A 126,632-nucleotide genomic window follows, 5' to 3' on the forward strand; every position below is an offset into this window, starting at 1 on the left:
CATATATACACACACACACACTTTTTTTTCTGGTTATCAAATACAAATTAAAATGAAACTTTCTGGGGCACCTGGGTGGCTCAGTTGGTTGAGCAGCTGCCTTCGGCTTAGGTCATGATCCCGGACTTCGAGGATCGAGTCCCGCGTTGGGCTCCCAGCCCCTTGGGGAGTCTGCTTTTCCCTCTGACCTTCTCCTCTCTCATGCTCTCTCTCACTCATTCTCCCTCAAGTAAATAAATAAAATCTTTAAAAAAAAATGAAACTTTCTGTATAGGTCTTTCTCTGCATCTCTGTCTGACATATACTTACTTTCTGTTTCTAAAACTATAGGTCTTTGTCTCTCACAACTCATCTCCTCGTACTTAACACAATACTGGGCAGGGAGTCACTTGATAAATGTCTGTTTAATGGATGGATATGTGCATGTATCCTTTCTGCTTCAGAATATCTTTGTTTCTATTTCTCATTTTCACATCCTGGTGGATGGTGGTTTTATTCCAAGAGATAGGGAACACAGGAAGGGGGAGGCTGAGCAACTGGAGTGTGGCACTGGGACAAATAATGGGTTCAATTTCATTTTTTTAAAAGATTTTATTTATTTGAGAGAAGTGTGTGTGACACAGAGAGCGCAAGCACAAGGTGGGGGGCAGAGGCAGAGGCAGAGGAAGAAGCAGACTCTCCACCTCCCCACTGAGGAGGGAGCCCAATATGGAGCTCAATCCCAGGACCCTGGGATCATACCTGAGCTGAAGGCAGATGCTTAACCAACTGAGTCACCCAGGCACACCCGGGTTCAATTTTAGATATGTTGAGTCTGAGATGCTGTGGAATACCCAAAGGGAAATATTTAATAGGCAATTGGCTAACAGTTCATAAGAAATATCTGGGAAGGAGTTGTGTTTTTTTAAAAATTAATTAATTAATTTATTTGACAGACAGATCACAAGTAGGCAGAGAGGAAGGCAGAGAGAGAAGAAGGCAGAGAGAGAGAGGAAGGCAGAGAGAGAGAGGAAGGGAAGCAGGCTCCCTGCTGAGCAGAGAACCCGATGTGGGGCTTGATCCCAGGACCCGGGATCATGACCTGAGCCGAAGACAGAGGCTTTAACCCACTGAGCCACCCAGGTGCCCCAGGAGTTGTGGTTTTTCACACAGAGTTGATGATTATAGCCATAGAAGTGGGTGGTGAGAGTACACTCATTGTGGGTAGAATGAGGTGAAAAGAAGGCCAAAGAGGGAAACCTTGAGGAACATTGATAATTAATCAATTAGCATAGGTATGGGAACATAAGAAAGGGACTAAAAAGAAATGGCTAAGGCTATAGAAGGAAAACTTGGAGAATATGGTATCACAAAGCCAAGTGTTGGGGTTTAAGAGAGGATGAGGTCAGGGAACCTGTGTGGCTGAGTCAGTTAAGGGTCTTTGGTTTTGGCTCAGGTGGTGATCTCAGGGTCATGATTTCATGATTGTGAGATTGAGCCCCTTGTCAGGCCCCGTGCTTAGGATGCAGTCTCCTTGAAATACTCTGTCTCTGCCCCTCTCCCCTGCTTATGCATGTGTGTACCCTCTTATTCTTTTTCTCAGATAAATAAATAAAAATCTTTAAAAAGGCAATGAGGTCAATAGTAACAATGTCATTGATTGATGAAATAAGGACTGATAAATAGCCATAGGATTTAGCAACAAAGTCGTTAGTGAATTCACCAAGAGTGATTCCTGTAGAAGGCAGAAGCCAGACAGCAGTGGATTGAGGAGTGGGTGTGATAGGAAGAAGTGAAAATAGGGAGTGTGGTCAGCTCTTCTAAGAGGCATGTGCCTGTGACAAAGAGACTCTCCTTTGTAATTAAAGGAAAGAAAGAATGGTAGGTTTAATTGCAGAAAACAGTGCGTTTGGTGCCAGGAACCAAGGAAGTTCTTACTTAACTGCTTGTATTTTCTCTATGAAAATAAGGGGTCAGGTCATCTGCTGTGAGTGAAGTGACAGGGTCAGAGATTTGAAGAGAAAGGAGAAACTCTGGATAGCCATTGTGAAGAATGGAAGAGAGAACTGACAGAAGAGGCATGGGAGGGTTTCTAGACAGTATCCTTAGTCCAGGAGGCTGACTCTCTGCCTACTTATGATCTCTGTCTGTCAGATAAATAAATAAAATCTTAAAAAAAAACAAACAAACCTAGTTTTGTTGTCCAAAGGAATTTAGACCATTTGTTAACCCTTTTGTAATAGTAAAAGTTTGTTTTTTTTAAAGATTTCATTTATTCATTTGTCACAGAGAGATATCACAAGCAGGCAGAGAGGCAGGCAGAGAGAGAGGGGAAGCAGGCTCCCTGCCGAGCAGAGAGTCCAATGTGGGGCTCGATCCCAGGACCCTGAGATCATGACCTGAGCTGAAGGCAGAGGCTTAACCCACTGAGCCACCCAGGTGCCCCTGTAATAATAAAAGTTTTTAAGTACTACAGGATTTGTAATTCTCTGTCTTCTTTATGGCTTTTAATTTTTGAAACTTAGTGTCTGTCTTTGAAATGATGTAAGCTCTAAGTTTTGCATGATGAATAGTCCCTAATCAATCATCTTGCCATTATATAACATCAATCTGCTTAAAAACTTATGTATTTCTTACCAGTATTTTGTTATAGTTAGTAGGGTCATTTAGTTGTTTTATCTCCTGAGAGATGGAAGATTGATTTACCCTTCTCATTCTCAGAATATCTGTTTGACTCTATTTTTACCTGCTTATTGTAAATCTGGTGCTGAATAATTGACAGACTCCCCTTCTATCTAGCTGTGATAATTCTGCAAAATTACTAGTGTTGATGGCTTCTTCCTCCTACCTTTTGGTTCCTTTTTATCCCCTTGCTAATATATGAAACATAAATACAGACAAACTATATGTGGATATATTTATTTATTTTTGAAAGATTTTATTTATTTGCCAGAGAGACAGAGAAAGAGAGAGAGAGAGAGAGAGCACGTGAGCGTGCACAAGCAGGGGGAGTGGCAGGAAGAGGGAGAAGCAGGCTCCCCTGTGAGCAGGGAGCCTGATGTGGGACTTGATCCCAGGACCCTGGATCATGACCTGAGCCGAAGGCAGATGCTTAACCAACTGAACCACCCAGGCATCCCTATATGTGGCTATACTTAAATCAACACACCCTACACCCTTTATAGAAGAAAAAAAAATAAATGTGCATCCATACCTGTACACTTAAAGACATACATATAACTCATTATTAAATATATACTGTATTCATCCTTCTATTGTATTAAATATTTTTTTTATTTAAAGCTATATTTTTTTGTTTACTTCTCTCATTTGAGTCTTAGTATGAATGCATAGGCTTTGTAGATTTGACTTATTCAAATTCACTCTATGACATTTTAAAATTAAATTATTACAACTTCACCAGTGGGTACATCTCTAGGCTTTGTCCTCTTAACTCTGCCCCTGACGTCCTCGAAACATCCCTTCTTTCTTGTCATAACAGAATGTGCTAAAGTCATACTAATTTTTTTCTCCTGTCCCATATAATCAGCTACTCTGCAATGAATTCCAGATAATTTTGGTGGATAAAACCACTAAAAATAAAATTTAGATGTTAGGGATATACATGAGAGTAAATGTGGAGCCAAAATATTAGAGCTGCTATTAGACCTCTTTTAGTAGTGACAAACTTGGAAAAGAAATTCAAGGTCATGACCTTGCAGTGCTATTTTCCATTTGAACATGTTATGTTACTGAATCATACTTTTTTTTAGACTATATGGTTCCATTGAGCACTAATGTTGTCCCATGCATTGACATTTATTTTCTTGTTCTACGAATTATTTTGTTCTCAATAGAAATCTTTGAACATCTATATATTTTTTTAGTTCTTGCATCTGAATTATAAACTATTAAAGTTGGAAAAGCCTTTAGAGACCTTATTGTGTAATCCATGCTGATTACAGATATACCAGACATTTGTCAGTTTTGGCTGTCTAGCACCCAACTCTCCCCTTGTTTATAAGCATCCTGATCTCCCTTTTAGGGTAATTCTCCACTGCGAGGACAATTTCTCTGTTTGTTTCCCCTCACAGTAGAAATAGAGAGGGATAGATTCTTCCCATACTTTCTTCCTGAAAAGGAAGTAGCCAGTAGCAAAGCATGTAACCAAAACTTGGCCAATCAGAGATCATTCTTAGAACTCTGAATCCTGTTCAAGTGATGATGTGACAGAGACTGTCAAATGTTCATCAAACCCCATTTTCTTATCCTCCTGGGCATACAGATATACTATATTTTCCTTGAAGTTAGGTGCAGCTCTGTAACTCGAGTTCTGGACAATGGAACATAGATAGAAACAATGCTCAACATGTAGGCCTGACCTATGTAAACATCCCAAATGTGATATTTGTCCTCTCTTTCCCCAACCATTGGCTGAATGGAGAAGACTCCACAGAGACAGAAGAGAACAGGAACACAAAATGGAAGAATGATGGGTCCCTGAGACAATCCCTGGAGGAGAGCTGCCCAGAAAAGCCTCTAGACTTGGAGCACCCATGTTGGACTACTGTGTGAAACAGAAACAAACTTTCACAGTGTAGAACCTCTATAATTTGGGAGGTTATCTTAGTATTTAGCTTACCCAGACTTGAAGACGGAATGTTTGGCATAAAGTTTACTTTAGCAATATCTGTGACATGGATCAAGCTATTCTTGCTGACAGATCTTGGGCGGTCCTTCATTTTGTCTATTGTCTATACCTTTTCTTAGAGCTTCTCAACATTTTGTAAGCCACCATATCTTCCCTTTTTAGCTTAAAACAACCAGAGCTTGGGTGTCTGCTTGGCTTAGTCATTAGAGCATGTGACTTTCGATCTTGGGGTCATAAATCAAGCCCCATGTTGGGTGTGGAGCCACCTCAAAAGAAGAGGAGGAAGAAAGAAGAAAAAGGAGGAAGAGGAGGAGGAGGAGGGGAAGGGAGGGGGGAGAGGGAGGGGGAGGAGGGGAAGGAGCAGAGAGGGAGGGAGGGGAGAGCGGAAGGAGAAGAAGAAGAAGAGTACACTTACCTTGACGAGTACTGAGTAATATAAGGAACTGCTGAATCACTATATTGTACACCTGAAAATAACATAGCGCCGTATATTAACTATACTGGAATTAAAATTAAAAAAAAATAAAACAATCAGATCCAGTTTCTGTTGCTTATAATCAAGAATGTAGACTCCTTCATCAGGTAAGAAACTGAGGTCTTAAGTGGTGAGTGATTTGCCCTAGGGCACAACTCCTAAGTGGCAGACCTAGGATTACTAACTTGACTTTGTATCTCCTGATTCAGTGTTCTTTCCATTGTATTAATGGGAGTTTGAAGGGATCCAATAATTAGAATTCCTCTTCCCCACTAACTTTTAAACCAATTGAGAAATGAGATTCAGGAAATGGCAAATAAAGGTGGATAGCACCTTCATTAATGGAAAAGGCTAGCTTGGAAGATAGAGACTCCTCACATGGCAGGCCTGCCCCTGTGCGACTTAAGGCAGGAAAGAGCCAAGGAAACTAGTTCCCTGTTGACAACCAGCTTCCATGTAGAAAGAATAGCAGAAGAGACTGGACTGCACAAAATTTCTCCTTGCAAACTCTTCATTTAGAGAAGTCACTGCCTCAGCAGGGGAAGAATGAGAGGGTGAGCAGAAGTCAGTATTTTAATGTTAATGATTGACACCTTACATAAAAAAAAATGGGACATAGGATATATATCTTAATGATCAGATATTCTGGCTGCTAGAAAAATTTTATTTCTGATAATACATTATTGTATAAAACATTGAGACAAAGTCCTCTAATATTCTACCCATCGCAGATAAGTGTTAACTGTTTGATGTGTATCCTCTCTTATGACCATGCTAAAACGGAGATTTTGTGGTATCAAAGTATGAATCTGTGTGAAGCATCCTGTGTCATGCCTGGTACAGAAGGAAGTCATTTGCTTCCTTCCTTTCTTCTTCCTTAGTGCACCAGAGCCTTCTCTAGTCTGAGAATCTATGACAAGTGTTGAGCTGGGCTATGCAACCATAGAGTCCAAGGAGTAACCATAGAGTCCATAGTCTCCAGGGTGCTAACACACTTACACCTGCCAGAACTGCCAAAGAGCTGTAGTCAGGAGTCCTAAGCCCATAGCAGGGGCCCTTGGAGCAAGAGCTGGTCAGCCAGGCCAGGCCCACGGTCTTTCTTATTCTCTGATCTAGGGGTCTAGACCTTCACCAGGGCCAGGGCATAGGGCTGCCTCTTGGGTTAGCACGCCATCCTGTAAAGTTCTCTTTCTGAGCTAGGGGCCTGTCCCCTCCTTCTGAGCCTCTCCCAGAGGGGAATCAGACACAGGGCTGGGCCCCACCCAGCAGTTAGAGGACTGCTGCGTTCACATGGTGGCCCCTCCCACCCTTAGCACCTCCTGGAACTGTGTGAGGCTGACTCGGGCCTCAGGGATGTCTAAGCCAGTTTTCTCCTCTCTGGGTTTCTGGGGTTAGCAGGAGATGAGAGTGGGGAGCTAGGGATGCAGCTGGAGAGTGTGAAGGTAGAAGAGACAGTACTGACGGTAGGCTTCGAGGCCTGACTCCGCCCCCAACTCAGCTCAGGTGTCTTCCCTCCTGCAGGGAGTCTCTCCTGAAAGTCACCTCTCTTCCTCCCCCACCTAGTTACTCATGCCTTCTAATTCTTGTTGATAGTCTTTCCATGTCTGCTGCCCCTCTAGCACATGAACTTTAAAAGCTAAGGTTTAGGGGCGCCTGGGTGGCTCAGTGGGTTAAGGCCTCTACCTTCAGCTCAGGTCATGATTTCAGGGTCCTGGGATCGAGCCCCGCATCGGGCTCTCTGCTCGGCAGGGAGCCTGCTTCCTCCTTTCTCTCCCTGCCTCTCTGCCTACTTGTGATCTCTGTCTGTCAAATAAATAAATAAATTCTTAAACAAAATAAAATAAAATAAAAGCTAAGGTTTAACTCATTCATCTATATGTCTCTAGTGCTTAGTACCTAATCCCTGGTAACTTTAGGCACCGTGATTGAGAAAAGGAAGGGTGGTACCCCACAGCTGAATTATGTAAGTGGGGGTGAGGACAGAAGAAGGAGAAGGGACTCCCTTCCTAGGGCCCAGCCAGGATTTATGATCACAAGCTTTCTGGACGCAGAGTTGTCCACTGTCAAAGGAGCTGCTAGGGAGGAGTTAACTCTGTTCTTGAAAGATGTGCAGAGACTGAAGATTTCCTCTGCAGTGCTGTAACCGGGATTCAAGAACAGTGCAAGCCTTAGGCTATATTACCACTAAAGGGCCTTCCACCTCTGAAATATGAGATTGTGGGAGGATACAGGGCTGGTACCAGAGAGCTACAGCGCTCAGAAACCTGCCTATCTAGACTTGGTCAAGGTCATCCGGAGGCCACTTGGAATAATGGCACGGCCTAATCAACCCCCAACTCCTATCCCTTTCTTGTACATGCACACCCATATTTACAGTAATTTAAATCACATAAAACTTACATAAATTCCTGCCTGTATATGCACATTGCTATAAATGTTTATCTTCATATATTTTTCACAGATAAGCATGTTAAAACCTAACCTCATCACTAGATAAACACTCACTGGCCCAAATTTATACACACTTCCTCCACTGCCCGCAGGCCCAAGGAAGCTATGGGCTTCCTCTTCTTGGGATTGGCCAGGCAATTCTGAGAAGGGGAGAGGCGCAGAAAGCTTGGCCTGCCTATGATGGATAGAATTAATCACAAAAGAAGAAAAGACTGAGGTGCCTGGGTGGTTCAGTTGGTTAAACGTCCACTTTTGGCTCATGTCCTAACCTCGGGGCCCTGGGATCAAGTCCCAAGTTGGGCTCCCTGCTTCCCCTCTTCTCCCTTGTGCTCTCTCTCACTGTCTCTGTCTGTCTCTCTCAAATCAATAAAATCTCTAAATTAAAAAAAAAAAAGATTTAAATTCACTAGAAAGTTAGCAACCTACATCATACCTTGCACAGTCTTTCCAGGAATGTCATTAGTTGGCCCTGACAGTCTTGGCCATGTGTAACATTCTTGGTTTTTTGTTTCTGTCATAGTATTGCAGATGAGAAGGCCAAAGCTAGTTTGATTCTCTTTCCTTTGTAAGTAAATCTTCATTTTCATGTTTCAGTTAGGATTTTCTGCACTTACTACTCACCTACCTGCACTGTGCTCTTGAGCTGGAGAGCTGCCTATCACTTCCCAGCAACTCTGGCTTTGACTTGGCAGCACCTCATAACCAAATACGTCACTTTTACTGTGGGATTATAATTAGATGGAACACAACACTATTCTCTCCTCACCACACCCTCCCCTCGCCTCAGTGCTGTTACACATGGTTGTGTGGACAAGAGCCTCTAATAGTATGGACTCAGAGTTTTACGTGGCATTTTTGAGCCCGGCAATGTAAGACTTATGTGTGCTTCCTCCATACTCCCAGGAAGATGGGCCTGCGACTGGGTTTCAGTGATGGAGGAACAAGATGGGAGAATCCCCTGTTCATAAATGGTGATGTAGAAGCACAACCGCTAATGACCTAGAGCACGTGTCTTGAATGGTGATATGGATGAAGAACTTGAGCTTGGTTTTTTTTTTATTTTTTAAAGATTTTATTTATTTATTTGAGTGAGAGTGCATAAGTGAGGGGGGGAAGGGTAGAGGGAGAAAGGGCTCCCTGCTGAGGAGGGAACCTGATGTGGGGCTCAATCATAGAACCCTGGGCTCATGACCTGAGCCAATGACAGATGCTTTACTGACTGAGCCACCCAGGTGCCCCTAAACTTTAGTTTATTTGAGGTAGAGTTTTGGGGTTTCTTTGTTATAAAAATAGTCTTCAACACACAGGGATTTAAAAAATACATCATCTATAACTTTATCTGAGGAAAATAATTAAAATACTCTAATTAGTTTTCAAGGTAGAAGAAAGGGAGAGGAAAAGAAAGAATGATCATAAATCTGTACTGTAAACATGTCATAATATTGCAACTGGGAATTTAAAATAGAAGAATACAATTTAAGAAAAAAAAAAGAAGGATACAATAAGGATTCTTGAAACAAAACATAGGAGAACCCAGAGGGAATTCCTAATAACATCAAACATTAGTGTGTCAGTTTTCTATTGTATTGTAGCAAACCACTCCAAAGCATTGTGGCTTAAAGCAACAATTTGTGATTTCTCATGATTCTGTGATTGGTTGAGCCCAGCTGGGGAGTTCTTCTGCCCCACAGTATGTTGACTTTTTCAGCTAGGAATCTGGCTGGCATACTTAAGATAACTTCACCCACATCCCTGGGACCTTGGCAGGGAAGCCCAGGGACATCTCTCCTTCTCTCTACGTGGTCTTTCTAATACGATGGCCACAACTGTTTACATGATGGTGGCTCCAAGAGAGCAAAGGCAGAAGCTGCCAGTTCTCTTAGAGCTTACGCCTATGACTGTCACACTGTCATTCCCCTGCAATTTGTTGGTCAAAGTAAGTTGACAGGGCAGCCCAGATTCAAGTGGCAGGGAAACTGACTCCACTTCTTGCTAGTAGAAACCTCATACACATACAGAGATAGGAGGAATTGTTGGTGGCCATCTTTGGAAACCATCTCTTACAGTTTGCTTTCTGGACATAACAACTGATGTCCTTTCCCAATCAAAATAAACTCACTTTCTCAACCGAAAGTCTCAAATCATTATGGTATTGGATCAAAGTCCAAGATCTCACCATCTAAATCAGGCCTATGAAGAAGAAACTATTCCTCTAGTATATAGTTCATTGACTGCCTTTGCTCAGGTGCAACTTTTTCAATCCAAAGGCCTGTTAACTAAAAAAACAAGTTATCTGTTCCCCTTGCACACACCAAAAACACCTGATGATAGAGAGACATTGTGACTCCAATGAATGCTTCTGTTCAAGAAGAACAGAAAGCATATAACAGTCATTGATCCAAAGTAATTCACTACCTGGGCACCTGTTGTCAGATTCTCCTACTCCAAGGACAAGGACATTCTTTGATTGTTTTGTTCCCTGGGAATGGCCTCATAATCAATTTTCTCCAGAGGATTTTGGTTCTTCCCTCTGGGCTCATGGCTTTCTTCTCTGAGAAACTTATTTTCCATAAGAAATGGTCCATATTTGCAGCTGAGTAGCTTTCTCAGCTTCTATAGATATCTTTTTTCATTTCAAACTGTCCATAATCCTTAAAGTCTAAGGTTTTGGTTTTGCCCAAATGCTTTCCTTAAAAACTTTGTGGATCTTATGGGGATTCACTCTGTGCCCCCCAAACCACCTCCATTCTTCTTTCTGAGACAGAACTCTACTCTGAGTGTGTCAGATTGCTATGGGACAATGCCCTTGTGTTTCTTAGAAGTCCTTCTGTCTAGATGAAAAGGTCTATGAGGTACCGTTTAACTACTTTCAAGGTCTTACAGCTGCACTCTTGAGTTGATCTTGACCTTGAGGCCACATTTTACCTGTAACGTCCTATATGTGATATTTTTTCTGAGATTTGTTTATTTCAATGATATTTTGCTAGCTGGGGAGACTGTCTTGGACCCTTTATATTTTGCCTAATTTCTGCTTGAAAACAAAAGTTCCTTCTTTAACTTGTTTATCTTTTGCAAAGCTTTATCATAGATGACTAAAATAAATCAACACTTTTTTTTAGGATTTTTTATTTATTCGACAGAGAGAGATCACAAGTAGGCAGAGCGCTAGGCAGAGAGAGAGAGAGGGGAAGCAGGCTCCCTGCCGAGCAGAGAGCCTGACTCGGGGCTTGATCCCAGAACCCCGAGATCATGACCCAAGCTGAAGGCAGAGGCCCAACCCACTGAGCCACCCAGGTGCCCCTAAATCAACACTTTTATATATTCTGCCCAGAAATCTCCTAAGCCAGATCTACAAGTTCACAATTTACATTTTCTATCTTCCATGTTATTACAGGTGGCAGTGCTACAAAAGATTTTGCTGCTGCCTTGCACTGGTTAGACTTCCTCCAGCCTTCAGTAACAATTTCCTCACTGCTGTTCTGGCCTCCACTAACAGACTCCTTGTCCTTTTAGACTCTGCTGGCTGCCTGGTCCCAAAGTCAATGTCACATGTTTTAGATTTCAGTTATGGCAGTATTCCATTTCTAGATATCAGTCCTGTAACAGTTATCTACTGCTAAATAACAAAGCACCCCAAACTTACTAGCTTATGATAAGAACTGTTTATTCATTCATGACTCTATCATTTGGGCTTAGCTGGGTAGTTCTTCTGCTTATCTTGCCTGGGCTCACTCACAAGGCTGCAGTCATCTATCAACCTGGAGGATCTAAAATGGTTCCACTCATATGTATGGGGCTTTGGTGCTGGCTATAGGGGTACTCTCTTCATATGATTTTTTTCATCATTCAGTAGTTTAACCCATCTAATCTTAACATGGTATTGAGAGTGTTCCAAGAAAGTCAAAGCAGAAGCTGCAAAGACTATTGAGCCTACATTTGGGAATTTACAGGATATCCCTTCTGCCACATTCTATCCGTCAAAATAAGTCACAAAGCCAACCAAGAAACAAGGGATAAGGAAACAAACTCCCTCTCTTGATGAAAGAAGTTGCAAAGAATTTTCCATATTTAATCCAAAAATTCTAAAGCAAATTTAATATTTATGATTTTATATTGAAAACAACATAGCAGGAAGAAGATACAGATGCCCAATATCACCATTTCCATTAAGGCAAGAAAACGGGATAAAAATTATATGCTTAGAAAGGAAGAGAGAAATTTGTCATTATTCTCTATGTAGTTGAAAACTTAGAAAATATTTACAAATATGGATAAACTATTAGAATTAATAAATGAATTTAGCAAGGGTGCTGGCTTTAAAACCAACATAGAAAAGCCTATTATATTTCTAATTTATACTGGAAATAAACAATTAGAAAATGAAATTTTACCCTTTAAAATACCATAAAAGGGGTACCTGGATGACTCAGTCAGTTGGATGTCTGACTCTTGGTTTCAGCTCAGGTCTCATGGGTGTGGGATCAAGCCCTGCATTGGGGTCCACACTCAGCAGGGAGTCTGCCTGGAGATTCTCTCCTTCTGCCCCTGCGCCACTGTCTCTTCATATAAATGGGTAAATCTTAAAAAAAAAACAAACCCATAAATTATCAAAGATCTAGAATAAATCTAAAAATGATGTGCAATCTCTATACTTAAAAACTGTAAAACACTATCAAGAAAAATTACAGAAATAAATGGAGAGATACTATTTTCATGGACTGGAAGATTCAACCATATTAGTTTCCTGCTCTAAGAAAGTGCTACAAACAGAAATTTATTGTCTTACAGTTCTGGAGGCTTGAAGTCTAAAATCAAGATATCAGCGGAGCCTTCTTCTCTCTGAAATCTGAATGGGAGAGTCCTTCCTTGCCTCTTCTAGCTTCTGGTATTTACCATTAATCCTTGGCATTCCTTGGCTTGCAGCTGCAGTACTTCAATTTCTGCCTCCAATGTCACCTGGTGTCCTTTCCACAAGTGTCTAACTCTATGTCTCCTATCTTTGTAAGGACATTAGTTATTAAGGGTCAACCCTACTCCAATATGAGCTCATCTTAACTAATTATGTTTCCTGAGGTCACCATATCTCAAATACCAATTCTCCAAGACAGGTCTATAGCTTCAGTGCAATACTAAACAAAATTCTGGCTCAGTCTAAAACATATGAGGAAAATTTGGTCACATTTGGCGAGCAGAACCTAAAATTTATTTGGGGGTACCTGGCTAGCTCAGTCAGTGAAGCAGATGACTTTTGATCTCAGGGTTCTGAGCTCGAACCCCACATTGGGTGTAGAGATTATTTAAAAATAAAATCTTAAAAAAATAAAATTTATATGGGGCACCTGGGTGGCTCAGTGGGTTAAGCCTCTGCCTTCGGCTCAGGTCATGATCTCCAGTCCTGGGATCGAGCCCCGCATCGGGCTCTCTGCTCAGTGGGGAGCCTGCTTCCCCCCTCTCTCTCTCTGCCTGGCTCTTTGCCTACTTGTGATCTCTGTCGGTAAAATAAATAAATAAAATATTTAAAAATAAAAAATTTATATGACTATGCAAAGGACCAAGAAGAGCCAGGACAATCTTGAAGAACATAATGGGAAAGAAGACTTATTTCTACCAGATACCAAGATTTACTATAATGCTTACAGAAATTAAGACAGTGTGATGTTTCCACAAAGAGAGATAAAATAAATAGTTTATACAGTCCTGAAGTAAATCCACACATTTATAGACAACTTATTTATGCACAGGTGACAATATGGAATAATAGGGGAAAGGACAAACTTTCAAAAGTAATACTTAATCAATTTAACATTCACATGTGAAAAATGAAACCTGACTTACCTCACACCATACACAAATCCCCACTTCAAGTGGATTGCAGAGCTAAATGAGAAAGACAAAGTAATTACAATCCCAGAAATTAATTAGGATCTTTGGTAGGAAAACATTTCTTAACAGGACACAAGAAGTACTAAGCATAAAGGTCTTTTATGTTTTTTAAAGACACCAATAATAAAGTGGAAATGCTGGCCACTGAGTGGGAGAAGATATTTACAATACATATATTCAACAAAGGACTCATACCTAGAATATATGTCCATAATAAAATGGCAGACAACCCATAAAAAGATGGGTAAGAGACTTGAACAGGCACTTCATAAAAGCATATCCAGGTATCCAAACATAAAAACGGGCTCAATCTCATCAGAAATTTGGGAAATGCAAATTAAAACCACAATGAGGGGGCATGTGGCTGGCTTAGTTGGTGTAAAGAGAGACTCTTGATCTCTGGGTGGTGAGTTTGGGCCCCATTTTGGTTGTATAGATTACTTTAAAATAAAATCTTAGGGGCACCTGGGTGGCTCAGTTGGTTGGGCAACTGCCTTCAGCTCGGGTCATGATCCTGGAGTCCCGGGATTGAGTCCCACATCCAGCTGCCAGCTCCACTGGGAGTCTGCTTCTCCCTCTGACCTTCTCCCCTCTCATGTTCTCTCTCACTGTCTTTCTCTCAAATAAATAAATAAAATCTTAAAAAAAGTAAAACAAAATCTTAAAAAGCCAAAAACAAACAAAAAACCCATAATGAGATACCACTATATGCCCACCAGAATGGTTAAAATTAAAAAGAGGTACAGTGGTAGTTATTGGCAAGGATATGGGGCAATTGGATCTCTCATAGATGGCTGGTAGGGTGGGAGTGCCACTGAAAAACCACTTTCTAAAATTTCTTGACATTATCCACTTAAGTTTTAGATATGCATAGGAAGCACGTTCATTGCTGCGTATAAACCTAGCATATGTGCAGCAAAAGACAGGAAAGTTCACAGCTGCATTATACCTAATAGCCCAAACCTGGAAATATCGCAAAGGTACATCAATAATAGATAATTGTAGCATATTCATAAAATGGAATATTATACAGCAGTCAGAAATCAAAAAAACAATTCTGAATGAAAAATACTGAATCTTGGCTTTGAGCAAGTTAATTAATCTATTCATTTACATCTCTGAGATGAAAACTGTACCTCTTGGGGTTGTGCTGAGGATTTAGTGGAATGATGCATGCCAAGTGTTTAGCAAGCCCCTGGCTTAATAAATGTCAGCCATTACTTATTCCCATGTTCCTTAGTAGGCTATCTTTCTGGAAATGGGAATTAAAGAATAATGCAGACTATTTATAGTGCTAATACCCCCAACTTTCTGCCCCAAATCCTCTTTTTCTTTTCTTTCTTTCTTTCTTTTTTTTTTTTTTTTAACCTTTTCACCCTTGGGCCTTGGTCTCTTTAAGAAGTCAACCATAACTTGAGGAAAACGGAATCCTGGGAAGATCCACTCAGCTCAGGTCCAGAGCACGACGGGAAAAGAAGGGGCGGAGACCAGGGCTGCGCACGCGCGGTTGGCCGAGTGTTGCGTTGCGATGGTTCAGGCGGAAGAATTCCAATAAGAGAAAATAAACCTCGTCCCGGCGCGGAGAGCCTTGGGTCCTAGTCCTTTTTACCCACCCGGCGCTCCCCGGGAGCAGGGAGGCGACCGGCAGGTGAGAGTGGCCGGTGGCGGCTGCAGGGGCTGCACGGGGCGGGGCGGGGCGGCGGGCGCGCCACGTGACGAGGCGGGCACCGGGCGGGGGCGGCGCCGGGAGGGCTGCGCGGCTACGCGGTGCGGATTTCGCCGCAGGGACGTGGTGATAGGGATTTGCGGGTCGCGTTCTCTCCATCGGATACAACGTTGCCCCGTTCGTACTCGGTGACGGGCGCTGGGATTATTGGTGGGGACGAGACGTTCGCAGCGATACCATACACGAAGGAGGGATGAGCACCCGTAGATTGTTGTAACTGTGGCAAGTGGTCAGAAGTTCTCATCTCTTCTTCCCCACAGGCTTTTCCACCAGTTGCCCATTTCCATGCCTGGCTTGACTATTTGGATAAGGACAACTTTGGGGGAGCTTCCTTTTTGCCTCAGGTTTAGTACGTTTACTCTTAGGGGAAGGGAAATCTGCTGGATAGCTAATAGAGTTTCTTGTTTACAGGGAAGCGATTGAGAAGCAGAGCTCAGAGGGGCTTATTCGTGGGCATGGCCCCCCAGGGAGACCCTGGAAGGTGCAGGTGGTCCACTTTAAACATGGGCGTAGCTTTTGTTCACTGATGGTGGCATCTAGAGCTCTCATCTATCGTTAGGCCGAGAAATGGGGCCCTTATGGAGGCTTCCAGTAAAGGCTGAGTTAGAGGTGGGGGTGGGGAGCTTGGTGTGCCCCACTTTGAGAAATTAAAGCTGAGGTGGGCTTCCAAGTACTAATTCTCCCGGAGTCAGGAATTGTACTTCCGAGTTCTTTCCCCTTAGTGCTTGGTAACTTCTTCCCACATCTTGGCCAGCTGGTCTGATTCCCCCTGTAAGTTTCCACCTTTGAGAAGCCAAAGTGTTTGTCTTTAAAGTTATTAGGGAGAGGGGATCTTTTTCCAGAAGACTTTTCTTATTTATTTATTTCTAGAGAGGGAGGGGGAGGGGCAGAGGAAAAGAGGGAGAGACTCTTGGGTAGGCTCCACACGCAGCTCTGAGCCCTTGGAGTCGGAGTGGGGCTCTATCCCAGGACCCTGAGATCATGACCTGAGCGAAATCAAGAGTCGGGTGCTTAACTGATCTTCCTGGGTGCCCCAGAAGACTTTTCTTACGTGAGGATAACTATTAAAAGAGCAGAAGGCAGTAAGAGGGGAGAGTAGTCATGGTCCCAGAAGAGTTGATTTTCAAAGGCCTAACTCTGAAGTCTGTGCTCAATACAGAGCTTTTAATATAGATAAACATGAAGGAGAAAAGAAAAGGAATAAACCTGAGTACCAATCCTTTATGTTGTATTTTAGGAGTCCAGCTATCCTTTATCAAGAAGAAATCTGTTAGTTTTAGACTGGCGAATTCCTTTACATAAAAAATTAGAATGAAAGAACCTTTGGATGGTGAATGTGGCAAAGCAGTGGCACCACAGCAGGGGCTTCTGGACAAAATTAAAGAAGAACCTGACAATGCTCAAGTAAGCATTTCATTTTATTTAAAATTTTTTTTTATTCTTTTCTAACTGGTGAACAGATTTTTAGTTAGGCAGTTTCTGGCTTGTATGTTAAAACAACCCCAATTTTTTCCCCATTAGATGAGTAAATCAGTTTTTCTCCTCCTTAAATGAGAAAAGATCTTGGTAACCGTATATTCCTTCTTATAAAAAGAAAGTAAAATGTATTATCGTTTTTCTATGCTTGGTAACTTTTTTTCTTTTTTTTAATTTTCTTGGATCTGACAGTAGTTTTCTTTTACTCTGTAAGTATTTGTGTTCTATTCTATGCCAGGGGATTGAGGAGTCAGTTTAGTCCCTCCCCTCACTGAGCTTATAGGTTAGTAGGGAAGATAGATATTACACAAGTAATTGATCAAATAATATATATAATTACAAACTATGACAAGTGCTGTGCAAGAAAAGCCTAAAATGGGGAATCTGATCTAGTTTCAGTTGGGGGCAGAGGCTGGGTGGGAAGACTTCCCTGAGGGAAGGATCTTTAAGCTGAATTATGAAGAATGAATTGACTGGGCAAAGCCATGGAGAGCATTCCAGACAGAGGTATCTGCGTATAGGAAAGTCCTGAGTTGGAAAGGTGGGTGGTTCTTTTGAAGAACTGCAAGACCAGTGAGCCTGGAACAGAAAAGGTATGAAAATAGTGATGATGGTAATGTTGATCATAACAACAACACTAATAGATAGTATTTATGTATAAACATGGATATATTATATCATAATAATTTGCTACATTATAAATATTAACTTATTGATATTTATATGTGCTTAGATTATTCCAGGCACCATTCTCACAACCATATTATTATCCCCATTTGACAGAGGAGGAAACCAAAGTACAAAGAAGTCAAGCAGTTTACCAGGGACCATAGGCCATAAATGGCAGACTAGATTCAAATCCAGCCTGTTATCCTGGTTCTAGGATGAGGCTCTGTAGGTATTTTGAGGCCAGATTATGCAGGACTTTGGGACCATGTTATGAATTTTGGTCTTTACGGGAAGACTCGGTGGGAAGAGAGCAATGGGAAGAGATTGCAGGATTTTAAGTGGGAGAGTAGATAAACGTGTTCAGAAAGATCGTCTAGGTACCCTTAGGGACCCAGATTAGAAATCTGTGGCGATCACTATAGAGACATGGTTGGTTGTTTGGGCAAAGAATGATTTTTTTTTTTCTTGCACAGTTCTTTTTTTTTTTTTTTTAATTAACATATAATGTATTATTTGCTTCAGGGGTACAGGTCTGTGAATCATCAGTCTTTCACAATTCACAGCACTCACCATAGCACATACCCTTCCCAATGTCTATAACCCAGCCACCCTCTATCCCTCCCCTTTCACACTCCAGCAACCCTCAGTTTGTTTCCTGTGGTTTATCTCCCTCCTGGGTCCCATCTTGTTTCATTTTTCCCTCCCTACCCCCTATGACCCCCTGCCCTGCATCTCAAATTCCTCATATCTGAGAGATCATATGATAGTTGTCTTTCTCTGATTGACTTATTTTCACTTAGCATAATACCCTCTAGTTCCATCCAGGTCGTTCTTGCACAATTCTTTTGCTTGATACTCTTGAGTTACTGCATAAGCAAACTAATAATACTAAAAATATAAATAATAGAAAAACAAAATAATAAATAATAATGGTAATATTTTATTTCTCATACCATCTCAAAGGCAGTATTATTCCAGGACAGGGATGCCAAATAGGTTTTGTCTCGTTCATCAGCTCTATGTCTTTCTAGAGTGCTGTGCTAAGAAGCATCTGAGATAGTGTCTACAGGATGTGGGGTGGGGGCTGGTGGCATCCATGACATTTATTTTGCCCCCAGATGGTAAATACTTCTTCTTCTTCCAGAAGTAACCATTTGTTTGCCAAGCTTTGTGGATTCTACCTCTGAAATATTTACTGTCTTGCCTTTTCATCCCTATTTCATTTTTTCTCATTTGAATTTTTATAACAATTTCCTACTCATCCTTTTTCCTTCAGTCACAGTCCCCAGCAAAACACAGTGTAATGATGCTACTGTAGCTGTACAGATCTGATGACATCTCTCCCTTTAAAGACCTGTTCTCCTCATATGTGATAAAGCATGCACTTTTTAGTGTAACATCCAAACTATCCATGTTTTGGTGTTTTTGTCTTCAGTATCATTGGTCATCCTTCCCACCTTTTCGAATCTATTTACCTGCAAACTATCTGCAATTTACTTGAAGTCATATTTTGTTGAGTTTTGTTTTCTTACCTTTGCACATGCCATTTCTTCTGTCTGTGGTGTTCTAAACTAGGTAACTTGGCAAAAATTTTTCTCCTCTTTAAGATACAGTGTAACAGTTGGTCACTCAGGTAGAATTAATCATTCTCTTTTTTTCTGTTGTATATTGCTTTCACTTTTGCTGTGCCATCTGCAGGTCAGTGAATTTTGTTTTCATACAGAGTCTGGAATCCTCAATTTTTGGTGCAATGACTGGCTGAAGGTACATGCTCAATAATGGAAATAAAAGAACCTGTGTTTCACAGATGAGGAAATGGCCTGAAGGGACAAGGGACTTCACCAGAGTCCCATGGCAAAGTTGAGATACAAAACCAGTTTTTAAAAATTCTAGATCCAAGTTTTTTTTCATGATGTCTTGTCTCTAATATATAAATTTAACAAATACTATGTTATGAGTTGAATGTTCTTTCTGAATATCAAAATAGTGATAATGAAAATCCCTCTACAGCTTACATTTTATTTCTTTTAAGATTTAATTACTTTATTTATTTGAGAGAGAGAGTGTGAGTGAGCTGCGTTGGGGGGAAGAGCTGAGGGAGAGGGACAAGCGGACTCCTTGCTGAGTGCAGAGCCCAAGACCCTGAGATCATGACCTGAGCTGAAATCAAGAGTTGGACGCTTAACCGACTGAGCCACCCGAGTGCCCCAACAACTTATATTTTATTTATTTTATTATTGTTATTATTTTTTTAGATTTTATCTATTTATTTGTCAGAGAGAGCACACACAAGTGGGGGAACAGCAGGCAGAGGGAGAAGCAGGCTTCCCACTAAGCAAGGAGCCCAGCACAGGACTTGATCCCAGGACCCTGGGATCATGACCAGAGCCGAAGGCAGACACTTAACCAACTGAGCCACCTAGGCATCCCAACGGCTCACATTTTAAATTTAAATAGATAGGGCTAACTCCGTTCTCTTTGGTTTGTATTAATGCTACTCAAGGTGAATAGGCTATAATTTTTTTCACAATTGAGAGGGCAGGCTATGATAGAAAAGCCAATTAAACAAATGGTGTATGATGTTTTCCATGTTGTATTTGAATATTGGAAAATGGGAAGCAAGAAATAAAAAATGTTTAATGAAATGGTGTAAAATGAAGAAGTGATTACCACTAATTTATATGGAAAATTTTTTGAGCATTTCTAGATTAAGCCTTTGTGATAACTTAGTGATACTTTTGTGATACCTTTGTGATACTAACAGATGCACAAAGTAAACAAGATAAAGCACTGATGCTCACATAGTTCAGAGCTGTAGCAGCTGAGATGGTAGACGCTGAGGGCTGAGTGTGCTTCCTGGGAAAGGAGCTTGGTGGTGCTGCTCTCGCTTCTTGCTTCTTGGGATGCACACTGCCTCTGTAACTGCTTGCTGCAAAACAAAGCTGAAGGCTGTTTTTGCTTTTTGCCCTTTCTCATAAAAGCAGAAATCTTCAGATTTCTTTTGGTTAGCAAAAGCAGGTACTGATGTCTTTTGTGAAAGTGAAGTGGCACTACGTGAACTTTTGACAAGTGGGGAATACCTCTACTAAGAGTCTGTTCTGGATACTCAAGTTACAGTTGAGCTGTCATTCGTTCCTTGAGTTTTTAATTCCTGCTTACCGTAAATTTCATAGCACTTGTTCAACATTGTTGTAAGTAGTTTACCTATATTAACCCATTTGATGTGCACGGCCTTAGGAGTTAGATACTATTACTCTTCCTGCTTTACCCACGAAGATGCTGAGACAGAGAGAGTAACTTGTTAAAGGTCACACAACTAGTACATGGTTGAACCCAAGCAGTCTGGTTCAAGATCCCAAAACCTTCCCCAGGATACTGCAGGCTAAGTTGTGTTAGTTATTTTGTCTACAGAAGAGCTACAAAGATGAAAGGACAGGACTTCTACTGTCAAGGGAATTGATACTGTTAAGGGGGAGATGTGGTAATAAGAGGTAATTATTTATTGAGTGCACCTCACCAAAAGCTATGCTAGTCATGTCTTGTGCATTCTCATTTGAATTGTACAACCATAGGAGGGATGTATCCTTATCCCATTTTACAAATGAGGGAACTGGAAAAAATGAGAGAACTGAGGAAAAGAAAGGTTGGTAACTTACCAAATTCAAAGGCAGCAACAGAATTGGAATAGGAACTGGCTTCAAACTTGTATTCTTTCTGTTACTTTGTGCCGCCTCTGTACAGATACAAAGTCACAGTATTATGTAATTATTGTAACAGCAAATTGTGTAAGGTATATTGGGATCTTACGGGAAGGAGCCCTTGAGTCTGTCTGAATCTGAGGACAGGAAGGCTTCAAGGCAGCACTTGAATTGTGACAGTTAATGTTTTCAGGCAGAGAAGATAGTATGTGCCAAGTCACGGAGAGGTGAGAGAATGTGGTATGTTTAGTGGTTGAGTATTTCAACAACAAAGAAGAAAAGAGAATAGATTTAAGATATTTAGGTAGAGTTGATCAAACTTTAAAGATAGCATATGAGGTATGTGGGTCAAGGAGGAGTCCCTAGAATACTTAGAAGTTTCTGTCCTCGGTAAGTTGAATTTTTGGCGATACTGTTTACTGAGGGGCAAGGAACGGGATTTGGGGGGAAATAATAAGTGAAGTTTGGGATCTGTTGTATTTAAGAGGCTAGTGGGACATTCAACTGGTAACTTGCAGTGGGAGGCTTTGGCATAGATGGATATGGTATTTAGAGATTTGAAAGTTATTTACCTGTAGGTGTAGTGTTAGATAAAATACAGAATGCCTAGGTAAATTTGACTATCAAGTTACCGTGATTTTTTTTTTAAGATTTATTTATTTATTTGAGAGAGAAAGAGAAAAAATGTGAGCTTGGGGGAGGGGCAGAGGGAGAGAGAGTCCCAAGCGGATTCCGCACTGAGCGCAGAGTCCAACATGGGGCTTGATCTCACAACCCCAAGATCACAACCTGAGCAGAAACCAAGACTCAGGAAGGCTTAACCAACTGCACCACCCAGGCACCCCAACAGTGATTTTTTTTTTTTAAGATTTTATTTATTTGACAGAGATCACAAGTAGGCAGAGAGGCAGACAGAGAGAGAGAGGGAAGCAGGCTCCCCACTGATCAGAGAGCCTGATGTGGGACTTGATCCCAGGACCCCGAGATCATGACCTGAGCCGAAGGCAGCGGCTTAACCCACTGAGCCACCCAGGCGCCCCTGATTATTTTTTATTTTTTATTTTTATTTTTTTGTAACCTGATTATTTTTTAATATAAGTATGTTATATGCAATACTTGGGACATACGTTACTAAAAAAGTATTTGTTGTTTATCTAAAATTCAAATTTGACCAGGCTTTTATATTTTTATTTGCTAAATCTGGTAGTCCTATATAGGTGATAGTTGAAGTTACGAATGTGGATGAGATCTTTCAGGGAACAAAAGTTGAGGAGAGAAGAGCTCCAGATAGAAAATTAGAAAATGGATTAATTTAGGGCTTCAGAGGGGCTTCATAGTAGTCCCCCCAATCATCAGCCTCAGCATTACCTGGAAACTTGTGAAAAATTTATATTTTTGGACCCTGCTGCAGACCTCCTGAGTTAGAAACTCTGGAGTGGAAGCCCAACAATCTGTGTCTTTTTTAATTTAATTTTATTTTATTTATCTGAGAGAGAGAGAGAGCAGAGAGTGAGCGCTTGAGAGAGAGCGAGATCACAAGCAGGAGGGAGGGGTAGAGATAGAAGCAGACTCCCTGGTGAGCAAGGAGCCATGTGGGCCCAGGACTCCAGGATCATGACCTGAGCTGAAGGCAGATGCTTAACTGACTGAGCCACCCAGGCGCCCAAGAATCTGTGTCTTAACAAGACTTTTAGGGGCTTTTGATGCCACTGAATTTGGGAACCATTGACTTTAGGGCTGAATATAGGATCAATGAAGGATAATAAGACATAGTAATGAATTGAAGTAACAGAACCAGAAGACAATGAAACGGAATCATTGGCAGTATCAGATATATCTGAGAAGCCGTGTAAAATAAAACCTAAAAAAAATGTTTATTGGGTTAAGCAACTGCAAGGTGATTGCTTAATCTTAAAACAGTTTCTGTTGGGGCTGCCTGGCTGGCTCAGTTGGAAGAGCATGCCACTCTTGGTCTTAGGGTCGTGAGTTTGAGCCCCATGTTGGGAGTGGAGATTACTTAAATATATAAATAAAAAACAAAACAAAACAAAACACCAGTTTCGGTTGAAACAGTAGCCTGACAGCATTGGGTTCAGGAGGGAATCAAAGTAAGAAAGTAGGGAAATAATTTTTTAAATTTTTCTTTTCTTTTTCTCTGGCTGGTTGGAAGGGCAGAGAAGAGGGCAGTAGTTCCTTAGGAAATAGATTTCTCATAAACTGAGAGAAAAAAATCAACATGGAGGTGGTGAGGGGCTGAAGATACATGTCAGTGATATGGAGTGCTGAAAGAGGGGAGAGGCAGAGGGATCCCAAATGCAAGTACTGTTTTTAGTCATGGTTAAGAAGATTGCTTTTTCCTGTAACATAGGAGGAGAGTTTGTAGATCAATTTATAGCCATGGTGGAGGGGGGAATCAGGGTGTTAAGGGAGTTCTTAGTTGTTTCTTTTTTTCCTTGGTACAGTTGAAATATCAGGGAGCAGGAAATTTAAAGGGTTGATTTATTAGTGGTGAAGGTTTGGAACAGTTACTTTGTAAATCAAAAGGGACATTTAACAGGCATATTAGAAAAATATTAGAGATTGAGTTGATGATAAGGCAAAGTAGTTTTATATTGATTCTTTCTGGTAAATTAAAGGAGGGTGTATGTAGATTACTTTTAACTTCTTTTTGCAAGTGCCAATAAATATTGTTATTTAAGTATAATGTTTAAGAACATCCACTTGGATTCATTCATTCAATGAATATTTATTTAATGCCATAATTATAAAAATAATAAAAGCTAGAATTTTTGTGTGTAAGTTATGCTTACCTTTTGGTTTATCTGTAAGGTATAATGCTATAAACTACATTTGTATTAAATCATTTATCCCCCCAATGGCAATATGGATTAGATAATATATTTTATAGATAAGGAAATTGAAACTGGAAGAGATTAAGTAACTTGTTTGAGCCAAGATCACATCTGTTTCTGCCTGCTGTCAGAACCCATAGCTTTCTTGTTAGGTTATGTTGATTGTGCCAAGGTGGGAAAACAGATATGGTCCCTGTCCTTAATGGGCATGGTCCTTTTGTGTGTATGGAGGAAAGAGGAAGGGTATTAGACATAGTAAATTATCACTCAAATAAATAGGAGATGATGTATTGTGATAGGTGCAATGAGTGAAAGGAAATGGGAGACTATAGCAGGATAATTTCTTTTTCAGTGGGGTCTGGGGTTTGAATTCATTGTAGTAATTTTTTTTTTTAAAAGATTTTATTTATTTATTTGACAGAGAGAGAGAGAACACAAGTAGGCAGAGAGGCAGGCAGAGACAGAGGGGGAAGCAGGCTCCCTGCTGAGCAGAGAGCCCGATGTGGGGCTCGATCCCAGGACCCTGGGATCATGACCCGAGCTCGAGGCAGAGTCTTTAACCCACTGAGCCACCCAGGCGCCCCTCATTGTAGTAATTTTTAAAAATTTAATTTAGTTTAATTTTTCAAAAGATTTTGTCAGAGAAAGAGCACAAGCAGGAGGAGTGGCAGGCAGAAGGAGAAGCAGGCTCCCTCCTGAGCAAGGAGCCCATGCGGGACTCCATCCCAGGATCCTGGGATCATGACCTGAGCCAAAGGCAGATGCTTAATCAACTGAGCCACCCAGGCATTCCCATGATAGTAATTTTTAAAAAAATATTTATTTATTTATGAGAGAGAGAGAGAAAGAGAGGGAGTACATGTGAGAGGTGGGGAGTGAGGAGAGGAGCAAGGGGAAAGGGAGAGTGAGTCCTGAGCAGACTATCTGTTTAGTGCAAGCCCAATGCAGGACTTGATCTTATGACCCTGAGATCAGGACCCTGAGATCAGGACCTGAGCTGAAATCAGGAGTTGGATGCTTAACCAACAGCGCCACCCAGGCGCTCCTATAGTAATTTTTTTTTTTTATATTGTATTTATACATCTATGAGGGAGATAGCATGGGTTTTGGAACAGAGAGACCTAGATTTGATTCCCTTCTGTGCACTTAATGTGTCTGTGACCTTGGACAAATTGCTGAACCATCTACCTCTAAGCTTCACTTTCCTCATCTGTAAAGAAGATATCATATCATAGTTCCTGCCTGATTGGCAGCAGCTCATTTGGTGCCATAATGTATACTATGGGAAGTGGTAAATTAATGTAGTCGTACTTAGTCTTTGGCATGTATTAGTCCAATGCAATTTCTAAAGTAACTTTGGGAGCTGACCTATCAGTCATTTATTTTGCTAAATACAGAGATATTAAAAATACAACTACTGGGGCACCTGGGTGGCTCAGTGGGTTAAAGCCTCTGCCTTTGGCTCAACTCATGATCCCAGGGTCCTGGGATCGAGCCCCGCATCAGGCTCTCCGCTCAGCGGGAGCCTGCTTCTCCCCCTCTCTCTGCCTGCCTCTGTGCTTACTTGTGATCTCTGTCTTGTCAAATAAATGAATAAATTTTTAAGAAAAAAATACAACTACTATTTATATCACCATTGTTTCAAAAAAGACTATTTCTTTAACTTTTTATTTTGAAATATGTATTTAACACCAAAAAAAAATGTAGGATGGTTGTGATCTCAGAATAAAGGACAGTATTTTTCAAAATAGATATATGTACTTTTAAAATTTTGTTTTATGATTATATTTTATCTTAAAGCATTTTAAAGAATGTATGATTAGGATAAATCTGATTTAGCCTGTGATGATTTTATGTATAATGAACAGATTGCATTGAAACTCTTGTGTCTTTTCTGCCATTAACAGATATGACAGTTTGTAAGTCTGTTGGCTAAAATTACTAATTGGATCCAATCTCTGAATCATTCAGATTTAATTTTATTTATTGTTCCCTTATAAACACAGTCTAAAAAAGGGTAGTGTTCAACATTGAAATAGCTGTGTATGCCTCCTGTATATGAGATTACATTTGAAAAATGGTTACAACTGTCATGAAAGATTTTCCAGTTCTGAAAGATCCTTTTTGTGAAGATTAAATCTAATCTAACAATTTGTAAATTTTGACTTTTGAGGTATTTGTGAAGGTGATTATGATTAGAATATAGAATAGTTATGACAGTATAATTCTTTGCTTGAATTTCTAGTTTATTTAGATACTAACCCTGTATTCATTTCTCTCTTTTTTTTTTCTTTAAGGAGTATGGACATGCCCCAAAGCCAAGAACTCAAGAAAGTGAACTGAAAATCACTGCTGTGTTTTCTGTTGGTGATAGTCCTCTTGGTAAGAAATAGAATTGTATAAGTTAAGATTATGATTAATATTGTTATATTCTGTTACATAATATATATTGTTATGTTCTCACTAGTAGAATTGAAGGAAAATGCCTCCTTTTGTAAGTCATTTTTTCCTTAAGATAAAGCAGTACTTTTTGAACTGGGTAGCTGGTCTTGATTAATATTTTAAAAAGTGGAATAGGACCCTTGATTTCAGGGTCATGAGTTTGAGCCCCACATTTGGTGTGGAGATTAGTTAAAATTTCAAACAAACTATATATATATATATATATATGTATATATATATATATATATATATATATATATGTATGAAGAGATAAAAAGTGGGACTAGAATAAGATATTAAAGTATGATGCATATAGTAAGGAAACATAATTTCATGGAACTGTTTCAATTATTAAATTTTAGACACATAAACATACACACAGATGTATGTGTCTCCTGAGTTATAATGTGAAATACAGTTCTTACTATGGGTTATGGTTAAAAAAGTTTGAAAACCCCTGTTTTAGAGTGTTTATTGCCTCATTAATATTGGGTTTCAAGACTGAGAATTTATCCAGAAAAATGGAGAATGTGTATTTGTTTGTGTTGATACTAAAACTGTTCCCCCCCCCCTTTTTTTTGTATTTGTAGCCCAACAGTTGACCCCAGGCTTTCAGTTTTCTCTTGCATCATCTGGCCCAAACATATTGCTTCCTTTGGTTCCAGCCGTAGCTATTCAGGTTTTTTGTTCTGGTTGTAAAAAAATGCTTCATAAAGGGCAAACCGCATATCATAAGACAGGATCTACTCAGCTCTTTTGCTCCACGCGATGCATCACTGGATATTCTTCATCTGTCTGCATACCACCTCCTCCCAAGAAAACCTGCACAAACTGTTCAAAGTATAAAATTTTTAATTACATCCCTTTTTACTCTACCTTTTTAGTGTGTATATAGTTTAGCTCAAATATGCTATTGTTAACAAAACAAAAGAACCAAAAATGCTATTGCTACTTTAAATCTCTTTAGCATGTTTCTATGGAAATATTTAGCTGATTGAGAAATTTGCAAATTCTCAAGTTTTGTGATATTAGATAAGACTTGGTGTCAAAAGTGTCATCTAAACCAGTTTTCTATCTCTTTAAGCTTAAATTTTACTGTGAAAAATAAACCAATTGTGGAAATTGTAGGAGCACTCATATATCCTGTAATTGTGGACAACAACCATTCACAACTATTTATTATCTTGAAAGTTATTGAAGTATAGAATAAAATAACAGTAGTCTTATAATATTATATAAGTTATTTAATTCTTTAGAAGGTAAAGTCTAAATGGTTACAAAAGTAAAATGTTTATATCTAAAATATCCTTTTAAGTTTTTGTTGGAGGTTATTTTTGCTTTATAGTCACACAGGTGCAGAGAAAGAAAAAAATAGCAACCAAGCCACATAAATTTCTTTTTCTACATTAGTATGTTTGAAAAATTTGGCATGTTCTGCCTACTTCTGTGTTAGTGTAGTTCTTGGAATACATTGTATTGTCAGTAATCATTAATGTAGAGTGAAAAAAGTTAAGATCTTGGTTTGATCATGGCTCTAATGCCTTACTAGCTATATGATGTTGGGTCTGGATTTTTAACTTTCCTAATAAGCCTTAGTTTCTTTGTCAGTAAAGAGTATCTACTTCCTCAGATTTTAATGAAACAGTGCTAGCCCATGGCTTAGCACATAGCAAATGCTTAATAAGTGGGATCCTATTATTTTTAATAATAAAATTATTATTATGTATATTAACAGAATTTATAGGCTCCTATTTTTTTCTTTGGAGATAGATGACAGTTTCTTTGTCTTCTTGGGTGTTGGGCTTATATATCTAAAAGTAGATCTTGTTAAAATGGAAATCTCCAACTAAAAGAGGAATTTAAAAATACTTTACATAAATATTCAAATTTAGTTTTATTCTAAAAATGTCCTTTTAATACCTTAAACTCTTCTATACATTCTCAAACTGATCTGAAAGGGTAAATTTAGTTTTCGGTTTCTAGATACTCTGTTTCAACATATCAAATATCAAAATAAAATGAATTAAGTTTTAAAGAACATAGCACAACTTATACATCCAAATGCATATTATTCTCTTAAAAATAGCCGCTCTTGTCAGACACATTTTACCACAGTGCTGCTCTTATTCAAAAAATTTTTTGATCTCTTGATTGGGCATTGCATTCAGAGCCTATGAAACATTCTTTCAGACCAAGTTAGGTGGCAAATCTATCTTTATACCATGATTTTTGCAAATTGCCAAAAGTTGTTTGATGCCTTTATCAGTTGACTATTGTAGACGAATTCAACTGAGTCATACTCTTAAACATGATATTTGACTATAACATTGAAAAGTTGTTCTTAGGGTTCTTATAAATAAAAGAGAAATTAGAAAAATGTTGGAGCCATGTTTTTGGAAGATGTATTTTTTTTTTTTAAGATAAATGTTAAGGTGTAAGTTTCATTTGGATGCATAAGATTTAGAATACATTTATATTTATGTGCACAGATTTCCATTAAAAAAGTCATTCTCATTGGTTTACATATATGTATATTATATATAAATGTAGATTATGTATAAATGTAGATTTACATTATTAAATAACATTCTTTATTGCTTTGTTTTTAGTAGAAAAATCACTTTTAAAAATTAATAACTTCACCCATGTGTAAGCATATCCATTTGGTTTCCAAGATTCACTGTCCCATTTTTAAGGTTAGGTGAGTTTTAGAAAATTAAAGTACCTTGTTGTTATTACTATTCTTTGATAGTTTACCATGAAACAGTTCTGTATAATAAAGGCACAGGATGGGAGGCAGAATAGTGGAATGGTTAACTCCACGGACTGTGGAATCAGACTGCCTAGAGTTTGTATTCTGGCTTCACTGCTTACCAGCTGTGTGACCTTGACAAACGATTTAATCTTTGTGATTTGGTCTCCTCATGTGTAAAGGGGCAATTGTAATAATACTTAACTCACAGAATTTTTGTGATAATTAAGTTGGATAATTTGAATAAAGAGAACAGTGTCTGGTACATACTAATTACTCAATACACATCACTGTATAAAATATTATTGCCATTGTATTCTTTGTGGCCTCTCCTAGTACTTCTAATGAATGGCCATTTACTTTATTTTTTTACGCTGGTCAGAAAAATGGCAATACTTAGCCTTTGTTTTTACTGTCAGTGCTTATTACAGCAATGAACTCTTAAAAAATAACTTGAGTTTTACAGAACTACTCAATTATTTGTGCTCCTTCTGTCTTATTCTTAATTCCATCTGTCCTCTGCTACCAAACTCTTAATAGCTCTTTTATCTGTTTCCTTGCTCTCTTCATTTATAGTTAAGTTTTATATATCATGCTAACTTTTTATATTAATCTTTGGTAATTCATCTGTTTCCCAGATCTTGCCTTTCAATTAAAAAATCCCAAAACATGTCATTCCTTGTCTCACTCATGTTTCCACTCTTGGCAGCTGCTGACTAGTAAGAGGACAAGTGTTTTGTGGTCTGGAGTTGTGGGATGGCCACTTGTTCCATTGGCTCCAGTGGATGAAACTTGGTTGGAGCTGGAAGCCTCACTGTTTTTGTCATGAACATCTGGCTGGATATATTTTAAACATAATTTTCCCTTAACATATCCATAAATTAGGTATCATAAACCCATGTTATGCGTGAAAAATTGAGAGAATAATTACTTCACTCATTGTCACTCAGCTAAGTAAGAGAACTAGTCATCAAACTCAGGTTTCTAGAAGCCTTATCCTAGGCCAGCTGTTTTTTCCTATGCAGTAGCTGCCCTTCATAAATACAGTTATTTTAGCTCACAGGGAGGAAGAAATTACAGTTATGAAGAACACATTTCATTTTGCCTTTGTTATTTATTTTTAGAGACATTTTAAATCCAAAGGATGTGATCACAACCCGATTTGAAAATTCCTCTCCTAGCAAAGATTTCTGCAGCCAATCATGTCTTTCTTCTTATGAGCTAAAGAAAAAACCTGTTGTCACCATTTATACCAATAGCATTTCAACCAAGTGCAGTATATGTCAGAAGAATGCTGATGTAAGTCACATTGTACCTTTATTGGGTCTCTACTCAAAGACCTGAGATTTTTAATCGGCTTTGCTGATTTTGGATGTGTATGTGTTTTTATTTCCTAGATTCGATTTGAAGTTAAATATCAAAATGTGGTGCATGGTCTTTGTAGTGATGCCTGTTTTTCAAAATTTCACTCCGCCAACAACCTCACCATGAACTGTTGCGAGAACTGTGGAAGCTACTGCTATAGTAGCTCTGGCCCATGCCAGTCCCAGAAGGTTTTTAGTTCCACAAGTGTCACAGCATATAAGCAGGTATGAAGATCCGTCTGTCACACATAGGTAGGCTCGCTCCTTCCAGGATGGCCCTGCGGGGATCAAATGCAAAATAAACAAGATCAGTTGATCTTGGTGTATGAGTTCCCCTGCAGAAAAGTGGGATCGATTCTGGTTGTGTAAGTGTTGATTATGGTAGTAAGATGATACAGGTGAACCAGATTATTGTCAGGAATTCACAAATGGAATTTCATGTTTTGCTAGGAATCTGAAATATTTTGTGATATATTGATAAGTGAAGAAAGCCCCATATTATTGTAAATAAACTGACCACTTATAGATGATAAAATCAGTGGATTTAAGCATATCTTTTTCCTTTTAGAAAATACAATTTTTGGGGTTCCTGGGTGTCTCGGTTAAGCATCTGCTTTCAGCTCAGGACATGATCTTAGGGTCCTGGGATCAAGCCCTACATCAGGCTCCATGCTCAGCAGGGAATCAGCTTCTCCCTCTCCGTTGGCCTGTCTTCCCAACTTGTGTACTCTCTTTTTCTGAAATAATAAAATCTAAAAAAAAATATATATATATATATATATATATTTTAAAATCTGTTTTGGAGTGAATTGTAATTATTTTGGCACATGCCTTATCAGACTACTTTAGCTAATTTTTTTTTTTTAAGATTTTTATTTATTTGTCAGAGAGAGAGCACAAGCAGGCAGAGTGGCAGGCAGAGGCAGAGAGAGAAGCAGGCTCCCTCCCTGCTGGACAAGGAGCCTGATGCGGAACTCGATCCCAGGACCCCTGGATCATGACCTGAGCTGAAGGCAGTGGCTTAACTGACTGAGCCACCCAGGCGTCCCTACTTTAGCTAATTTTTATTTGTTGTAATGCATAGTGGATTCATTTAGTTACTGAGTAGATCAATTTGTGTTAATGATTGCAGAATGATTTGAAATCTCTAGGGGTGCCTGGGTGGTTCAGTCAGTTGAACGGCTGCCTTTGGCTCAGGTCATGATCTCAGGGTCCTGGGATCGAGCCCCACATTGGGCTCCCTGCTCAGTGGGGAGCCTGCTTCCTCTGCCGCTCCCCCTGCTTGTGCTGTCTCACTCTCTCAAATAAATAGATAAAATCTTTTAAAAAAATGCTGTGCTTAAGAAAATCTTTAAAAAAGTTCTTTTTCTAAAAAGGTATAAATGATAATTAAACTTTTTTTTCAATTAGCAAATTTGATTTATTTTTAACTTCTCTGAGCAGTTGGTAGTGGACATTCATCTTTGAAACTTTCCCTTTTCTAGGAATGACCAGTTTTGGCAGTTAGGTTACTTTTTCCTCAAGAGTAAAATTCGTGTTATTTTTATATATGTGATCCAAAAATCAGTTCTTTTTTTTTTTTTTTTTTTTTAAAGATTGTATTTATTGGGGCACCTAGGTGGCTAAGTAGATTAAGCCTCTGCCTTCGCCTCAGGTCATGATCCCAGGGTTCTGGGATGGAGCCCTGAATCGGGCTGTCTGCGCAGCAGGGAGCCTGCTTCCCTCTCTCTCTCTCTACTTGCCTCTCTGTCTACTTGTGATCTATGTCAAATAAATAAATAAAAAATCTTAAAAAAAAAAAAAGATTGTATTTATTTGAGAGAGAGGGAGTGAGAGAAGCAGGAGAGGAGGGAGGGTCAGAGGGAGAAACAGACTCCTGGCTGAGCAGGGAGCCTGATGTAGGACTCGATCCTGGGACTCCAGGATCATGGCCGGAGCCGAAGGCAGCCGGTCAACTGACTGAACCACCCAGGTACCTGCAAAAATCCGTTCCGTTCCTTATTTTGTTGCTGGTATTATACTCTGTCAACTGCATAAATGATTTTTTTCTTTTACCAGAAAGGTTATGTAGTAAAACTTCACAAATTATATTTTCCTACTATTTAATTCCCTATATAACTTTTTTTTAAAATTTAAATTTAGTTAATTAACATATAGTGTATTATTAGTTTCAGAGGTAGAATTCAGTAATTTATTCGACTTATGTAATACCCAGTACTCATTACATCATGTGCCCTCCTTAATGTCCATCACCCAGTTACCCCATCCCCCTACCCCCCACCCCTCCAGCAACCCTCAGTTTCTTTTTTTTTTTTTTTTTTTAAGATTTTTAAAAAATTTATTTGACAGAGACACAGCCAGAGAGGGAGCACAAATGGGGGAGTGGGAGAGGGAGAAGTAGGCTTCCCGCTGAGCAGGGAGCCAGATGTGGGGCTTGATTCTAGGACCTTGGGATCATGACCTGAGCCAAAGGCAGACACTTAATGACTGAGCCGCCCAGGCGCCCCAACCCTCAGTTTGTTTCTTATGATTAAGAGTCTGTTATGGTTTGTTTCCCTCTCTGATTTTGTCTTGTTTTATTTTCCTTCCCTTCTCCTATTATCCACTGTTTTGTTTCTTAAATTCCGCATACAAATGAGATCATATAATTGTCTTTGTCTGATTATTTCACTTAGCATAATACCCTCTAGTTCCATCCACGTCATTGCAAATGGCAAGATTTCATTTTTTTGATGGCTCAATAGTATTCTGTTGTATACACACACACACACACACACACACACACACACACACACAGAGCTTTATCCATTCATCTGTCGGTGGACATCTGTCTGGGCTCTTTCCATAGGCTGGCTATTGTGGACATTGCTGCTATAAACACTGGGGTGCAAGTGCCTCTTCGGATCACTATATTTGTGTCTTTGGGATAAATAACTACTCCATATAACTTCTTATTGAGAGACTTTATGTTGTGTCAGTGACAGTATAGTGTAATGGTTAGTCTGGAACTTTGGAGAGAGATGAAATGTTTCATCTCCCACTTTTCTGTTTATTTGTTAATTGAATTAAAATTAATTTAAACTTTTTGTTAATATAATTTCTTAAAGTATCTCACTTTGTTGTTGAAAGGATTCTATGATACAGTATATAAGTTATTTAGTATAGGGCCTAGCTCATGGTGAGCACTGAATAAATAATAATATTGGTAATTTATATAAATGTTAGCCATCAATATTATTGTTTCTTAAAACAAGTAAAGTTACAGGCAGATTTTATTGTGAACTCAGCTTGAAAAACAGATAATTCTGTAAGCTCTTCTAATATACATTGAACATCATCTCTTTCCTCCTGCTAAAGAGCCTTATTGGTTAAGTAACCTTAAAGGTCGTAGGTTATCTTCTAGATTGATGTCCACGATCTGCTGAGGATGACTCTTTGGTTCATGGATTACATGGTCATCCTTGATTATTTGTAATGAGAAAAGTACATTACAAATACCAAATTCATTACTTTTAATGTGTTTTATTGTTAATATACATGAGTAGTTACTAATTTTCTGCAGTTTACATTTTATCATTGTCTGAAAGAACTTATTTTTCCCACATCCCAACTTTCAGAAAAATCTATAGAGTGGCCTCGTAGTCATGTTCAAATATTTCAGCCAAAGGCAGCCTTTGTAGGTAGTGTTTCTTTTTTCTTACACAACTTGTATGTTTGTGCTAGGTATCTAAATGTTATTTTATTTTCTTGATAGAATTCAGCCCAAACTCCTCCATATGCCTTGGGGAAATCATTGAGGCCCTCAGCTGAAATGATTGAGACTACCAATGACTCAGGAAAAACTGAGCTTTTCTGCTCTATTAATTGCTTATCTGCTTACAGAGTTAAGACAGTTATTTCTTCAGGTAATGTTTAAAATTCAATAAATTTATAGATTTAGTAACTATTGAAGAACATTGTAGCTGCTTTTCTTTAATTTTTTTACAAACCGAATTTATCTATGTGATTAAATTGAGAATCAAGATTTAGTTTCAAAGAACTCATTTTTAATTGAAAATAGTTTTTAACTGATTTTTTATTGAGGTATTTATTTTGTAGTTTCTGTATGAAAAGAAAGACCAGGAAAAAAAAAAACAGCTTGTAAGTTCCAAATTTTGGACTTCACTGTGATTAGTTGCAGTTAGCACAGATTATTGTAAAGTTCCTTTATTTTGGTTTTATATATTACTGAGTATTTTTTAATCCTTCTAGTACACTTTTGGATCATTTGTTCATCATGTAGCTTAGTCATTGGTTTTTATTTTTTGTTACCAAGGTGTCCAGGTTTCATGTCATAGCTGTAAAACCTCAGCAATCCCTCAATATCATCTAGCCATGTCCAATGGAACTATATACAGCTTCTGCAGCTCCAGTTGTGTGGTGGCTTTCCAGGTATGATCTAAAGTAGTATTTTACCCCTGAGCTTTTCTTAGGCATTGCTCTGTGGCAGTATGTTAACCACTGAAGGTCTGTATTTACAAAAGGTTAAGTTAGAAAAAAATTCTGTTCAACTCTGGTCCCTGAAGTCATTTCTGCAAAATGTCTCAGCCAGTTACTGAGCCTCAGTGCCGTCTTCCTTATCCAGGGTCCTTACCTAAACTACTCTCCCTCCCACTTTTGCCCTTGGTTCTCTCCCTTTCAAAAGGATGGATACTAAGATATGGTTCAGGTAGGTGCTGTGGTGTCCCTTCCTCTCATCCTGGGCCAAATACATAATGACTCCCGGCATGAAAGTGTAAGCCTCCATTTACTTGTCCCATTTGTTCCTCACTCCCTGAAAAGATGGAGAGAGTAGAGTTTAGTGACCCTCTTGGGTGGCCCTGATACAGTGTCCCTGGTACCAGGGCAAAAGAGATCACTGGTGGCCACTATGCTTTTCGTGGCCATCAGAGGCTGGTTGCCAGTGGGAAGGGTATTTTGGGGGAAAGAAGGGGTCTGCTTTAATTTGTTAGAGCCCTATATTAGAGGTGTCCGGGAAGCCCAAATTCCAGTCCTTAACCTTACAATATTGCATTTTTCAGTCCTTCTATTCTGGAAGTATGCCATTTAAACTCTTTCTGTGAACTGCTTTATAAAGTGTCAAGGAAATATTTGTGGGGGCATTAATTTATTAAAACAAGAAAATGAAAATTACCCAACTCACGTTACTTCTCAGTCGCTAAACTTTTGCCTCATTTGTGTTCTTTCAGAATGTATTTAACAAGCCAAAAGGAACAAACTCTTCAGCAGCGCCCCCGTCTCAGGGCCAAGTGGTTGTAAGCCCACCCTCTGGGTCAGCAGTGTCAGCTGCAGGAGGTAATGCCTCTGCCAGTTCCGGTTCCAGTCCCACCGGCTCCATCAGCAACTCTGCCTCTGGCACAGCCGGTTTCCGGCCTCTTGCTGCCCCATCCCAGCAAGTTGCTGTAGCTCGGACACTTGTTAAACTCAGGTGTCAACACTGTAGCCATCTGTTTGCCACAAAACCAGAACTCCTTTTCTACAAGGTAAAGAGAAATCATGAAAGGGATAGAATATAAACGTATCCATCAGAAGCATTTGTCTTTTCATCTTTGACAGTCACTTAATTTGCTTTGAAATGTTAAGGAGAATGATTTCTTAAAGATGAAGCAACTGTTTAATTAGGTCTCAATGACTGTTTTTTTTTTTTTTTTCTCTGCAGGGTAAAATGTTTCTGTTTTGTGGCAAGACTTGCTCTGATGAATACAAAAAGAAAAATAAAGTTATGGCAATGTGTGACTACTGTAAACTGCAGAAAATTATAAAGGAGACTGTTCGATTCTCAGGGGTTGATAAGCCATTCTGTAGTGAAGGTAAAGGAAGCAGGCAGTTCATTTTTTTTTTTTTTTAAGATTTTATTTATTTGACACAGAGAGAAAGACAGCAAGAGAGGGAACACAAGCAGGGGGAATGGGAGAGGGACAAGCAGGCTCCCCGCTGAGCAGGGAACCCGATGTGGGGCTCAGTCCCAGGATCCCGGCATCATGACCTGAGCCAAAGGCAGACAATGACTGAGCCACCCAGGTGCCCCAGGCAGTTCAGTTTTATCCACAGAGCATATTGTTTTAAAGTTATTCATGCTGAGTTGGACCATTCATCTATAGTTAATTTTCAAGTGATTTTGTTTTATGAGGTATTATTGGAGGCTTTTTTCTTGAGTTGATGCTTAATTCACTTTTTGTTTATTTTTTATACCTAAGTCACTTTAAAGTCTACACTTTTAAATATTAACAATAATTTCAATTAAGAAAAATTTTTAAAGATTTGTTTATTTTAGAGAAAGAGAGCACGTGGCAGGAAGGGGCAGAGGAAAAGAGAGTCTTAAGCAGACTGCACGCTGGGCACAGAGCCCCATGTGGGGCTAGATCCTGTGACCCTGAGAGCACGACCTGAGCTGAAACCAAGAGTTGGATGCTCAGCCGACTGCACCACCCAGGCACCCTGAAAAAAAAAATGTTAAATATTGTAATACATTTGTGATCATGATTGGCTTGTGGTGATGTTTTAAATTACATCAATCTTAAATAAATTGCTTTAAAACTCAGAAAAGACTTTTGGAAGATAATTAGGTCAATGGTATTAGTATAGAGTCTAAAAAATCTCTTCATAAGTTTAGCAATGACTTGAGAGATCTTTCTGTTCTTGCACCTACTTGTAAAGTGGGTACTTAAGCAATTACTGCTTCTTGGCTTAAGAAACTTTTATATCTCTGATGTTTCTGAAAATAGGTGGCCTAATATTTAGAGCATATTTAAAAGGTGATACGAGTTTGTTTTGTGAATATAGAGACTATCCTTGCTCCTATTCTAGAAGCAAATAATTGTGTCACAAGTATGTAGAAGTTAGCTTAGCTGGTACCTGAGACTGTGGAAACTCACTTTATCTCCTTCAGATTAATGTAAGTTTGATGTTTCTTCTTTCATCCCTTCCGGTTCTCAGTTTGCAAATTCCTCTCTGCCCGTGACTTTGGAGAACGATGGGGAAATTACTGTAAGATGTGTAGTTATTGCTCACAGACATCTCCTAATTTGATAGAAAATCGACTGGAGGGCAAATTAGAAGAGTTCTGTTGTGAAGACTGCATGTCGAAATTTACAGTTTTGTTTTATCAGGTAAATGTAACATACCTTTTTGGCTTTCTGAACTTAGTATGAATTATTTTCTTAAAATATGTTTGGATCATGTGAAGTAAAATTTAGTGTTTAGAACTGGGTTAAAGTAAATTATGGGCTCCTAAAGCAAAATTCAACTGAATTTAAATACGAAATTTTGGGAGTAAAGAGCATAGGGTTTCTGGAGACTTTGTTGTTGTTTGCACATATGTTCCTTTTATTTTTATATTTTGTTTTCTCTTGAGGTGTATTGACCTTGTTTATAACTGAGTTCTTTTAAGTCAGAACCTTGTGTAGTTATGTTGTGTTAAGTGGCTCTCTCATTCAGAAGGTTTCTGTGATGAATTAGAAGTCAGACCTTGTTCTCACTTACTAGGTCAAATGACTATGACTGACCTCCTTACCCACTACCTTTTAAAAAAATTACTTTTTTGAAAGGCTAACTCTGAAAGCTACAATTAATTGAACCACTGATACATACCCAGTGCTTCATAAGTGTAATTTAATCCTCACTATGATCCTAGAGGTAGGTATATTACTACCAGTTTATGAATATGGAAAAAGAGCAAGATCCAAAAATGATAAGTAATGTACCCTTCAAGAAGCTGGTAGGTGATAGTTGGACAGCACCTATAACACTCAACTGAAACCATTTGTTTTTTTTTTGTCTACCTACCCCCTAAAATATAATCTTGGTGGAGAAGTGTGTCTTTATCATAACAATATGACCAGGAAACTATCAGTGCTCAAGACAAAGGACACCTAATTAAATATTTTTTGAATGAATCAGTGTCTTTACAACTCCAAAATCCATATTCTTTCTACTATATTATGCTGCTTCTTAACCTCTTGAAAGTAGAACCTAGCTCTAGATTCCTTCATCAGTAATTTTGAAAATGAGAGATAATTTTTTTTTAAAGATTTTATTTATTCATTTGACAGACAGAGATCACAAGCAGGCAGAGAGGCAGGCAGAGAGAGAGGAAGGGTAGCAGGCTCCCTCCTGAGCAGAGAGCCCAATGCGGGGCTCGATCCAGGGATGCTGAGATCATGACCTGAGCCGAAGGCAGAGGCTTTAACACACTGAGCCACCCAGGTGCCCTGAGAGATAATTTTTATATTCTACATATTGAGGGCATCTATGTGGAAACAAATAAGTATATCTACTTTTAACCACATTATTTTAAACCTTATATTTTGTGATCTCACCTGACTTATACATCCTGTTTTCATAGTGCCTTCTGGTTTTATGATTAATGTTATCTTTTCATTATTTTTTGGCTTTAAGACTATCTTTTCTTATATTTCTTTCTTAGATGGCCAAGTGCGATGGCTGTAAACGACAGGGTAAGCTAAGTGAGTCCATTAAATGGCGAGGAAACATCAAGCATTTCTGTAACTTGTTTTGTGTCTTGGAGTTTTGTCATCGGCAAATTATGAATGACACTCTTTCACAAAATAAAGGTAAAATTAAACTTGTCTAACAGGATCATTATGTCAGTGCTAGGATATACTATTAGCACAGACAGTTGTAAATAATATAATAAAAACAAAATTTTACTGGATTCAAATAGCCTGGATTTCCTTAAATTTTTCCTCTAAGAATTCTTAAAGATTGCCCTTCAGGGAAGGTTAATCCTGATGCTTTTTGCTATTATAATCAAACACACCAAAGAATCAATAAATGTTATAATCACTAATTTTATAGAAAATTAGATTTGATTGCTTTTGGTTGAATTTATCTATACATAAGAGATAAATGTTATTCAGTTAACAAACTAGAAAAAAAATAGAAAATCAGGGCAAACAAATGGAGAGGATATAAGTATATATATAACATATATATACTATATATTAGTATAGTTTCTGTGACTGGCATAAGATTTGATCCAGAGCTTGCTTGTAGCCAAGGAAAAAGGAACCCACACATTAATTATATCAGGAAAAATAAAGTAGACCAGTTCTTCATAGGTAGCAAAGTTTTTTTAGCTAAGAATAAAATAATTTTGCAAGTAGGACAGCTAATATGGTCAAAATTTCCAGATGAATAGATACATTTGTGGCATGTTCTTAAAGTAGCTCCTTGAAGTAGTAGTTCTCTGAGTTAGGTTCAGAACATTTGGTATTATGCTCTTTAATCAAAGCCTGGAGTGCTGTTGAATTCATAGAATCCATGGGCTTTGTCTGGCCTTTGTCTGTCTTTGCAGTCTTATTGATTATTGCCTTAATCACGTATGCCACGTGCCAATCTTTTATGTTATCATCCATTCCCTAAGACCAGTCGGGTTAGTGGTAGAATTTTCATTTTATAATACGGGTTAGCAGAAAACCAGTGGATGGATAGGTGCCTCACCAACTTATTTATAAAAATTATTATGTTAAATTTTTATTGGAAGCAAGCTTAGGTGGAGGAGTTTTATATTCACTGATAGAAAAGGCCAGTTGATTCTGAAGCTAGTAGCTATATTTTTAGCTGTTAAGTAGCACTTGAAGTTTATAGTTTTAGAGAATCAGCCTGTCTTTAAGTCCTAATGAATGTTAATCTGACCAGAACCACTCTCTATACAGAGGTAGATGTTTGCACTGCTCCTTGAAAACTTAGTTGTTAAACAGGGTTTTGTGTGTGTGTGTGTGTGTGTGTGTGTGTGTGTGTGTAACCTTTTTGTTTATACTAGGTCTTACCTTTTTATTTTAATCAGTAAATATTTATAAGGCACCAAGTGCTTCAGTGGAGCTCTCTTCTGCAAGGAAAAATACAACACCAGTTATAACCAGTGTGGTGTCATTGGCAAAAATACCTCCTACCCAGCCTACAGGGAACACTAACAGTTTTTTAAAAGGTATGACCTGATATAAAGGCATTTGGTTAGACTGTAGAGGTGAGTGCTGTCTAGTCTAAGTAGCTCTTGTTGCTAATATTTATATTTATATTTCTATAAGGAAATATGCCCCTTTTTCTCAGAGAGAAGTGGGTACCAAGGAGGTTGGCCTGAGTAGGGAAGGAAATGGAATGTATAGTTTGTTTTTTTAAAGAACCTAAGTGGTTTTAATGTAGTTGCCTTTATCACTGGAGATTTTAGTACATCTGGATGAGATTAAGGTCCAAGAATCTTTCCTTTACCAAGCATCCCAGGTAATATTGATGCCCAGTTTCCTTGGACCATTTTTTGGTGAAATTCTGGACTAGACTCTGGCCCACCTTAGTAAGAGGAAAGTAATATCTTGGTCTCAGTGTTTACATCTGTATATTCTGGGGATAATGTATGTTTTAATTTACAACAGGTGCAGTTACTAAAGAGGCAGCAAAGATCATTGAAGATGTAAGTTTTATTGTTAATATTTTTCCTCATAATGCCACTTGTGTTTATTTTCATTTTGGGTGTAGCATTCCAATACGTACCTGAATATATTTCTATTTGCACCTTAGTCTTTAAAAAAAAGAGTGACTGGGACGCCTGGGTGGCTCAGTTGGTTAAGCAGCTGCCTTTGGCTCAGGTCATGACCCCAGCGTCCTGGGATCGAGTCCCACATCGGGCTCCTTGCTTGGCGGGGAGCCTGCTTCTCCCTCTGCCTCTGCCTGTGCTCGCTCACTCTCCCTCTCTCTCTCTGGCAAATAAATAAATAAAATCTTAAAAAAAAAAAAAAGTGACCTATTATGTACTATTTTTGTTTTGGGATCTTAAAGTTAAACCGTTAAGAAGAATGAGTTTCTGATTCATTTCATTGTTTTCGCTCCTTAATTTCTTTAAATATTTGTTATTTCCATCTGGTTCCTTATTTTTCTTATTTTTCTCTTTTACTACATTCAAGTATTTTTCTTTAAAACTTTAAAGTCTCTTGGGCGCCTGGGTGGCTCAGTCAAAGTGTCTGACTTTTGATTTCAGCTCAGGTCTTGCTTTTAGGGTTCAAGGCCTGTGTTGGTCTCCATGCTGGGTGTGGGGCCTACTTAAGAAAGAAAGAAAGAAAGAAAGAGAAAGAAAGTCTCTTGAAAAAGTTCAGTTTAGTGTTGTTTTATGCATCTTCAAATTATGTGAGGCTGAAAATAGTGCATAGTAAAAATACATTTAAATTCCCACTTTATGTCTCAGATTTGAAATATTGTGAAACTTTCCAAAATTAAAAAAAATATTTTGAAGAAATGCATAATTTCAAATCTGGCAGGCTGAAAGGATTGCAAACTATGTCATTGTTGTCTGTGTCTTGTTTTAGCAGGAAACAAAATTCCCATGATCCTTTATCAGTATCTTACGAACTTAATGTATCAGATTTTGGGTTAATGTTTTTGGTAACTGTTTTTGGCTGTTCTCTTAACGTTTGTTTTTTGTACAATTAAGAATATTTTTATATATCATATAATAATGTCATTCAAGTACATTAAGTAGTAGTGCTAGTGCTTAAAAGTGTGCCCCAAATTCAGTATCTTTGGAGGGGAAGTTAGATGTTCTAAAACCCTGTGATGAAGGCCAGGCCTCGGCTGTGAACCCCCATGCTGTTCATTTAGGAGAGTGAAACCTGCAGAATAGTAGAGATAATGCTCAAAAAACAAATGCATCAGTAAAGAAGGCACATCATTTAGTTTGCTTAAAAATATAACCATGCAAAAATAATGGAATAAATGGGAAGAAATGCCAGCAACACGGCTGCAAGATCAGTGCTGCCATAATGTGTCCCTAAGGCCAAGCCGTCGCTTGTGTTAAGGTATGAAGTGTTTTTGATGATTTGAAAGGGATTGAAAGTGAGACAAAAAGGTTTACTACAAGTCATGGTTGGCTTTCCAGTTTTAAAGCCTACCGAGGTTTTAAGAAAATAAAAATGAGGAGGCAAGATATATCTGCTAACAGAAGCTATCAGAAACATTTCAGCTTTATCATAACCTAAAGAGGCTTTAACTTGGAAGACAGCCTCACACCTAATAGAGAACCTGTGAAAGTGGTAAAGAAGGTACATTTGTGCAAAGTTGGTGAAAGGGATGTTGACATTTTGCTTGGGTTGTTCTCCATGGATTCATAAGGGAAAACTTGCTAGAATTAGGAAAACAGGGCCCCAGCAGTTAGCCCGGGCCTTCAGCACAACAGCCAACAGTGAAGTAACTGGCATATACTTTTGACCATATTCCAGCGACAGTTGCTAATATTAAAGGAAATGATCCAAATGTGGATTGCTGTTTCATGGTGGCAAGGTGAAAAATGGACAGTGTGTCTGCATATCAGGAAATCTTCAGTGATAAAAAAAATCTTATGTGAAAAAAAAGGAGAGAAAAGAACCAGCTACATTAGATCCATTCATTAGCAGAAGTCTTTCAAGGACTCAGACTAGCCTTCTCCCTGATAGGGAGAGAGCTTCTCTTAATTTGATACTTTTTAACTCTGTCCTTACTTGTGTTGTTCGAAGTTGTTAATGGTAACTAATAATTATTTTCAGGCAGAGTACTACATTGGTTAATGAAATACAGTTAACTTTGTATTTAGTATATTATGTATTATACATTATATTTTAAAATTATATAACCAATAAGTTGCTGTGTTACAGAATTAATAATTGTTATTAACCATTATAACCATATAATTAAGGTATTAATATACTACATTTTTACTATACTAATATACTATGCTTAATATGTTATTAGTATGTATTATAAAAGTATTCTATAGGCGCGCCTGGGTGGCTCAGTCATTTAAGCCACTGCCTTTTGCTCAGGTCATGATCCCGGGGTCCTGGGGTCAGATTCCGCATCTAGCTCTTTGCTTGGTGGGGAGCCTGCCTCTCCTTCTGTCTGCCACTCCCCATCTGTGCGCACTCTGTCTTCTCTGACAAATAAATAAAACTCTTCAAAATTAAAAAAAAAATGTCTGCCTTCTGCTCAGGTCATGATCTCAGGGTCCTGGGCTTGAGCCCCTTGTGGGGCTCCCTGCTTGGCCGGGGAGTCTGTTTGTCCCTCTCCCTCTGTCCTTCCTCACTGCTCCTGTATTCCATCTCTCTCTCTCAAATAAATAAATGAAATCTTTAAAAAAAATAAAAGCATTCTATATTGGCTGTAGATTTATGTATTCTGAGACTGCATCCCTCCTCTATATGTATGGGACAGTTAGTTTTGAATTAGTCGGGGTTTTCAGGAATTCATCTCTCATATTAAATATGACTGCCCTATATTCTTTCCCCTATATGGAGTACCTCTATAATTCACCAGTCATTTAATCTGTGTTATAGAATAGCTCTGATTAATATTTTCAGTTTACTCTATAGCAAGATATTAATAAATAATGTAGTACTCTTACAATGTTTAAAAACCTGATAGTTTAGAATCTTTTCTTTGTTTCTGTGGGACTTCAGTGTGAATCTCCTTCAAGTTATTTAAATAGTCTTAAATTTCAGGGAAAGGTGAGATACAGTACAGTACAAAGAAGAAAATCTGCAGAAGTCAGTAAACTTTCTATAAAGATCTAGGTAGTTAATGTTTTAGACTTTGCAGGACATACAGACTCTGTTGCAACTCCTCATCTCTGCCATTGTAGTGCAGAAGTAGCCACAGGCAGTCCATAAATGAGTAGTGAGTGGCTGTATTCCAATAAAATCATATTTACAGAAACAGGTGGTGGGCAGGACTTGGTCCACTCCATACTTTGCCAATTCCTGCTCTACTGTAGTCCTACCATTGAGAATTAACCATTGTTAGATTGGGCTTATTTGCTTAGTTATCTTTTTCTCTTATCTTTTTTTTTCTTTTAAAATATAAGTTTCTTGGGGTACCTGGGTGGCTCAGCCATTAAACATCTGCCTTTGGCTCAGGTCACGATCCCAGGGTCCTGGGATCCAGCCCTCCATCGGGCTCCCTGCTCAGCGGGAAGCCTGCTTCTCCCTCTCACACTCTCCTTGCTTGTGTTCCTTCTCTCGCTATCTCTCTCTGTCAAAAAAATAAATAAAATCTTTTTTTAAAAAGCAAGTTTCTTTTTAAAAGATTTGTTTATTTTAGGGAGAGAAAGCAAGAGCGCAGGGTGGGGGAAGCAGAGAAGGAGAGAGAGACTCTCAAGCAGTCTCACTGCTGAGTGATTCCATGACTCTGAGATCTTGACCTGAGCCAAAATCAAGAGTCAGAAGCTCAACCGACTGAGCCACCCAGCTGCCCCTAAGTTTTTTCCTTTAACTGAAGTATAATTGATGTACAGTATCCTATTAGTTTCAGGAGTTTTTCGGGACATCATAGTGATTTGGTGTTTTATACGTTACAAAATGATTCCCACAGTAAGTCTAGCTACCATCTGTCACCATACAAAGTGATTTCAGTATTATGTTGCTTATGCTGTATATTGAATCCGCATGGCTTATTGGTACCTGGAAGTTTGTATCTCTTAATCCCCTTTACCTGTTTCGCCTGCCCCCCCCCACCTCACCCTCTCTGATAACCAACAGTTTTCTTTATATATGAGTCTGTTTCTGTTTTGTTTTGTTTTTTAGTTCTATATACAAGTGAAAGAAATCCTGTGGTATTTGTCTTTCTCTGTTTGACTCATTTCACTTATTTGTCTTTCTCTGACTTATTTCACTTTGCATAATATCCTCTAGGTCCATCTGTGTTATTGCAAATGGCAAGATTCTCTGTTATGGCTGAGTTATTCCTCTGTGTGTGTGTGTGTGTGTATCACATCATCTTTATCCATTCATCTGTCAATGAACACTTAGGTTGCTTTCATATCTTGGCTATTGTAAATAATGTTGCAGTGAACTTTGGGGTGCATCTATGTCTTTACTTTGGTATTTTGGTTTTCTTCAGATAAATTCCCAGAAGTGGAATTGCTGGATCATATGGTAGTTCTATTTTTCATTTTTTGAGGAAACTCTATACCGTTTTCCACAGTGGCTACACTAGTATACATCTTTACCAACAGTGCATGAAGGTTTTTTCCGTACATCCTTGCCAACACTTGTAATTTTTTCTTTTTTGTAATATCTAATCTGGCAGGTTTGAGGTAATAAATCATTGTGGTTTTGATTTGTCTTTCCCTGAAGATGAATGGTGTTGATCATCTTTTCATGTGTCTGTTGACAATCTGTATGTCTTCTTTGGAAAAATGCTTATTGAAGTCCTCTGTGCATTTTGTAATTTGGTTGTTTATTTTTTTGATATTAAGTTGTGTGTTCTTCATATGTTTTGGATATTAATCCCTTATCAGATGCATGATTTGCAAATATTTTTTCCCTTTCAGTAGAATTCCTTTTCATTTTGTTGATCATTTTCTTCTCTGTGTAGAAGCTTTTTAATTTGATGTAATTCTATTTGTTTATTTTAGCTTTTGTTGCTTTTGCCAAAAAAATGTTGCTAATACTGATGTTAGATAGCTAACTTCCTGGGGTGCCCAGGTGGCTCAGTCGGTTGAGTGTCCAATTCTTGGTTTTGGGTCAGGTTGTGATCCCAGGGTCGTGAGATTGAGCCCTCTGTTGGGTTCCGTGCAGAGGAAGGAGTCTGCTTGAGAGATTCTCTCTCTCCCTCTCCCTTCCCCTGTTCCTTCCCCTGCTCATGCTCTCTCGCAAATAAATAAACTAAAAATGTTTCAAAATAGCTAACTTCCTATGTTTTCTTCTAGGAGTTTTATGGTTTCAGCTCTTACATTCAAGTCTTAATCCATTTCATATTTATTTTTCTATGTGGTGTGAGATAGTGGTCTGGTTTCATTATTGTGGTGCTTGAACTCACAGCCCTGAGATCAAGACCTAGCTGAGATTAAGAGACAGATGCTTAACCAACTGAGCTGTGTATTCTTGTCTCCTTTGATGTAGAGTAATTGACCATATATGGGCGGGTTTATTTCTGGGTTCTCTGTTCTATTCCATTTGATCTGTGTGTCTCTTTTCATGCCAGTACCATATTATTTTGGTTACTATAGCTTTGTAGTATAGTTTGAAATCAGGGAGTGTGATACTTTCAGCTTTGTTCTTCTTTTTCAAGGTTGCTTTGGCTAGTCGAGAACTTTGTGGTTTCGTACAAATTTTAAGATTCTTTGTTCTAGTTCTGTGAGAAATGTTGTTAGTATTTTGATGGGAATTGCATTGGATCTGTAGATTGCTTTGGGTAGTATGGGTGTTTTAACAATATTAATTCTTCCAACCCATGAGCATGGTATAGCTTTCCATTTATTTGTAGCTTCTTCAGTTTCTTTTATCATTGTCTTATAGTTTTCAGGGTACAGATCTTTTATCTCTTTGATTAAATTTATTCTTAGGTATTTTATTCTTTTTGATGCATATATAAGTGGGATTGTTTTTTAATTTTCTCTAATAGCTCATTATTAGTGTGTAGAAATATAACTGATTTCTGTATGTTAATTTTGTGTCCTGTGACTTTACTGAATTTGCTTATTAGTTTATTGATTGCTGTATAATAACACATTTTATTTAATCATTGCCCTATTGATGAACATTAGGTTGCTTCCAGTTTTTAACCTAAAAAATCTCTGCTACAATGAACATCCTTGCATATGTCTCCGTGTGCACATGTACAGTTGTTTGTCTAGTGTAGATATGAAAAAGTTGAATTTTGAAGTCAAAGAGTATTTGCATTTTTAGTTTCTAAAATGGCTATTTCAGTTTTTACCAGCAGCAGTTTATGATTGTACTCATTTCCCACAGCCTCACTATCATTTAATGTCAGATTTAAACTTCTATTTTGTCAATCTGTTTAGTAATATCTTACTGTCTTACTTTGCAGGTCACTAATTACTAGCATGTTTGCTTATATTTCTAAGTTTTTGAACATTTGAATTTTCTTTGAATTTCTTGTTACTAATTTTTCACTATTTTTATGTTGAAAAATTTTCCTTATTGATTTATAGAATTTCTTTATATACTCTGGATTTGCCCCCACCTCTTTCTACTCAATTTCACTGATACAAAAACATGCAGTAATACTTAATATCTATAAGAAAAATTCTTTAACAGCATAGACATCTGGCTATTGTCCTCTTTCTCTGCTCTCCATTTTAGAAAAACTTTAAGGGTGGCCTCTACTTACTGCCTCAATTCCCTTACCTGTTATCTTTCCTTAGCTCACGTAAGTCAGGCTTTGTCTGCACCATTCCACTGGAACTGCTCTTGTCAGGGTTGCTATCGGCCTTTATTTTGCAAATCCAATGGTCATTTTCAGTTCTCATTTTACCCATCCTTTCAGTAACATTTGATACAGTTGATCTTTCCTTTCTTCTTAAAATACCTTCTTCAATTTCCAGGTCAGCATACTTGTCCTTTTTCTTTTTCTTCTTCTTCTTCTTTTTTTTTTTTTTTTTAAAGATTTTATTTATTTGACATAGAGAGAGAGAGATCTCAAGTAGGCAGAGAGGCAGGCAGAGAGAGAGGGGGAAGCAGGACTCCCTGCTGAACAGAGAGCCTGATGCGAGGCTCGATCCCAGGACCCTGAGACCATGACCTGAGCTGAAGGCAGAAGCTTAGCCCTCTGAGTTACCCAGGCACCCCTATACTTGTCCTTTTTCTTAACATTATTCCCAGGGATTCAATACAGTCCTGTGGTTTTAAACACCATGTAGATGGTGGCTTACTCCTAGATTTATTTCTCTTGCCATGACCTCTGAGCTCCAGATTCATATATCCAGTTGCCTACTTGACATATACACTTAAATGATTAATAGCCATCTCAAATAATATGTCTAAATCAGAACACTTTTATTTTCCCTCAGAACACTTTTATTTTCCCTTCTAATGTTCCTTACTTCTTACCACTACAGTGCTACCTCCTTTGTCTGAGGCACCATCATCTTTTCTCTGCTACATTTCAGTGACTGTCTACTTGTCTTCCTGCTTCCATTCTTGCCCTTTGCATTTTTTCCTCCATATTGTTAGCAGAATGATCTTAAAGCAAATCAGATTGTGTCACTCCACTCCTTAAAACCTTCACTGAAATGCTGAAAAATAAGGGTAAAAAAGGGGGAGGAGCTAGTTTCCAAAACAATAGTAAAACTCTAAATTTTATAAAGGTAGGTAGTTAAAACAACTGATCCCAAAGCCATGAATAGACAGACACCTCAATAAAAAAGAAGTCCAGGGGATCCTGGGTGACTCAGTTGGTTGAGCATCCTGGGACTGAGACTCACATCAGGCTCCCTGCTCCAAGGGGAGTCTGCTTCTCTCTCTCCCTCTACCTGCCACTTCCCCTGTTTGTGCTCTCTCTCTCTCTGTCAGATAAACCAATAAGTAAATAAAATCTTAAAAAAAAAGAAGTCCAGAAATTAGACCTAAATATATATGCAAGTTTAGAAATAATAGAGATGGCATTTAGATCAGTAGGAGATTTAGATTATTCAGTAAATAGTGTTGTGACAATTGAGTGTACATATAGAAGAAAATGCAGTTAGATTTCTACCTTACAAGTTACACCAAAAGGAAGTCCAGATGGAGAAAATACTTAAATATAAAAAAATAATAAAGTAGGGAAAAATTCAGGAGAGAATTTAAATGCAGAAGTGGGGAGTCTTTCTAAATATGTCACATAACCCAGAAGCCGTAAAAGATTTTTTGAGGGAAATTAAGCTACATTTCAAAGTCAAAAGACGTGGAAAAAATTATAAGATTGCAATTAATGTCAGAAAAGGCTTTTTTTATATGTAAAGAGTTTCTATGAATCAATAAAAAGACCCAGCACCCATTAGGAAAATGGGCAAAACTATGATCCTTCAGTTTACAGACTATGAAATAAAAATTGTTCTTAAACATATGCAAATATATTCAACTTCAAAATTAGAGAAATGCCAGTTAGAACTACAATTTTATCAGATTGGCAAAGATAAAAATGATGGATAACACTGTTAAGGCATTTTTACATATTGTCAATAGCAGTTGGTAAAACTGCTACAGAGAGCAATTTAGTAAAACTTGTTAAAATTTAAAATGTAAATACCATATTACCAAGGAACTCCATTTTTAGGAATTTATCCTTCAGATATATTTCACACATTTATGAAATGAAGTATATACAGGGATGATTGCAGTAGCAATTGTTTGTAGTAGGAAAGGCTTGAAAACAACCAAATTGTTTCATCAGTAGTCAGAGTCACTGTGAGTTCATCCTGAGTTACTGTGTGAACTAGAAAAAAAAAAAATAGGCCTACATGGGTAGGGCCTGAAATATACCCCTCTTCTAGATCATACTTAAGTCACGTGGGCTGGTAAGTGGAGTTCCCTTCACAAGCATATGCAGCAGCTCTCTGGGAACTGTAGTTAAAATAAATATGCTATATCCATACAGTAGAATACTATGTGCTTAAAAAGAATGTGGTAGCTATATCTGTACATAGAGCAGTCTCATATATAATAAATGAAAAAGACAAAATGATACAGCATACTGCCATTTATATTTTAAACACACACACACACACACAAACCACATGTCTGTACATATGTATAGAAAGCTCTGGAAGGCAGGCAGTAAATAGATAATACGGGTTGCCTCTGAGGAGAACTGAATGACCAAGGCAGAATTTTAAGAGGGGAAATTACTGTTTTTTCATTGTTTCGTGTTTAAATCTTTGAATTTTATGTCATATGTTACAGTGCTCATTCAAAAAATACACATAGAAGGTCTTTCTAAAAAGATATTATGTATTTATTTGACTGACAGAGATCACAAGTAGGCAGAGGCAGGCAGAGAGAGAGGAGGGGAAGCAGGCTCCCTGCTGAGCAGAGACGCCCCCCCCATGCGATGCGGGGCTCCATCCCAGGACCCTGGGATCATGACCTGAGCTGAAGGCAGGGGCTTTAGTTCACTGAGCCACCCAGGCACCCCATCACATAGAAATTTTTTAAAAGCTAGAGGAAAACAGGGCACAAGACAGGAGTAGATAGTTCGCAGAAGAGGAATAACTAGTAATGCTTAAACATGCAAAATACCTAACCACACTACTGTTAGGTAATTTTTCATTTCTTGAGAAATAGCAAAAAGTTTCATAGTACTGTGTTAACTAGAGTGTTAAGAAACAGGCTCACATATATTGCTGAAGGTCATATAATTTGATATAATATGCCTCTGTGGAAAGCAGTTTGGCTGTACCATCATAATTAAAATCTTCTGACCCACCAAACCGCACTTAGAATACCTTATTCTATAAATATACTAGCACATGAAGGATTAATTTATATGTAGGGATATTTATTATAGCGTTCTTTGTAATAGCAAATATTTTTAACATTCCCTGTTGAGCTGCAGAGACTCTTCTGGTTACCTGTGGTACATTCAGTGTATAAAGCTGCTCCTAGGGCAGCTTTATACAAAGTTATGTAAATATACCTCTATGATAGCTTGCTGTAAGCACAGTGCATATTATCCCTGATAATATGCTGCCAGTTTGTAGTCAGAAGCAACTTACTTTATTACAGGGAGCATCTCTAGAAGGATGTGTAAGAAACTGGGGACAACGGGGGACGCCTGGGTGGCTCAGTTGGTTAAGCAGCTGCCTTCAGCTCAGGTCATGATCCCAGCGTCCTGGGATCGAGTCCCACATCGGGCTCCTTGCTTGGTGGGGAGCCTGCTTCTCCCTCTGCCTCTGCCTATGCTCGCTCACTCTCTCTCCCACTCTCTCTCTGACAAATAAATAAATAAATAAATAAATAAAAAAGAAACTGGGGACAACGGTTGTGTTCAAGTTTGAGTCTGGATAGAGAAGACAGACAGATGGAAAACTTAATTTTCATGTATATACTTAAAAAAAAAAGATATTCATCTGAGAGCACACAGGGAGAGGGGTGGCAGAGGGAGAGGAGTCTTTTTTCTTTTTCTTTTTTTTTTCAGGATTTTATTTATTTATCAGAGAGTGAGCAAGAGCAAGGAGCCCATTGTGGGACTCGATTCTAAGCCCCTGGGATCATGACCTGAGCCAAAGGCAGACACTTAAGTGACTGAGCCCCCCAGGCATGCCAGGGAGAAGAAGTCTTAAGCAGACTCTGCTCTGATCATGGAGCCCGAGGCAGGGCTCAGTGTCACCACCCCAAGATCACTACCTGAGCTGAAACCAAGAATTGGAGGCTCAACCCACTGCACCACCCAGGTGTCCCTTCATGTATATGTTTTTATACCTTTGCTGTTATTACATAATTCAAAATTATTACATCTGTTGCCTATTTAAAAAGTAAATGTAGGGGCACCTTCTCTTAAAGGTGAAGCGTCTGCCTTTGGCTCAGGTCATGATCCCAGGGTGCTGGGATTGAGCTCCTCATCAGCCGCCCTGCTCAGTGGGGACTCTGCTTCTCCCTCTGCCTCTGCTTTTGCTCTTGCTCTCAAATAAATACATAAAATCTTAGGAAAAAAAAAAGTTAACGTAAATAAAATCTGCAGTGGCTTGCCTTCACATTTAAAATACAGTCCTAATTTCTTGTTTTTAAAACCAGGACCTTCCAGATCCTATATAATTTGGCTTCTGCCTCCTTCACACATTTCATTCTAGCCCCTGCTTACTTTATTTCAGCTTTATACTCATCTCTCTTCCTAAAACATGCTAAACTCTTTCCCAGTTGACGGCGTTTGCATCTATAATCCCACTGCCTGGAGTCCTCTGACTTCAGGCCTTTGCGTGGTTTGCTCTTTTGAGTGTTCAGAAGATCTCTGCTCAGATGTTTCTTCCAAAAATACCTCTCCTCAGCACCATCAGTCTCCATTCCCTTATCCCGGTTTCTTTCTTTCTTTCATAGCACTTATCACTACCTGAAATTATAGTTGTATATTTGCTTTACTTGTTTATCTTCTGTGTCTCCCTACAGAATGTAGAGCCCATAAAAGCAGGACTTTCTTTGTCTTGTTTTTTTTTGCTGTATCCCTAGGGTTTACAAGAGTGCCTAGTTTACAGTAAACATTCTGTAAATATTTACTGAATGGAAAGCATGTTTTCAGTACATTCTCCAACTCTGTTGCTTATCCTTCAACTTTCTTGTATAAAGACCTTCTTTGAAAAAAAAAAATCAAGGTAGTCAAATGTATTAGTTTTTTCTATTTTGTTTTTAACTCTTTTGTGTTTTGTTTAAGAATACCTTCTCCTTGGGGTGTCTGGCTGGCTGGTCAGTAGAGCATACAACTCTTGATCTTGGGGCTGTAGGTTGGAGACCCATGTTGGGTGAACAGATTACTTAAAAAAAAAAATCTTTAAAAAGAGAATACCTTCTCCTTGTTCTGGTTGTTTGAAAGTTCTCCAGTGATTTGGTTTGATTTATTTTTAAGGTTTAAAAAATATTTAGTCTCTTCTCCCAATGTAGGGCTCAAACTCAACCCCAAGATCAAGAGTCACATGCTCTGCTGACTGAGGCAGCCAGGTGCCCCTTTCCAGTGATTTTAAAGTTTTATTTATTTATTTTTTAATGTTGAGGTCTTTAATCAATATGGAATATATTTTTGCATATGTCTTGAGATTGGATCTGATTTTTCTGAATTGCCAGTTGTCCTAATCAGCAAAGATTGTTTTCACTGTTTTGATTGTCCTTACTATAGGCAGAGTTTTTTTTTAAATTAATAAATGGAACAGATACTGATTAGAAGAATTAGGAATAAGTGTATATTTTCTAAAGTAACTTCTTCACTGCAACTGCTCTTTCAGAGGAATTATATTTCTTTTGTTCTGTGCTACCTTTCAATTGATACAATTCAATTGGTACTAAAAAACATCTCTTTGGTTTCTGAATTTTTTAACTAGGGAATCACGCAGACAGATGCCTTGAAACTTCTATCTTCCCAGTCTTCCAGGCTTTTAAAAAACAAAGCAGTGTTGTGCAAGCCTGTCACACAGACCAAAGCCACCTCTTGCAAACCACATATACAACACAAGGAATGTCAGACAGGTATGTATCCTTATACTTTTCATATGTAGAAAGTTATTCTGTTTTGTTTGTTTTTGTTTTTTTAATAAAGGCAAAGAGAATCATTTACAGTTTCTTAAATGTGAAAACATTTGTTCTTGGATCATAGACTTTGAAAATCTAATTTATTCCTTTTATAATTATTTTCATTAACGCTAATAACTACCAAATTGAGTCCATCTGCACAAACAACATTTTGTGTAGAGTGAACAAACATCTCCTCTGTGTGTGTACTGCTGTTTTTCAAATGTACAAATTATTATAACTACGAAGATACATATTTATATAAAAGCATTAGTGATTTTATTTTATTTTTTTTAAAGATTTTATTTATTTATTTGACAGAGAGAGAGAGATCACAAGTAGGAAGAGAGGCAGGCAGAGAGAGGAGGAAGCAGGCTCCCCTCCGAGCAGAGAGCCTGATGCGGGGCTCGATCCCAGGACCCTGGGACCATGACCCGAGCCGAAGGCAGAGGCTTTAACCCGCTGAGCCACCCAGGCGCCCCAGCATTAGTGATTTTAAAGAAAAGCATTAGTAATTTAACCTTAGTTCTCTTTTTAAAAACACTGGAAGTTGATTTGTCATTTACTAAAAGTATAACTATGTGTCTGAGGTACTGGTGATCAGGAAAATTATTTTAATTCATACTTGGAATGGTTGTAAACTATTGCCCCAGTCCATGTTAACTGCCACTACCTTTATATTTTCAGTTAGTTCTGTAGCCTACTCTGCCCGAAGCACTTTTTAATTTTTGTTTTTAGTAATAATTTTACTACCCAGAATATACTGTATTTAAAAGCATAGTCTGTCAACACATAATCATGAGTTTTGATGTAGGGTGCCTTTGTTTTGGTAGGAATCAAGGAGAATCCTGTTTTCTTTCCAGAGTAAATTTGATTGCTTTATATTCCTGTTAAAATGGTGTACTCTTTGTGTACACGAATTTATATTGTATGCACATTCACATGTGGAAGGCATATGTGGGTGGTTACACATTTTTTTAAAATTTCTAGATTAAATATTGGATTGTTTAAAATAAACTGTTGTGAACTACTTTTTCATTTGACAACATTCCATACCAATATAGATTTAAATATACATTGAGATTCTTAACGGATGCATAGATTGCAACATATCTATCCCTTAAGATTGGACATTGAGATTGCTTTTAGTTATTTAATATTATAAACAGTTTTAAGTTGTGTAAATGGTTTTTTGTTCACTTGACTAATTATGTCTTTAGGATAGATCCTAAGTAGTAGAATTTCAGATTCAAAAGCTATCACAGATTTTTAAGGCTTTTTTCAACAAAACTGAAAAATTACATCAGCTTTTGAAAACACCCATTTCTCTTTACCCTCATTGACACTGGGTATTCTAACAATTAACCTTTATTTTTTCCCTCAACTTTAATTTGGAAAAATTTCAGAATTCAGAAAGATTGAAAATACGGCACAATGAATATTAGTATATCAGTATCTTCATCTTGATTCACCAGATTTAACTTTTTGAAACATTTGTTTTCCTTTTTTTCTGAAAATTTAAAAAGTAAAATAATTTGTTCTTAATTTGATGTATCCTGTGGACTTCAGCCCTAATTCCAGTAATCTATTGAATACATAGCATTGCTAGTTCATGTACTACAGCCTACAGTTTTGCTTTAGTTAGTGGCCAAGTTTTGGGCAAGGAGAAATTCAGTTTTTAATGGCACCATGGAAGTATTAGGGTTTGGGTTTCAACTTTAGTGTATTCCTTTGACAAATATAAATAGTAATAAAATATAAATTTTAAATGTGTAGGAGAAGGCATAAAGAATATGGCTTATTTCTTTTTGAAAATAATAGTGATTCACATATTTCATGCAGATTTCCCTATGCCTAATGAGAAACATGATGCGGAACTTGAGTCTCCACCTGCAAAGAAAAAAAGAATAGGTTTTTTCCAGACTTATGATGCGGAATATTTAAAAGTTGGTTTTATTATCTGTCCAGGATCAAAAGAAAGTTCACCAAGGCCACAGTGTGTCATTTGTGGAGAAATTTTATCCACTGAAAACATGAAACCAGCAAATCTTTCTCATCATTTGAAGACAAAACATTCAGAATTAGAAAACAAACCGATAGATTTTTTTGAACAAAAATCTCTTGAAATGGAATGTCAAAATAGTTCTTTAAAAAAGTGTTTACTAGTTGAAAAGTCACTTGTGAAAGCTTCTTATTTAATTGCTTTTCAAATTGCTGCCAGCAAGAAGCCGTTCTCCATTGCTGAAGAATTAATTAAACCATATTTAGTAGAGATGTGTTCAGAAGTTTTGGGTTCGAGTGCAGGAGACAAAATGAAAACCATTCCTCTTTCTAATAATACGATTGGACACAGGATTGATGAACTTTCTGCAGACATTGAAGATCAGCTAATTCAAAAAGTCAGAAAGTCCAAGTGGTTTGCCCTTCAGGTAGATGAATCATCAGAAATCTCAAATATCACCCTTCTTTTGTGCTATATTCGTTTCATTGATTATGATTGCAGTGATATAAAGGAAGAATTACTATGTTGCATTGAAATGCCTTCTCAAATAACTGGATTTGAAATATTTGAACTAATAAATAAATACATTGACAGTAAATCTCTGAATTGGAAACATTGTGTTGGTCTCTGTACAGATGGGGCTGCAAGCATGACTGGCAGGTGTTCTGGTTTCAGAGCGAAAATTCAAGAAATGGCCACGAATACAGTGGCATTTACACACTGTTTTATTCACCGTGAACATTTAGCAGCAGCAAAGTTGTCTCCATGCTTACATGAAATTCTTTTACAGTCAGCACAAATTTTAAGTTTTATAAAGAGCAATGCATTGAATTCACGAATGTTAACAATTTTGTGTGAAGAAATGGGGTCTGAGCATATGAATTTACCACTTCATGCTGAAGTACGCTGGATATCGAGAGGGAGAATTTTAACAAGATTATTTGAATTACGACATGAAATTGAAATTTTTTTAAACCAAAAGCATTCCGATTTGGCTAAGTATTTTCTTGATGAGGAATGGGTTGCAAAGCTGGCCTATTTATCAGATATTTTTTCACTTATAAATGAACTCAATTCAAGTCTTCAGGGAACTATGACTACCCTCTTCAATTTGTATAATAAAATGGATATATTTAAAGAAAAGTTAAAAATGTGGTTGAAGCGTGCACAAGAGAATGATTATGACATGTTCCCTTCATTTTCCGAATTCTTAAACTCATCAGACTTAAATATGAGAGGCATTGCAAGCATTATTTCTGAGCACCTGGAAGGACTTTCTCAAATGTTCCACGACTGTTATCCACCAGAAGAAGATTTGCGTTCAGGAAATTTGTGGATAATTAAACCTTTTATGAATCACCAAAAGAGTAATCTCACGGACTTCGAAGAAGAAAAACTAGTACAGTTATCTTCAGATTTGGAATTACAATCAGTATTTAAATCAATGTCTGTAACTCAGTTTTGGGTAAATGCAAAGACATGTTACCCAGAACTCCATGAAAAGGCAATGAAGTTTTTGTTGCCCTTTTCAACTATTTATTTATGTGATGCTACATTTTCCGCTCTGACGGAATCAAAACAAAGAAATCTATTGGTTTCTGGTCCTGCTCTAAGACTTGCAGTCACATCTTTAATTCCAAGGATAGAAAAATTAGTAAAGGAGAAAGAATAGTAACATGGCTATTGCTTATTACCACAGTCTATAAAATTTTGTGTTAAATTTTGTATAAGTACCCTAAAATATAATTTCCTAATGTGGATATGTGCTTTCAGTGATTAAATAAGCATTGTAATATTTTTTCTTTTTGTTGAGGAATTTAATAATTATGCATTTATAAATAGTTATATATAATTTTATTAGTCCAAGGTAGCAAATTTAGCTATTTGATTGATTGATTGGATAATCTGGATTAGGGACAAAAATGAGGGTAACAAAAGGCATTTATAATGTCTTGGCACACCTGGATGTTAAAACCTCTTGGCCTTTAGAAGCACATGGGCTATTGCAGTCTTCAGCCAGGCAGCCCTGTTGTGGGGAGTTACAAAACTCAGATTCAAGCTGCTTGGCCAACCAGAAATGGAAGCAGCAGGAGAATTTGAGGCCCCTTTTAGGGGTCTCTCTGGCCCTATCCACAGGGCTGGGCAAATGTTTTCTATAAAAGGCCAGATAGTCAATATTTTAGGTTTTGCAGGCCATACGGTGTCAACTACTCAGTTCTGCGGTTGCAGCCCAAAAGCATCTGTATGCAGTACACAAACAAGTGTGGCTGTTTCAGTACAACTTTTTATTTATGAGCATTGAAATAATATAGTTTTCATGTGTCATGAGAGCTGCCTTTAAACTTTTTTGTATCATTAAAAAATGTAAACATTGTTAGCTGAGGATGGGGAGGGAGTGAAAAAACCAGACAGCTGACTTAATCTGGCCCACCGTTTGTCCATCTGGGTCTAGACAGATCTCCAGGTAATAGCAGATGGGCCAGGAGTGGCCTGTAGGGTTTTGTTCAGTGGAAGTCTCTCTTCCCGCAGCTGCAAGTGTCTGAGTTTTCAAACACTTTTCACAAGTATTTTATTGTGTATTTTACACAAAGATAGGAAAGAACAATTTATAGCCACTTGTTACTGGTTTATTACTAATGATTCCATAACTTAAAACTTCCGTGTGCCAGGCATTGTGCTAGCCCTGTTCTTCAGAAAGAAGAGGCTCATCTGCCTTCACAGATGCAGACACTGAGGCCCATGGAGGTTAGGTGTCAGCTGGCTCAGACAGGAAGGAAATCCCGGTCTTCTGCGAGGCACGTGCAGATCGTCCTGTTGGACTGACTCTGTACTGGTTGGGAGACAAGAGACTCTGAATTCAAAGGGGCCCGTTTAGTCAGTTGAGCCAGTGGGCCTCAGTGTCCCCATCTGTGAGATGGGACTGCCGCGCCAGAAAAGAGGGTGGCAACAGCCTCGGGAGGCGAGGAGCCGGAGGCCCTGGCGCGGGGCTTCTGCCCGCCCTGGGGAGGAAAGAACCGAGCGGGCAGCAGGGGGCGGGTTCGTCCGGCCCTACCTTGCCTTGCCCAGCCCAGCCCAGCCCAGCCCTGCCCTCCCTGCCGCGTCCTCTTCCCTCTAGTCGCTCCCGCAGGGCCTGGGCGGCCATGGCGCTCGGGCTCGCGGCTCTGCGCGTCCTGCTGGGCGGCTTCTTCGCACTAACGGGGGCAGCCAAGCTTTCGGAGCAGATCTCGGCTCCCGTGTCCCAGCAGATGGTGAGCGGCGGGGCGTGGGCGGCGGGCGGAGGGACGCGGGGGCGGCCGCGCGGCGGCGGGTGCTGCGTCCCCCGCAGTTACCCCGGCCCTGGCCCCGGCGCCCGGCCAGTCTCCGGCCCGTCTGCCCGCCTGCCCGAGCCGGTGCCCGGCGGACCCGCCTGCCTTCCGGCGAGACGGCGCTGAGCGGGGGGGAGAGCACGTCCACTTAGACGGGGGCGCCTTCCTAGAGTGCTCCTCGGAGTCCTCTGGCTCTTGCCTAGACGGAAGGGGCGGGGCAGATCTTCCAGCAGAGCCCTGGGGGCCCCCGCGCAAACCTAGGGCGGGAAGAGGAATGCGTCCGAACCCTGTGGGTGGAAGATAGAATGCAGCGGGGGACCCAGCACCCTCTCCGTCCCCTTCTCCTCCTTCGCTTGCCTGCGTTCTTGGGAGGGTCGTGAGGAACGGGTTTAGTATTTATTATTCCCCGCTTGATGGAGTAGGAAAGTCGCCCTGAAGGTGAAGTGTATCTATCTGCTAAAGGTTACACAGCTAGTCAAGACACAGGAGCCAATCTAGGTGCTCTCCTGAATCAGAATCTGGAGAGCTCTTACCATGGAGGCGGAGAGGAACGTCTACAAGTCCTCCTTCTGTCTCCTGGCTAGTTCCAGACTCCTGAGAAGCTTTCTTGTGGTTATGCCCACCAGTCTCTCCAGCCTCTCAAAAAAGCAGACTTGGACACCCCTGCAGCCTCCCTCTCCCAGGCCTGGGTTCTGCCCTTCCTTCCTGGTTTAGGGTGGTGGATTTTTTGGGGAAGTACATCCCCAGAGCCAGACAGCTTAAAGTTTCTTCGTTGTAGCAGAGTAGGGAAGGTAGAGCTGAGGTGGGGAGTAAGGGTGCAGGAAAAGGTAGCAGGCCTGCGGGTGGTTGTCATATGCCCCAGATCAGAGCCTGACTCAGCACGATGAGCCTCTTTGAGCTCCTTAACTGCTCAGTGTCTACTGCAGTGGGATCCAGGCCCAGCATACCATATTCAGAGTGGAATCTGTTGAATAAGCAACAATTAACCTTTCATGCTCTCCCCAGCCTCCCAATATTCCCGTCATAGTATCCTCAAGAAAATCGGGCTAGGCAGCAAGAAGGAGAAGCTGTGGCATGCCTAACTTCCTGGTCTTGGAATTTGGGGCTGGGGTCTAGTCCAGTGAGAGTCTGGTGAGAAAACCAGTCCTCCTCTGCACCACCATCCGGCCCTTCTCCTTGGAGCGTAAAGCCTGTTTCCTGATTCGAAAGTTCAGTCCTTCAGGGAGGCCCTCTCCTTTCCAGACTGGCCTAGCCCTGGGCCTGACCTAGCACGGTAGCTCCTTTGTTGGGGGAGTTGAGGATGCAGACACAGAAGGCCCCCATGGAGTGCCCAGGTGGTGGACCCTTGAGTGTGGCTGACAGGCATTCCCTGCCGTCCCTAGAAAGCCCTGTTTGTGCAGTTCGCTGAGGTATTCCCGTTGAAGGTGTTCGGCTACCAGCCGGATCCCATGAGCTACCAAGAGGCTGTGGGCTGGCTCGAACTGCTGGCTGGGCTGCTGCTGGTCCTGGGCCCACCGATGCTGCAAGAGATCAGTAACTTGCTTTTGACCGTGCTCATGATGGGTAAGGGGGTGCAACTGTGCTGGGGAAATGGGGACTTCTGGCAGAGTGTAATAGAAGATCTGGCTGTTCCCTTTACTGTTGTCACCTTTCTTTTTTTTCTGGAACCAGGAACACTCCCTGCTCTACTATAGTTTCCATGGTCTTTAGACTAGGACAGGTGCTTTTTAAACTTAATATACTATAACATGATTCTATCTCAAACATACTTCCTACCTCACTGATTCAGTTGGCTGCAGGCTATCCCCATGGTAAGGATGTCTTGTAACTTAAAAGCCCCTACCCCTCTCTCCTCACCCCTACCCTTTGAGGCAAGGGGATGAAGTAGCAGCTGCCGTGGAGTTATGTGTCTGGCAGGTGGGAACAGAGAGCAAGGAAGCTGGGGCCCCTGAACAGAAAGGCAGAGTATTTCCCTGTGACAGGCAGTTCTAGAGGAACCCCTCCCAGCAGCTCTGCTCACACGAACTGCTGATGTACAATGACAGCTGCTGCTTCAAAGGTCAGATATCTTCAGCCTTGTCTGTATCCCCTGGTCTCGTGTCACCATTGCTGTCACCACGGCCACCCCTTTCCCAGGCCTTCTTTCCATCTCTGGAGCTTTCCTCATCTTCAGATCTTTCCCATATCTCCACCACTAACCCCTGGGCTGCCTCCTCTCCAGTAGGATTAAGAAGGGAGAAGGATCAGAAGTCGTTCTAAAAGGCCCATCTACCTACCTCCCCGTCCTACTTGGCAGGCTTGTTCCTCTTTCTTTCTTGCCCTCTGAGAGTGGCTACATTAGTTTAAGGGGCCTCTGATTCTTGGTTCTGTTCTCTTCTGGAGGCCAGAGAGATGAGTGCAGCTAGTTTAGGGTGTGTGTGTGTGTCTGTGTGTGTGTTGGGGGGTGGGGGTATTGAATGGGAGGGTTTGAGCTAAAGTGGGTCAGGGAGCCTCAGGGACCTCACTTTCCATTCCAGGGGCTATCTTCACTTTGGCATCTCTGAAAGAGTCACCGAACACCTACATCCCAGCTATCATCTGCCTGGGGCTCCTGCTGCTGCTGGATATCTGCCAGCTCTGAGTCCAGACTAAGAAGGTGATCAGACCCACCAGGAAGAAGACTCTTCCGAGTGCATCCAAAGGATCCTAGGAGTCCAGGGCCTCTTGCCTCTTCATGCCATGTCACTGTCAGGGCAGGAACATGGTGAAACACACAGTCTACTGCCTTGTTACCAGTACGTCTGGGGTTGGCCGGTGTAGAAGTAGACATCTTACCTACCTGACCCTGCTTTCTGTCTTGGACATTTACTGCTCTTTTTTAAAGGATATGTGTTAAACATACTAACATTCCTCATGTCATGTGAAAATTGAAAATAAAGAGAAAAGCAATTTAAATTACCCCAGATTTTAATGATGCACCAAAATAACTACTATTAATTCCTTTTAGTAACTGTACCACTTTATACAGATATTTCTTTATACAGATATTTTTTAATGAAAATGAGACAATATAAATTATTACCTGCTTTTCAAAACTCATATACTGTAACATGATTCCAAGTCTGTTTTACCTCCTTGCTGTTAATGGGTGTATAGTATTCCACCGTAAGGATGTACTGTAATGTATTTACTCAAGGCCCCACTGAGGAACATTTAGATTGTCCCCGTGTTTTGCTGTTGCACACTTAACAGTAAACTTTTGCATACTTACTGTCTTTCCATAGAAGTGGAGAGAGAGGATGGGGAGAGGCAGAGGGAGAGACAGAATCTTAAGCAGGCTCCATCCCCTGCAAGGAGTCCAGCAGGGGGCTTGATCTCGTGACCCTGAGATCACTACCTGAGCGGAAATCAAGAGTTGGCCGTAGGATGCCTGGGTGGCTCAGTTGGTTAAGCATCTGCCTTCGGCTCAGGTCATGATCCCAGGGTCCTGGGATGGAGTCCTGCATTGGGCTCCCTGGTCATCAGGGAGCCTGCTTCTGCCTCTGCCTGCTGTTCCCCCTGCTTGTGCTCTGTCTCTGACAAATAAATAAATAAAATCTTAAAAAAAAAAAAAAAAGACAAAAGGAGTTGGATGCTCAATGGATTCAGGCACCCAGCCACCCCTAGATTTATCCCCCTTTTTTTGCTATTGTAAATGTCATAGTAAATCACCTTTGCATACTTACTGTCTTTCCCTAGAAGAGAGGGTGCTGCTTCAAAAGGCACTCACTTTTGTAAAATTTTTATGAAATCATTATAATTTACACATTTAGTATGGCGGACTCTTCTGCCTGGGTTCTTAAGCCACATGAGATACTCCTTCCTAGTCTTTTACCTTGTGCACCTTAGGCGTGCAGAGCTAACAAAGATGAGCACAGAGTCATCGTTTTACAGGCTCTAAAACTGCCAGCCTTTGGTAGCGTGGTAGAGCAACTGGTGTGCTTCCTGAATATCGACATGGAGGCAGAGGACTCCCAACTCCAAGGGATGCCACATGGTAAAGTGCTTGGAGCCTGGGATGAATCCCAGAGATCCTAGGGGATCAGAACCAGGTGTGTGTGTGTGTGTGAATTATTGAGGGAAAGTGACCATGTTAGAGTCCCTACTCTCATATCGTCAACTATCTTCACCTTACTAGGGGCCTTTTGGAAAGTGATAAATGCCTCCCATAATGGAAGATAGGAAAAGAGTTTATTTATGCAACTCCTCTAGCCATCAGCACACAGATCATTTTGGAGGTAGGGACAATGGCTTTTGGGAGCCCACAGGAGTGAAGTCTGTACGTTAGTCCATTTCATCTGCACTACAGAATGGTAATTTCCGCTCTGTCATGAAGAACTAGGAGCCGCAGACAAGTTGGCACCCTTAGGTCTTTTCTTCTTGTGCCTGAGGGCGGAGTGGTTTGATCTAGACTGAGTGTGTGTATGTGTGTATATACATACCCTGGTACATTTGTAGTAGTACGTAAAGATAGTCGTATACGGAAAGTACATATAAAAAATGTGCTTGTGTACATTCACTACATAGAGTGTCAAAATAATCAGGAAGCCTCTTCTTTCACAGAGGTCCAGCGATGACATACCTTCAGTTTCTAGGTTGTGTAATTTGGCTGCTTCACAATGACATCAAAGACTCATGATCTCTCAACTTTCTGCTCTGCTGCTTTTAATGTATTGGCTCCTGCCCTCGGTGTTGCATGAATACCCATGATTGACTTAGACTAGTAAAGGTTTGTGCACCCTGGGTTGGCAAAGAACGGAGCGGGTAGATGAAGGTTCCTGCCACTTACTAGTTTATTTGCGAAATATGGGTAATGACAGTAAACACTTCATAGAGTTGCTGGGAGGACTTAGTGAGCTGAAGTGCTTAGAGTCCTGCCTGGCACATAATAAGTGCTCAGTAAATGCTATTATTAAATAGCATTTGTTATTAAATAGCCGTTTGTTCTACAGATGAGAAAACGCATTCAGAAGGCTTAAGTGCCTGCCTGTCAGATCTGAGACTAGAATTAAGGCTTGATTGACTCCAGAACCCACACTTTCCACCGCATCAGCTTCCCAAGTCAAAAGTGGGCAGGGATGACACCCCCTGTTCTCTTTGACAGGGTAAATGGGATGATCTGTCTGATGTGATTAAATCGGCCTTGCTTTCCAGAATTGCCCTTCTGAATGAAAATTCGGAAGTGCAAGAAAGTAGAACCTGGAACCCCTAGGATCCTGGCCTCTTACCATCTCTGCTCCTTCCAGAATGCGATGTCAGCCTGTCTCACAGGGCTGTAAGTGAAACCTCTCACAGCTGGCATTAGATCGAGGGCTCCTGTCTAGCCCAGTTTGGCCTGTAAGCTGATGAGCAGCTACAGAGCCCTCAGGCACAGCTGTAGGGCCCGCCCCGCAGCTGTGGCAGAGGCAGCGGGCTGGCGGAGTGGGTGGGCCAGCTGGTGTGGAGTAGTTGGGATTGAGAGCAGCAGGAGTCTCTCGAGCCTCCTCAGTCTCTTGCTTCCTCAGCCCAAGGAGAAGCCAGGCCTCGGGACATGTGCCCCCAAACTGCTAACTAGCCCTGGAACTAACAACCCTGGAACTTGGTTAGGTCAATACCATGACATTCAGCTGCAAGGCGTTTCTTATACCTTTCTTTCCTCCACCCTGTGCCCCGGGCCCTCAAAGACGCTCCCTTCTCTTGGGGCCCTGCCTGGACCCCACAAACCAGCTCATAGCTGCCGCAGGTGGGCCCCAGCCCCTCCAGCTGTTGGGCCCTTTCTTCACGTGGTGTCCTGGGATTAGTTGGCTGATGGGAGGGTCTGAGATGTGTGGGTGGGAGTGGATTCTGCTCTGTCTCAGCTGCTTAAAGCCAGGCCCCCCAGAGCCCCAGAGATTGCTGCAGCAGCCAGAACAGCAGGAGGTAAGAGAGGACTGATGTGCTGGGATGGCAGAGAAGGTTCATAGTGGGCCAGCTGGGGGCGAGAATTGTAGCGGACAGAGCCGAGAGGGAGGGGGAGAAAATACCCTCAGGGTTCCAGAAAGGACTGCAGCCTCAGAGGCTCAAAGTATAGATTTTGGTATCAGAGGAACTGAGTTTTGGGACACCCTAGGAGGGTGACGATGCCAAAAATAGGGACAGGACCTTGGCTTGCGCACTTACCCCCCTTGGGGAAAGAAGAGGAATACGCCCAGATGTCTCTGTGTTGTTTTGTTTGCTCCGGGTGCCTGTGTGGGTGGTGTACACATTCATCTGCCTGCTGCCTGGAGGGGAAGGGAGCTAATGGTTATGAAGTGTCTCCCCAGTGTCAGCCACAGTGCTCAGAGTTTTACTTATGTTTCCTCATAATCCTCCCAACAACACTGTGAGGGAGGTATTTTAATCTCCACTTTAAGAGCAGAGAAGCCTGGCTCAGTGAAGCGGAGTAATTTGCCCAAGGTCATATGACAAATAAATGTGTGTATCTAGAATCTGCCTGATTCCTGGGCCTGTGCTCTTTTTTGCTCTGCTGTCCAAAGTTTTGAATCAGACCCAGGACCTCTTTGTGGTCAATTCCCGGTCCAGAGGAAGGGAACAGGCTGGAAAGCCTGAGAGTTGTGGTAAGTTTTCAGCCCTGTCCCAGGGGATCCAGGCAAGCGCCAGGAGAGGACCTTCGGCTACCCAAGTCCAAGGTCACTGTGCAGGGGCCTGTCCTCAGGGTCACTGCATCATAAACCTGTTCCTTCATCCACGCTTTGTGGAGGCAGGAGGATTGGGCTTTTTCTGGGAAGGATTCTATAGTCCAGTCTGGTTTCTCCAGAACTCTGTTGGCTCAGCCTTGCTTGGGCTTACTGCAGATGCCCGTGCCTCCATATTACCCGAACCATACTCCATCTGTGAGGGGCGCTTCCACCCTCTCAGTCACCAAGGCTGGACATTTCCAAGCTATCTGGGACTAAGTCTCTTCCTCATTTCCCCGCAGCTTGTCAGCGAGCCCATTCTACTCGAAATGGCTCTGGAGTTCATCCCCTATTCTCCATTCCCAGGGATGCCGGCTCAGCTCAGCCCTCAGCCTCTTTCACGCGGACTTCCTTGCTTCTAGTATCTCCTCCCTGCGAGGACTGGGGCCGAGGAGGCCGGGGCCGAGGGAAGGTGGTGTGGAGGGCTGCTTCTGTGGCTAGCCTCCGCCCTGACCTCTCTCCGCCCAAGGTCTGAGATGAACGGCAGTGCTGGGGACCCAGGTGTCCGCGGCTGCAGCCCCTGGGATGACCCTGCTCGCTTCATCGTGGTGCCCGCGGCCTACACCTTGGCTCTGGGCCTGGGGCTGCCGGCCAATGTGGCCGCCCTGGTGGTGTTCGTCCTGGGTCAGGCCCTGCGGCTCTACCTGCTCAACCTGGCCCTGGCCGGCGTGCTCTTCACGCTCACGCTGCCGCTCTGGCTCACCTACTACCTGGGCCCGGCCCACTGGCCCTTCCCCGAGGCCGCCTGCCGCGTGGCGGGAGCCGCCTACTACGTGGCCCCCTACGCGGCCGTGGCCTTCGCCGCGCTCATCAGCTTGTGCCGCTTCGGCTCCGTCCGCCGGCTCCGTCCGCCGGCTCCGGCGCAGGGCCGCCTGCCGCCTCGCGCTGCGCCGCCGAGGACCCGCGCGCGCCGCCTGCGCCGCCGCCTGGCTGGCGGGCCTGGCCTGTGCCGCGCCCTCGCTGGCCGCGCAGCACGCGCTGCACCCCGGGCCAGGGGGCGCCGCTCGGTGCCTGGAGCACGGCTGGACGCGCGCCGGCCTGGCCTACGCCACCGTGGCCTTCTTCGCCGCCGCCTTCCTGCTGGTGCTCGCGGCCTACGTGAGCCTGGCGCGGGCACTCGCCGCGCCCTCGGGCCCCGGCCGGGTCCCCGCCGGCCCGCACAGGCGCGCGGCCAGGACCATGGTGCTGGGGCTCCTGCTGGTGTTCGCCCTCTGCCTGGCGCCGTACCACCTGCTGCTGGCGCCCTGGGTGGCCGGGCGGGAGGGCGCGGCGGGGAGCGACGGCGTTGGGTGCCGCGCCGCGTCCACCCTGGACGTCCTGCACGCTCTCAGCCTGGCGCTGTTGAGCCTCAACAGCTGCCTGGACCCGCTCATCTACTGCTTCTCGGTGCGCCGCTTCCTCCAGGACTGCTGGGCCCTGGGCTGTCGTCCGGGGCTGGGAGCGCGCGGCGCGCACGCCGCCTCGGGGGCCTCCTCCTCGTGAGGCCCTGGCCTCCCACGCCTGCGGCACCCCTGCCACCATGCGCGTCGGATACTGGGTGGAGGAAGCCCTCGAAAGGACCCAGATTCCGATCCTGACTCAACCACGGGCTAGCTGCCTCGCCGAAGGCTCCGGGCTCCCTGATGACAAGGAGGTAGAACAGTCTTTGCCACGCGAATATCCCCTAGACGTTGGCATCTTTTGGATAAAGATAATATGCGGTGATCTGGCTCCTGCGTCCCGCTAGGCATTCTCTCATCTCCCTCTTTTCGTCGTCCGCCACCTCTGCCCCTCTCCGTGGGTTTAGTCACCTTCTCAGTCCCTGGAACAGACCAGTTTCCTTCCCTTCAAGGCCTTTGTGCCTGACTTTCCCAGGAATGACGCCCCTCTCTCTCCTTCACCAAGTTAATTCCTTTTCATCCTCACGTCCACAAAAGTAACTCTTTATAGGGAAACGCTTCTTGACCAGCAACACACATGCGAGCACACACAAGATTTTTGGGTTAGATCTGATTGTTCCTTCATAGCTATTTTCACAATTGTAATCAAGCAATTAAGTGGGTAATTCATTTTTTTCCCCTTCCATCTTGCCAGAATTTATTTATGTTGATCCAGAAGAAGGTGCCATTTTTGTAGAACCAGAAAGGTTGAATATTGGCCATTGTTCTTCCAGTTCAACTTAATAAATTCCATGTTTACCTTATTCACTACTGTATCCCCTCTGCTTGCTACTGTGTCTTGCACACAGTAAGACCTCCGTATATAAGGTGAATGAATGAAACCTGGAAATTATTAGCTTAAAATGCTCAAGGACTCACTCAGAAATTCCAGATTGCTGGATTTTCCTCAAGTTTTTTTGGGATTCTCCAAGCTTGTATTACCTGGATTCATTCTTAACTCAGTTTTGATGATTGCTTCCCTTTTTCTGTTGTTGGATACCTGCAATTCTGCCATCACCTCCACTGTGCCAAGACTCCTGTGCCAAGACTGGTGGTAATCAAGCTGGAGATCTATCCTGCTATTAGCTGGGACAAGGATCGGCCAGAATTGCTGCCTTCTGCTTCAGCTGAGCTGGGACTCTGTTAATGCGTGCAAATCCCTGCCAATGTCACCGGCCACCAGTGTTTTCCCTTCACATGCCTTGCCGACTCAGCAGTTGGCTTCAGTTGGGGAAGGGAGCCACTCCCACTTCTCAGTCGTATTACTAGAGGCCCCACAGTGCGACCGCTGGGCTCTCAAGGAGTTTAGAACTCATGAGCGCGATCAGCATGTTCATGTTGACAAGTGGCTGGGTCAGGAAGGGCCCCCCAATGAGCTACTAGGTCTTACTTCTGAATTTGCCTTCTAATAATAACATTTGATAAATTCCTTTTCTTTTATAAGTTACCTTTCATCGGTCCCTTACTCCTTCTTTACATTTTTTTCTTTTACATTTTTAAAGTAATACATGTTTGAAAATAAATTCAAAGCATAGAAAAATGGGAAATAGAAAGTAAAGTTCCCCTAGTGGTAGCCATTGTTCATTTTTTTTCTTGTGTGGATCTTTCTAGATTATATATTAATAGTCTTCACAAACCCACAAATGGGATAGTATTATAAGACTCTTCTGCAATTTTTTTCTCATTTAATAATTTTGTACATCTCTTTATATCTTTTTACAATAATTATATTTTGTACATCTACCTCATTCTTTTTGATAGATGCAGAGTATTCATTTCACTCAATTGGTTCACTGTTGCCGGACACTTGTTTTCATTGTTTGCTTCTGTAAATGATTCAAATGTCCAGAAATGTTTGCATACTTGTAAGTCTGTAGAATAAATTCCTGGCAATGAAATTGCTGTGTTAAGGAGTGTGTGTGCACTTAAGCTGTTTAATTACATCATCTAATTACCACCAGAAATGCCGCACCAATTACACACCCATCAACATCGTAATAGTCCCTGTTTTACCACACCCTTACCGGAACTGGATATTGTTACTTGCCCTCTCTGGAATCTGGACACCTGTTTGTGTAACAACTATGAGCATGGGTACTTTTTTCTCTTTTTCCTAGAAGGATGCTCAGTCTCCTCCATATTTATTTGAAACCTGGTGGGGGTGGGAGTGTGAAGGAAAGGGTGTCACCCAAGACATCATACCAGCCAAATCTTAGCCTATCTCGCTTTTTGGAAGAATTAAACAGAAGCACAAATGAGACCCCAAAAGCACACTGGTAGGTCTGTAATTAATAGAGAGATCTCCTTTGGGGATTACAGTGGTTCATCCCATGCAATGGGGACCAGCATCCGGGCCAAGGTCAGGAGGCAGCGTTAGACCACGTCATGAATTCACTTGCTCTGGTGGGATGAATTGCTCAGCCTGGGGGGTCCAAGTAAAATATGAATCTCTATGGCCTCATCCCTCCCTGTGGTCTTGTTCTACGTTGCTTTTAATGTGACTTTCCCTGTAGTAAAGTAGTCAGTTTCCTTTGGGAAATGTCTAACTTAGTCTTCTGTGTCTGACCTGGGGAAAAATAACTTGAGACTTGATTGCCTCTGGGAGGTCAGACCTGATGGAAAGAAAGCCACTGTCTAGAGTTACAGTGTGTGGGGATCATCTTCTTTCCTCCTTTTCCTCCTTCTGTCGACTCAGGAGAGTGGGACGTGGGGTGAGGACCCAGAGGCAAAGAGCTGGAGGGATGAAGAACAGACTGCAGTCCTTTTGGATTATTAATCCCCTTACTTATTCCAAATCTTCAAGGATTTGACCTAAGACCCTCCCTCAACCCAGGATGGAGAAGAATGGAGCCCAGGTTGGTTCGTCCTTGATTAGATGCTGGACATCCCCTTTCTCCAGGATCTGGGGAAAACTCATCTGCCAGGTGTTTTCAATAGCTATTAATTAATATGCCCTAGACTCCCCCTACCTCTTGCAGGCCGGGAATGCCCAATCCCTGGCCCTACCCACCTAGGCCCTTTGGTGTGGTGGTCCAAACATGGTACCAAGAAGTTGCTGCTGACACAGAAAGAATCAATCTCCCCTTCTCTGCTGGACCCCACTCTCTCCCTCAGCTTAATCACAGTCTAGATCTCTGAACCCAGCCTATCCTTGGCCAGGGCTGGTCCAGGTTCTTGGCTCTGCACACACCTGGCTGGGCCCCTTTACCAGCTCTGCAGCCTCTGTGACCTTACCTGTTCCCACTTGAGTCCTTACCTCCAACCCAGCTCCTTTGGCCTCTGTGGGGAAGCCCATTAGGTTCTACCTTAATTTCTCTGTCTTCAGGCCTCAAAGTGCTCTCTCTGGAACTGATGCTTTTCCCTGACATCTATTTCCCTTTCCTCTAACTCTAGAAGGATAGTGTTTTCCCCCCTGTGGCTGCAGCTATCCTTTTAAAAAAATTATTTATTTATTTATTTGCAGTGTTCCAAGATTCATTGTTTAGGTACAACACTTAGTGCTCCACGCAATACATGCCCTCCTTAATACCCACCACCAGGGTCACCCATCCCCCCACCTCCCTCCTCTCCGAAACCCTTGGTTTGTTTCTTGGAGTCCACAGTCTCTCATGGTTCATCTCCCCCTCCATCTTCCCCCAATTCACTTTTCCTTTCCGTCTCCTAATGTCCTCCATGTTATTCCTTATGTTCCAAAAGTAAGTGAAACCATATAATAATTGACTTTCTCTGCATGACTTATTTCAGTCAGCATAATCTCCTCCAGTCCTGCCCATGTTGATGCAAAAGTTGGGTATTCATCCTTTTTGATGGCTGAGTTATATTCCATTGTATATATGGACCACATCTTCTTTATTCATTGGTCTGTTGAAGGGCATCTCGGCTCTTTCCAGTTTGGCGATTGTGGCCATTGCTGCTATGGAAATTGGGGTACATATGGCCCTTCTTTTCACTACATCTGTATCTTTGGGGAAAATACCTAGTAGTGCAGTGGCTGCAACTATCCTTTACTGATCCTGAAACCACCTCCTTGGATTTCATTCCAGCTTTAGAAACTACAACCCCCTTCCCACAACAAGCACCTGTAGGGCTCTCCCAGTTCTGCCTTTCCTGCTGTTGGCATGGCATATGCCCACCACCTACACATAATAGAGACATATTGACATAAAATTACGCTTCCTCACCCCTAATTCTTAGTGAGCACTAGTCTAGTTCTGAAATGTACTTGTGGTTGGGGTGTTGGGTTCATATTGGCCCTTGGCATTTGTGGAGTGCTGGGCAAATGTACAAATAGGGACTCACATACTATTACATCTAAATATTTAAAAGTTGTGAATTAGGTAATCTCTACACCCAATGTGAGGCTTGAACTTAGACAACCCTGAAATCAAGAGTCACATTCTCTTCTGACTGAGCCAACCAAAGCTAATGCATTGTTAAATAAAATGTGTTACGGGGTGCCTGGGTGGCTCAGTGGGTTAAGCCGCTGCCTTTGGCTCAGGTCATGATCCCAGGGTTCTGAGATCGAGCCCCACATCAGGCTCTTTGCTCAGCAGGGAGCCTGCTTCCCCCCCTCTCTCTGCCTGCCTCTCTGCCTACTTATGATCTCTGTCTGTCAAATAAATAAATAAAATCTTAAATAAAATAAAATAAAATGTGTTCCAGGGGCGCCTGGGTGGCTCAGTGGGTTAAAGCCTCTGCCTTCGGCTCAGGTCATGATCCCAGGGTCCTGGGATCGAGCCCCGCATCGGGCTCTCTGCTCCGCGGGGAGCCTGCTTCCCTTCCTCTCTCTGCCTGCCTCTCTGCCTGCTTGTGATCCCTCTCTGTCAAATAAATAAAATCTTAAAAAAAAATGTGTTCCATTCTCCTATTTTAACAAATATACCTTCATAATGACAGGATAGGAAAATATGTGTTAAATTATAGTTTTTAAGGACTGAAAGCCAACAAATTATAAAAAGTGATGAATTAAATTTGACATACTATATTTAAACACTGTGTTTGAATCTTGTATAAGATGTTATTGTCATAGAAAATAAAAAATATTTTAATTTAATTTCTTGCTTGGAGTTCTTTCAGCTTTTTGGATCAATGGCTTTGTAGAGCTCATCATATTGGGACAAGTTTTGGTCATTGTTTCCTAAAATAATTTTGTGTCCTTTTCCTATTTTTCTGGGATTCCAACTGCAGGTATATTTAATGATTTTAAATTGTTCTATTGAGTCTGTTTATTTTTCCCAGTCTCTTTTTTCTCCTTTCTGTTCTTCATTTTGAATAATTTTTATTGTGTGTCTTCAACTTCACTGATCTTTTTTCTCCAGTGTCTAACTTGCTATTAATCCCATCCTTTTTCACATTGTAGTTTTATGTCTAGAAATTCCATTTGGTTATTTTAAAATCTTGACTTTCATTTCTTATTATGTTCATACTTTCCTCCAAGTTACTAAGTATATTTAACAGAGTATGACAGTTATTTAAAGTCCTTTTTTGCTAATTCTATCATCTTTCTTATTTATGACCTTTGTTTCTATTTACTAATTTTTTCTTTTTTTTCCCTAAGATTTTTAGAATTTATTTTACAAAGAGAGCACAAGTAGGTAGTGGCAGGCAGAGGGAGAGGGAGAAGCAGGGTCCCAATGTGGAGCTTGATCCCAGGACTCCAGGATCATGACCTGAGCTGAAGGCAGATGCTTAATCAACTGAGCCCCCCAGGTGCCCCTAATTTTTTTCTTTTGATTATAGGTCCCATTTTCCTGATTCTTGTCATGTCTGTTATTTTTTGATTGGACTTGGGCATTGTGAAAGTTATGCTATTGAGTTTTGGTGTCTTCCTCTAAAAACTGTGGATTTTGTTTTATAAGGTAGCTAAGTGACTTTCAGATTATACTGATCCTTATATTGAGTCTTATATTTATTAGTTTTATCAGGGCTAGTTTGAAGTAGCCTTTACTCTAGGGATAATTGAGCCATACCACCAGTGCATAATCCTCCTGAGATCTTAGTGAATACCATGAGTGTTCAATGACGACTCTCCACTCTGGTTTGTCAGAGCTCAAATATTCTCCCAACCTTGTGGAACTTCGATGATTTTTCAGCTTGCCAACTACTTATGCGTTCTTTGCCCTGTCTTCTGGTGTTCACTTTTGTGTGAATGGCTTGGATGTCACCATAAACTGAAGGAGACCCTAAGCAGATTTCTAGAGCTCTTTTCCATCAGAATTCCTCTTATTTGCAGCTACCTCAGGTTCCACGAATCCCAATTTCTGTTCTCTTCAACTAAACAAGATTTCCACACTCTGCTTGGGATCTTCTATTCTGCATTATGGTCCAGAGTGTATCCCCAGGCAGATAGCTGATGAATTTATTGGGCTCACTATGCTTGTTTTCCTCTTCTCAGATTCACAGTTCTGTACTATTTGTTAATGTATGAAAGCAGTTGTTTCTTAGTTATTTTGGTGGAAAGGTGAGCATAATCCCTATTACTCTGTCATTTCCAGAAGAAAAAGTTGAGACAGACACTGCTTTAAGATAGTGTGTAACTGGTCCAAAAATAGACAACTAGCTTAGTAGAATAGAACAGAGTGGGAGAAACAGGTCCAGACATATACAGTTCCTGATTTATACTTAAAATACCTCAGTGGAGGTAAAGGGAGGGCTTTTAAATAGATGATATAGGAGAAAAATAATGTTGATTCCTACCTCACACCATACCTAAAATTTAACTGGAGATGAAACACAGACCTACATGTGAAAGGCAAAATTATGAAGCTTCTAAAAGAAGTAGGGTGAGGATATCTTCCCAGCCTTCAGGTAGGCAAAGATTTCTTAAATAAGGCATAAGAATAACTATAAAAGAAATAATGATGATTCTTTTTTTAAGATTTATTTATATATTTCAGAGAAAGAGAGAGTGTGAGTGGGGAAAGGGCAAAATGAGAGGGAAAAAATCACAAGCACACTCCCCACTGAGCATGGAGCCTGATGTGGGACTCAATCCGGACACTGAGATCATGACCAGATCAAGACCAAGAGTCCAGTGCCTACCTGATTGAGCCACTCAGACACCTCAATAATTTTTTTTTAAGTTTTTATTTGAGTTGAGTTGACATACAAAATTACATTAGTTTCAGGAGTACAACAGTAATTCAACAAGTCTATATGTTGTTCTTTGCTCACGAGTGTGGCTACCATCTGTCACCATACAACCCGATTGCAGCATCATTGACTATATTCCCTATGTTTTGCCTTTTTTTCCCTATGACTTATCCATTCCATAACTGGAAGCCTATATCTTCCTCTCCTCTTCACCCATTTTTGCTCATCCCCCACCTCCTTACCTCTGGTAACCATCAGTTTGTTCTCTGTATTTATAGGTTTGCCTGTGCTTTTTGTTTGTTTATTCATTTGTTGTTGTTGTTGTTTTTTTAGATCCCAAATATGTGTGAAATCATATGGTATTTGTCTTTCTCAGTCTGACTTATTTTACTTAGCATAATACCCACTAGGTTCACCCATGTTGTTGCAAATGGCATGATCTCATCCTTTTCCATGGCTGCGTGAAAGGATGGTAATTTGACTTCATTATAATTACAAACTTCTCTTCAACAAATGACAAAATTAAGAAAGTGTGAAGACAAACCACAGACTTTTAGAGAATACTTGCAATACATAATTTGGAAAAAGCACTCTTAACGAATACATAATGAATCCCTTCAAATCAATAATTTAAAAAAAGACTGACAATTCAAGTTTTAAAAAGACAAAAATCTCAAAAAGGCTGTTCACGAAAGAGGATATCCAAGTGGCTAATAAACCTTTGTAAAAGTGTTTGACATCATTGTCTTTCAGGTGAAGTCAAATTAAGGCTCCAATGAGATACCATCTCCTACTTACACAATTTTAGAATGGCTAAAATTAAAAAAACCTGACAAGTTCAAGTTGTTGAAGATGTAGAGAAACTAGACGTCTTATACATTGCTCATTGGTAGTATAACTTTATATAAACATTTAGAAAACTGTTTGGCAGCATATACTAAAGCTAAACAAACATGTGCTGCATGATTATAAACTCAGCTCCTCGGTATATGCCCAAGAGAAATGCATGCATATGTCCACTAAAAGATATACATGTAGCACATGCATAGCAACATTTTCTTTGCCCCAGATTGGAAGCAAACCAAATGTTAGTTAAGAGTAGAATAAACTATGATGTAGTTATATCTGGGATATTAAATAGCTATGAAAAAGATTTAACCACATTCAATAACATGGATGAATCTTACAGTTATAAAGTTGAGCAAAAGAGTCAGATACAGGGCTGCTTGGGTGGCTCAGTGGGTTAAGCCTCTGCCTTTAGCTTGGGTCATAGTCTCGGGGTCCTGGAATCGAGCCCCGCATTGGGCTTTCTGCTCAGCAGGCTCTCTGCTCAGCGGGGGGCCTGCTTCCCTCCCCCTTCCACCTGCCTGCCTCTCTGCCTCCTTGTGATCTCTCTCTCTGTCAAATAAATAAATAAAAATCCTTTAAAAAAAAAAAAGAGTCAGGGGCCGCCTGGGTGGCTCAGTGGGTTAAAGCCTCTGTCTTCAGCTTGGGTCATGATCTTGGGGTCCTGGGATCGAGCCCCACATTGGGCTCTGCTCAGCAGGGACCTCCTTCCCTCTCTCTCTGCCTGCCTCTCTGCCTATTTGTGTTCTCTGTCTGTCAAATAAATAAATAAAATAAAAAAAAAGAGTCAGATACAAAAAAATTACACTCTGTATGGTTCTATTTTTACTTAAAGTACAGGCAAAGCTGCCTATTTTTAATCAGATTATTTGTGTTTTTTTCGGTGTTGAGTTGCATTAAGTTCTTTATATATTTTGGATAATATTTTGGATATTAACCCCTTATCAGGTATGTCACTTGCAGATATCTTTTCCCATTCAGTAGGTTGTATTTTTGTTTTGTTCATTGTTTCCTTTGCTGCTCAGAAGCTTTTCATTTTGTGATAATTATTTTTGACTTCCCTCATTTCGTAGTTCCCAACATGTAATACAAGCTTGAGGATTCTGAGAAGATGGCAGAGGAAGAAGCACCAGGAATCTGTCTCCCCTATGAGAAGACAATTGCACTGGTAAAATATGTCTGATGTAACTGTTTGGAACTCTGGAGTCTATTGAAGCTTTGTAACTTCTGGGGGGAAACTTAGGATGGTTAATTATGGTTAATTTTGGTCACTTTCAGCTCTTAGTACAATAGCACCATCCCCTCCCCCTCAGCTACATGGCAGACAGCTGTGCACATGTTCTTGGAGCAAGTTGCACACAGTACATGGGAGATAGGGTAGGCAACAATGATCCTGTCACCCAAATATATGGGATCTGTGCTTTGATCACTCATTATTGCTTCTGATCAAAGATGTGCAGACAAAGAGATGGGCAGTTATTGTTGTTGGACCAGTTCAGCCCCTCCCCCCAGCCCTACTGTTGTTGAAAACACATTTCTTCTACTGAAGTGATTTGCAGGTGAGTTAAAGGCCTGAGTCCCTTTTTCCTCTTTCACTTTTTGCTTTTCCCTTTTTGGGAGCCAGACGTTGAACATTAGAACATTCAAAAGCAACTACATATACAGAGAAAATTAGAAAGTGACCACACTTGCTCAGAGAAAGGATCAGTAAAAACCTAGGAAGACATTAAGCTTACACCTCATTCTGATCCTCAGCACTGAGACAGCCTAAAACAAACAAACAAACACAACCCCCAGTAAACAAAAGCATAATAAAACCCAGCAAACCCTGGGGAAGAGGGAGACTCTGAATCCCTGAGTTACCACAATATTAGATTCAAATTTCTTGTGTTAAACAAAAAGTGCCAAAGCACACAAAGAAACAGTAAAGTGTGGCCCATGCAAAGAAAGAAAAATAAGCCACCACAAACTGTCCCTGAGAAACACCTAATGGCAGATCTACTAGACAAAGACTTTAAAACAGCTATCTTAAAGATGCTCAAAGAACTAAAGAAATATGTAGAGAAAGTAAAGAAAAAGATGTATGAACAAATGAAATAACAATAAAGAGATAGAAGACCTAAAAGAAACCCAGAAGAAATCTTGGAGATGAAAAGTACACTAACTGAGATGAAAAATTCACTAGAGGGATTCAAAGGAAGATATAAGGGGACAGAAAAAAGAATTGAAAACTTGAAGATAGGACATTGGGAAATCATTATTATTTTTAAAGATTTTATTTTTTTTGACAGATAGATACACAGTAAGAGAGGGAACACAAGCAGAGGGAGTGGGAGAGGGAGAAGCAGGCTTCCTGCTGAGCAGGGAGCCCATGCAGGGCTCTATCCCAGGACCGTGGGATCATGGCCTGAGCCAAAGGCAGACACTTAACTGACTGAACCACCCAGGCACACTGGACAATGGAGATTATTGAGGATGAGAAACAGAAAAAAGAGATAAAAGAAAAGTGGACAGAATTTCAGGGATCTGTGGGATATAAACAGGTGGACCAACATAGGTATCCTGGGAGTCTTAGAAAGACTAGAGAGAGAGAAAGGAGCAGAGAGAGTATTTGAAGAAATAATGGGTGAAAAATTCCCAAATTTGCTGAAAGACATGAATATAAATATCCAGGAAGCTCAATGAATCCAAGTAAAATGAATCCATGTAAAATGAATTCACAGAGACCCACACTAAGGCATATTGTAATCAAACATTCAAAAGACAGACATTCTTGAAAGCGGCAAGAGAGTTGTAAATCATCATATATGAAGAATTGTCAATGAGGTTATCAGATTTTGCAGAAGCTTTGCAGGCTGGAAAGTGGCCAATATATTCAAAGGGATAAAAGAAAAAAAAAACTCTGTCAATCAAGAACCCTATATTGACAAAACTGTCCTCCAAAAATGAGGGAGAAATTAAGATTCTCAGATAAGAGCTGAGGGTATTGGTGGCCACTAGGCCTGTCCTACAAGACAGGTAGAGTCCTGAAAGGTGAAATGAAAAGACACAGTAGACAGTAACTTATTTAAAGTTGTATGAAGAAATAAAGATGCCAGGAAATGTAAATACATAGGCAATTATAAGCACTAGTATTATTGATACAATGGTTTGTAATTGTATTTTTTATTAACTTTCTACATGGTTTAACATGGTCTAATACACTTATTTATTTTTTTAAAAAAGACTTTTATTTTTTAGAGAGAGAGAGTAGGGGGAGGGGCAGAGGGAGAGACAGAACCTTAAGCAACTCTGTGTTGAGCATGGAGCCCATGCGGGGCTTGACCCCATGACACTGAGATTGTGACCTGAACCAAAACCAAGAGTTGGATGCTCAACTGGCTGAGCCACCTGGGTGCCCTCAAACACTAATACATTTAAAGAAAAGAATTATTAATGTAAACCTTGTATTACTATAACTTTGGTTTGTAACTCCAATTCTTATTTTTTACATAATTTAGGGTACTAATGCACTCATTCGTTTATGTTTTGGGGCACATAATGTATAAAAAAGCAATTTTGTGACCTCAGCAACCAAAAGGGGTGGGGGACAGAGCTGTAAAGGATCAGTTTTTGTGTGTTATTGAAAATAAGCTGGTATAAATACAAATTAGAGTGTTATAACTTCAGGATGTTAAATGTAATCCCCATGGTAACCACAAAGAAAATAGCTCTAGAATATACACAAAAGGAAATGAAAAAGAAATCTAAATGTTCCCCCCCCCCCAAAAAATCATCTAACGAAAAAGAACATAGTAATGCAGGAAATGAGGAACCAAAAAGCTAAGAGGCGTGTAGAAAACAAATAGCACAATGACATAAGTAAGTCTCATTAGCAGTCATTACTTTAAATGTAAAGAGATGAAACTCCAATCAAAAGACAGAGCTTGGTAGAATGGATAAAAACACATGACTCAACAATATGGTGTCTACAAGAGACTCAGTTGAGATCCAAAGGCACAAACAGTTTGAAAGTGAAAGGATGGGAAATGGTTCCATGCATTGACATCCAAAATAGAGCAGGAGTGGCTATACTAATATCAGATAACATAGTATTTAAATAAAATAAGTTTGCAGGAGGCACAGAAGGACATTATATGTTAGTAAATAGTTTAATGCAGTAGGAAGATATAATGATTACAGGCATACCTCATTTTAGTGCACTTTGCTTTTCTGCACTTGAGGATCCTGTGTTTCTACAGATTGAAGACTTGCAGTAACCCTGCATTGAGCAAGTCTATCAGTGATTATTTTTTCCAGGCCCAGATGATAAATAGCATTTTTTTTTAGCAATAAAGTATTTTTTTAAAAGATTTATTTATTTATTTTAGAGAGAGAGTATGAACAGGAGGGCTAGAGGGTGAGGGAGAGAGAACATCTCAAGCAAACTCTGCATTGAGCATGGGGCCCAATATGGGGCTCGATCCTATGACCCTGAGATGAGTTTTTTTTTAAAAGAGTTTGTTTATTTATTTGACAGACAAAGATCACAAGCAGGCAGAGAGGCAGGCAGAGAGTGAGAGGGAAACAGGCTCTCCGCTGAGCAGAGAGTCCGATGTGGGGCTCGATCCCAGGACCCCGGACCTGAGCCGAAGGCAGAAGCTTTAACCCACTGAGCCACCAGGTGCCCCTGATAAGGTGAAAATTAAGAAAAAACTAAAACAAAAATCTCAGGATTGTGGAAATTAAACATATTTTTCAAATAACCAATGGCTCGAAGAAGAAATCACAAGGGAAATTAGAAAATACTGAGTTGAGTGAAAACAAAAATGCAATATGTTGAAACTTATGAGACAGCAAAAACAGTGCTAAGGGGAAAATTTATAGTTATAAGTGCTTATTAAAAACAGGAAGGATCTCGGGGTGCCTGAGTGTCTCAGTCAGTTAAGTGTCTGACTCTTGGTTTTGGCTCAGGTCATGATTTCATGGGTTGTGGGTTAGAGCCCTGCATCGGGCTTCTCGTTCAGCAGGAAGTCTGCTTGAAACCTACTCTCCCTCTGCTCCTCCCCCTGCTGATACTCCCTCTCTCAACAATCTGTGTCTCTCTCTAAAAATAAATAAATAAATAAATAAATAAATAAATAAATAAATAAATCTTTAAAAGAAAAGGCAGGAATGATCTCTCAAATCCACAACATAACTTTACAACTTAAGGAACTAGAAAAAGATGAATGAATTAAACCCAAAGCAAGCAGAAGTAAGGACACCATAAAGATTAAAGCAGAGATAAATGAAATAGAGAACAGAAAACAATAGAGAATATCAGTGAAACCAAGAGTTTGTTCTTTGAAAAGATTAACAAAAATGACAAATCTTTAGCTACATGGACTAAGAAAAAAGAGAAATACTCAAATTACTAAAATCAGAAACAAAAGTGGGGGCATTACTGCTGATTCTACAGAGATAAAAAGGGTTATTGAAGAGTACTATGACCGGGGCACCTGGGTGGCTCAGTGAATTAAGCCTCTGCCTTCGGCTCAGGTCATGATCACAGGGTCCTGGGGTGAAGCCCTGCATTGGGCTCTCTGCTCAGCAGGGAGCCTGCTTCCCCCCACTCTCTCTGCCTGCCTCTCTGCCTACTTGTGATTTCTCTCTCTGTCAAAAAATAAATAAAATCCTAAAAGAAAAAAAGGTACTATGAGTAAATGCATGTCAAAAAATTGGGTAGCCTAGATGAAATGGACAAATACCTAGAAACACAAAACCTACCAAGACTACATCATGAAGAAATAGAAAAATCTGGAATGTAACTATTATAGTAAGGAGATCGAATCAATAATCAAAAATCTCCCAATGAAGAAAAGTCCTGGATGTGGTGGGTTCATTGAGGAATTCCACCAAAAATTACAGAATTAGTATTATTTCTGCTCAAACTCTTCCAAAAAATTTAAGACAGAACACTTCTTAACTCATTCTATGAGACTAGAGTGACCCCGATATCAAACCAAAGACACTACAAGACGAGAAAACTACAGACCAATATCTCATATGCAAAAATTCTCAACAAAATACTAGCAAGCAGTTTTCAGCACCGTATTAAAGGATTATACACCATGACCAAGTGGAATTTATTCCTGAAATGCAAGGATTGTTCAACATATGAAAATTGATCACTGTAATACTCAACATCAACACGATGAAGGGAAAAAATCCACATAATCATCTCAATTGATGCATTTGACAAAATGCAACACCTTTTCGTGATAAAAATACTCAACAAACTAGGAAAGGAAGGGAACAACTTCAAGGTAATAAAAGCCATAATGAAAAAACCACAGCAAACATCATGCTCAATGATGGAATACTGAAAGTTTTCCTCTAAGACTAGGAACAAGGCAAGGATGCCTAATTTCACCAGTTCTCTTCAGTATAGTACTGGAAGTCTTAGAGCAATTAGGCAAGAAAAAGAAATAAAAAGGCAACCTAGAGAATGGGAGAAAATATTTGCAAATCATATATCTGATAAGGGATTAATATTCAGAATATAAATAGAACTCCTAAAACTTAACCGCAAAAAACAAGCTGATTCTAAAGTTAGGAAAGGGGTGGGGGGTGCCTGGCTTGCTCAGTTGGAAGAATGTGAGGCTCTTGATTTCATGGTGGAGAGTTCAAGCCCCATGTTGGGTGTAGAGATTATTTAAATAAATAAGTGAAATTTAGGGGCGCCTGGGTGGCTCAGTGGGTTAAGCCTCTGCCTTCAGCTCAGGTCATGATCTCAGGGTCCTGGGATGGAGCCCCACATCTGGCTCTCTGCTCAACGGGGAGCCTGCTTCCCCCTCTCTCTCTGCCCGCCTCTCTGCCTACTTGTGATCTCTGTCAAATAAATAAATAAAATCTTTAAAAAAAATAAGTAAGTGAAATTAAAAAAAAAAAAGACACTTAGGAAAGGACTTGAATAGACATTTTTCCAAAGAACGTATATGAATGGTTAGTAAGCACATGAAAAGATGCTCCACATCACTAATTACTAGGGAAATGCAAATCAAAACTACAATGAGATACCACCCCATGCCCACTAGGATGGCTACTATCAAAAAACAATAATAGCAACAAAAAATAACAAGTGTTGGCACGGATGTGGTGAAATTGGAAACTTTGTACACCGTTGATGGGAATATGAAATGACACAGCTCCTGCAGAAGACAACGTGGAGGTTTCTCAAAAAATTAAAAATAGAATGACCATATGATCCAGCAGTTTCACTCTTGGAGGTATAATCAGAAGAACTGAAAGCAGGGTCTTCAAAGGATAGTTGTACACTCATGTTCATGGCAGTGTTAGTCATAATAGCTAAAATATGGAGCGACCCATGTGTCCATCAACAGATGAAAGGATAAGCAAAATGTGGTATATACATATATAATACATATGTAATCATGGACTATTATGCAGCCTTGAAAAGTAGGGAAATTTTGCAGTATGCTGCAACATGAGTAAAACTTGAGGATGTTATGCTAAGTGAAAGAAGCCAGTCACAAAAAGGCCAATACTGTGATACTCTACTTAAATGAGGTACAAAGAATAGTCAAAATCCTAGAGACAGAAAGTGTAATGGTGGTTTCCAGGGACCATCCAGAAGGCAGAATAAGGACTTATTGTTTAATAGGTATAGTGTTTTGGGGCGCCTGGGTGGCTCAGTCATTAAGTGTCTGCCTTCAGCTCAGGTCATGATCCCAGGGTCCCGGGATGGAGCCTGACATCGGGCTCCCCACTCAATGGGAAGCCTGTTTCTCCCTCACCCACTCCCCCTGCTTGTGTTTCCTCTTTCACTGTGTCTCTCTCTGTCATATAAATAAATAAATAAATAATTAAAAAAATAGGTATAGAGTTTCAGTTTTACCAGATGAAAAGAGTTATAGGGATGTATGGTGGTGAAGGTTTCCCAACAAAGTGAATATATTTAATATCTATGAAATGTACACTAAAAATGGTTAAGATGGCAACATTTATATTATGTGTATTTTATTATAAAAAAGGAAAAAAGTTTGTTGTTCAATGTGACTCTTGTTCCTGTACAATCTAGTTGAATGAAGTAATATTTACTTTTTGAAATTTTCTATGTAATTTCTTCTCTCACAATATTGCCCATTATATTACTAATCTCATTTTGAACTCTGTATCAGAAGTGATTATTCATTTTGTCATTACTTTTTTTATCCATCATACATGTTTGCCCATTCCATAATCAAATTTCAAAATCATCTCTACTATACCCAAAAAATATCTATTAATTTCTGGAAATAATAATGATTAATTGATATGTTAGTAACATATCAAAATATAGTATTATTCTTTTAAGAATATCATGCCAACATTCTTTATCAACATTCATATTTGGTTTATGCTATCAATTGTTGCTCCTTTTTTCCTTTTTAAAATATTTTATTTATTTATTTGACAGAGAGAGAGATCACAAGTAGGCAGAGAGGCAGGCAGAAAGAGAGAGGGGGAAGCAGCTCCCCGCTGAGCAGAGAGCCTCATGTGGGACTCCATTCTAGGACCCTGAGATCACGACCTGAGTGGAAGGCAGACGCCCAACTGACTGAGCCACCCAGGCGCCCCAGTTGCTCCTTCTTTAGTCTTTTTCCAGACATCTTATTAGATATAATTTCAACAGTTCTCCATCCAGAGTGACAGAGGTACCCATGTGTTTTTTAATAAATTGTGTGTGTGTTAATAAATTGTGTGCGTGTGTGTGTGTGTGTGGTGTGCAAGATTCTCCAAAACACAGGGACCAGAGATGGACTAATTTTCCTTCAATTTAAGGAGGCTTCTATCTGAATCTGTGTTGTCTTTCCTAACATTTGGTCTGTAGTAAGAAATTTTAAGTGTCCCAATATAGAGAACAGTCCTCATTTCAAATATTTAGACCTATTGTCCCCATAAGTGGGAGTAGCCAACATTTACTGAGTGTTACCTATAACTCAGGCACTGTTCCACACATTTTATACTTGTGTACTAACAAGAACTCTATAAAAGTAGGTACTGCTAGTAACCCTATTTTAAAATGAGGAGACTAAGGATAGAGAGGCTAAACAAATTGCTTAAAACATTAAAGTATCTCAAGAATGTCAACACTCTGGTATTAAAATTTTTTCTCTTGAATCTAGGAGAAGCACAAAAACTCTTAGCATGGTTCCCAGTTCTTGTTTCAGAAAGTAAATCGAATCGATCTATCTCCAATATTTCCCTGGAGTTTTCCTACCATGGGTACACCTGAGTACTAGAGACAGTCTCCTGGGAGTCCCATGGGCATCTCCAACTCAATATATTTAAAATCATATCAATAGTTATCAATAGTTTTCTCCTCCAGTCTTGATTTTCCTCCTGTGATTTTTATTTCAGGGAATGGCCCTGCTCAGTCAGTCATCTGAGCCATATCCTGGGGTGATCTCAGGCTCTTCCTTTCTTCTCCAAGTCCTCCTTATTTAAACATATACTTTAGTGCTGTTAATGTGCTGTTTCTTGATTAGGACTGGTTATAGGCATGTTTACTTTGTGACGTATTCATCAAGTGAACTTACACTTACAATTTCTGCATTGTATATAGGTATTACATATGTGTGCACATTATCTATAACCTAGTTGCAATTCAATAGAATCATTTTATAGATTTAAAGATGTAATTCATTTAACATTTAATAAAGAAAAATTTACTTTTCTTTTTAGAGAGGGAGGGACAGAGGGAAAGGGACAGAGAGGATCCTAAGCAGGCTGCATGCCAAAGATGGAGCTCGACGCAGGTCTCGAACCCACAACCCTGAGATCATGACCTGAACTGAAACCAAGAGTTAGGCACTTAATCGACTGAACCACCCAGGTGCCCCAAGAAAAATTTGCTTTTGAAAAATATCTTAAAAACTGCCCTAAAATGATATAAATGTCACCAAATATCATGGTTGGGTATGAACTGGGGCTCAGGTGTTTCTGAGAAAGTTTGGGCAAATCCTAATCTCTTTGTAACCACTCACATCTAGCGATTTACACAAGGCCTGAGGAACCCCTCGGAGAGAAGCCCTGAATTCTTTTCAGAGATATACAAATATGGCTGATGGGAGACGTGACCCTAACAGAAGCCAGATGATAGGGAAGGAGACTGGAAGCCATGGAGGGAAAACTCCCTATAAAAATGGGAAAAGTTGTTGAGCACATACGTAAACCAACTCCAACAATAGGTCACAAGTAATGGAGAGGAGTGCTCGTTCCAGGCAGAGAACAGTGGCTGAGATTGGAGATAATTCCAGCCCAACAGCTCTAGTGGCAGGTGTGCATCCTGGGAAACATGGATTATAAGTTTGAATTGGAAGATCTCTAAAACACATGGGGTTCCATCCACCTTGCTGTGGCTCCCCTCCTCTCTCCCCCTGAGCATTTCTCAGTAGAGTCTCTTTCTTGCTTCCAAGGAGTGAAGACATGGACTTTCTGCCTTAAGTGGCAATGCAATGTCTAAGTTTCATGAGCTTCTGGTTATAACTGAATTCTAGCTCTGCCAGCATGTGGCACAGCCGAGTTCCTGCTCCCCTGGTCCCTAGGGGTGATAGTGGAGATAATATCCATAGGAAAGGAGTTTCAACAGAAGCATGACTCTTGTGGAGACATTAGGTCCTGAGGTTATGGAGTCTCTGCCTGGATGTATGTGGCAGTAAGTGAAAGAAGGATCGGACTAACAGCTCAAGCAATTTCACTGCAGGACCTCACCAGTGGAGCATGACATAGAAAGAGCATTCTCTCTATTTCACAAGAGATAACTTTAATCTCAAGCATCAAGCCAAAGCAGCAGCATTTCAGCCCCACTCACAATGGCTCATGGCAATGATGGGAGCCAGTTTTCACTGTGGAGTGACTGAGCCTTGAGCGTGCGGGTTTCTGGCTTGGTTCACCATGGGCTAAAGCTCCCATATTTTGTTTGCTTGCAGAAATTCTGGGTTTTAATAAAGCTATCAGGATATAGTCGTGAATGTTGATGGGTGACATTTGTATTCACCAACTGGCAAAAGCTGAGATTTCTGATTATCTTTGTGCATTACATATGTGTTTGCACGTGCATGTGTGTGTGCGCACATGTGTGTATTAAATTTGGTCTATACCCACACTCTTGTTAGCATGTTGTTTCTTAAAACAAATTTGATCATTTCAGTCTTGCTTACATAAAAACTCTTCACTGACTCCTTATTGCTTAGGAGTTCAGCTCCTCAGCGGGGGTCACTGGACCCTCCGTAATCTTTACTCTTGCTTGTATCTCTAATCTTATCTCTTGTGTGTATCCCCACACAGTCTAATTAGCCTGAAACTTGGATTCCCACTTTCATTGAAGGTCTCTTATTTAAAGTTTTCTACAACGATTTTGGAAGTTACACACTCTCTTTCTGTCCTTTTGTAGATCACTCTTGCAATTTTTAGGTATTTATTTATCCAGGTCTGAAGTTAATCTCTTTATCCTCCTTCTCCAAATACAAGGACCTTCGACACTTGGACTCTACCTTTTCCTTTTCAGAGATATAGGTTACCGTCGTATGTTGTTTTTTTTTTTTTTTTTAAAGATTTTATTTATTTATGTGACAGAGAGAGAGATCACAAGTAGGCAGAGAGGCAAGCAGAGAGAGAGAGGGGGAAGCAGACTCCCCGCCAACGAGAGAGCCCGATGAGGGGCTTGATCCCAGGACCCTGAGATCATGACCTGAGCAGAAGGCAGAGGCTTAACCCACTGAGCCACCCAGGCGCCCCCTGTCATATGTCTTAATCCATCTATGAAAAACTCACTGGAGCATGTTATTATTATTTTGTAAAGTCATAGTTTCTTTATGTGTACCCACATATTTGCCATTTGCTTTGTTCTTTATTTTTTTTTAAGATTTTATTTATTTATTTGACGGACGGAGATCACAAGTAGGCAGAGAAGCAGACAGAGAGAGGAGGAAGCAGGCTCCCTGCTGAGCAGAGAGCCCGATGGGGGGCTCGATCCCAGGACCCTGGGATCATGACCTGAGCTGAAGGCAGAGGCTTTAACCCACTGAGCCACCCAGGTGCCCCTGCGTTGTTCTTTCTTACTTCTTGCATCCTAGACCTTTCATCTGAGATCGCTTCTTACACATGAGATCATATTTTGTCTAAAGAACTTCTTTTATAATTTTCTTTAGTGAGGGCGAGCTAATGGCAGTCTTTTGATTTTTTTCTTTTCTGCAGTCTCTTTATTTCACCACGACTCCTGAAAAGTCTTTTTAACTGTGCATAGATCTCTAGGCTGACTGCTCTGTTCCCTCGGCACATTGGACATACCATTCCACTGTCCTTGGGGTGTCTGTTGTCGCTTTGTGAAGTCAATTGTCAGTTTATCTATTGTTTGTTTGAAGGCAAACTTTCTTTTCTTTGGCCGCTTTTAAATTCTTCTTTGTATCCTTGATTTTGCAGTTTTCAAAAAAAGATTTTATTTATTTATTTGAGAGAGAGAACGAGACAATGAGTGGGGTGAGGGGGAGAGGGAAAGGGAGAAGCAGACTCCCCATTGAGCACGGAGTCTGACGCAGGACTCAATCCCAGGACCCTGAGATCATGACCTAAGCCCATAACTGACTGAATAACTATATTCAGGCTATAACTTGATTTTGCAGTTTTAACATGATGTCATAGATGTAGATTTATTTCTATTTATTCTATTTGAAATTTGTTGGGCATCTGTTGTTTATCTTATCAATTCTGTAAAGTCATCGGCTGCGAGGTCTTCACATATTGCCTCTGTTCCATTGTCTACCTCTTTTTGGGAGGCTTCTGACTTTATGTATGTTTGTCCATCTCACATTACCCTTCCTGTTTTGTGACCTCTCTCAGAGCTTTCTCTTTCTATAATCCCTTGCACATATATATTCAACTCTTTCTGTTCACGGATTCTACTAGCACCTGCATCCAGTTGGCTGTAAAAACCCATTTATTGAGTTTCTAATTATAGTTATTATATTTTTCATTTCTAGAAGTTATATATAGTTCCTTTTCTTATCTACTTGATCATTCGTTAAAATTCCAGTTCTTTGCTCATATTTCAAAATTGTCTTTTATTTTTTAATGAGTCTGAGACACACAGAATTAGATGGATCTTAATTCTAGGTTCATGGTCACTCACTGTCATCATTGGACATAGACCTCTTATTTTGTATATGAATGTATGTATGTATGTATGTATGTATGTATGTATGTGTATGTATTCATAAAAGAAGGTAATGAATGCTTGTAATCCCACCATCCAACCTAAAAACTAGAAAAGTTACCTATTTGCTTCTTCCCATCCTATAATTCTGCTTCCCCCTTCTGAAGTTTGTGATTATCATTCACTTTTTAAAAAATAGTTTTATCAAATATATGTGTGACCTAAATATATTGTTCAGTTTAAATAGTTTCTGAATTTTGTGAAAAGAGTATTATGGCGGGTTGCCTGGGTGGCTCAGTCGTTATGCATCTGCCTTCAGCTCAGGTCATGATCCAGGCCCCCTAGTGGGCTCCCTGCTCAGAGGGAAGCCTGCTTCTCCCTTTCCCACTCCCCCTGCTTGTGTTCCTTCTCTTGCTGTGTCTCTCTCTGTCAAATAAATAAATTAAATCTTTAAAAAAAGAGTATTATGGCATATATAATCTTCTGGGACTTAAAAAAAACTACATTATATTAACTAAGACTTTTACATATTTTTGCACACTCTATGTAATTTTCCATTGTGTGACTATTCCATGGTTATTTTATCCATTCTTCTCTTTGTGAGCATTTTGGTTGTTTCTATTTTTTTTTCTATTACCAACAGTCATGCTATGAATATTCCTGTATCTATGTCCTGATAAACATGAGCAGAAGTTTCCACCAGGCACATAACTAGGGGTGGAATGCCGGATTGTAGTATGTGACACAAATAGTTAGCCGGTACACATCAGTAGAGCTACTGGCTAGTATCCAGTCTGGTTGGCCAGGCATCTGCTCTGACTGGTCAGTATCCATGTGGTATTGGTTATGAATACTTAGAATATTATCCCTAAGGCTCTATGAATGGCAAACGTCTTGATCTAACGCCCACTTATTTTAAATGGTTATTCTAATTAATACTTATACTAAAAATATATGAGATCCTGTTGATCCACATGATCTCCAACATTTGGAATTGTCAGATATCTCAATCTTGCCAACCGGATGGGTATGGATTGGTATCTCATTCTGGTCTTAATTTGCATTTTCTGTTTACTAGTAATTTCAAGCAACTCTTTGGCTCTATGCATTTCCTCTGAGAATTCCCTGCTCATATATCTTTCTCATGTATCTTACTCCTATATCATGTACTTTTCTATTTGATTGTCTTTTCCTTATTGATTGGAAGGGGTTTATATGAAGACATTTAAAAATCCTTGGTGCCAATTCTTTGCCAGTTATTTATGTTATGAATATCTCTGCTCCCTTTGTATTTTTTCACTTTCTTTAAGATGATTTATGAAATAAAAAAGTAATCAAAAAATGAAAAAAAGATTATTTATGAATAGAAATTCTTCACTTTAATATAGTCAAATGTATCAATCTTTTCTAGATAGTGCTTTCTGTATGTCTTGCTTCAGAAAATCTTCTGGGGGTGCCTGGGTGGCTCAATCAGTTGGGTGACTGACTCTTGATTACAGCACAGGCCATGATTTCCAGATCGTGAGACTGAGCCTACGCTGGGCTCCACACTGAGCATGAAGCCTGCTTGGGATTCTCTCTCTCCCTCTCCCTCCGTTCCCTCCCTGCTCCCCTTGCCCCAGCTTGTGCATACTTGTGAGCATATGTGCACACTCTCTCTTTCTCAAAAAAAAAAAAAATCTTCCCAATCCAAGTTCAGAAAGATATTTACCTATATTTCTGTGAGTTGTTACATTGATTTTATGGGTCAACATGACTGGATCATGTGGTACTCAGGTATTTGGTTAAATATTACTTCTGGGTATGTCTGTGAAGGTGTTTCTGGATGAGATTAACATTAAGGTAAAGCAGATTGCCTTCCCCAATGTGAGTGGACCTCATCCAATACATTGAAGCCTGAACAGAATGAAAAGGTTGAATAAGAAAGAATGGTCTGTGTCTGCTTATCTTCAAGCTAGGACATGATTTTTTTGCCTTTGGACTTGTACTGCAGCTGGAACTTATGCCATTCACTCTCTTGGTTTTCAGACCTTTGGACTTGGACTAGAACTATACCATTAGTTCTCTTGGGTCTCCAATTTGCCTACAGTAGATCTTGGGACCTTTAGGTCTCCATAATTGCATGTGCCAATTACTTATAATAAATTTACATATATGTATATGATTAATAAATATGTAAATTATATAATTATATATTCATAGCTGGATATTTGTATGACTCATAAACAAATATATGTTTGAATATTTAAAATATATTGAAATATATTTTGATATGTTGATTATATTTTTATATTATTTGAAGATTTTTTTGTTTTTAAGTAATCTCTACATCCAATGTGGGGCTTGAACTCCTACCCTGAGATCAAGAGTCTCATGCTCTACCAACTTAACCAGCTAGGTGTCCCATATATTTATATATCTTTAATAAATTTAGTAAATGCACTTTAAAATAAGAAAAATATATATACACATATAAAAATATATTATATATCTATATATCTACATATATCTATGTATCTCCTATGGATTCTGTGTTTTTGGAGAACCCTGACTAATACAGCTTCTATTAAGACATTTGAATTTGGGGAACCTGGGTGGCTCAGTGGGTTAAAGCCTCTGCTTTCGGCTCGGGTCGTGATCCTAGGGTCCTGGGATCGAGTCCCGCATCGGGCTCTCTGCTCGGCAGGCAGCCTGCTTCCTCCTCTCTCTCTGCCTGCCTGCCTACTTGTCATCTCTGTCTGCCAAATCAATAAATAAAATCTTTTAAAAAAAAGACATTTGAATTTGTTTGACATGTTAAGTCTTTAATCTAACTGGAGTTGAATTTTGTGTATTAGGTAGAGTAGGAATCTAATTAATTATTTTTCTAAATAGATCATCAGGTCTCCTCCTTTTCCTACTTATCTGCTTTGCCACCTCTGTTATACATCTAAATGCTATTTAGAAATCTGTTTTGAACAGTCCAATCATTTTGTCTCTCTGAGCCAGCACCACATGGTCTTGATGTCATACCTTCTTAGTAAGTCCTGGTATCTGATAGGGCAAATCACAGCTCTTTATTCTCTTCTTTAGAAGTGCTTAAACTAATTAACTAGATCTCTTAGTACCCAGTTTGGAGCTTTTAATACATTTTAATATTAAAAGGAACCTGGATTCTTGGAAAAATGGCTATTTTTCATATTTGAATAGAAAATGTACAAAAGGAGTTGAAACACTTTCTAATAATAGAAAATGAGGAAATTACAAATATTTCTGGGATTGCAAATGACCCAGTAGCCAACTTGAACCTTGGTCAAAGATGGAGAAAATAAAGCATAAATATAATAACTTCAACAGATTAAAATATATCAAATATGTTCAAATCCATAAGCTTGTAATGACCCTAAAAATCCCTCACTGGTCACCTTTGGAATATGCTAATGAACCATTACTTTTATTTGGTTATCTTAACTTTGTATTGGGCTAAAAAAGACACAGTAAAATGCATCTTATATATATAGCTCTTAATGTATACAATCTAAATATATCATCTTAAGTGGATAGCTTGATAAAATTTACATTTATATGCATCTATGTAACTATCACTCAAAAGAAGGTAAAGAGTTATTCTTCTCAACTCCTAATATGTGTATGAATCAACTGATGATTTTCAATTTCTGATTCAGTGGGACTACTGTGAGACCTTGGATCTTGCATTTTTAAAAAACATTTTATTTATTTATTTATTGGAGGGAGAGAGCAAAAGGGAGAACAGAGAGCACAAGCAGGATCGGGGAGGCAGAGGGAGAGGAAGAAGCAGCCCCCGCCCCATTGAGTGGGAAGCCCAGTGCAGGGTTTGATTCCAGGACCCTGAGATCATGACCTGAGCTGAAGCAGATGCTCAACTGACTGAGTCACCCAGGCGGACATGAATCCTGCAATTTTAACAAGTGCCCAGGTGATGCCAATACTGCTGATCTGTGGACCACATTTGAGAAGCCAGGATATAAATTCTCCTAGTTGTAGTTTGTAGTAGTAGTAGTTTGTTTTTTGATGAATGATATTCATCTGTTAATAGAATTCATATTATTACATTTATTGATTTATTTTCCATTGATGGTCATTTTTGTTTCCAGTCTTAGGCCATTATGAATTAAACTGCCATGAACATTCTTGTACATGTATTTAGGTGAACATATACACTTATTTGGTGGGGAGTATATATATCTAGGAGTAGAATTGCTGGGTCATAGGGTCTACATATATTTATCTTTAGTAGATGTTGTCAAACAGTTTTCCAAAATAGCTGTTTCACTCTTACCAGCAAGGTACCAGAATTCTTGTTGGTCCACATTTCACCAACAGTTGGTATTGTTCTTGTTAAAATATAGTCTTTCTGTTGAGTGTGTGGTGGTATCCAGTTGAGGTTTTTTTGGCTAGTGGGACATCCTCTTTTGAAGTTCCCGCTCAAGTTTTTTTTTCCCATTAAAATTTTTGGCTTTTTTGTTTTATATTGATTCATAGGAATTCTCCATATATTCTGGATTTGAGTTCTTAATTGAATGCATGTATTGTAAATATCTTTTCCCAGTCTATGGTTTGTTTCATCACTATCTTTAAAGACCTTTTAATGAACATAAATTTAATTTTAACAAAATCTAATTTGTCAGTATTTTTTTCTTCAACCTTGGAAAGTTTTGGTAAAATACACATAACATAAAAAGTACCATCTTCACCATTTTTTAAAAAGATTTTATTTATTTATTTGACAGACAGCCATCACAAGTAGGCAGAGAGAGAGAAGCGGGGGGAAGCAGGCTTCCCACTGAGCAGAGAACCTGACGCAGGACTCGATCCCAGGACCCTGAGATCATGACCTGAGCCGAAAGCAGAGGCTTAACCCACTGAGCCACCCAGGTGCCCCCATCTTCACCATTTTTAAGTGTACAATCAGTGGTACTAAGTACATTCATACAGTTGTGTAACCATCACTACCATCCATTTCCAGGACTCTTTTCCCCTTGCAAAACTGAAATTTCATACCCATTAAACAACTACTTCCCATTCCCTTCTTCCCTCAGTCTCTGGTAATCACCATTCTACTTTCTGTCTCTATGATTTTGATTACTCTTAGTACCTCATGTAAGTGGAATCAGACACTTACACTTATGGAATAATACAGTATTTGTCCTTCTATGACCAGCTTATTTCACTTAGCATAATGTTTTTCCTTGTCTCTTGTAAGGCTTTTTTTTTTTCTTTTAATGATTTTGTTTATTTGTTTGTGTGTGTGTGTGGGAGAGAGAGAGAGTGAGCACAAGTAGGAGGAGCAGGAGGCAGAGGGAGAAGCAGGCTCCCCACTGAGGAAGGAGCCCAATGTGGGACTCAATCCCAGGACCCTGGGATCATGAGCCAAAGGCAGATGCTCAACCAACTGAGCCACCCAGGATCCCCTGTTGTAATGTTTTTTGATTTAAAGTTCATTTTGTTTAATATTAACATAGTCATTCCTGCTCTTACACTTACTGTCCTCTCTTGTGTTTAGTTGTTTTTTGTAGTGAAATGCTTACATTCCTTTCTCACTTCCTATTGTGTATATTTTGGAGCTCTTTTCTTTGTGGTTACTATGGGGATTTCATTTAAAAATTTAAAGTTATAGCACTCTAATTAGAATTTATACCAGCTTAACTTTAATGACACACAAAAAGCTCTGTCACCACAATTTTGGTTGTTGACATCACAAAATTATATCTTGATATATGGTGTGTCCCCAAACAAGAACTAATAATTATTTTAAATGCATTAGTCTCCTAAATTATGTAGAAAACAAGACTTGAAGTTACAAACTAAAGTTACAGTAATACAAGCTTTTACACCAATATGTTTTTCTTGAAGTGTATTAGTCTCCGAAGTCATGTAGAAAACAAACAGAAAATGCAGTTACAAACCACTGTTGCAATAATACCAGCTTTTATGATTGTTCATGTTTTTACCTTTATTGAGATCTTTATTTCTCCACACAGCTTTGAGCTCCTATCTAGTGTCCTTTCATTTCAATCTGCAGGACTCCCTCAAGCATTTTTTTGTACGGAACGTCTAATGGTTAAAAACTTCCTCAGCTTTTGTTTATCTGGGAGTGTTTTAATTTCCTCCTCACTTTAATTTAATTTATTAAAAAAAGTTTTTAAAAATTTTTTAGAGAGAGGGGGTGGAGGGACAGGGACAAGCAGGCTCTGTGCTGAGCATGGAGCCCACTACAGGGCTCAGTCTCATGACCCTGAGATTATGACCTGAGCTGAAACCAAGAGTTGGACGTTTAACCAACTAAGTCACTCAGGCGCCCCTACCTCCTCACTTTTAAAAAACAGTTTTGCTAAGTGTAAGCTTTTTAACTGACAGTTTTTAAAAAAGATTTTATTTATTTATTTGACAGACAGAGATCACAGGTAGGCAGAGAGGCAGGTAGAGAGAGGAGGAAGCAGGTTCCCGGCTAAGCAGAGAGCCTGATACAGGACTTGATCCCAGAACCCTGGGATCATGACCTGAGCTGAAGGCAGAGGCTTTAACTCACTGAGCCACCCAGGAGACCCTGACAGTTTTTTTTTTCTTTTAACACTTTTGACATATTGACCACTCTATTCTCATTTCCAGAGTTTCTGATAAGGAGACTGCTTATGATCTTATTGAGGACTCCTTGGAATATGACAGGTTACTTCTTTCTTGTGTCTTCAGAATTATTTCTGTTTGTCTTTTGGCAGTGTGAATATAATGTGTCTCAGTGTGGGTCTCTTTGAGTTCCTCTTAGATTCATTGAGCTTCTTGGATATTTATATTCATGCCTTTCACCAAACTTGGGAAGTTTTCAGCCAATATTTCTTCAAATATTCTCTCTGCCCTTTTCTCTTTTTTATCTCCTTCTATGACTCCCACAATATATATGTTGGTCCCTTTGATGGTATCCCACAGGTTCCTTAGACTCTGTTAAAATAACTTTTCAGGTTTTCTCTTTATGATATTTCCATTTTGTTTGTACATCATTTTTTAAAAACTTTCACCACATCTTTCCTTATTTTTTTGAGCATCTTTAAAATAGTTATTTTAAAGTCTTTGTCTAGTAGAGCTGCCATTAGGACTTTTTCAGGGTCAGTTTCTGTTGGTTTATTATTTTTCTTTGAATGAGTCATACTTTTCTGTTTCTTTGTATGCTTTGTGATATATTGTTGAAAACTTGACATTTGTATCTAATAATGTGGTAACTCTGGAAATTGGAGTTGTCCCCTATCCCCAGGGTTTGCTCCTTCCATCCTTCCTTTTCAGAGAGCATGCAAGTGGGGGCAGAGGGAGATGGAGAGAATCTTAAGCAGACTCCATGCTGAGCACAGAGCTCAATGGGGCTCAATCTCATGACCTCAATCTCAGGTCATGACCTGAGCCATAATCAAGAGTTAGACACCCAACCAACTGAGCCACCCAGCAGCACCCTCCCCCTTTTCTTTAAACACAAATTCTTGTAAGCTGTTTCTGTGCCAAGGATCAACCTAAGGTGTAAACTTAAGGTCTTCTCAGCTGTTTTCTGAGGGTGTGTCTCTTTCTGGACATGCACAGTGGTAGCCTAATTTCTCCTGTATATGTAGTTGCTTTTGAATAGCATAGTCTTTAATACCTGGTTCCCAAAAAGGGAAAAGAGAAAAATGAAGGGGGAAAAAGGCTCTAGACACTTAAATCCCCGGGAAGTCACTTTAGCCAAGGTGTAGGAGGGTGTCTTGCAGCAATGGGAAGAAGCCCAACAACAATGGCTACCTCCTCTTTGTCTACATCCTGTTATTAGAAGTAACTTTCAGTGGTTGAGCATAGATCCCTGAAATTTGAAAAAAGGGTCCTTTTGGCACTTTGGCTTCTGCAAGATGCTCCAAGAACATATGTACAGCTGCCTGTCAGTTTTCTGGAGGTGGGGGATAGGCAAATGCTACTGTGCTAAAATTGCTGAATTTGACCAAAGTTAATAGCAATTTACTGTCCAAGTTTTTCATGGAAGCTGCAAACCTTTCAATAAACTCCAGAGTTCCAAAAACAGTTACATCAGACAGATTCACCTATGCAATTGTTTCCTAGTTGAGGAGACAGGTTCTCTCTCTCTCTCTTTTTAAAGATTTTATTTATTTATTTGAGAGAGAGAGAGATTGAGAGAAGGGGCAGACAGAGAAGCAGATTTCTCTGATGCAGGACTTGATCCCAGGAAGCCTGATGCAGGACTTGATCCCAGAACCCTGGGATCATTACCTGAGCTGAAGGCAGACGTTTAACCAACTGAGCCACCCAGGTGCCTGAGGAAACAGGTTCTTGGTGCTTTCTATGCCATCATCTTCCTAGAATCCTCTGTCAATATTTTATTATATGGTTATCATCTTTTTTATCCTGCATAAGAAAGACTTTCCCACTACAAGTTCATAAAGATATTTGCTTATATTTTCATCCAGAAACTTTAATATTTTACCATTTGTATTTAGTTCTATAATCCATTTTGAATTGATTTTTTGTACTCAAGGTTTTTTTGTTTTTTTGTTTTTCATATTTTTTGAGGTGAAGGTTCATTTTTAACCAACTTATTGGTTTTCAAACTTAAAACTAAAGGAAACAAATCAACTGCTTTCTTGTTTTTCCTATATGAATATGCATTAAGTTAATAAAATAATTGAGGAGAGAAGTTTCTCTTCACAGAAGTGTTGCAGCTAATAATTGAGGAGGGAATTAAATAATTAGTATACCACCATTTTGCAAACTTTAATTCATAGAAGAGAGATGTCACAAAAGGAGAGATTACCAGATACAGTACATCTACTGATGGAAATATACAACATTACCTATAAAGAATTGTTGCCCCTGAATTGAACTTGCATCTAATCAAACCTTTAGATCTACTTACAAAATTATAAAAAATATGGAGGATAGAGAAATGTGACAACTCTGCAAACAAAACCCACCAACTATAGGAAATTCTCAAGATAAACAATCTTCTTTCTGCAACAAATACATTTGCTGAAAAAAAAATAGAGGGAATCTGTAGTTTAAAAAGACTAAAGCGATATCAATCAATTACAATGTATGAGAAAAATCATAGAAATTTGACTGCATATTTTACTAAATATTTGATTATATTTGATGAGTAAGAGATTACTGTTAAATTTTTAGGTATGATGATCATATTATATTTAACAAAAAAATGCTTGTATTTTAGAGATACATACTAAAATATTTGTTGAAAAGATACTATGTCTAGGACTTGCTTCAGAATAATACGAAGAGAGGAAAGAGTGGAAGATATAAATTAAACAAGATTGGCCAGGAATTTATTATAATTGAATTGGATAATTGAGTAGATAAATGGGGGGTGTATTATATTATTCTCGCTTCTACATTTTTGGGGTGTGTGTGTGTGTGTGTGTGTTTGTGTTTGAAATCTCTCATGATAAAAGGTTTAAAAATTATGCCTCAGTTATTCTTGTTTGTTAACTTTTTCATATTGATTTTAGAACCAGCTTATCGAATTACATGGTTTTTTATTGAAATTGCATCGAATCTAGGGTTCAATACAAAAAGAACTGACATCATTATAAAGTTATAATTTTTTAATTCATGAATGTGAATTATCTTTCCATTGATTAGGTCTTTTTAAATGACTTTCAGTAAATATTTATACTTTTATATATCTTAGATTTATTATTAAATATCTAACATCATGTAGATATTGTAAATGATGTACTTTTGCAAATTACATGTTTTACTATTGTGCTAATGTAAAAACATGCAAGTGACTTTTTTATACTTATCTTCTATTCAGGAATCTTGCTAAATAGAGTTGCACCTAAAAATTTGTCTTTAGGTTTAGAAAAAAGATTTTATTTATTTATTTGACAGAGAGAGACACAGCGAGAGAGGGAACACAAGCAGGGGGAGTGTGAGGGAGAAGCAGGCTTCCCGCTGAAAAAGCAGCCCAGTGTGGAGCTATCCCAGGACCCTGGGATCATGACCTGAGCCAAAGGCAGATGCTTAACAACTGAGCCACCCAAGCACCCTGTCTTTAGATTTTTTTTGTATTATCTAGGTAAACAGTTATGTCATCTGAGAATAATGTTAGTTTTATTTTCCCTCTTTAATCCTAACATGCGTGTGCCTAAAAAAGTGCCCTAAAATACATAAAGGAAATTTGATAGGGCTACAATCGATATGAAATAAACAAATACAGCATCACACTGAGAGATTTCAATACATTTCCTTAGATCATTCATAAGTCAAGTAGATAAAAATCCACTAACTATGTTGAAGACATGAACAATAAAATTGAATAGCAGAGACTTGACATAAACATAATTCTGCTTCTTATGATTAGTACAAAATATTCTCTAGAACTCCCTTATTATCTATTGCTGCACAAATTCAGTAGTGTAAAAAAAAAAAGCATTTAGAAAAATCTCAATATCTGTGGGTCAGGAATTCAGAAGAAGATTGACTGGATGGTTTTGGCTCAATATTTCTCATGAGATTCACAGAGATATTGTTAGTGACTGCAGTAATCTGATGGCTTGACTGAAGCAGAAGTACCTCCTTTCAAACTGATTCACCCAAATAATTAGTAAGTTGGTGCTAGTGGTTGGAAGAAGCCTCATTTCTTCATCATGTAAGTCTTTTCACAGGCTTACTGGAATATCTTCATGACATGGCAGTTGGTTTCCCTTAGGGTGAGCAAACTCAGACAGCAAGGTGGAAGCTGCAAAGTGTTTTATGACTTAGCCTCAGAAGTCACATGCTATCATTTCTGCTATGTCCTATTGCTTGTACATATCAGCCTTATTATTCAATGTGGGAAGGGACTACGCAAAATATCTTGAGATGAGAATAATTGAGGGCCACCTTGAAAACTGATAACCATAAACACACAGATTAGATTTACAAACACTGATTATATATTAGCCACAGAGCAAGTTTCAACAAATTTCAAAGAATAAGTATCATACAGGCAAGGTTCTTTGATCACAATGCAATTAAATTAGAATTTAGTGACAAAAATAGACACTAAATACTGCTATTTGTAAATGAAAAACACACTTTCAAGTAACTCATGTATCAAAGAAGAAAACATAATGGAAATTTTAAAATACTCAGAACTGAATGATAATAAAACATGTGAGATACAGTGAAAATAGTTCTTCAAGGATAACTTATAGCATTACATATTTACACTAAAAAAGAAGAAAAGCTGAAGATTAAGAAACTAAATTTCCAGTTTAAGTGGTAAGGTAAAGAATGAGTAAACCCAAAGAAAGTACAAGTAAGTAGGTAAGAAAAATCAGAGCAGAAATCAAGAAATTAGAAAAGATTAGCAAAACTAACAAATTGAATCTTTACAATGATTAAAATATGGACAAATCTCTGTCAAAGAGAATCACAAAAATACAGAATCACAAATAAATATTATAAGGTGGGCACAATTACAGGGGAAGCAGAGATTCAAATGATAGAGATTTTTGTCAACAACTTTATGGGAATACATTTGAAAACCTAGACAAAATAGACATAGTATTAGAAAAAAATAACTTATTAGAACTGACTCAAAAAGAAATAGAAAACCTGAAATAGTCCTTAAATAGTCCTGTTTAAGAAACAGAAACAATAGTAAAACAAAATTAAAAACTTACATAAAGAAATCACTAGTTCCAGATGGTTTTGCAGATGTGTTTCACCAAACTTAGAAATATTAGATCATTCTAACCTTAAGTAAACTTTTTCAGAGAAAAGAAAAAAGGATAATACTCTTTCAACTCATTCTATAAAGCTTAGCTACCAAATAACTTAGATACCAAATCCTAATAACAAAAAATGAAAACATCAGACTTGTTTTATTCATTAACACAGATGCAACAATCCAAAACAAATATTACCTGATCAAATCCAATGATATATGTACAACAAATCACAAAATTCCTTGAGTAAGTTGAATTTGCTTCAGGAGACAGAATTTAAATATTGGGAAAATCTCTAAATGTAATTGATCACAACAGATTACAGGAGAAAAAACATATGGTCACGTCAAAAGATGCAGAAAAAGCCCTTGATAAAATTCAATGTCCATTTAATTAAAATTATATAAATTAGGACTAAAATTGAACTTCCTTTACTTGATCAAGAGATTTCTGCAAAAACTCTACAATAAATACCATCCTAAAGAAGAAATGTCAGAGCATTAAAATTAGAAACAAGACAAACATATTCACCATTACCACTTCTTTCTAACATTGTGCTTTAGGATCTGGCCAGAACATTAAGAAAAGGAAAATAAGCCAAAGGCAACAGGATTATTTTAAATCTCTAAGTATATTAAACATGATTATTTTGTATTCCATGTCTTATAGTTTTAATTTGAGTTATTTGCAGATGACTTTCTGCTATTTCTTGTTTTAGCTAGTTCTTGTTCTCGATGTCATGTTTTCTTGTGTGTTTGGTGATATTTGATTGTGTTCATTCATTTCCTTTGGAACTTTATCTGTGGAATTTATTTGAAGCCAGAGATTTATATTGGCTTCTGCCAGGTACCTGGGACACTACCAGTTTGGGACTATTTTATACTAAATTCTTGGTCTGAGGTTTTTCAGAACTTCTATATCTGATCGCATATGGTTTGAAGTTTAAGTTGTAGTTATGGAGTCTTAGGAGGTGATTCTTCTTTCCTATATTCATTGCTATTGCTGAGGCTTAAAACAGTAATTTTGGAGGCACCTGGGTGGCTCAATTGTTTAAATGTGAGACTCTTTATTTTGGCTTGGATCATGATCTCAGAGTTGGAGGATAGAGCCCTGCCTCGGGCTCCCTGCACTCTCTCAAATAAATAAATAAATAAATAAATAAATAAATAGAATCTGGAGAAAAAACCCAATAGTAATTTTCTTGCAATTTCCTGGATATGGGTATAGGGCAAGTTTTTTTGTAGTTCACCTGTACCTTAGAGTAGAGAGAGCCCTTTGGGATTCTAAATTAATGTAGGGGAGTGTTTGCCCAAGTTGGGAAGACCCTGTGCTTTATCTTCTTTCCCATATGCCCTGAGAGATCATGAAAACTGAAGTTCAGTTTCATCTGTTAGCAAGTACCCCTATATCAGTTATTTATTGTCACAAAGTTATGGCATAACATACCATTAAAAATGGCTTAAATTAATAAACATTTATTATTGCTCAAGAGTCCTCAAATTCATGGATGGTTCTTCTCATTCAGCAGGTCTCACTTAAGTGTCTGCAGTCAGCTACAGTCAGCTATATACCTCTGTTGCTCTTGGCTGGGCCCTCTCGTGTTTGCGGGTCAGCCGGCTATACCTGATCAAGAGATGGTTGTTCTGGGGCACCTGAGTGGCTCAGTGGGTTAAAGCCTCTGCCTTCGGCTCGGGTCATGGTCCCAGGGTCCTAGGATTGAGCCCCACATCGGGTTCTCTGCTCCGCGGGGAGCCTGCTTCCTCCTCTCTCTTTCTGCCTGCCTTTCTGCCTACTTGTGATCTCTGTCTGTCAAATAAATTAAAAAAAAAATCTTAAAAAAAAAAAAGAGATGGTTGCTCTGATGGTCTTGTCAGGGAAAGCATGGTTCTTTTGCACCTTGTCTCTTGTCTCCAGCAGACTATTCTAGGCTTATACCCATAGTGGAGGCAAGACTTCAAGAGAAAGACTAGAAGTTTGCAAGCTCTAAAGCTTAGGCTTAGAACTGGCACGCCATGACATCCTCCCCATTCAACTGGCCAAAGCAAGTCACAAGTCAGATTCAAGATGTGGAAAAATAGAGTCCATCTCTTGAGGCAGGGAGTTTCAAGTCATATGGCAAAGGACATGGATTCAGGGAGAGGTAAATTGGTGTCATTTTTGTAACCAATGGATCATAGCTCCCAAGACCAAAGTTGGCTTCAGTGCTCTGCATACTTCTCTGATTCTGCCTTCACTTAGATTTTGGCTGGGGTATTTTTTATTTTCTTGCCAGCTCATTGATGCATTTAAGAAGATTAAAACTTTTTTTTATCTACCATTTTTTAACACTTAAGACGTTTCTGGTGGGAAGATCAGCTAAGCACCTAGTCTGCCATACTGCTTGAATGACAGACAGTTTGATGAGTTCTTGTCTCTGCACCTGTGTGGTTCTCTCCCCTAATTCTCTCTCCCAACTTGGAAATCTCCAAGGCCTCCTTTATGCTTCTTTGCTTCTTTGGAGGCCCTTCTTCACTGAGGCAGAGCTGACCGTTGCCTCTAGACTCCAAGTATTTTGTGCCCATCTCTATTAAGACATGGGATCCCTAACACAGCAATCATAATTTGTGAAGTTCAGGGCCCGTTGTTAAGAAATTATTAAGAATCTCAAGACAGTGACAGCACAGCAATAAACCAAGAATGGGGCTTCCTAAAGTGTGGGGTTTTGTGTGACTACACAGCTCACACTCCTATGAAGCTGGTTCTGAAAGTAATTATTGGTTACATCTCCATCTCCTTATAGATCACTGGATAGCTGTGAAAGAACACTGCCCAGGGTAAGCCTGTTTGATTAATCTTAATCAGTAAATGGTTGTTGAATTAACAAATGAGAACTACACCATGTTCTCAATGCTAAAACACGTCAACCCTTGGGTAACGGCTTTAAGAGGAGAAATAGAAAACCATATTAAATTTCCCTGTCCATTGTAAGATGTGTTCCAATTTCAGAATAGTTAGCAAAACGTACATCTTGGAACTCAGAAAACGTGGTGGTGCCTCTGGTGTCCTACCTGATGGCTGGTCTTACACTTCATGAAAAGCAAAATGGTTCTTTCAGTTCTAAAGCGGGTTCCTGGGACCAAGTTTCTACTTTATTTTCTGTCATATGTGTTCTTGCCTGGTCCCTGGGCTGGAAATGATCTGTAACCTTAGCTCATGATTGAAAATTCTTGCTGGAACCAGTCTTGTGGGCAGCAAGATAGGTAACCGTTCTGCCAGCCCCCTGCACCGACTTCTAGATTTCCTTGGGAGAAGGGCTTCCCAAACTCCTTTATGTCATATATGTCATGTGGCATTTTTAAACATTTCTCTGGAGGAGGGGGACAGGGCTTAGCTCCCAGCTTTAACTCTTTTGAGCCTGTGACTTCTACTTTCCCTGTCTCAGTTTCCTCCTTTATACAAGGAAGAGATCCAGCAACCCCAAAGGGGTACAGGGAAAAAGGAGTTGTTGGGTGAATGTTGAATCATAACTACTTCAAAGGTCTGTTCCTGGAGAGGAGGACAGTTGGTCTCCCAAGGCTCCCAAGCCCTCAGTTCACCATCCCAAAGCTTTCAAGACCAGAAAATGTGGAGGAAGAAAGAGGGCTTTAAGGATACACTCCTCTCCACCCCAGCTTTCAGCGCCTGAGGCAATGTTCCCTCACACCCACCTTGGAAAATCGGAATCCAGGACCAGCCCTTTCCCCTCCATTTTCAGCCCCTCCCCCTGCGGCTTCCCCAATGCGGCCCCCCCCCCCCATTACAGCATCCCTTTGGGCGCCAAGACGGATTCCAGCCAGGAACTGCTGCAGTCAGCTTTCCTCCGCCTCTCCTGGCTCCTGCAGCCTGTGTCCTGGCTCTGCAGCCTCGGGCTGTGCTTCGGACAGTCCCCTTTCCCTTCCCCACCCACCCCGCCCCCGCCATGGCACAACCCCTGGCTCAGGGCCTAGAGGTGGGCGGGCACAGTGGGTACGGGTGGGGGCCCCAGCAAAGTCGGCAGGTATAGCGGGGTTCTCCCTCCACACTGGGAATGCCTGGGCTCTGCGGACTGTGGGTGGGGGACTCCTGTCGGTGGCTCTAAGGCCAGGCACAGCGACCCACTCTGGCGGGGGCTGGGCCAGAGAAAGGGGGCTCCTTGAACCCAGGCCAGGAACCGAAGTCGGGTAGCTGACCGGGAAAACCCGAAGAGTCTCCTAAGGGAATGTGTATGGGGCGCTGTGTGTGACATTCAGGGTGTGACTGTGCCTCGGTGGGCGCGAGCCCGTGCATGTGAGGCTGTGCGACTATCTCCCCAACCGCCCGCCGCTGGGCTTGGGTCCCTGTGCCCAGGTCCGGCTGTGCGTGGTCGTGACACCGTGCGCCTGTTCCTGGGTCCGGCGGACGCCGACCTGGTGGTCCCCGGGGAGGGGAGCTGGTTGGCACCCCGGAGCTCGGCCTCCCCAGCGCTATCGCTCAGCCCGGCGGGCGCTCCTCGGAGACCCCGGCGGCCGTCGGCCGGCTGCGACCTCGGCCCTACTGGGTCCGGTGCGGGGGCAGGGAGCTCGGTCCCCCTCCCTCTCCCGGGCTCCGGGCTCGGCAGCCCTGCGCGGGGGCGGGGGCGGGGGCGGAGCGCGCGGGCGGGATCCCCCCGCCTCCCCTTCCTGGTCCCCGGGAAATCCAGCCTCCGTGGCTTGGCCGCCTCCCGCTCCCGCGCCCGCTGCCGCTCGGCGCTCGCTCGGGGCTCCGCAGCCCGCGCGGCCCCTCCGCTGGGGGCTCCGCAGTGCCGGGCCCCGTCCCTGGCCGCCCGCCCGCCGCCGCAGCGCCCCCGGCCCGGGCCGCCGGCACCATGTAACCCGGCCGGAGCCCGAGCCGGGCCAGGTAAGCCGCGGGGAGGGGTGGGGACGGGGCCGCGCTCGCGGCGCCCTCTGCAGCGCCCCCCAGCCTCGGCCTGGATGCGGCCCCGGCGCCGCCCACGCCCCGGGCTCCCGCGGCCTCGGCTCCCGGCCCCGGGAGGAGGGGGGGGTGCTGGGCCTCCTCCGCCGCCCCCGCCCCCGCCCCGGCCTGGCGGCCGCGGGCCTGACCCGGAGCACCGGCGGGGGGACCACGCGGAGCACGGACCGGCTCTCCGGGGTAGAGCCGCGGGGACCGGCCAGCCCCGGCCCAGTTTTGGCCAGGGCTGGAGGCTCGGTTTTGGGAGGGAGTAGCCAGCCGGTTTGTGGGGGGAAGTGATGGTGCTGGGGAGATCCGGAGAGAAGTTTCCTTTGCAGGTGTGTGAGTGTGAGTGCGTGTCACCGTGCCTGTGATGAGTGTGTGAGTGTGTCACCGTGTGGGTCTCTGGGTGATTGTGTATACCAGTGAGTGTATGCAGTGTGTGCGTGTGTCACTGTGGGTGAGTGTGTGCGTGTCAGTGGGTGTATGCAGTGTGAGTATGGAGTGTGTTACTGTGAATGTATCTGTAGACATGTGTGTGAATTAGTGTGTGTGTTGTCACCGTGTGTGCCTGTGTATGTCTCTGTGAGTGTGTGTGTGTGAATAGGATGTGTGTGGGTCAGTGTGACTGTGAGTGGGTCCAGGTATCTGTGGCCTCTGTGTGTGTGTGTGTGTCTGTGTGTGTGTGTTGGCTGTGTGAGAATGTATCTGAGCAGGGTTCACTCTGAATCACTGACACCTGGGCTTTGTCCCTCCTTCCCCCTAGGGGATTCCTTGGTGGTGGTCCGGAGGCAAGGGACGGGGAGATCAGACTTTCTAAAGTCAGATCATCCCTCCTCTCCGGGGACTCCTCACCCCCAACTCAGGCGAGAGCTGCATTGATCTCCCCACCTTGATCCTCACCTTCACCTACCTCAGGGGGTACCCTCTGTGATGCTATTCCTGTGTGCTTCCTGCCTGCTGGGGCCCCTGGTGGTAGTAGGGCCAGGGGTGAGCTGGAGTGTGTGTGCTGCTTCTTGGGGCCTAGGAACTTGTGTCATCCCAGTAATGTTCACCAAGGGCCCTTTAGTGCCAGGAGCTGAGGAGGCCAGGTGGAAGCTTCTGTCCTGTTGTTAGTCATCAGAGCAGGTGGCTGTCTCCCAGACTTCCAAGTCCTAAATTTCCAAGTTCTGGGTCATTTGTTCAGTCCCTGGGCTCCAGGTGGGTCTGGGCTAAAGCTCTCTGAAGTAATAATAGTAAGAAGACAATGCCCTTGTATCAGTCCATGGCTTTTGAAAAATACTCCACTCTCACCTCCTTCTTATCGCCCCAGTAGCCTCGGAAGCAAGCAGGACAGGTTAAGGCATATGAAATTGCCAGTATTCAACTGTTTTTATTTTTTACCTACCAAAACAGCAATTTCATGTAGTTCAACTTAATATAACGCCAATTTACAGATGAGGATGTTGAGGCTCAAGAGGGGAATTGCATTTCTCATGATTTCACCCTGGCTCATCAGGAAGACAGAAAGACTCCAACCCAGGTCTTTGGGTGATTCAGAGTTGGGCTGAGCCAAGGTTAAAGAGTGATACTCCCTGGTGTGTTCTCTCTGACCCTGGGGGCACTGATCTCCACCTCCACCCAGCTTTTCCTGAGTGCTGGGGCTACTTCTGCACCCAGCTGCCAAGGCCTAAAAGGGAGAGAGGGGGAGAAGAGAGGAGGGAGGGAAGGGAGAGAGGCTTCGTGAGTTGGCAGTGAATCAGGGTCTAAAAAGGGAGCTGGGAGGGCTAGGGTGGCAGGTGTTTCTAAAAGGAACATGAACATAGGATGAACAGCGTCAGATAAAAACCCTGCAACCCCACCCCCACTGCCCCACTGATCTAGCAGGCAGTGCCCACTTCATTTTATGCCAGGGGGCTCACGTCCAAGGAGTGAGCTTGTATGTAGGAGAGGAATCTTAGAATTGACTTGGCCTAATCCTTTAATTATAAAGTGAGGACACTGAAGCCTAGAGAAGGGAGGGGACTTGCCCAAGGTCACACAGCAAACTTGTGTGCTCCTGGCTAGTCTTAGCCCAGGAACTTTCCAACCCTCCATGTTACTTTCCATTCCTGGAACTCCCACCCCGTGCCCCCACCCCCATCCATGCCCATCAGAGCTGAGAAGAGGGGATTTGAGGAGAAGAATCAAAGACTCAATAAGCCTAAGACTATAGATCCTTTAACCTGGGACTCTTTTTAAAGAGAGAGCTAGATGTTATTGGGGTTGGGGATTCATAACCATACCCACCACTGACTAAGCCACGGGTTTGTCTTGATTCCTGCCGGTGAGGGGCTGGAGCTGCTAAAGGCCAGACTCCCAGGCTTTCTTCTGGGCAGTGCCTGCTTTCAGCTGCTGCCTGGCATCTCACATCATCTCTCTCCAGCTTTTGTTGGGGCTTGAGCTGGCTGTGCTCCATTTTCCTTCATCCCACCCAGTTTCTGATGCATTTTGCCTCTAGCTGGACTGACAATTCCTTATTTCATGGGTTCCCGTTGCGAAGAGAAACTTCTGGGGCTTTTCTGGGTTTGGAAGGGTCTGTAATTGCCCTTAAATCCTTTCTAATTAAACTTCCAGGAGTCTAGGGTAAATGATGAGATAATTGTCCCCATTTTACAGATGGGAACACTGAAATTCAGAGAGGGGTCTCTATCTGGTTGTTTTTTTCTCTTAATCCACTAAGATCAGTAGAAGAGGTTCTTGGAGTGAGGGGACGAAGGAGGCAAATGACAACAGAATCTTTTGTCTAGAGGGGCTTCTATAGACCCGTTCTAGTGTATTATACATCTCCACAGTCAGGAAACCTTTCCAGAATCTGATTTTATTCCCACTTGGTGGATTCAACGTGTTATCTCAGTGGGAGTTGGAAGAACAGCTGTGTACCCTCCACTATACAAGCATTATGTCTTGATTCCTTCTTTACCCACCTGCCCCCCCACCCCAGTCTGAAGACTGCTGGCTCAGCGGGCCTCCTGCTGTCTGGGGAGTCTGGGTTTGAGCTAGGGTGAGGCAGTGGCACCATCGTTATGGTAACGAGCTGCCAGCTCATTGTTGCTAATAACTTGTCAAGTCCCTGGGCTCAGATGCAGCATGCCCTCCCACCAGCCCTTCTCCCCATGTCACAGAAAGAAAAAGTGAGGCTGTGAGGGAGGGGCCGACAAATAAGGGTGTCGGGGTGGGGGGAGTGGAAGGCCTTGTCCTTGGGTTACAGCTTGAGAGCTGGGGGTAGGTCCCTTGGGGGCTGATTTGCACATTTGATTACATAAGTTTGTGTATGATTGCAGGGGCTGTTACAGTGAATACATCCAGAACATACTTGTATAGACCTGTATATGCTAGCTGACACGTTCATGTGCTTTTACACAGCAACCCACATGTAAACATGCTTCCAAGCACCAGAACATGCTTGTGCATGAATACTGCCTCTACCATCTGCACATAAGGCACCCAAGCAATCTGGGTTTGTGGGGGTGTCCAGGTATGTGGGTGGGGATCTGATCTTTTTCTGAGGCAGCTTCAAAGTGTCTTGTTAACAAAGGGACAGAATGGTACCAGGGTTCCTTCTTCCTTCCAGTCAAGAGCTCAGAATGGGAGTGGGCTGGGAATGATGTGAGGGGCTCAAGCTCCTAGCTCCTGAAGGCCCCTGCCTCTATGTCCTTTGAGCTCAGGTATCCCCTGCTCCCCCTCCCGCCCCCCACTCTCTGTTCTTTCTCATCCTCTCCTTTTTCTATGTGTAAATATTAAAGAGCTGAGCCTGCAGGGCTGATGTAGACATGGGGAGAGAATGAAATTAAAAAGGATTCCCTTGCCCCCATCCCGACACCCCCACCCTCCAGTCCCCCGCTCCTGCCTCCTCCCCTTTCCCTTCTCCCCTCCCCTCAATCAGTGCTTCCACATGTCTCTCCTCCCCCCAGTCCAGATGGGAGCTGGCTCCTTCAGAAAGGGGGCTCAGATCAGGGTGTGGGGAGCTACCTCTCTCTGCCTCCCCCCACCACATCTGCCTACAGGGCTGGGAACCCCCACGTGAGTATTTCTCTTATCTTTGGGGTGCTGGTTAAGAAGGAAAAGTGGTTTTTAGGACCAGCTGTGAGTGGCGTTGAGAGGCTCTGGGCTTAAAGGAGGTGGGTGGGGTCCTCTCTCTAGGCTCCCTCAGGGAAGCCTCGTGTCTGGGTTTCTTTTCTCTCTTTGGACACAGGGAAGGGAGCAACACCTGGTGCTCCGGTGGATGGGCGCGAACGTGGGATGGGCAGGGGAGAGGGGCTTCTGTTCTGAAGAGCACCCGTGTGTGGTCGGGTAAATCTTTCTGGCATCCTGGGTTTCTGGCAGTGCCGCCAGGGCAGTAGCGCCAGGAGAGGCGCTGGGAGCTGTCCCGAGTGCTGAACGGGACACTGCAGGGATTTGCTCCTTCGGAACTGTCTTGGGTCTTGAATGGGGCTGCGTTGGGACCCGATGATGGAAATGTGATTAGGCAGTGCTGAGGGCTCACTAGAAAAAAATTCTCCCAGATGACCCATTTTTCCAAGGACGGAGTCCCTGGGTGGAAAGATAGATTTTGGGATCCTCCTTCTGGCTTTAGGCCTCACAGTTAGTTATTAGTGGTATTTGAAAACAAACAAACAAACAAACAAAAAACCAAACAAAACTCCTTTCCTGTTTCAGTTCCCCCCTCCCCTTTCCTGAATCAGCTTTCTGTTAGTGTAGGGGTAGGAATGTGGCTGTAAGCTCTCTTCTCCTGGATAGTTTTTAGTGCAACAAGCCTAGGAGTACGGCCACCAGCTTTTCTCCTACTGGGTCCCACAAGTTCAGGCTCAAGACAGTTCTGGATTAGGAGAGTTTAGGTTTTGCTATTTAGGCCTGGGGTAGATAGGGCTCAGGAGTTCAGGACAATTTGATTGACTTTGTGGCACCCCTCTGCCCTCTGCCCAGCATACTTTGGAGTTGAGGACAAGGGACAGTGAAATATTCTGCAAGCCTGTCTCATTCTCTGCCCACCCAAGCCACAGCTCAGAGCAGCATTTGGGAAAGACTTTTGTTGGGGAGGAAGATTTCCACGCAAAGGATTCAAGGAGTGGGTGGGGTTGTTCAATGCCACGGAGCAGAGAAGGAGGCTGCTACTGGAGACAGGGCAATGGGAAAAGAGGAAGATCTGGGGAAGAAAAAAAAAAAACCTTTCAAATTAGGGAGAAGGTCTAGGTTTCAATCTTCAGCTTCCTTGGAAATCTTTTCCCCACTAACCTAGCATCATCTTAATTTTCTGGATTCTCGGGCTTTGTCTTTGTAACTCTGAAGGGAATAGAGCAAGGAGGTATTTCTCCCAGTCCCTTCCCTTGTCATCTCAGGGGGATGAGAGCCAAATGTCAGGATATGCAGATGAGACTGTGGGGAACAACAGGCAGGAAGGGTTGATGGCAGCTTCACCTCCCATCCCAAGAGCACAATCAAATATTCAAATGGGTTCCTTCTTGAGGGGAGAGCAGAGAGGGTTTCCAGATGATGCTGGGCAAAAATTGGGTGTGGCAGGGAGTTCAAGGAAAGGGGGAAGTATCTGGGGACCCCAAACCAAGCCACTTCATTCTTTCCCAGATGTTTCCTTCTAGTTAATAAGGAGCCCATCACCCATCATGTTTTTGATGTAACTCATGAAGATGATTCTTCTCTCCTCTAGCTGCTCGGGAGGAGCTGAGTTTTCCTATGCTGTGGGTGCTGGGAGGTGGTGGGTGTGGGTGTGGGTGCCTGTTTGGGGAGGGGAGGTGTTTGTGCTCCACTCAGCTCCCTTGGTTACATAACAGCTTTGATAAGACTTTACTTTGGAGCTGCTACTGCCTGAAGCAGTCACCCCTCCACCCCCACATGGAATACTGGATGTCCACCCCCCTCTCCTTGGCCCCTTGGAGAGTCCTGCTCTTCATGATCCAATGTTCCAGCAGCCACTTTCCTGCTGGGAGTTGTCTTCAGTTCCCCTCTCTGCTCCCTGCCCAGCTTCTGTCTTTTAAACCTTGCTTCTTTTGTTATCTTGAGCCAAGGTCATCACCTTTACATTTTTAAGCCTTATGGTCCGGCCTCTCTTTGACAGGGTCTTTGGGCTGGGATAGAAGGGGTACACTGGACCTCATGAAGTTGTCCTCTAGGGAAGAAGAGAGGCATCCCAGGAGGTTTTAGGACCCAGAGATAATTTTCTGACTGTTCCCTCCTGTGCCCCGGTAACTGTTTTGGAGCCTGGGAGCAAAAACTCTGGTCTTGATATTTTCTTTTGATTTCTCCTTTTTGGATTAAAGACTTGCAAATGTGTGTGGGGGTGGGGGTTGCCTCTTGGGTGGAGAAGAAGTGCATTTATTCCAAGGTGTACCTGCTTCGTTGCTGCAGATGCCCCAGGTTGTCTGAGGAAATATTGGTTACTACAGGCGTGGGACAAGGGGATAACAGCCCATTTTTAGAATGACTTTTTTTTTTCCTGAGAGTGGGTGGGAATGGGGTGTGTCCAGGAGTGGGGCATATCCTATTGATAGTAGGAACAACTTTCCAAATGGAGAAGTGGGAGCCTGGCAAGAAAAAGAGAAAGCACAAACTTGCGATGCCGCTTGGAGAGAATATGGACTCCTGGCTTTGTGCGCAGGATAGAAACCAGGGGAGGGGCTGGATAACTCTGCTATTCTGGTGCAGATGCATGTGTATTGCTGCCTGTGAGTGGGTCTGTGACTGTGCATATGTACACACATATGCATGAGTAAGCTGTGTGAATGTGTTCAGACACATTTATGATTTTGTGTAGAAGGGTGGTCACATGTATACATATAACTTTATGTGTGCGTCCATGTATTTATGGGACTTTGGAGGCAATGACTTAATTAAACCTGTGTGTGTGTGTGTGTGTGTTGGGGTGCTCACCCAACAATGCATATATGTGAGTGTAAGTTTGCATGTGATCATGTCTGTGGGGACACATATGTGCACCCATGAATTAACAGCATGTGAATATATCTCCATAAGCTAGGTCATGTGAATTAATGTGGCAGAGAGAAAGAATGAGAGAGTGAGCGAGCGATTTGGGCTGAATATTGGAGCTGTCCAAAAGCTGTTTTCCCACACACTTGAATTTGATCCACTCTGATGCCTGTGGCTCTTCTCCAGAAAGCAGCCTCCTGAGGTGTCTCACATTCTCATGTCACAGGGACCCAGCGGTTCCTCACTGCCATCCATGTGATGGGGATTTGCAGAGGAGAAACCCATACAGGCCTTGGGGACAACGCAATGAGGGAACCCAACCCAAGGCTGATCAGATGCCATGGTACTGAGGAGTGTATGTGGGGAGAGGGTCTGGGAACTTAAACATTAACATGATGGCAAACATTTTAAGAATCAAGCAGAACAAGGGGGAGCTTCGTGGGTGAAGGGAGCAGGGATATTAGAGAGGCCTAAATGTGCATATGAGTCTCACACCTGGCAGGGCATGTGGTGATACATGTGTACATGTATATTATTTGTCTAGGCTTTAATATGTTTATCTTGACATGAATGCACTAACATGTACACGCATGAACAAATCCATAGGAATGTATATACCAACACAGGGCTTGTCTACAGGTCATGCAGGCTAACAAACATACACATATGAAGGGAGTGTGCCGATATACGTGGGTATACGCTAACACTGGCCTGATGGCAACTGGCGAGCGCACACCTGTGGACCTCACTCACCCACTCACATGTTAACAAGAGCCTGCAAATTGTCCATTTTCTATCACCTGTGCCTCACCCAATGCCTCCATTCATTCAGCCAGTGTTTATTTTATGCCTGTGATCTGCTACATTGTGTGCTGGCCACTGGGGATGGTCCTTGACCTCAGGTAACTTATAATCTAGAGAAGGTAAAAGACCTACAACCAAGTAAGGAGAGGGTTAAGGAAAGTAGGAGGACATAAGTGTTCACTGGGGGGTGGCGGGGACCTATAGAGAGGTTGGTCAGTTCTGGAGTGGGGAAGGGAGGGGTTTGGTAAAGGATCCATGGGAAAGGAGGCCTTTGAGCCACAGCTTGAATTTGGAACAGGAGTCCCCCGGGTGGACAACTGCAGGAAAAGGGGTTTCAGTGACAGGAAATGGCCCAACTGGTCTCCCTACTCCCACCGTTGCCGGCCTCTCCTCCACAGATTCTCCCCTGCAAAAGCAGCCTGAGTACGATGAGGTCATGCCTTTCCAATGGCTTTTCATCTCAGAGGGAAATCCAGAATGTTTAGTGGGGCGTGAGGGACAGAAGTGCTGTGTGTGAAGTAGCCTCCGGTGACCTCCCTGATCTCAGGTGCAGCCCCTATAAGGGCTTCCTTTTGGTTCCAGAAAGATGGTAAGCACAGTCCCCCCTCAAGGCCATTGTACTCATTTTTCCCTCAGCTTGAAATGTTCTTCCCCCAGGTAGCCATGTGATTTGCTCTCTCACTTTATTCGTCTTTGCTCAAAAGTCACTTTTTTTTTTTTTTTTGGAGATGCCTCACCCACGGTCTTAGATATCCCCTTGTCTTTCTGTCCCCTCACCCCACTCCATTACTAAATATATTTGAGTCCAGCCCAAGGCTGATCAGATGCTGTGGTGCTCAGGGATGTATGTAGAGAATATACGTCCTCTACAGTCTAATACATGTTCTGTACTAGAAAATGAACTTCTTCAGAATGGGGCTTTGTCCATCACATTCACTGCTCTACTCCTGTGTCCAGAGGAGCGCGTGGCTCCACTCGTACTCAATACGTATTTGTTGAATCAACACTTTTTAGGTAGATGAGGCTAGCAGCCCACGAGGAGAACAGGTGGGGTTGGACCAAGATGCGGGGCAGGGAGACCAGTGAGGAACCCTCTGACATAGCTTTGGTGAGAACTCAGGAGGAGGGCCGCTTTGATGTTAAACACTGGAGGTGGAGAAAAGGAGAGATGGAATGTGGGCACTCTCACGCACACGTGTGCACACGTATGATTTTAGCCAGATCTGTTGTCTTAGCTGGAGAAGGCTAAGGAAGAAAGTAAAAATGTCTTTATGTGCGTGTGCCGTGTGTATGTTGGGAACACCCCAGGGCAAGCTGGAATCCCTCCAGCTAACCTTGGCTGACCACTCTCCCTTCCTTTTGGATCTTGGCACCACCACCACACCTATGCCCACCCCTGCCAGCCAGGCAGCAGAGGGCTGCCGTGTAGGGGTCCCCCTGGTTCCATTTGGTCAGTGATACAGGGCTCCTGTCTTAGGGAACAACGTCCTGAACAGTGGGAGGGGTCTTAGGAAGACTTAGGGACACTGGGACAGAGGCATGCGGACCCCCAGAGAAGTGCTCAGAGCCGTTGAGCTCAGGCGTGGTCCAGACTTTCTGAGGCCCGATGTGGAGGGAGGAAGGGCAGCCTGTTCAGACAGCATTTTCCCTCCTCTCTTCCTCTCCCTGCTCCATTCTGGGCCCTCACTCCTGGTGGGGTGGGTACCTTGGCCAAGTATGGGCTCAGGAGTGAGTGAATGCCCCCCCCGCCCCCCCCCAGGCTGTGATGTGAATTCAGGTGTGTGAGGGCACCCGCGGAAAAGGGAGACGATTTCCAGAGCACAGCCCAGGGGTTTGGGGGTAGGGGAGGAATCTCTCTTAGAGTCTCAACTTTGGCCGTTATCCTCTCTCCCAAGAGATATGGGGACTCGCGCTCGCGTAGCACAGTGAGGGACTGAGGTTAGACCTCAGGCGGGGCCAATAGGCAGTTAGCGGGAAGGGACAGAGACTTGAGGCGCGGGGAAAGCTGGGAGGAGGGCCGGCTGAGAAAGGGAAGAAGTGGGAGTGGTGGGTCAGCCCCGCCCCGTGCGGCTCCCCGACCTGGGGTGGGGGCGGTGGAGGCTTTAAATCCTCTTTGAGGGTTCCTCCCCCGGACCTGCAGGCTTGCGCCGGCGTTGCCTCATTGCCCCAGAGGCCAGGGCTAGAGCTCCTCGCAGGTTTTAGGTGTCTGGGGGCCTTCTGCCGGTCTCCTCTCCATCTGGACCAGGGGCGGGGGCGCTGCCGCCGCTCCCCTCCCACCTGGGCTCGGAGCTTGGGGGTTGGGCCGGAGCTGTCGCCAGAGCCGCCCACCTGCCCGCGGTGTCATGGCAACGACTCTGCCCACGTGGACGAAGAGGAAAGGGAGAAGAGAGGAGAGGAGGTATCACGACAGACATGAGGATGGGAGGAGGCCCCTTGGGGTCCTGCGTGCTGGAGCCCCCACCCTGCCAGTGGTCCGGTCCTAGCCGCTTTCACCCCAGGGTCCCCAGGGCAGGGTGGGGCTTGAGCTCCAGCCCTGGCCTCAGAGTGCGCATGTCCTTGGGAGTCCTGAGTAATACTGATGACCTTGGCCTCCTGTGCTGGGGGCCTCCCCGGGCAGCGTCCTGGGGGAGATGGGGCTCTGGCATGTGCAGATCTCTCCTCTCCCCACCCTGCAAGTCGGGGATGGTGCTTGGGGCTGAGGGGATGAGAGCCCGACCTACTTCTCCATTTTCTCACTATTTTTCAAAAGGAAAATGACCCACTTTTCAGCCAATGGGACTGGGGCCTGCTCCCAGGCTGATTCCCTGAGCCCCCCTGCCCGGGCCTCTGCCCCATCCTCAGCCTATTAGCCACGTGCTGGACCCACTTCTGAGGGAAGAAGGTGCACCTATGTGAAGGGGTCCTTCCCTGCCATCTGCACCAGGGTGGGGAGGGGCCTGCTTTGAGTGAGGCATGGGTGTGCCAGGGCCCTACCAATCCTATGTCAGCTCCACTTTGGGTAGACCCCATTGGCAGCCACAGTTCTGGGCAGTTTGAGAGTCCTGCCTGCCATCTCCGTACACTCCCAGGATGCATCTTCGGAGGGGCAGGAAGCCTCTGGGAGGGCTAGAGGAGGGCCACTCTGTGTTAGTGGATGACAGCATGCTCTTTTCTCAAGCGTGGACAGGGAAGGCCTGTGGCCCTTGAGAACCATGTCTGTCCGTCTCTCTGCCTGCCTGCTAGAGCTCCTCCGGGAGAATACTCCTAGAGGGTTCTGTCTATGCTTTTCTTCCTAAGCCCCTCCCCCTTTCTAGGATATTGGTCTGGGCCTCAGAGCTCCCTCCCTCCCTCAGCTATATTGGCCTGGGCTGGTTTGGGGGGTGATTAGGGATTTAATTATTTAGTTTCTCCAGCTCAATAGATTAATTCCATCCATCACAGGCAGGCTGAATCTTCTCCCCCTTTCATGGCTGCCTGGCCAACCCCAGAGGGAGGGAGCATCATTGCTCACCTGGGCCTAGTACTGGATCTGGGAACGATGGATAACGTTCTTGTTGGGGGAGGCTTTGGTGTATGACGTTGAGCAGATGTGGGTGCCTACATGATGCGAAATGGACATGTATATTTGTTGTATGGGGATAAACACACGAATGAACAGGTATGCAAGGTTTGTATCTGGGCAGCTTCTGTGCATACAAGCATCAACATCCATTGGATGAAAGTGCAGAAGTCTGTGAACCGGTGTGGGAACGTGTTCGTGTGTATCTTTGCATGTTACGTGGTGATGACTATACATATGACAAATGCCACGTGAGTTGTGTTGGATGATCTGCATGGCTTTGTAATCTGACATATGTTCAACTGTGAATAAGCAGCACATGCCGGTGTGCGAGGGAGGGACAGCAGGGATGGAGGTTTTCTGAGGCTGAGTGATGAGTCAGCACACCGGGGGTCCACTGGGGGGCCTCATCAAACCATGCTGGTCAGAGAGCCATGCTACTTTTGACCTGCCGGGGCTTGGTCTCTTCGTGGGTGAGAATGTTGGGCCTGGTCTCAGACCAGATTCCTATCCCTCTTCCACCACCTTGGTGACCTTGGGCAATCTAAGCCTCAATGCCTCATCTGTAAAATGGAAGTAAGAATGGTAGCCCCTACAAAGGAGAGTTTGTGAGGGCGACACACAGAAGTCCAACAAGAGTGCTTAACCCCATGCCTTTTTAGTTGTAGGCACTCAAAGAGCTGTACCTCGGACTCCAGAGTTGAAAGGCTCCAGGGGTTGTCTGTCTGAGATGTGGTCAGCGCTTGAGTTCATTCTATAGCATCCACCAAAGCAGCCCTCCCTCCAGCCTCTGCTCGCATGCCTCACTAGACAGGACACGCCCAGTTCTTCTGGAAGCCCACCACCCTGGAGCAGTTCTGCCTGCTGGGGAGTTCTGGTTCAGCCGCACACAAGTCATTTCCCCCTGCCTTCTTCTGTTTCTCCTCTACTCCCGTGCCCCAGCTGAGGGTTACTCCTTCTTGATGGCGCAATCACAGATCCTGAACTTATTGAGCACCTACTGTATGCCATGTCTTGTCCATGCCGAGACAGATCAGATGGATTTGGTTTTCAAGGAGCTCACAATTTGCAGACAGTGTTTTGCAGGTTAAAGTAGGTGTTGAAGTATGGACCTTAAGAGGAGGTAGCAACTGCTGTTTCCTGGGATTGATGGCAGGGTTGGGGGGAGCGTCACTCATGGGTAAGTTTTCTTGGAAGAACACCTCAGAGGGCAAATTGGGGAGGACAGGCCATCCATACAGAAGGCTCTCCTCTCTCCATGGTGTCCCCCACTGTGGTCCTGGCTCCTGCTAAGCCCAGAAATCCAGAGAGGAGAGCAGAGGCTAAGATAACCTAGAGGCTGGGACAAGATCAGGCAGAGCTGAGAGGAGTGGGAGGTGTTACCCCATGATCCTGGCAGCTTGCCAACCAACCAGCATTCGTGGGGCCCTGTGGGGCCTAGCCCTGTGTGTGACTCCCCTGTAGGAGAGGCCCAGAGGAGGAGCCAGGCCCTGATGCAGGCAGCCCTTGTCTAAGCTCACACAGATTGCCTACGGGAGGGTGTGTTAACCTGAGAGGCAGACCTAAACTCTGGACTCCATCAGACAGCTGGGCCAGAGTGTAGGAAAGGCCATGGGCCTGCCTGAGAAGATGCTGCCCAGGGGATCCTTGCTATGGCCTTGGGATCCTATCTGTTGTTCTCTGATGGCTCTGGCAGGAGGAGGCCAGAACAGCAGTGGCAGCCCACATTTCATCAAACACATACAAATGACAGAAGGCTCTAGGGTGCCAAAGTTGGGAGAAGCCAACATATGGAAACCTATGTGTCCGTTGCCTTGGATAGATCAGCTTATTTTCTTCTGGCCACAACCTTAGGGGGTACATATCCCTGTACAGATGAGCCAACTGAGACTCAGATAAACAAGTTTTTCAGGGTCACGCAGGTAGGCTGCAATACAATGGTTGGAGACAGATGACTGTCTTTCCAATACCCAGCAATAGGGTCACTGGGCTTTCCCTTCCGGATCCCAGCCGGAGGAGACATCACCATCCCTGGCTGCAGGAATTGGTGGGGCCTGCAAATCACCTGTCTCAGGTGCCACTACCTTGGGCCACCAGGGCTGCTGTGTTGTGTTCAGCATGCTCAAGGTGTGGAGGATCTTCAAAAGGAGCTCAGGCATGGGTGAAACATGAAACAAATGAGTGTTCAGAGCACCCATTTTTGATCCAAACCCAAGTCAGGCATGTCTGTAGCCTCTGCCCAAGGCCATTTGAGAAATCCTCTTAGAGACCCTGCTTCCAGACCTCACACATTTTAGCGATCCTCCCCCCTCCATTGTTAATAGCACCGATGGACATTTTACCTGCACTATCTCAATCCTTGTGACGTCTTGATGAGAAGGGAACCCTTCTTGCTCCCATGTGGAACTTGAAGAACCTGAACTCAAGAGAGATGAAGGGCCTTTCCTTAAGCCCCATGTCTAGTAAGTTGTGGACCCGGGACAGGAACCCAAATAGTTAAACTTGAGACCCACAGTCTCTCTCACTCGCTGCCCCTGACCAGGGTCCTATAGGAATCTGGTCCTGGGAGTCCTGCTTTGCAGCTGTGGGCAGGGATGACTTCCCCAAGAAGGCTTCTGGAGACCTTCAGGAGGGAGAACATGGACATGACAAGGAAGAAGAGCTGGAGAATTGGTTCATTTGGCAGAAAGGGAAGAGCAGGCCCAAAGCAGTTGGCCATGGCTGCAATTAGGGAGCATGAGATGGTGTTGGGGTTCAGGCTGAATTGTGCCTTGTGGGGCCTTTGGCAGCCCTGGAGGAGGAAGAGGAAGCCTGAACTTTGCTTCTGGTATCTCCTGGCTATGTGGCCTCGGCTGGGATAGGAGCTGGGGCCCAGAGAGTCTGAATGAAGGGACCTACTTGGGGATGGCTGGTAGACCCCAGACCCCAAGATTCCCTCCACAGAGTCTCATTCTTCTTTGTTGTGTGGGGAGAGTCATTTCCTCAACTCTTTCTTCCTCTTTCCCCCAAACGTCTTCCTTGAACTATGCAAAGGGGCACATCTAGAGAGACCCAGGTGCAGCTGGAAAGCAAACCATCAGTATCTGCCCAGTCGAGAGGGGCTAGATAAGTAAGATGAGCAGGGCTGGGTTTGGAGGCTGGATTTCTATTATCAAATCCTTCAGGGGCTCTCTAGAGCGTTTAGAGGGAAAGGAGTAGAGGTCCGTTCTGTGGGCTTTTGGGCACAGGAGACAAGTGGATGAGGGTGGCAAGTGAGACTTTCACTCCTGCAAATATAGATAAATTAAAAAATATATATTTATTTACTTGAGAGAGAGAGAGAGAGCACGCATGTGCGTGCAGGAGTGGGGAGAGGGGCAGAGGGAGAGAGGGAATCCCAAGGAGACTCCCCTCTGCATGTGAAGCCTGATGTGGGGCTCAATCCCCAGACCCTGAGATCTGGACCTGAGCCAAAATCAAGAGCCGGCCACTTAACTGGCTAAGCCACCCTGGTGCCCTCAAAATAGATAATTTTTGAGCACCGATTAATGCCAGGCATTGTTTGAGACACGCAGAATCCTGTAGCACATGAGACAGACATAGTCTGTGTCCTGCTGGGACTTATGTTCGACTATCAGCAGATATAATATAAACATGCAATAGATAAAGAAAATAATTTCAAAGAGCAGTAAGTGCTAGGAAGACAACGAAACAGGGTGATGTAGAGCGTACCTGGGGGATGGGGTTCAGTTAGTGAGTGGTCAGGGAAGGCCTGTCTGAGCTGAGACCTGAAAGATGAGGCAGAGGAAGCCATGGGAATATCTGGGGCAGAGCGTTCCAGCAGAGGGAACATCAAGTGCAAAGCCCCCTGACGTGGGATTTTCAAAGAGATTGTAGGTAGTGCAGCTTATTCACAGACGGAGCACTGTCCAATGGGTCAGGAGATGGATTTAGACTTGGCTCTGCCTAAATGTCTCGAGTGTTTTGGAGCAGTAAGCCCATTTTCTGTAAAATTCCTACCCTAACCCCCCCCAGGAAGAGTTGATGAAATAAAGTAATAAAAGGGAATGAAAAAGACCCCGAGCCTCCCTGCTTCTGTTCCTCTTGCCTTCTTCTCCATTTTCTGGGGGCGGTAAGGGTAGAGGAGCTTCTTTCTGGGGTCTAAAGGCTGGGGTTGGGTACAAGACATACTGCGTCTTCAGCAACAGGGCTGGGGGTGGGATTGAGAGAGGCCAGGGACAAGGGCACCAGCCCAGCTACAAGAGATCCGGCCAAAGGCAGCCGGGCCAGGCCAGGGCTGCAAGGGCTCAAGGGGGCTCAGGCAGAGCTGGATGCAGGAGGAGGCAGGCAGCTGGGGGGAGGAATGCCCGGCCATGTGCAGAGGTGTATGGGCTACAGGTCCTCCGCTTTGTGTTAAGGCTCCCAGCAGCTAGCCCTTTTATGGTGGACATAAAACCCCCACCACATATGTTGCTGTCAGGATAGGGGGTGGTGGAGAACTGGACAGGGAAACTGAGGCAGAGTTCTGGCCATTCTGGTTGGCACAGGGAAAGGGGATGGGTAACCAAAGCTGAAACTTTGGGGTCCCTAGAGCACACATGGCTGATGGAGGAGGCCAGGCCTGCAGCAGCAGAATGATTTCTAGGCTTCACTTGCTGCAAGTTCTGCTGTGTTGGAACTGGTATGGGGATGATCTCACAGGTTCCAGTGTGAGGGGACCAGATGGGGCTGATCCCCAGCAAGAGAGCCACTGTGCCCCTTTGCTGCCATCTGGACCATTGTGTCCAGCTTGTAGCTTGCCCGGACGCTTTGTGGGGAAGGCATAAATTGGTTAATATTCGATTTTTGGAATCTTTGTCTGCTTTGCCCAGGACATCGCCTTGTGTCAGCCTCTGAGACGTTGGCTGTTGCCATACACTCCTGGTTCCCTGGTGCTTAGGTGTGGACAGTCTTGACTAAGACTTGCCTTTTTCCCAGCAGAATACCTTTGGTCTTCTATGGTTCTCCAAGAGAGATTAAGTGACCCACCCAAGGGTCACACTGTAAGCCAATGGAGAAGTAAAAAAATAAAAAATAAGAAAGTACAGATAACGAGAAGTCCTTTCATTAAGCATCCACCAGGTGCCCGGTACAGTACTAAGGGCTTGATGTGGTTTACCTGGTTAACCAGCACATTGTGGTGAATCGCTTTCTGTTTTTTTTTTAATTTTTAAAGATTTTATTCATTTATTTGACAGACAGAGATCACAAGTAGGCAGAGAGGCAGGCAGAGAGAGAGGGGGAAGCAGGCTCCCTGCTGAGCAGAGAGCCCGATGCGGGGCTCAATCCCAGGACCCTGAGATCACGACCTGAGCTGAAGGCAGATGCTTTAACCCACTGAGCCACCCAGGTGCCCCTGTTAATTGCTTTCTGACAGCTCTAAAATCACCACCATTTTACAGATGAGAAAATAGCTAAGCGAGGAGAATCGCCTGCCCAGGTTCACAGAGCTAGTGAGTGAGTGGAAAGGGACTTGAACCCAGACAGTCGGACCACAGAGGCAGCACCCATCACTGCTTTGATCCAGGGAGTTTGTGAGTTGCTGGAGTCTCAAGAAAGGAAAAGCACCCAAGCTGGCTGGACAGGGCCCTGGGGGAGAGAAGAGGAAAACGCTCTGACTCTACCCTCTGCAGCCCTTTTCCTTCCTCCATGTTCCATCCTTTTTCTGGAAGGTAATTGCTTGGGGCAGTGACAGCCTCCTGGCGAATTACACAGCTGGTTTCCCAGTGAGATTTGTAACAACAACCCCGCCAGCCTGGCAGCCCCCAGCAAGTTCCGGTTTAAGAAACTAATTGCTGGATTGTGTAGTTGGTGCTAAATTGGGTAATTTCTTGGTGACGGCATGCGTGCCAGTTCTTCCATTCCCAGATAGATTCGAGCTGCATCAGAAAATTTGTCATACGCGGCACCCTCCCAGACTCCTCCTTCCCGGCTAGCTTAGGCTGCTTCTCTGGGCCCAGAGGTTTACCGTCTGGGCAGCTCTCTGTGTCCTGGGATGGTAGACAGATGCCTTGGTGCAGGAAAATGGGGAAAATAGCACCAGCCCCCAGAGTCATCATAGGGCTTTAGGGAGCTTCCTTTATTCTGTACTTATCTGACCTTGGTCTTAGAACAGACTCAGCACTCCCTGCACAGGGGAGAAGGGGAAACCACACTCTGGTTAACTCTGGAAGGGTGTGGGTCTGGGCGAGGTTCTGTTTTTTGTTGTTTTTTTTTTCCTTTTTTCTTCTTTTAACAAATTCACTGTCATTACTGTGTTTACTTCAGAATGGCGTTTAGTAAGGTTGGCTTCTCTGGGCTAGCAGCACAAGTTGGAGGAAAGCTAAAGCTTGGGGGTGGAGGAGGCAGCACTGGGTTTGACTTTGGGCTTTGCCACCACCTCTAGGACCTGGGCCTCTCTCAGCCTCAGTTTCTTTTTCTGTAAAATGGAAGTGGGGGGAGGTGATATTAGGTATCTCTTGGAATAGTTGTGGGAGTTACGTTAGATGCCATAAGTGAAAGGCTTGCATTCACCCAACAAACACCTGCCCTTGTGCCAAGCATCGTTCTAGGGGTTGGGGTGTTGCGGTAAGATGGATGAAACCCCTGCAGTTCCCCGGAGTTTCCATTCTAGTGGGAGAGGCGGACAACCTCCAAATCATGCCAAATGAAAATGGTAACAGTATAAGAGCTATACAGGGACCTTGTGCCTTGAGAGCAAACAGCAGGGAGATCTGACCTAGTCAGGGAGGCCAGAGAAAGCTGCCCCCGAGGAAGCAACAACGAGGCTGAGATCTGAAGGGTGTGTAGGAGTTAACAAGGCAGAGGTGGGCCGGCAAAGCTTTCTGGGGGGGGTTGTGGGAACAGGTCCCTGATGGGAGGGATCATGGGACTGCAGAAAGACTGGCCTGGTTGGAGCAGAGGAAGCAAGGGGGAGCATGCGATGAGAGGGTTGTTGGAAACGTAGGAAGGGCCGGACCTTGCAGGCCTTAGTGGACAGGTTATGGTGTTTTATCTTAAGAACATCAATAAACCATTGATGAGTTTTAAACAGAGAAGTGACATGATCGAATTTCTGGGACCATTTGGACTGGAAGCAGAGTAGGAAAGGAAGCAGGGAGACTAGTTAGGAGCTTTTGCAGACGCTCGGGTAGGAGACGGTGTTCTGAGTTAATTGGATTAGTTAGAAGTGCTCTCTACTTACAAACACAGGAAATCTGGCCAACAATGGTTTAAAGAGTTCATTCCTTACCACATTTAGGCCCAGAGGAAGGCAACTGCTTGTGTTGGTTCCAGGGCTCAGTGATTCCAGGACTAGCATTTCTGTGATTCTCTAGGCCTCTCTTTCATGTTGGCAAGATAGCTGCCTTAGCTCCAGGCATCATGGTTGTATTCAAGCCTAGAAGAAAGGGGTGGAAGAATGGTACTAGCAGGCTCCACCCCTTTATCATAAAGGCAACCTAATTCCCAGAAACCATCAGATTTTTATGTGTGTGTGTATATATATATATATATAATGTATTATGTATATGTATTATGTGTGTATATATATATATACATGTATTATGTGTGTGTGTGTGTGTGTGTGTATATATATATATATATATATATATATATATATATTTAGCCAAAAGTGAATCATGTGGCCTCCAGTTACTGGGGGTGTTGGGAAAGGAGAAAGGAGGTTGAAAATGAGTTTTAGCTAGTCATATAGTGGATATAGCTAGTGGGTATGGAAATAAGTGGGCAGATCTATTTTTAGGAAGCAAAATCCACAGGACTTGGTGATGGGTGGAATTCTGAGTCCCATTCTTGCTTGTTTTGCCTCCCTATCGATTAGTAATAGGGAGGGAGCAGGAGAATGTGGCGGCAAAGCGTATTATATAGGAGGAAGACTATATAATTCAATCTACGCCAATGAAATGTTTTCTTTAGAAAATCCACAACCTGGGTATCTCCTTCCCTCAGTAATTTGTATTTGATTACAGTTTAGTATTTGGACATTGGGGATTTTGGAAATCCAGAATAATGTCTTCACATGAGGGATTATATTGTGTAATCTTTTAGAGTTTATAAAATGGCTTGATATACATTTTATTATTTGATATGAAGATCCTGGGAGATAGATGAGCAGGCATCATTAAGTCACTTGTCTAGTGTCACATGCCTTCTGGTGTCAGAACTTGCGCTTTTTCCACCAGACAGTGCTGCCATATAGGACACGGGTTAGGGAGGTGAGGATAACTCATCTGGAGAAGAGCAATGACAGGGGCCTGTCTCCCCTGAGACTAGAGCTGGGAGAACATGGATTGATGCTAAAGAGACTGAAGTTTGATAAGATCTTGATGGCGGTTCAGAGGCTTGGCAGCAGCACCTGTGTGTGGCGGCGGGGGGGGGGGGGGGGACCATGGCGGGGGGAAGCCTGGGACTGTCGACCATTGGGAAGCTCCGAGTGAGACTCCAGGTCGATGTGACCACGAACAAAGCAAATGAGATGGTCTGGGCTTCTGGCAAAGTGGACTTTCATGCTGTGAGTCTTGAACGTGGGTTCTGCCTGGGGCAAGAGGAGGAGGGCCATGATGTGGGTGAAGGACCAGGCTATCAAAATTTCTTTCCAAAGCAGGGAGATGCTTTCAAGAGCTTTTCCAGCAACTTCTTGTGAGGCCCTCTTGGTCTGAGGTTACCTCTGCTTCCCCAGAGAAGGCAAGTGGAGGAGAAGAACTATTGTCTAGAGTCAGGCAGATGATGCCTCTGAGGTCAACTCTGGTTCCCTGCAGGCAAGGTAACCAACAGCTCCTTCAGTCCAGGCCACAGGGTGGGCCAGGGACAGGGTATGCCTCACCCTTTCCTTTATGGAAGATTTCCAGGACAGTCCACAATTCTCTTCATTGTCTCACATCCTTCAGGGTCAGGAAGTTCTTCCTGATGTCTGACTGTGTCTCTTCCACTACTATTAATCACGCCTGCAAAGCTAGCTCTTCTTCCTGACATCCTTGTGTCTAATAATGGCATCATTAGTCTTCCAGTCACGGCTGCTGCAAACTTCAGAGTCGTCTTCCTTCCTGACTCTCTCTCCCCCACTTCATCCCAGTATTTGCCAAACCCTAAGTGTCTGCTAGAACTCTTGCAGCCCACCCCTAAGAATTCCTTACTTGCCCACCTCTTCTGCCTTTGTGCCTCCTGTTTCCTTCTCTGGGAATTCTCTCTCCCCCGTCGCTTTGTCTTTGGAATACACAGCCGTCTTGTTCTCCATCCTGAACACACTCTTCTCTGGGAAGTTCCCCTCAATTTCCCTCTGTTGGGTCTGGTCTTGTTTTCATCTGAACTAGTGTAATGTTTTGCTACCCCTTTCCAGTCCATTTATTCATCTACTTGGTGAATGTTTATTAAGGACCTGCTCTGGACAAAGCCCTAAGTTAGGTGTTGGAGATTTGGAGATAATTAGGATATGGTTCCTACCCTGCAGAAGACCACATTCTTGCTGGGGAGACAGAAACTGAAACAGACAATTTCAGTGCAGTGTTATGGTTTCTTTCATGGGGGAACCAAGGCTGTTATGAAAGCCCAGTAGAGAGACATAACCCAGAATGAGAATACAGAAAGTCTTTGAGGGTAGGTGGGGCTTCATCTGAGGAAGAGTTAGCCAAGGGAAAGAGATGAGGGGAGTAGATGGAAGGAGATTCTAGGAGGAGGGTACTGCTTGTGCAAAAATACAAGGACCTAAAATAACCCTGTCGTGTAGGATTGTTCCCTTGTTGGACTATAAGCCTCTCGATGACAGAGACCACACTTAGATCACCTCTATAAACTTCTCACTCAGTTTTGCTTATGGTAGCTGCTCAACAAATTTTGTGGCATGGAATGGTATTTGAGGGCAATGAAAAAGAATTGCAGTGGCTCAGCACCACGGACAGATCACACAGACACCTGCTGTTGGAGGTAGTCCAACCTGTGAGCTCATTTGCATGTATTTGCATAATGAAGCCAACTTCATTTCCCTGGGGGTCCAAAGGCTCTGCATCATGGGGGATCCAATCAGTCCTGGTTTGGGGGGTTGGGAAGGGAAACTGTCAAGGCCAGAGACTGGTCCTCTGAGGACTCTGGGACAATCTTTCTTCCTTGGCTCACTGCCCTCTTCTTTTCCATCAGGCGCTGGTGATCCTGAGGCCTTCTGAAGTTAGGATTTTGCCTGGTGGTAGGGATCCTGACACTGAGGATGGGAAGCCCCGGATGGTGAGTGGTAGGAGTCTGGGAGATGGGGAGTAGATTGAGGTTCTGAAATCAGAATAACTTGGGGCATTCTGGAAGCAGCCTGACACAGTGGGTATGGAGAGGTGGTGGTGGGGAAGAAGGGAGGCCAGGTCTCAGAGGTGCTGCTGTCTGGAGTCTTTGAGGCTGTCATCCCCTCCTAGTCAGCAGATGGCCCAGGAGCCTGGTCTGGGATGAGGGAGGGCACCGTCTGCCAGCTCCTCCGTCCCTGTCCCTCCTGCTGACACCCCCCCTGCTGTAGCTCCTGTCCTGGCAACTCTGCAGACCTGATTGGAGGTGGTTCTTGCTGAGAGTTGACCTCTCTGTCCTGTAGCCTTGGCAAGCCTGGGATGGCGGCCAGGGGCACTCGTTCCAACACTTTCTCTCCGTCACCTCCCCGTCCTGCCAGCCCACTGTTCCTGGGAGGAGGAACTCCTGAGTTCCAATCCCAGTGTAGTGTTTAGA

General features: G+C 42.0%; 3 protein-coding genes across 5 annotated transcripts; all 3 read left to right on the forward strand.

Annotated features, from left to right (window-relative positions):
* Nucleotides 1-15,144: 15,144 nt before the first annotated feature.
* ZMYM6 (zinc finger MYM-type containing 6) lies at nt 15,145-57,229 on the forward strand. Of its 3 annotated transcripts, none has more exons than XM_080802915.1 (16): nt 15,145-15,282; nt 16,403-16,569; nt 26,158-26,242; nt 26,893-27,142; nt 30,179-30,353; nt 30,452-30,643; nt 34,173-34,323; nt 34,734-34,849; nt 35,647-35,940; nt 36,117-36,267; nt 37,394-37,566; nt 38,883-39,030; nt 40,266-40,406; nt 40,849-40,886; nt 53,241-53,385; nt 55,270-57,229. In XM_080802915.1, the coding sequence occupies exons 2-16, from the start codon at nt 16,477-16,479 to the stop codon at nt 57,099-57,101; spliced, it is 3,984 nt and encodes a 1,327-aa protein (XP_080659041.1). In that variant the 5' UTR covers nt 15,145-15,282; nt 16,403-16,476; the 3' UTR covers nt 57,102-57,229. The 3 variants fall into 3 exon arrangements, with proteins under 3 accessions (XP_080659041.1, XP_080659042.1, XP_080659040.1); XM_080802914.1 differs by having other exon boundaries at nt 15,174-15,509; XM_080802916.1 differs by lacking the exon at nt 26,893-27,142 and having other exon boundaries at nt 15,173-15,282.
* A 1,240-nt stretch (nt 57,230-58,469) lies between these two features.
* On the forward strand, nt 58,470-62,293 carry TMEM35B (transmembrane protein 35B). The gene is made up of 3 exons (XM_080801906.1): nt 58,470-58,677; nt 60,117-60,297; nt 61,251-62,293. Exons 1-3 carry the CDS (start codon nt 58,570-58,572, stop codon nt 61,352-61,354), a joined length of 393 nt encoding a protein of 130 aa, XP_080658032.1. The 5' UTR covers nt 58,470-58,569; the 3' UTR covers nt 61,355-62,293.
* Nucleotides 62,294-65,923: 3,630 nt separating this feature from the next.
* LOC308341720 (platelet-activating factor receptor-like) lies at nt 65,924-66,929 on the forward strand (the record flags this gene model as incomplete). The annotated part of the gene is given in 2 exon segments (XM_080801714.1): nt 65,924-66,315; nt 66,317-66,929. Coding segments are annotated over 2 exon segments (1,005 nt in total).
* Nucleotides 66,930-126,632: the final 59,703 nt, after the last annotated feature.

This window comes from Martes martes (genome assembly GCF_963455335.1).
Source record: "Martes martes genome assembly, chromosome: 4".
NCBI classification, from domain to species: Eukaryota; Metazoa; Chordata; class Mammalia; order Carnivora; family Mustelidae; genus Martes; species Martes martes.

What these genes read in the sequence shown, in the direction of transcription:
- ZMYM6 (XM_080802915.1), top strand. Translation starts at nt 16,477, where the DNA reads ATGAAAGAACCTTTGGATGGTGAATGTGGCAAAGCAGTGGCACCACAG. An exon ending in TGTTGGTGATAGTCCTCTTG is followed by an intron (nt 26,243 to 26,892) that starts GTAAGAAATAGA and finishes TTGTATTTGTAG; the next exon opens with CCCAACAGTTGACCCCAGGC. An exon ending in ACACAAGGAATGTCAGACAG is followed by an intron (nt 53,386 to 55,269) that starts GTATGTATCCTT and finishes TATTTCATGCAG; the next exon opens with ATTTCCCTATGCCTAATGAG.
- TMEM35B (XM_080801906.1), top strand. Translation starts at nt 58,570, where the DNA reads ATGGCGCTCGGGCTCGCGGCTCTGCGCGTCCTGCTGGGCGGCTTCTTC. An exon ending in CTCCCGTGTCCCAGCAGATG is followed by an intron (nt 58,678 to 60,116) that starts GTGAGCGGCGGG and finishes TGCCGTCCCTAG; the next exon opens with AAAGCCCTGTTTGTGCAGTT. An exon ending in TTTGACCGTGCTCATGATGG is followed by an intron (nt 60,298 to 61,250) that starts GTAAGGGGGTGC and finishes TTTCCATTCCAG; the next exon opens with GGGCTATCTTCACTTTGGCA.